Source organism: Canis lupus, chromosome 35, assembly GCF_048164855.1.
Source record: "Canis lupus baileyi chromosome 35, mCanLup2.hap1, whole genome shotgun sequence".
Classification (NCBI taxonomy): domain Eukaryota; kingdom Metazoa; phylum Chordata; class Mammalia; order Carnivora; family Canidae; genus Canis; species Canis lupus.
This window is the reverse complement of record NC_132872.1, coordinates 22,224,696-22,368,874: the sequence shown is the minus strand read 5'-3', so window position 1 is coordinate 22,368,874 and position 144,179 is coordinate 22,224,696. Positions and strand designations below refer to the sequence as shown.

General features: G+C 34.8%; 1 long non-coding RNA gene across 2 annotated transcripts; it reads right to left on the bottom strand.

Annotated features, from left to right (window-relative positions):
* Positions 1-27,051: 27,051 nt before the first annotated feature.
* On the bottom strand, positions 27,052-141,983 carry LOC140624676 (uncharacterized). Of its 2 annotated transcripts, none has more exons than XR_012024132.1 (4): positions 141,681-141,983; positions 133,838-133,925; positions 31,575-33,439; positions 27,052-30,349 (listed from the first exon to the last, which is right to left on the bottom strand). It is a non-coding gene; the product is annotated as an uncharacterized lncRNA (long non-coding RNA). The 2 variants fall into 2 exon arrangements; XR_012024133.1 differs by having other exon boundaries at positions 27,052-29,674.
* Positions 141,984-144,179: the final 2,196 nt, after the last annotated feature.

The window sequence follows — 144,179 nt, the reverse complement described above, 5'->3', positions numbered from 1 at the left end:
AAAAAAGTATTCTTACTTTGTCTTCACTGTATGGATTTAGAAGATGAAAAGATCTATAACTTACCCTTATCTGTAGATAACCACAAATACATGTAATATAGTCTATATTGTATTGAATCAAATATATTTTTAAATTTTTGTTTCTTTGTTTGACATACAATTTTAAGTTTAATCTGCAAAAGAGAAAGTCCACCCTATGAAATTTATTTAATAGATGATTTTCTTAGATTATTGCTCCTTTGTTTTGTTTAATTTAGTCTTTCAAATCACTTGAACTGATAGAGGGAAAGAACAAAACTATTCATAAACATGCAGATACTCTGAGGATTTAAACTAGAGCAACCTTTGATTTCGTTTAGTGATCAGAACCTACAAATATTTGTGTTTACTCCTTGAATGTAGTCATTACTTAAAAATATGGCTATAAATCGATGCTTATAACAATTGCTATAATCTAAACATTTGCAAAATAGAGAAGCCTTAGAAAATGAAGTCACATATGTCTTTTCTACTTCCAATAACAATATTACTATTTTAATAAAAAAATAGAACTACCTCCTTGCTATAAATCCTTTTTAATCCATTTTGTTCTGGATTTTATCAGTGGGATATAACTTACATTTGTAATGTTACTGTGAGTTTGAAAATGTGTGTTACCTGGGCAACTGGGTGGCTCAGTGGTTGAGCATCTGCCTTTGGCTCAGGGTGTGATCCCAGGCTCCTGGGATTAAGTCCTGCATCAGGCTCCCTGCAGGGAAGCCTGCTTCTCCCTCTGCCTATGTCTCTGCCCCTCTCTCTGTGTCCCTCATGAATGAATAAATCTTTTAAAAAATAGAATTTTTTTTTAGTTCTGTGAAAAATGCTGTTGGTATTTTGATAGGGATTGCATTGAATCTGTAGATTATTTGGGATATAATGGACAGTTTAACAGTGTTCTCCCAATTTATAAGCATGGAATATATTTCCATTTCTTTGTGTCATCTTCAATTTTTTCATCAATGTTTTATAGTTTACAAGTCTTTCTCTTTGGTTAAATGCATTCCTAGGTGTATTGTTCTTTTTGGTGCTATTATAAATGGATTTTTTTAAAATTATCTTTCTACTGCTTTGTTATTACTGTTTAGAAACATAACCAATTTCTGTGTATTAATTTTGTATCCTGCAAGTTTACTGAATTCATTTATTCTAATACTTTTTGGATGAAATCGTTCAGCTTTGCTATATATTGTATCATGTCATTTGCAAATAGTGGCAGCTCTACTTCCTCCTTACCAACTTGGATTCTTTTTATTTCTCTTTTCCGATTGCTGTGGCTTGGACTTTCTGTATTATGTTGAATAAGGTAGTGACAGAGACATCCTTGTCTTGTTCCTAATCTTAGAAGAAAAGCTCTGTTTTTCACTATTAAGTATATTAGCTGTGGGGCTATTGTATATGGACCTCATTATTTTGATGTATGTTACCTGTAACTCACTTTGTTGATGGTCTTTGTCATGAACAGATGTTGAATTTGTCAGTTTTTCTGCATCTATTGAGAAGATCATATATTTTTTTTAATTTTTCATTTTGTTGATGTGATTATCATATTAATTGATATGCAAATGTTGAATCATCCTTTAATTCCTGGAGTATATTCCAATTAATCATGAATAATTCTTTTAATGTATTGTTGAATTCAGTTTTCTAATATTTTGTTGAGGATTTTTATATCTCTGTTCATCAAAGGATATGAGGCTGTAGTTTTTTGTTGCTAGGGTTGGTTTGTTTTGTCTCTGGCTGGTTGTGGTATCAGGGTAAAGCTAACTTAATAGAATGTATTTGATAGTTTTCTTTCCTCTTTCATTTTTTGGAAGAATTTGAGAATAAGTACTAAGTCTTCCTTTAATGTTTAGTAGAATTCACCTGTGTCTCCATCTGGTCCTGGACTTTTGTTTGTTGGGAATTTTTTGATTACTCATTCACTTTCTTAGTATTATTTGTCTGTTCAGGTTTTCTATTTCTTCTTGATCCAGTTTTGAAAGCTTGTATGTTTCTTAAATATTCTAGGTATCCATTTTTCTAGGTTGTCCAATTTGCTGGCATATAATTTTTCATAATACTTTGTTAAAATCCCTTGAATTTCTATTTTGTCAGTTGTTACATCTCTTCATTTCTGATTTTGTGTCCTCTCTCTTTTTTCTCTTGATTAATTAGTCTGGCTAAAGGTTTATCAATTTTGATGTTTTCAAAAAACTGACTCTTGCTTTCATTAGTATTTTTCATTATTTTTAAGTCTCTATTTGATTTATTTCTGCTCTGATCTTTATTATTTCCTACCTTCTGCTAACCTTAGGCTTTGTTCTTTTTTTTTAGGTTGGGTATAAGATTAGATTGTCTGAGACTTTTCTTATTTCTTGAGGTAAGCCTGTGTCACTATAAATTTTCCTTAGAACTACTTTGCTGTGTCTCAAAGATTTTACACTGTTGTGTGTTTATGTTTCTTTGCCTTCATATATTTTTTTATGACCTCTTTAATTTCTTGGTTGCCCCATTGGCTGTTTAGCAGCATGTTGTTTAGCCTCCACATGCTTCTGTTTTTCTTTGCATTTTTTCCTTTAAATGATTTCTAGTTTTATACCATGGTAGTTGGAAAAGATGCTTGAGATGATTTCAATCTCAATATAATTGAGGCTTGTTTTATGCCATAACATATGATCTGTCTTGGAGAATGTTCCATGTACATTTTAAAAATACGTGTATTCTGCTGTTTTAGATAGAATATTTTGTATATATCTGTTAAGTCCATCTGACCAAATGGATTTATTGATTCTCTGGATGATCTATCCATTGAGGTACGTGAGGTGTTAAAACCCCTAACATTATTGTATTGCTGTCAATTTCTGCCTTTACGTCTGTTAATATTTGCTTTATAAATTTAGGTGCTTATGTGTTGGATGCATAGATATTTATAATTCTTATATTCTCTTGTTGAATTGATCCCTTTATCATTATGCAGTGCCCTTCTTTATTTCTGATTACAGTCTTCGTTTTAAGGTCTATTTTGATTGATTTAAGTATTGCTTTGTTACCCCAGTTTTTTTTTTTTAAGATTTTATTTATTTATTCATGAGACACTCAGAGGCAGAGACACAGGCAGAGGGAGAAGCAGGCTCCGTGCAGGGAGCCTGATGCGAGACTTGATCTTAGAACCCCGGGATCATGACCTGATACCTGACCAGGTACCCCCCAGCTTTCTTTTTTTTTAACTTCCATTTGAATGGAATACTTTTTATCATCCCTTTATTTTCATTTGTATGTGTTAGGTTTGTAGTGAGTCCCTTGTATGCAGCCTATAGGTGGGTTTTTGTTGTTGTTTGTTTTTTGCAATTCATTCCACCATCCTATATCTCGTGATTGGAACATTTAGACTGTTTATATTTAAAATGATTATTGAAAGATATGTACTTATTGCCATTGTATTGATTATTTTCTGGTTGTTTATATAGTTCTTTTCTGTTCTTTTGTTCTTCTTGTTCTCTCTTTGTGATTTAATGACTTTATTTAGTGTTATGTTTGGATACCTGTTTATTTTTTATTAATCTATTATAGGTTTTTGGTTTGTGATTACCATACAATTCATATTTAACAACATATATAACTCTATTTTAATTTAGTTGTAATCACCGGGGCAGAAGCTACTTTGGAAGGCTACCAGTTTCAGCTGATGCCAAGGCCACCTGCTTTGTGTTGTGGGGCAGTAGGTGCTTTGTGGGGGGAGCTGGTCCTGGTCAAGGCTGTTCAGGGGGTGTGTCATGGCAGGAGCTGCTTTAGAGAGGTGCCTGCTGAGGCATTTCTGAAGGGGAACACTGGGTGGGGTGAGTGATTTCACTAAGGTAGATGAAGATTGTCAAAAGTGGCATCCACCAGCATTGTGTTCAGTAGGCAGGAGGAAGGCAAGAAAAATGGTACTTACCAGTGCTTCTGTTCTGGAGAAATTTCCTTCAGATTCCCATCCCTCTGGCACACATCCTAAAATTAGTCATTAAATCTCTTTCACCTATGGCCCAGGCACTTTTCAAACTATTGCCTTTGTGCTGAGTTTTAGAGCAAGAGTTTTAGAGTTTGTGTGGGCCCCTTAATAAAGAGTAGTGTCTCTGTTTCCTATAGCGCTTTGCCTTTCCTAGAATTAAGGCTCACCGGTTTCAAGGGTATTTATTTAGGAAGCTCGTCTTCCTCCTGCTTGTCCCCAGGGTAAGGGGTTCCCAGTGTGGGGCTTGAAGCCCTTCTCCTCATGGAGAACATCTAAGCCTGTGATATCCCTTATGCTTGCAGGTCGCAATGCCAGGAGTGTAGGTCCTAAACAGATCACACCTCTGCCCTTCCTACTATTCTTGATGGGGCTTTTCATTTCTCTTTAGCTGTAGAAGAGCAACTCTGCTAGTCTTTAGGCTGTTCTCAAAGAGTTGCCCTTTTTGTAGTTGTAGACTTGCTGCATCTGTGGAAGGAGGTGAACTCAGGATCTTCTTATTCTGTCCTCTAGCTAGGGATTAGGACTCCCCTCCCCTTTAGCACAAGAGAGTTTTGTTGGCTAAAAAGCCTTAGTTAAATATTTGGCAATTGTTCAAAGAAGGGCAAGGGCACTGTCTGATTGAAGAAGGGAAGTATTGTGCACAATTAGATCATGATACATATTATGATTGTAGAAAATAGATATGCCCTGAAAATTGAGAAATCAGTTAATCAGTGGTACCACAAGTACCTTACAGTACACAAAATTAATTTAAAAAGCTGTGTTTTCCTTTGTATATCTAGCTTTCATAGTTCTTAAAAAAAATTACAGATCATTTCTATCAAAATCAGCCTATTGAGCTGACATTTGATTGCCTTTAACATAGTCTTATTATATATCCTTCTGGAAAATTTGTTTACGATAAATGATTTGATGCTGGTGACAATCTTTAGGTGCGCAACTGAGGAGAATGTGATAGAAATCTTTGCTTAAAAAATTGTTTGGTGCCCAGATAGCAGTCATCTTACTGACTTTTTACATTATGCAAAGACTTAAAGTCAGAAGCAGATCCGGGTGATAAATTGCCTGTTTTGGCCATTTCAAAGAGTCTTTCTGTGAAGGGTTCTTTTCATAAATGCCAGCTATGCTAAAATGCAAAGCATCAGCCTAATAAAATAGTGCATATGGTCATTCAATTAGATTATCCTCTCCCTCTTAAAGGAGAACTGCGACTAATGGGCCTAATTGCCTCTGAGAGCTTGGGACAGTTTTATTTTCCCCCACATGTTTTATATTTCATTTGAGCAACAAGAGCTTTCTGTGGTAATGCCCTTACACTTTAATTAAAGAACTGAAGTTTGATTTTAATGTTCAAGGAGCCCACTAAAATGGAAATTGTAAATATTTTTGAAGAAAAAATACCAGCAGAACAGTGTTAAACTCTACTGCTAAAATACTGTAAATAAAACATGTGCTAGGTTTAATTAACTTCCATTATCCACCAGAAAGGCTACATACCTGGTGACAATACTGAGAACAGATGTACAAATACTGGAGGAGCCTCTCTTGCCAAAAAAATTCCAAAGATTTTTCTAAGTATGCACACTCTACGGCTAGAAGATATGCCACTTTGAAAAATGGTGGCAAATTTTCTGAATTTCACATGTAAAGATGAATTTTGGAATGTCTCTTCAGTGTGGGACCAGATTATCCCTCCTGAAAATTTAGAGTGAGTCTAGTGTTTTATAATATATGTAAATAATGGCCCAAGGGTATGGTGTTTTCAGATGACTTTCGGATACAAAATATCTCAGGAAACATACCCCAAAGAGTCATTCTCTGTGTTTTCACTGAAAAAAAAAATGTTTAAGCACACATGCATATTCAGCATATGAAACATAGTGGTGGGTATTTTATTAGTAGTATTTAAATATTACTATTCTGGACAGTTATCATTTAGAGAATCTATACAATTTCTGGTTAGGTATAGGTTAGGAGAAACGGCGGCAGGTTATATCATACTCCTTGGAAGTGTGGCCACTGGCTCTTGTGCAGGAATTATAGGATATAGAGTGTCTTTTCTGTTTGAGTTCTTTTCCTGTAACCTTGTATCCTTATGGTGGCTGATTGGTGACGTGAAGACACCCAGAATATCTCTGTCACTAAACTTTTTACTTTTTAAAAAAGAGAGAGAGGCAGAGACCTAGGCAGAGGGAGAAGCATGCTCTCCACAAGGACCCCGATGTGGGACTCGATCCCAGACCCTGGGATGCCAAAGAGATGCTCAACTGTTGAGATACCCAGGCATCCCTGTCACTAAACTCTTCTAGTGCTTGCTCTACTTGGCAAGACCCTGTTGGGGGAACTGCCCTGATGTCACTCGATCTGATGACAATCTAAGCCTCCATTGTTAGTGACTAGACTGCCTGGCATGCTCATAAACTGTGCTAGGAATAGCCTATCACTGAAGAGAGAAAGTGAGAGGAAAAAAGGAAGGAAATGTCTTTCTTTAGCTTTTGTAATTATCATTTTTTCTAATTATTCTAATGAAGTCTGTTGATACTCAGGAATCTTATTTTTCCCCCTACAATGAGTGTTCTCAAGTTTCTAGTAGCAAGGGACTCTCACTGTTCTTGTTTTGTGTCCATTCTATCCCTCTATTATGCTTTTTACTGTCATTCTATAATAACAAAAAGGAAAAAAAAACAGACAAAAGGAAAGCATTGATGATAAAAAAAGAGCAATAGACAGGAAAGGAAGGGTTTTGTGGCAGAGATGAGCGTAGACCATGAGAAGGAAAGAAAACAACACGGAATTACTGAAGCATAGAAGGGAGACAGTCCCATCTGTGCTCTTATTCAATTTGCTTTGCTTTCACGCTGAAGAAACCATATACCAATATCTTGAGTAATATGAAGTCCTGAAAACAACAATAACTTGCATGTGACAGTAACATGTTGTGGAGACTTGGGAAGCCAGAAACCCACAAGAGGCTCTCCCAAGAAACAGGCAAGTTTCCTAAGGCCTGGTCTAATTTTCCTCTTGACAATGTTACCTTGTTTAAAAATTATTGCCACAGGGGGCACCTGGGTAGTTCAGTCAGTTGAGTATCTGACTTTTGGTTTCATCTCAGGTCATGACCTCAGTCAGGGTAGTGAGATGGAGCCCTGCTGCTTGGTGTGGAGGCTGCTGGAGATTCTTTCTCTCTCTCCCTCCCCTCCCCACCAACACTGACACTTGTTATTTCTCTAAAATAAGTTTTTAAAAAATGCAGCCATAAAGAAAAAAACCAAAACTGAAATCTCCAATCCTTACAAAGCCCCAGTTCTTCACCAAGATATTCCTTCTGTGGCCTGGCACAGGGTTGGTTTAATGGCATTCTCGAGATGATAGTCTAATCTGTCTCCTGGCAGTGGAACTCTTTTCTTACCTGCAACTGTGTTTAGATAAATGTTTGCAAAATTCTGCTTCTGACCTGTCACCTCCTACAGATCATTTTAAAGTGGTTTTCTATTACAAGATAAAATACAGACTCTGAGTCTGAAATTCAGTCCCCTCTGTACAATCTGCTCAGTGACTGCCTTCGTAAACATCTCTCCAGCTATTCAGCAATTCCAACAGAAGCACTCCTCTCTCTCACTCCCCTTGATCTGCCTACTGAATCACACAAATCATTTCTACACCTGAGCCTTTGCTGATAGTCTCCCTCTGACTTGAGCTCCTCTCTTCTCTTTGACCAAATCCCAGCTACTCTTCTGACAAAATTAAGCCCCACCTTCTCTGAGAGTACGACTTCAAACTACACTGCCTAGAATTAATTGGCTAAATTCCCATAGTCCTTCCTCAATGATGACTTTATGTCATACTTGTATATCAATATTGAACTAGCCGTGGTGTCTTTTTCCTCTTAAAACACAAACTTTGAGGTGAATTAACAGAACCTTTTTTTAAAAAAAATATATTATCAGAGTCTTAAACATTTATTGAATCTGGTGAAATGACATACATAGCATGTATTTATACATTATGAATTGAGTAAAAACAGATCTCAAAATTCTTCAGGTTTGAATTCTATGGAAAAATGTTTAAGGCCAAAAATTAAGTTTGATAATCAAATTCCAAATTAAGAGGTAATAGTTGCTAAAACCATACTAGTTTATAGACCTACATATTAGTTACTATACAAAAAAGAATACTTTGTAGAATTTCAAATATAAAACATGATATTGCAATTTCATACTTGTTTGATTAATAAAAGGAAAACGCATAATACCCTTTATTAAAATTCAACACTCTGTAGGTTTAACTACCAAATTTTAAAAGTCAGAAAAATAGGCTGACCTGTAGTTAACGAACATCACTCTGGAAACACAAATAGTACCTTATCTTACTAAAAACCATAAAATAACAAAACATAGCAAAACCCACAACCAAACCATATTTGTAAATTGAGGATTCAGCTTAACTTTAACTTCCAAGTTCTGAAATTTCCCAATTGAATTATTAAAGTAATCAGATTTTGTTCTTAATTCCAGAATCACTGAAACTGTGCATTGTAATGATTTCCACAAATTCAGTGGTAGGAAAAACCATCTCTTCCTGTTTTGTTATTATAGTTGCTACAAGAAAATAGTAATGAAAGGGCTTCTACTATCTCCAAGAAAAATGCAGGAAGAACATTTTCCCCTTCCTAATAAAAACTTCAAAATGATATCTTTTCTTTATTTCTCTTCCTTTTAATCACAAATACAATCTGGAACAGAAGCCAATAATAAAGTTAATCTCTTGGTGAGTTTCAGACATTTGACAATTATATAGGTTGGTTCATCAAGTAGGCATTGATTGTTAGCATTAGCCAGGAGTATATAAACACTTATAAATATTGCATGCAGATGAGAAGCTGCACTTAGATGGATGATTAATAGTCCTGTTGTTGGTAATCTATTGTAGTTCTTTTGCATGGAAAAAGCAATTAGAAACACATTTCCGACTATCCCAGACAGACCTTAGATGCTTCATAGCGGAAAATTAAAATTTTAGACATTGCAAAGAGTGTAATAAATGTATCTTCAGTCACCACATTAAAACAGTACCTGGGGGACCCGGACAAGCTTCTAAGACCACAATTTGACTTAACTTTCTTCCTTTTGATAATCAACTGAAATGAAGCCATGAAAAATTTTATTGTGATAGTGGATTTGTGTGCTTGTGAGTGTGGTAGTGTGAGTCTGTTTGTGTTGTGACTAAGAGCAGAGAAAAGGACAGAGAGTCAAAAAAGCACTGTAGACAAGTGTATATTAGAGCACGAGAAATGACAATTTTGACAACCGTGCCATAATTAACCTATATGCATGCAAGAGCAGGAGTGTAAAGCAACTGTCAGGAAATGAATTTGACTATCGAGCTTCCAGAATCTTATTATAACTTGTGAGTAAAATTGATTTTTTTTAAATATGAAAAAAAAAACCCTTCATTGTATCCTTAGAGTTTTTCATTATTTCCACTATAAACTAGATATTATAAATCAGGTAAGTAATTCTGGGCTAAAAGCTGCCATATCAGGTTTCTGTCTAGAAAAGAATTATGATTCGTATTATAATTAACATCACTTACACTGAGGAAATGCTCATGCTAGAAAAAACTTTAAAAAATCAGTTTAAGGTGAGCAGAGAGTAGTGAGCTAAATTCATGAGGTTAATAATCCATTTAGATCCTTCACAGGCATTTCCTTTCCTTCTTTTTAAATTGCCATGTGTAACAGGGGAGGTTTTTTTTACAGCAGAGAAATTGGGCCTCCAGAGAGTATTGTTCATTGTTACATGTAACATGCTCACTAGACCAGAGGAATGAAAAGAAATCAGAATAAGGATGTTGTTTTGGAATTAGGTTGATCTTTATGGTATTTATTTTTCAGAAACACAAGAAAAAATTCCATATGCATACTTTGAAATTTTAACCTCAAATTCTTAAATGCTATGATAGTAGAATTTTTTATTAGTGTAAATGGACCTACTGATTTTAATTAAGCCTAAACTTTATACACCAAGTCTTTCCTTTGTATTCTTTCCTCTGTAACCTCTAGCCTATTAAAAAGCTTTGAATTGGCTAAAAGTGAGTGTTGAGGGCCGTGGTAATGAATATTGAAATGAGTGGTTAATTGTTCCAACTTGTTGTTGATAAAACTTGGAACTGTGTGTTTTAGATATTGTGGTCACCATCTCTGTCCTTGAAAGCCTAACACCCATCCCTTCCAGGGTCTATGTCTGTGGTAACATAAGTGACTTTGAAGAAGGAGAAATGACAAGAAAGGGAGAGGGATGAGAGGGAATACTTATAGAGATAATAAGACAATGATTATTCTCTCTCTTTTTTAAAGATTTTATTTATTTGAGAGACAGTAAGCATGAGCGGGGGTGCAGGGTAGAGAGCAGAGGGAGCGACATAAGCAGACTCTGCTGAACAGGGAGCCAGACTGTGGGCTTGATCCCAGGATCATGACCTGAGCCAAAGGCAGATGCCCAACTGACTGAGCAACCCAGGTGCTCTATGATACTTTCAAAAGCATATCTGATGCATATTTCCCCATAGTTAAAATCTTCACTTAATTGTGGGTAATGCAGTATTCCCATTTAGGAATTAAAATCCCTCCATAGTATAAAGTCCTAAATTAGTTTTTCTTGTACTCATAAAGCATAATTTTCCCTTAGCCTGTGATGAAATTTGAAATATATCAACCAGTTAGAAAGGTTTATCAGATAAATCAAAGAATCCCTGCATCTTTACAGAACTCCCTTTTTTTATAACTGATTTTAACTTAGTAAATGCTAGTCTACAGTGCTTTTTTGGCTCAGCTATTTTTGTCAGATCTCCTTGGGACTTTTCTGGATGATATATGTTTTTCCTAGTTTTAGTATTCTTACCAGGGTCCAAGACTATGCGATAGACCTTTTGGGTTGGCTTGATAGTTGTGATTTTTAAGCCTAAGTACCTGGTCAATCTAACTGCTTTAGTGTGGCCAAAAAGCTCAACCCAATAGCAATGATCAGTCCTCATCACAAAACAGATTACTAAGACAAGACTTTGGGGGGAAAAAAAAAACAAAAACAACAACAACAACAACAACAAAAAACAAAACCCTCTTCTCCTCTTCAGAAAGAGATTGGAGGAAGCCAGAGACATGGTTTAGGTATTGCTCCTGTGATAATTTTGTGGCAGAGACTATCCCTCAATTGCCCATCCAGCTGGGAGAAAGCTTTATTAGACACATTTATCGTTCCCATTGCAACTGGTGTTCAGGAGCATTACCCTCCAAGTCAATTGTGTGGCTCTTTTGGGGCCATGTGAATAATGCACTACTGAAATAATCATTGGTTATTTTGACTACAGGAAGAATTTAATTACATTGATTTTTGTGGCAATCTAATTGTTTGCTAACAATTTGACTCATATTTTTAAAAAGTGAAATTGACCTGTAAATGGTTGATGTCATGTGCCTGTTTTTCAATATGGAAGTACCTATATATGATCCTTTATTTTCTGGAAAATTGTAGTAAAGCAAAATATGACCACAGTTTAATCATAGTTTTCAAATGTGCATGAATGCACACAGCCCACCTCTGTCTCTGCTCCTTCCTCTGTGTGCCCTCCTTATGTCATTTGTAAAACTGCTTTTCTCCTGGACTCTGAAGGAAAGCAAAGCTTTGGGCCACTTCATTTCTGAGAATGATTCTATCCTTAGCAGCCTCCAGTCCCTCTAGTGCTATTTTTCTGAATGGATTTGTTTTTGTTCAGTGATGTTTAGAGTACACAAACCAAACTGCATGTGAGATATTGCCCACCTGCAAGAGTTCCCAGGGGCACGAAATGAGGTAACCATGCCATACAAGAGGGATTGTTTCTGGGATACGAGGATGGAGCTATTCAAAGGCAATACTCTCTCTCAGTCAACCTGGAATGAGTCATTTGACATATTTAAAGAGACTAACTGAACAACTTAAAGGCTTGTTTGGTAACAGGAAAAAAAAAAAAAAGGTTTTGGAGCTATACTTTGGTTTACTTAGAATGACCCCGCACTTGGCATCCCTAAATAGTATCTTTTCCTATGTACCTTTTCCTTTCTTATTCCTGTCACTTGTTAGGAATGTCACAGTGCAAATCTCTGCTCCTAAAAACATATGACAATCCTTCCAGGTTCTCTGTACTTCCTCTTTCCTTGAAATCCAAGTGGAAATTATCTAGAAACTTTAATTAAACATTACCTGATAGTGATTTCACATTATTTATCACCATATTTTCTGTGTGAAGTACATCATAGAAAATTGTTTATAGGTGCCATTAAAGAACAGAAAAAAATCAGTGTCTATATTTCTCAGCTAAACATAATCATTACCACTAATTTTGGAGTCCTGTGTGAAATATATTTTTTCCCTCTGTTTTCTATTACATTGTCTTTTTGTTGATTTACACATCATTATTTCTAATGAATTTGAAGTTACTTTTATATTCCAAATGGAATCTTTACTCAGGTGTATGTTGCAAAATCTTCTCTAAGTTTGTGGCTTTAAAACAGGTTCATTTAAAATAAAGGAGACTATTCTTCATGAACTTGGGATAGGAAGGATTGTTTTTGGGCAAGACATAAAAATACAAATCATAAAGGAAAAGATGGAATACTTTTACTACCTTAAAAATGTGGATCTATTTAAAAGTAGAATAAGGAGAATGAAGAAAACAAAATCATACCACAATTATGCTTTGATAGAGATCTTTTTCTCATCAATCTGGAGATATAATTTCATTCTCTTCTGGCTTTTTCTGCTATTGAGAAGTAGACTATCTGGTTGTTACTCCATTGTAGGTCAACTGATCTTTGCTCTTTTATTTATTTATTTTTAAAGATTTTATTTATTTATTCACAAGAGACACAGAGAGAGAGAGAGGCAGAGACACAGGAAGAGGGAGAAGCAGGCTCCATGCAGGGAGCCTGACGTGGGACTTGATCCTGGGTCTCCAGGATCACGCCCTGGGCTGAAGGCAGCACTAAACCACTGAGCCACCTGGGCTGCCCAATCTTTGCTCTTTTAAAGACCTCTTCTTTCCTTTTTCATTCTGCTGTTTCACCATGTGAAACAGACATTCATCACATGTCTAACTGTGGATTTTCTTTTTATTAATCCTGCTTGAGATTCTTCAAGTGGATTTTCTTTTTATTAATCCTGCTTGAGATTCTTCAAGTGGATTTTCTTTTTATTAATCCTGCTTGAGATTCTTCAAGTTTCCTGAATCTGAGGAAGGGGAGCATACAGAAAATCTAGGATATTATTTCATTGAATATGGCTTTCCCCTAATCTTTCTATTGTCACCTCCTCAAAATATAGACAGAATTTGGGCTTACTCACTCTACTTTCCCTGTTATATTTTTTATCTTTGTCTTCTGAGTCGTTTTCTATAGAACTATGTTCCACTTCACTAACTCTTTCTGCAGCTATGTTTAATTACTTTAAGCTTGAAGTATTAAAATTTACATTTTAATATTAGTAGCATTTAAACCATTCATTTTAATATTAGTATAAGTAGTCTATTTTCCAGTTTTTGACCCAGCCAGGCACCCCAAGATTACATTTTTGTCTTCATATTTTTAAGGTAACCACTGGTAGGATTTCATGACACAAATATGTGTGATTATGAGCTTATTGCGAGGGAATACTTTTTTTCTATTTTATTTTCCCTTCTACTCTATCTCAATTTAGACTCATATCAGACAGGAATGCTTTTGAAGAGTCCATCTGTTGATTTTTTTGGTTTGTTTTCCCAATTCACCAACTGAGCATGTTCTCCTTTAAGGAAGTTTGCTTTATTGTGGAGAATTCTGAGCTGATATTCTTTGTGACACTGGATGTTTACCCATTGCCCTGCTATGTGATCCTTCTTTTAATCCCTGGTGTGTGACTTCCGAAGATTGACAGAAGGCTAAGCCAAATGTTAACTGTGTTGGTACTCTGTCCTTGCATAAGTTAAGTATCTTTCTCTTCTGTCTGCTTTTTCCCTATAATACTGCTCATACAGGCATGATTTAATCTACAGATACTAAATATTATAGAGCTTTGTATTCTGTCCAGGGAGTGGTTTCTCTTTTTTTGTTTATCCCATTTCAGTATTTTTTTTCTCACAATAGTTATAAACTTCTGTACGGCACAAACATTATCATAGCTTTCATTGAAATATTGATTATATCTTGCTCAATGTTATATATTTAGAAGGTGCTAAAATAACTTTGTAAAATGGATTAAGTTCAATATTTAATCAATGGGCTGTGAATCCTGTATTTGTGTTTCACTTCTCACTGGCACATACTGCAGATGTGTATGAATTCAGTACAATGTTCTTGTTGAGCACTTACTCAAAGTAAGTGCTTTGCCTTTTCCTTTGCCTTATTTTGTCTCCTAAATTCCACATATGAGTGAAAGCATATGGTATTTGTCTTTCTCTGACTTGTTTCACTTAGCATAATATTCTCTAGCTCCATCCACATCATTGCAAATGACAAGATTTTATTCTTTATGTCTGAGTAGTATTTCAGTATGTATGTGTATGCTTGTATCTGTGTGTGTACATATGTGTGTATGCCACCTCTTCTTTATCCATCTATTGATGGAAACTTTGGTTGCTTCCATATTTTGGCTATTAGAAATAATGCTTCAATAAACATAGGGGTGCACATATCCCTTTGAATTAGTATTTTTGCATTCGTTGGGCAAATCCCTAGTAGTGCAGTTGGCAATCAACAAAACTAAAAGGCAACCTATGGAATGGGGAAGATATTTGCAAATGTCATTTCTGATAAAGGGTTAGTATCAAAATATACAAGAACTTATAAAACTCAACAGCCAAAAACTAAACAATCCAATTAAAAATGGACAGTAAACATGGATAGACATTTTTCCTTAAAAAAGATTTTTATTTATTTATTCATGAGAGACACACAGAGAGAGGAAGAGACACAGGCAGAGGAAGAAGCAGGCTCCCCTCCGGGAGCCCAATGTGGAACTCAATCCCAGACCATGGGATCAGGCCCTGAGCCAAAGGAAAACACCCAACCACTGAGCCACCCAGGCATCCCGAATAGACATTTTTCCAGAGAAGACATCCAGGTGGCCAGCAGACACATGAGAAGATGCTCATTACCACCTACCATCAGGGAAATGCCAGTCAAAAGTACAATGAGGTATCACCTCACACCTGTCAGAATGGCTAAAGTCAACAACACAAGAAACAACAGGGGTTGGAAAAGATGTAGAGAAAGGGAAACCTTCATGCACTGTTAGTGGGAATGCAAACTGGGGCAGCCACTGTGGAAAACAGTATGGAGGTTCCTCAAAAAAGTTAAGAATAGAACTCCCCTCCAATCTTTAAATACATTTTAAAATTTATTTCTGATTTAAATTTAATGTGCTAATTTGCTTCTTTGGAATTAATATAAATAATTTAATATAAGCTAAAAGTTCTTCTGAAGGTTGGGGGAGGCTGACTGAATTCAAATATTTGGTTTCAGAAAGGAAGCATAAAGTTAGCAGATCTACCATATAAATAAATAATGTTAAGGATTTGAATGTGACTTGCTAAGTTGAATCAAAAGGGGAAGCTGCTGGGACATCTGGGTGGAAGAGTCACTTAAGGGGCTGGCTTGAATTTGGTTCAGGTCATGATCTTGGGATCTGGGATCTAGCCGTGCATCAAACCCTGTGTCAGACTCCATGCTCAGTGCAGGGAGTCCGCTTCAGGATTATCTCTCTCTTCGGCCCCTCCCCCTGCACTTTCTCTCTCTCTCAAACACATCATTTTGTTTTGTTTTGTTTTTAAAGGGAAAGCTGATAATGTAACTTTAACTTTATGAGTAGATAACAGCACAATATGTTTAAAAAAAAGTCCACTCAATTACTTAAATAAACCTGTCACTGAAATAATCATTAAAGGGGTATATTTATTTTTTTAGAGTGATATAATGGTTTTTAAGTAACTTCAACCACTGAATGTTTTAGGTATTTTTGTTAATGTTTCAAGTTTTTATTTACATTCTAGCTGCTTAACGTATAGTGTACTATTAATTTCAGGAGTGGAATTTAGTGATTCATCACTTACACTTACAACCCAGTGTTCATCACAAGAAGTGCCCTTCTTAATCCTCATCAACCATTTAGCCCATCCCCTTGCCCACTTCCCCTTGCAACCCTGTTTGTCTTCTATAGTCTCTTTTATGATTTGCCTCCCTCTTTTTATTTTTCTGTCACTTATTTACTTATGTTTTGTTTCTTAAATTCCACATATGAGTAAAATCATACGGTATTTCTTTCTTTGACTTATTTTGCTTAGCATAATACACTCTACTTCATCCACACTGTTGCAAATGGCAAGATTTCATTTTTATGTCTGAGTGATATTCTATTATATACACACATAACCCATCTTCTTCATTCATCAGTCAATGGTCATTTGGACTCTTCATAATTTGGCTTTTGGTGATAATACTCTTATAAACACCAGGGTGCATGTGCTCAACAGTATTTTTAATCCTTTGGATAAATATCTAGTAGTGCAATTGCTTGACCCATAGGGTAGCTCTATTTTTAACCTTTTGAGGAAACTCCATACTGTTTTCCACACTACAGTGGCTGCCCCAGTTTGCATTCCCACCAACAGTGTAGGAGGATTCACCTTTCTCCACATCCTCACCAACATTTTGTTTCCTGCATTGTTGATTCTAGCTTTCTGACAGGTGTGAGATGGCATCTTGTAATTTTGATTTGTATTTCTCTGATGAGTGATAAGCATTTTCTCATGTGTCTGTTAGCCATCTGGATGTCTTTTCTGGAAAACTGTCTATTCATGTCCTCTGCCCATTTCTTAACTGGATTATTTGTTTTTTGGCTGTTGAGTTTGATAAGTTCGTTTATATTTTGGATACTAACCCTTAATCAGATATGTCATTTCCAAATATCTTCTCCCATTCCATAGGTTGCCTTTTAGTTCTTTTTATCGATTCCTTTGTCATGCAAAAGCTTTTTATCTTGATGAAATCCCAATAGTTCATTTTTGCTTTTGTTTCCCTTGCTTCAGGAGATGTGTCTAATAAGAAGTTGCGATAGTGGATGTCAAAGAGGTTGTTGCCTGTGTTCTTTTCTAGAATTTTGATGGTTTCCTGTCTCACGTTTAGGTCTTTGATCCATTTTGAATTTATTTTTGTGCGTGAGAAAGTGGTCCAGTTTCATTTTTCTGCATGTTGCTGTCCAGTTTTCCCCATACCATGTGTTGAAGAAACTGTCCTTTTTCCAATGGATATTCTTTCCTGCTTCATCAAAGTGTAGTTGACCAGATAGTTGTGGGTTCCATTTCTGGATTTTGCTGTCCTATGTGTCTGTTTTAGTGCTAGTACCATACTATCTTGATGACTACAGTTTTGTAATATAGCTCCAAGTCCAGAACTGTGATACATCCAGCTTTCCTTTTCTCTTTCAAGATTGCTTTGGCGATTTTTTTTTTTGTGGTTCCATATAAATTTTTAAATTGTTTCTTTTACTTCTATGAAAAATGCTATCGGTATTTTGATAGGAATTGCATTAAATGTGTAGATTGCTTTGGATAGTATATACATTTTAACAATATTTGTTTCTTTTCCGTTTCCATTCCTTTGTGTTGTCTTGAATTTCTTTCATCAGTATTTTATAACTTTCAGAGTATAAGTCTTTCACCTCTTTGGTTAAGTTTATTCCCAGATATGTTATTTTTGGTACAGTTGTAAGTGGCTGTTTTCTTAATTTCATTTTTCATTGCTTTGTTATTAGTGTACATGAATGCAACAGATTTCTGTGCATTGATTTTGTATCCTGAACTTCACTGAATTTATTTATCAGTTCTAGTAGTGTTTTTTTTTTTTGTTTTTGTTTTTTTAAGTTCTAGTCATTTTTTGATGGTGTCTTTAGAGTTTTCTATATGTGGTATCATGTCATCTGGAAATGTTTTATTCCTTTCTTCCTACCAATTTGGATGCCTTTTTTTTTTTTTTTTTTAATATTGTCACGTTGTTGTGCCCTTACATTGCTGTGCCTGGGACATCCATTATCGTGCTGAATGAAAGTAGTGAGAATGGACATCCTTGTCTTGTTCGTAACCTTAGGGGAAAAGCTCTGTTTTTCTCGGCTGAATATCATGTTAGCTATGGGTTTTTCATATAAGGCTGTTGTTCTGAGATATGTTCCCTCTAGACCTACTTTGCAAAGGGTTTTTATCATTTGCTGTACTTTGACAAATGCTTTTTCTGCATCTATTAAAATGATCATATGGTTTTTATCCTTTCTTTTATTGATATGACATATCACATTGATTTTTTTGTGTGTGTGAATATCAAACAACCCTTACATCTTGAGAATAAATCCCACTTGATTGTAGTATGTTATTTTTAAAATATATTTTTAGATTTGGTTTCCTAATATTTTATTGAGGAATTTTTGCATCTATATGCATGAGAGATCTTGGTCGGTAGTTCTCTTTTTTAATAGTGTCTATGTCTAATTTTGGGATCAGGATAATGCTGGCTTCATAGAATGAATTTGGAAGTTTTCCCTCCTCTTGTATTTCTGGAATAACTTAAGAGAAATGGATATTAACTTTTCTTTAAATATCTGGTAGAATTTGCCTGTGAAGCTGTCTGGTCCTGGACTTTTTAGGGAGTTCTTTGATTACTGAAGCAATTTCCCAGCTGGGGATTGGTCTGTTAAAGTTTTCTATTTCTTCTTGCTTTACTTTTGGTATGTTATGTTTCTAGGAGTGTACCCATTTCTTCTATGTTGTCCAATTTGTTGGCATATAGGTTGTCATAATATTCTGTTACAATTGTTTGCATTTCTGTGATGTTGTTATTTCCCTTATTCCATTAGTAATTTTATTTAGGTCCTCTCATTTTAATGGGTCTTGCTAGAGGTTTATAAATTTTGTTGATTTTTTTTTCCAAAGAACCAGTTCCTGGTTTCATTGATTTGTTCTTACCTATTGTTTGTTTAGCTTCTATGTCATTTATTTCTGCTCTAATCTATAATATTTTCTTCCATCTGCTGGATTTGAATTTTTTTCTTTTTCTAGCTCCTTTACATGTAAAGTTAGGTTGTTTGAGATTTCTCTTGCTTATTGAGGTAGGCCTGTTCTGCTGTAAGCTTCCCTCTTAGAATGACTTTTACTGCATTCCAAAAAATTTGATGGATGTATTTTCATTTTCATTTGTTTCCATGAAATTTTTATTTCTTTCTTGGTTGACCTATTCATTGTTTAATAGCCTGTTATCTAACCCCATGTATTTGTGTTCTTTCCAGACTTTTTCTTGTAGTTGATTTCTAGTTTCATAGATTAGAAAAGATGTACAGTATGACTTTGATTTTTTTTTAATTTATTCAGACTTGTTGTGCCCTAATGTGATCTGTTTTGTAAAATATTCTATGTGTATTGTGCTGTTTTAGGGTGGAATGTTGTGAATATGTCTGTTAAATTCATCTGGCCAAGTGTATCATTCAAAGTCACTGTTTCCTTGTTTCCTTGTTGTACAGATTTACATCTATCAGTGTAAGTGGGGTGTTAAAGTCTCCTACTCTTACTGTATTACTATCAATCATATCTCTTATGTTTATTATTTACTGTCTTACATATTTGGGTACTCTCATGTTTGGCACATAAATATGCTCTAGACTGACACTTTTCAGACTTTTCATGTTTTTGAGAATCCTTTTTTTCGTTAAAGTATAGATAACATACATCATTTTTTAAAAATATTTATTTATGATAGATAGATAGATAGATAGATAGATAGATAGATAGATAGATAGATAGATAGAGGCAGAGGAGGAGGGAGAAGCAGGCTCCAAGCACCGGGAGCCCGACGCGGGACTCGATTCCGGGACTCCAGGATCGCGCCCTGGGCCAAAGGCAGGTGCCAAACCGCTGAGCCACCCAGGGATCCCCGACATACAGCATTACATTAGTCTTAGGTGCACAACATGTGACTTGACAACTCTATACATTATCCTATGCTCAACAAAATGTAGCTACTATCTAACATCATACAGTGCTGTTACAATACCACTGACTGTATTCACTATGCTACTCCTTTTATCCCTGTGACTTATTCATTCCATAACTGAAAGCCTGTACCTCCCATTCCCCTTCACCGATTTTGCTCATCTCCCTGTCCCCTGCTCTTTGGCAACATCAGTTTGTTCTTTATCTTTATGGGTCTGTTATGCTTTGTTTTTTTTTTTTTTTATTTTTAGATTCCACATAAAAATAAGATATGGTATTTGTCTTCCTCTTTTTTCACTCACCATAATCCTTCTAGGTCCATCCATGTTGTCACAAATGGCAAGATCTCTCCTTTTTATGGCCAAGTAATATTCTTTATCCATTCATCAATCAGTGGATACTTCCGTTCCTTCCATATCTCAGCTATTTATTAAATAATGATACAATAAACAGAAGGGTGTGTATGTCTTTTTGAATTAGTGCCTTTCCTTTCTTTGGGTAAATATCCAATAGTGTGATTACTGGATCACATAATATTTCTATTTTTATTGGGGGGTGGTGTCTGCTTATTGTTTTCCTTTGTGGCTATACTAATTTATATTCCCACTAGCAGTACATGAGAGTTCCTTTTTTCTTCAATCTTTGTGAATACTTGTATAATCTTGAGATTTTTAAGGCGTACTGAAAAGGTGTTTTTTTACAATGACCTTGAAGATGGATGGGTATGATGTTTTTTTCATGATTAGTCTAAGTTTATTTGTATTAGGAGGAAGACATCACAGATAATGTCACACTCTCACCTAAATATCAAAGGTATATGGTACTAAAACATTGTATCAATATCTTTGATCACTTATGTGTCTAAGATAAAGGTTGTCACATTTTCCCACCATTAAGTTATTCTTTTTCTTTTTTTTCCCCCTTCCATATTGTTTTCTTTAGAAGAGAGGCACTATATGAATCATACACTTAAGATTTGGGGAGTTCTGTTATACCACCATTAATGAAAGAGTTCTTGTTACTCTATTGACATTGGAAATATGGTGTAATTTAATGTCTTTCCCAATTCACCTGCTGGATAAAATATCTTTAAAGTTCATTTTAAATGGATTGCTGAGATAGTACAAAAGGAGATAATCTATTAACAATAAAATTAAAGAAAAAAACAAAAAAAATGGGTGGTAGGGATAGCCTTTTTGGGGGAGTTTCTTTTGATTCCTTGACATTATGACCTTCTTACTTTGAAGGCAAGAAGACATGGAAAAATCATACAACTTAGTCACCCAGTTGGTGGACACTGTAATGTGCAATCCAACACCCTTTATTGAAGAATTAGTTGTACAGGCTGCTGAGTGTGTTGTCGTAGGTAAACATATATATGATTCCTCTACCTAGGCTGTTCTATTCCATTCATAAATTAGTCTACCCTAAGCCAATACCATGAATCTTATCTAGTATCATTTTATAATCATCGTCACAAATAGTAAGGCAAATAAATCCTCTATTCTTCAGGAATGGTATGTTGTTTTTCTATATACACTTTAGAACAAACTGTTCAAATATTATCAGAATCTTATTAAGATTCTTATTGAAGTTCTAATGCATGAATATACCCATTTGGGAAGAATTGACATCTTAATGTTATGAAGTCTTCCTACCCAAGCCCATGAGATACATCTCTACTAATTTATTTCTTTATTGATGTGCAGCAATGTTTCATGATTTTGAGTATAGATGTTACATGACCCTTTTTGTGTTGCAATGGATTTTTCTTATTTTGATACTATTTTAAATGTTTTTAAATAATTTTAATCTTTGCTGGCACACATGTGAGTGCAATTGAATTTTGTATATTGATCTTTATTTAGCACTTGCTTAACTCATTTTATGTAATTTAAAAATATTGCTTCTCTCTGTAGATATTTCTATCATTTGAAAATAATGACCAATTTTTTTCCTCCTTTCTAATTATTTTGTCTTTAACGTATTTTTCCTATGATGTCACAATATTGAACAGAAAAAGGTGAGAACAGGCTTGCTTGTATTAAATAGTGTTTTTATACGAAATAAAAGGTGGTTAGATAAGAGAACATCCTGATATAATTTCCAAGGATGTTACCTCAAAGAAAATTGCTGCTCCTAATGTAGCCATTCTATAAGCAGTGTAGAGGAAATAACACAGATTTTGAAGGGACTATATCCTTGGTTATAATATTAGTTCTACCACTTATTGAGTGGTAGTTTGGGGAGTTTCAAAGGGAATTTAAAATTGACCTAATACATGTCTCCTAGAGTTGATGTGAGGAGTCAAAGGGCCTGTTACTATAGGATGGGGCATGTACATAAATAGCTACAACTGAGGGCCAGTGTTACCAGACCATACTGGATTAGAGATACAAATGGAGGCAAGTTAACAAGGTGCATTCAAATCTGCATTTCCTCTGCTCATCATCATAAGTATTTGTGGAAGTTCTCAGAGGAGATTCTCATGTACTTCCTTATTATATCCAGTTTCCCCAGGGCCTTTGAGCTACTTTTGAGAGTGCTTTCCTGCTTCAAGTACCTTTTCTTTGATTTGTGGTCACCACTGGTCTTTAGGATGGCAAGAGCTGCTGCTAATTGGGGCTGTTATAGCAGATGACTGAGTAGAATTCTTGTCATGGGCTGCACCCTCTCTTGGCTGTTTATCTCACTGTGGCAAAAAGGGCTCCTGCCTCTTTATACATGCTAGGATAAGGATCAAATAGCAGCATTACCTATACCTCATAAGAAAAAACTGTTTCATTTTTACTAACAATTTTTTTCTCCCTTGGACTTGAATATGAAACCATGGAGTAGGGATGAAAATGGATTTGGATAATTTACTATATTCCGCATTAAACAACTCAGAATCACCGCCCATTAAACCATTGACTTTCTTTGTAGGTTCGGTTCAGACCTGGTCACTGAGACTTCCTGTGATGGACAGGGTCGATTATCAAGCAGACACACACACACACACACACATAAATAGATTTCTATTAAGCTTATACCATCAATTTGAAACACATGCCCAGATAAATCTAGATCATGAGTAGTAGATGACACAGCCTAGGGAAAAGCAGAAATAACAAGGTAGTAAAATAGGATTGAGTATAGGATTCCTATCTGATTTATTTCTATTCCAGAAGAGGAGCACAGTATAATCCAAATAGCATTACTATGGAGTAACTCAAGTTGGGTTTCAATGAGATTTTCTGATTTGCACTGGAACTTAGAATAAGTGTTGTTGTTATTTTTACCAATTCTGGGTTTCTTTAGTGAAAAAGTTTTAGTATCTACTTCATAGTTGTTAATATCAATTAAATTGTATGATATTTTTAGAGATAATTGTTTAGAAAAAAAAACCTCCAAATGGGACATATTTCTATTTTGAGACTTAATTCTTAGATCAAATGTATATAATACAATGATATATGCTATTTCTGTGAAAGAGACCAATTACGTGATAAAACAGGTGAGAGCAAATTTTTGATACTGTGGTTTATAGATAAAACAGTACACGGATTATAGTTTTTAGTTTTCAGAAATGGGTAGTTCAACCCAATCTAAGATTCTTAGAACATATATAATAGCATTTATATGTCTGAATTTGCAGCTGTAAATCCTATTTATATAATTTTAATATTATGGGGTTAATAATCACCAAGAATGAAAATTTGGCATCATGGCATGAGCTGTGTATGATAAAATCAGTTATAACTGTTAATTCAAGAATATTTGAAAATCAGACTTGGAAACCAAGTAAGAGAATCTCAGAATTTCTTAAACAGTTTAATACTTAAAACAAGCTTAGTTCAAGTATATAGTATTGTATTATTAGCAATAGTCACCATGCTATAATTAGATCCTTAGAAATTATTCTTCTAACTGAAAATTTATGCCCTTTGACCTACATCGTCCCTGAGAATAACTTTTTGTACCCCTGAGAGTAAGCCATTTAAAAAACTTAATGAGGAATGATATATAAAAATTCATTTAAAAATTATATTTGTCTAACATTAAAATTTTTTTAAAAAATAGGCCTGTTTCAGCAGAATCATAAAGATAGTCAATGGTATGTTTTTGCAAATTAAATTAACTTGAAAACTTAATTTCTTAATTTCCTAAAATAGAAGAGCCATATTTTTTTGCAGCTATATTGAGATATAATTGAATAAAATGTTAAGACCTCTAAGGTATACATCACGAGGATTTGATTTACATGTACATTGTGAAAGAATTCCCCCACTGAATTAACACATCTATTACCTCACATATTTATTTGCCTTCTTTTTCTGTGTGTGTGTGTGTGTGTGTGTGTGTGTGTGTGTAGACTTTTAAGTTCTACTGTCTTACCAAACGTCATCAAAGGCCATTTTTAAACACATTTTTGACCTGGATTTATATTCATTAAAATTATAAAAATTTCTATTTGTCTTTTATATGTGGTAATGTATAGGCTATGTAATAGGACTAATTCTTTAAAGATTAGGGCAATAGATAATATCCTCTAGAACAGTGATTAATGAATCTGGCTTTTTATCACAATCTTTGGCAGAGTATGGGAAGTATTTATCAAATTATAAAGTGTTAACACTTAGAGTAGTCCTGTTTCCTTAGGTCTGTAAATTAATCAGAAATCTTTTATAAATTAACATTCCAAGTATTGTAACAAATTTGTACCTGGGATTTGAGAACCACTTCTCTAACATGACTTGAATTTTTGACTCAGTAAGCCAGCTACTAAGGAAGGGCATCCAGTGGAGAGATTATTCTGAATTTCATACTAGAGGATTTATAATACAATGATAGAAAAACATTCATTATTAGGTAACATTTATCATTGGCAAATGCTAGTTAATTTTCATTTTTTCCCATCAAAACATTTCCTGGTTTATCTGCTTAATAAAAGACTAAAGGTTACTTTCATATTTAACTGAGTAGGGAGACTTTTTATGTCACATGCTATCTTTATATCCCCTTTAAATATAATCACCATTCCACAAATAAATTCAAAAGGTTAAGTCATAATATCAACTATATTGAGCAGTGATCTGTCACCTATGGCCAGCTGACCACTTAATGCTCATGTAGCTTCATAATTTGTCTTGTAATGATTCCATTGTCTTGTAGAGGGAAAATGTGGCTCAGAGTTGATGTGATTTTCCCTGAGTCATGTTTATGGATACAAGAGAGTAAGGCCTGGATAGTGGGCTTTCTTAGATCAGGTTTGCATGGCGTGGGATTCTGAGAAGAGACTGACTCTAAGAATTGGAAAATGATGTTGATGTATGTGATGTTGGTCAAACTACTGCAAATGCCCTGAAGGCATGAATTCAAGGAAGGACTGAAGTTTTTTTTGGTAACTGAAATAAAGGTTATTGGAAGCCTTACTATTGCCCCACAAATGGGTACTGTTTTCAGGGGAGAATGAGAGAAGAATCTTTTCTGGACTAGAAGGGATGAAGAATGGGAATTAAGGAGTGTCGAGTTGAGAACATGTTCTTTCTTGATCCTAAATATGGAGCCAGAGGGAGAATGATTCAGAACCCCAACATGATTCAGAGGGCCTGGGAATGTAAGTTTCTCTTCTCTGCTGAAGACTAGGAAGAATGTATAGCAACACCATTAACATCACTAAGTAATATTTAGTATTGCTAATATTTAGTAATACTATTAGTAATATTCATATAATATTATAAAGTTTATAATGAAATCCAAATGAATAAAATAGGATCATGCAATTCAAACATAATTATAAAACATTGAGTTACCAAGTGAGTGTATTTCAAAATTAAACAGAAGAAACCAGCTTCAGAATTGACATGTGTAATGGCAAACATTGTTCTAAGGTACAACATTAAAATCAGGTGCTACGGGATGTGTTTTTATACAATTTGAAATTTTAGATAAATGAATAGTCATTTAGTGACCAGGAAATACTAAAAGAATACCAAAGTGCAGTTGCAGACAGTGTATTTCTGATCTTAAAAAAGTAAAATTTACATAAACATCATGGTATCTCAAGAATGGATACTCTCTGGTACAAAAACCTGTTCCTCTCCATCATGATAGATATTAGATCTATCTGACAACATTCAAGCCCTCTGAGCAATAGCATGGTATTATTCACACGAAAGTTGTTTAGAATTTGCTCTACTTGCTGGGAACACACATTTTACCTCTTCTTTTAAAAGTAAACCTAGTTATTTTTGTACAAATATATTTTGTTGCATACTTAGAATGATAAAGATCATGATGACTTATAATGAAATGATAAAAAAAAATGTAGCAGTAAATAATCCACATAACATTATTTTTGCCACCATCAGGGTAAAATTAATTTGAGCAGCTTTGCTCTATATCCATTATCATGCTCTTGTAGCTTCACTGAGATTGACCAAGACATCTTAAGTTATGTCCACATAAACATATGGGAGATCAACTCAATATTTTTTCCCCTCTATGACAGTTGAGAAAAGCATAGGTTTAGGCACTGTAGTCTCTATCCTATTTCATCATGTTGTGTCAATTCCTCAGATACATATTGAACCCTATTCTTCTCTTTCTTATCAATTCGACCTGCATTTCAAGGTCAAAAATCTACTTATCATTTGAAATGGCCCTTTGCAATACTATTCTATAGAATTCTAAGATAAGAAAACAATATTTCAACCCTCTAATTGCTAAAAATAGGCCACTTTAAGTTTGGACATTAGCGAGCTGTCTACATTCTGTGGCAAGCTTCCCTACCACAGCTATGGTGAAACCTTCTCATTTAAAGAAGATCAATAGCCATACACGTTTTTCTTTTATGCAGTCCAGTTTACAACTCACTTTTAATATCATTTAAAAGTACATAAGCAAATCCTACATGACATTTTTATTACCATTGTAATATCTCAAGTTTAATTTTGGCAATAAATATAGTCTAGTACAAACTTAGAAGCAAAAAAAAAAACCTTTATTTTGATTTATAGCATAGTTTGACTTTTGAGCGTGAATACCATCCTTGTAAAAGACACCTGTGTATGACAAATCTGAAGTAGTTTGATTTTCAAATGACCTCTGCAGGTTATATTTTATTTGTTTTTAATCCATTACATTTTAGGAATTTGGTCACAGTTTTAAACAGGATTTTCAAAAGGCTTCACACGGTGTTGTCATTAGTACATTGGTTTTATTTGACCCAGTCTACTAAGTTTTGTTTTTTGAAAAGCCCCAAGTTAATTGCAGAAGCCCAAATACCAAACATTGTTATTTTACTTTTGATGACATGCTTAGTCATTAATATAGATGTTTGGAATCTGTTATCTAAGGGAGGAAAAAAGACTAAAAGCCAGGACTCTGACATCTCAGAGACTCTGGGTTTCAATTTCTGACCTAAATTTTAAAAATTGGGTAATCTGAGGATAACCATTCTTTCTAAAGCTCAATTTTCTTAATGGTGAAAGAGGCAGTGAAAATGCCTTTACTTCATAAACTTATAATGTGTGAAAAATTGTAATAGGACAACAAAAGCACACAGTATTTATTTACACACACACACACACACACACACACACACACACACACACACACACACAGTATTTATACCCTAATAGTCACATGCTCATTTCCTATTGCCAGCCTCTTCTCTGGTTCAGGAATGGATTTGGTGGAGATGAATGGAAGGTGAGGCTATCCAGGGAAAACACACAGGATTAGTGCTCTATGAAGATGAGGGCTCTTCAGAACTCACACAAGAGAACACTGCCATTATCTTGGCAATGTACAATAAGGGTTCCCAAACTTTGTAGGTTACACCAAAGCAGCTCTGGCTGCCTTCTGAGTTTCCAAAATTAGTCACTACAGAACATGGTAAAATATATGCCCACCTAACAGTCATAAGGGTAATGAATATAAAATTATTGATGTTACTAGAGTGTTTCATCCATTTATAAATGTAGGACAATGATACTTGTCGCTCTCTCTCTCTTTTTCCTTTTTGCTCTTATCTCTTTCATATTACCAGTGAAAGCATACCAAACTGAATGCCTTTAAACAAAACAGTGAAATATAAATATTGTTATTTTGGAAAAGATTCAAAATACAATAGAAATGATAGGAATTCTGGAATTATATATGTATATTTTAAAGAGTGGACTTTTCGTGACCTAAAATAGTTGGATTTTGAGGTTTATTTTGACCATTAGGTGTTTTAGTAATCCAATCAGCAAAGCTTTTAATTTCTCACTGTTTTTGGAATCTGCTTTGGCCAAAGATTGGAGCTCCAGCAGGGTTAGCTTCTACTTCTTCTTGGCATCTGGTAATGAATGGTTTAATGATTGAACTTTCACAGTGTGCTCAGGGTGAATCATTAGTACTATGTAAAAACCTTATGATTTACTTAACAAATACACAGCATAGAGAATGTATTTTTAAATGGTAGCATGCCATGACTATTTCAAATCATGTCACCTTAAAAATTGCTGGGTTTTGCACATTATCAATTTAGAGTATTTTAAAAATAAATTGTTAAGCATGTTTGAGTTTTCAGTACAGTATTAAAACATTTTTATTATGCAGTAAAATTGGTTATGTGGAGTATTAACATTTCAAATTAAATACATAAGGATATATAAAAGTGAACAAGATGGCTGCACCATTGATTTCAGTGAAACTTGGTGGGGAAGGAATACTCACAATCATATTATTTAATATAGTTCCTTTAGATCCTTTCCAATATTAATTTAAAAAAGATTTTATTTATTTATTTGAGAGAGAGAGAGAGAGAGATAGAGATAGCAAGAGAGAGCACAAAGGGAGAGGAGAGGGAGAAGCAAGCTCCATGCTGAGCAGGATAGCCTTACTCTGAGGCTCGATCCCAGGACCCTGGGATCACGGCCCTAGCTGAAGGGAGCTGATTGAGCTTCCCAGATGTGCCTCATACAATATTAACTTTGTAAAGCCATCTTTCATTCTGCTATAACAGTGCTGCCATGCATTTTGCCCAACATGGTGCAGTGTCTGGTAGAAAAAAACTATTCTGCAAAACATCAGAAGCTCTTTTGCCTGAAATGGTATATCCTCCTTTGAAATCATCCAAAGATGTTTTCACAGAATATTTTACAGAAAATGATCCACACAGCAACTTCTTTATTGACACCCCCCCAAGAAGCTCTGCAAATAACTTATTTCAAAAGTTAGTAACTAATATATTTTCTCTAATTCACTTACACTTCTCATTAAAATGTCATCTCAAAATAAAATTGAAATCTGTACATATATTTATGAAATTCATTACATTGAAGCAGACATTAATTTTTTTTCTTTTCAGCAATAAAAAATTAATAGCACTAATTTCAAGTTTGAGTTTAAGTATACCACCATCTTTATTGCTATTTCCATTTATTTAGTATTAGAATTTCATATTTGGGAATTGTGAGTATTTGTATGAAGGAAAATCTGTATTGACTATAAAATATTCAAGTAATCAAAGAAAAAAATGGACTTTTTAAACATAGTTAATACTTTTGCTCATCATGGATTTTGCCTTGTGAATTAATTGTAATTGATTTTAATCTGTAGAGAATACCTACAATTGCATTAGAACAGGACCAAAACCTAAAAGGGAAAAAGGGGAACATTTGAGAACAAGCATACCATGAAAAAATAGAAATGATTCTTAAAGTAATGAAACTATGCTCATTCCTACATATAATATTAAAAACATAGAAAATTATACTCAAACACTATATGTATGTATATGAGGTCTTAAGAAAGAACAAAGCGTTTTAAATTAGCTGGAATGTTCTTTCAGATACCCGTTCTCTGTGGATAGAAAATCAACATTGATACCAACATAAAATGATTACTTTATAAGTCCTATGCAGAATATATGAAGGAACCAAAAATACTGCTAAGTAGCAATAGCTTTACAGTGGATTGGAGAGTTTGGTTGCTAGGAAGGATATGCTAAAATTTCACACCTCTGTGTCTGGGCATAAACTGTCCATTGTGCTTAACATTTCCTTTTCTTGTCTTTCCCGGTTTTCTATTTGAGGGACACTCTTCATTCTCCAAACATTAAAAACAAAAAAAAGCTAAACAGATACTCTACTACAATTAGCCTCTCACTTTCTTTCCTAAGAACTCCGATTATGTATTGTAACACATAGAATCTTTTGTTTTGTTTTTTCTTCTACTTTTCCATAACATACTGTAAACTGCTTGAGAGCTGGGATTGTATCTTGTTCCTTTTGTATTCTCAAGATTTGGTGCTGTCACATAGAAGGAGACCTATAATTGTTTTTGAAATAATTGAACAGTAAATGAATGCATTAGGTAATCAAAATGGGTGCATGAATATAAACTATTTTGAAGAAAAATAGAAGAATATAAAAGATGATGACAACAGTCACAAATATAAAAAATAGTCATAAAGTGTGTGAACATTAATTTTGAACAATGCGCTCAGGCCTTAAGTAACATGTATAACTAGAATAAACAGGTGAATAAAGGTAGGTAATTTTCCCCAGATAAGGCAATTCAAAAATGGAACAATCAGGGATTTGAATACAGTCGGATTTTCCCAAAGTCTATACTCTCTGCAGTATGATTCCCATATACAGTAAACCAAAATGACAAAAATGACTAAAGAAAAATGTAAACTACAGGAACTACTTAGCAGTACATCTGTACTTATTTATTCTACAGTTAGGAACCTTTGGGTCAAGTCTAGAGATGACCATTGAGAGAAGTACAGAGATAACCAATTAATACCATATTTTTCAGTTCATTTTTGCTGTGCCTTATTCTGCTCAATATTCATGGAGGGTATAGATGACAAGATGAAACCAAAACCCATGATTTCTTTTTCAAAAATTATTTCCTGAGACAATGAAACCCTGGTAAGGGTAATCTAGAAAGTTTATGTATATTTCTACCGAGGTAATATTTTTAAGATCTTAAGATTAGCTGGTGACTAAGATGCCTTGTGTTCGTTTCTATCAAAAGCTAGGTTGGCGAGTAGTTAAAATTCTGCCTTCCAATTTCTTTATTCAATTTTTCTGAGTGTTAGAAAAAGAGACCTAAAATTGAGTTTATGTCTAGCCTGTTTTTCTTAGTAATATTGTTCTAGTAATAGTTAATATAGTAATAGAGCAAATATTGTTCATTTATTTTTGTCTAGGATATTTTGCACATCCATTACTAATCTTGAGCTCATATAAACCAATTTTTTTTCATTTTAATACAAATCTGTGTCAATGCCACTGCTTAATTTCAAAAGCAAAAATAATTTAAAAAACAAAAAACCAAAAACTAGTTCAAAGTTGATTAGATAAAACTTCTTCTTTCCATAAGTTTTAGGTTTAATAAAACTGAAAACAAAGAAAACTAAGTACTAATTAATACATTTCTCATGTGTGATCATTCTATTCTTTAAATTTGGCAAAATCATTATATGCCTTAAATTATAGTAATGATATAGAAACTCCTTGATATTTATTAAATAAAGGCATACCTTGGAGCTATTGTGGGTTGAGTTCCAGACCACCACAATAATATTAATGACAATAAAATGAGTCAAATGACTTTTTTTTGGTTTCCTAGTGTATATAAAGGTTATGTTTATACTATAGTCTACTAAGTGCTCAATAGCACTATGTTTAAAAAATGTACATATGTTGCTACTTTATTGCTAAAAAAAAATACTATCATCTGAACTTTTAGCAAGTCATGTTTTTGCTGGGAGAGGGTTTTGCCTTGATGTTGATGGCTGCTGACTGACCAGGGTGGTGGTTGCTCAAGGTTGGGGTGGCTGTGGCAGTTTCTCAAAATAAGACAACAATGAAGTTTGTCACATGGATTGAGTCTTCTTTTAACATGTGATGCTGTGTGATAGCATTTTAGCACAGAACTTTTTTGAAATTTGAAGTCTTTCCTCTCAAACTCTGCAGATGCTTTATCAACTAAATTTATGTACTATTCTTCATTCTTTGTCATTTCCATAATCTGCAACTCAAGAAACCACTTTCTTTGCTCATCCACAAGCAGCAATTCTTCATATGTGAAAATATTATGAGATTGCATCAATTCAGTCACATCTTGAGGTTCCTCTTCTAGTTGTCTTGCTGTCACTACATCTGCTATGGCTTCTCTACTGAAGCATTGAGCCTCTCAAAGTTATCTATAAGGGCTGGAATTAACTTCTTCCAAACTCCTGTTTATGTTGACATTTTGACCCCTCCCTATAAATTACAAATGTTTTTAATGGCATCTAAAATCATGAATTCTTTCTAGATTTTCAATTGACTTTGACCTAATCCATCAAGGTGTTGCTATATGTGGCAACTATAGCCTTCTGAAATGTTTGTCTTAAGACTTGAAGTCAAAATGACTCCTTGATTCACAGACTGCAAAACTGGATGTTGCTTTAGGCATAAAAATAACATTTCATTGTTTATCTCCATCAAAGCTCTTGAGTGATGAAATACAATCTCAATGAGCAGTAATAACTTGAAAAGATTCCTTTTGTTCTGAGCAGTAGGTCTCAACAGTAGGCTTAAACAGGTGTGCTGTCATCCAGGCTTTGTTGTCCCATTTCTATTTGGGAATTACGAGTGGGAGTATTGGTATGAAGAATAGCTGTAGCATAAATCTTAAGGGCTCTAGGACTTTTGGTATGGTTTCAACTTCAATTTGCCAGCTGCATAGCCCCCTTAACAAGAGTCAGCCTGTCCTTGGAAGCTTTAAAGCCAGGTGTTGTCTTCTCTCTAACTATGAAAGCCCTAGATGACATCTTCCAAGAGAAGGCTATTTTGTCTACATTGAAAATCAGATGTTTACTGTGGCCACCTTCCCTTCACTAGATCTTTTGGATAAGTTGCTGCTTCACCTCACTGTTGCATTACAGAGACGGATTTCTTTCCTTAAACCTCACAAACAAATTCCTGCTAGCTTCCACTTTTCTTCTGCAGATTCTTCACCTCTCCACAGAAGAGAGTTAGGATTTTGCTCTGAATTAGGCTTTGGCTTAAAGGAATGGTGTGGTTAGTTTGATCTTCTATCCAGATCACTGTAACATTCTTCATATCAGCAATAGGCCGTTTTACTTTCTTATCATTCTTGTGTTCACTGGAGTAGCACTTTTAATTGGCCTCAAAAGCTTTTAGTTATATTTACATCGTGGCTGTTTGGTATGAGATGCCTAGATTTTGGTCTTTCTCAGCTTTAGATATGCCTTCTTCACTATGCTTTTTCATTTCTAGCTTTTGATTATAAAGTAAGGGATGTGTAATTCTTCCTTTTACTTTGACACTTAGAGGCCACTGCAGGGTTATGAAATGACCTGATTTCAAATTGTTACATCTCAGGAAATAGGAAGACCTGAGGAGAGGAAGAGAGACAAGGGGACAGTCAGTGGAGCACTCAGACACACATGACATTTATTAAGTTTGCCATCTTTTGGGCATCGTTCATAGTGTCCCAAAACAATCACAATAGTAACATAAAAGATAATAGACCACAGGTCATCCTAACAAATACAATAACCTCAAAATTTTTGAAATATTAATTACCAAGATGTGGCACAGAGACATGAAGTGAGTTAATGGTGCTGGAAAATGGCACAGATGGACTTGCTCAACACGGGGTTACTTAAACCTTCAGTCTTAAAAAAATCACAGTATCTGTGAAGTGCAATAAAAGGAGGTATACCTTGTAGTTGAATACAATGGAAGATAGCACCTACAGACACTTGGATTTATTACTTTCATACACGACTCACATGTATGCCTTTTGATGCTTGACACATTTGCTCTAACAAAAGTCATGATCTCGCCTTTGACCCTAAGAAACTGAGATATACATTTTTCAGATAAAGACCTTTTAGATATATTAAAAGGGTTTACCAGATAGCCAACACATTCTATTTCTCAGGTCCATTTCCTACTGGAAATTACTCTTCTGATGGATTCATATGACTGAAAGTCAAAGGGAAGAAAAAAGTTTCACTATCTGAACAGTCTCACCTAATGTATTATTCTTAAAAATCTAGCCACAGATCATGAACTTGAGCTAAACCTTAGTTTGACACATCCAATGACAAGCTGAACAGAAAAAGAAATGGATAAACTTATGATGGAGGCAGAATAGAAATTACTTCTATTTCCATAGTACATTTCTTTGAAGGAGTTCAAGGCAATTGATGAAAAAGATATGACAGTAAATATGAACCAATTTTCCTTCAGAGACCAAATCTGAGAACTGGGAATACAAAATATTCACTGGCATATTGTGTTGTTTACTGGGGCCATTTGTTAACATGTTCTCTGATCTGGACACAACACAATTATAAGGCAGGATTTGTTCATTTCTCTGTTAATTCAATCCTCAGTCATTTTCAAGTCTCTTCTTCCATGAAACCCTCTTGAAATGTTTCAACGCAAGCTGTTCTATTCTCTTTGAAGGCCAAACTCCCTCATACTTTAAAATAACTGACAACCACTTTGACATCAAAATAGTTGTTTATTGAAGGAAGACCTTAGTTAAGCACTTTTGTTATTGTTATTTTGTTTGGGGATGCAGCCCTTTCCTCAGTTTTTTCTAGCTAGAATGCCAGAGACTTTAAGTTTGATCCTGATGGTTAATTTTATGCATCAGCCTGAGTGGGTCATGTGCTGCTCACATATATAAAAATTATCCTGGATGTGTCTATGAGAGTGTTTCTGGATGTGATTAACATTTCGATTAAAAGACTGAACAAAGCAGATTGCCTTCCCCAAATGGGGGCTTCTTCCAAGCCAGTGAAAGCTTAAGCACAAGAAAAAAGTTGATCAAGAGAGATTTTGCTCTCTGTGTGTTGGTCTTGAGCTGGAATATTGCACTCCAGGTTTTCAGACCTTCATACTATAGATACTGGGATTTCTCAGCTTCCATAATTTTATTAGCCAATCTTTATAATAAATCTCTATGTAGCCTCATAGTTCTATTTCTTTGGAGAACCTTGACACAGTGATCAATGCAGCATGACCTGTTGAAAGCCTAAGTTCTGGAAGAGAGACTGAGGGAACTATAGTGGGAAAGAGGGGCAAGAGGAACAATTATTGCCTTTTTAGGCTGTTTCATAAAAAAAAAAAAAATCAGGTATTGATTTCATTCAGTATAAATTAAGTCCAAAGTTTCAATGCATTTCTGGTTGAACTCCAAGGAATTAAGAAAAAATAAGTCTGTTCCAGATGTCCCAACGCAACCAAATTGGGCAGTCTTAATCCAAAAGTATAACCTCAAAGTAAAAAGCAGATTTTTTATACCCTCTCTGATACTCTGATTTCTTACCCTTTTCTGCTTTATTCTTTATATGTTTCCCTTATTCTTTTTAAATATTAATTCTTAGCTTTTCATATTATAGGATCTCTGTATTTTAAAATAATGTAACAAAAGGTAAAAAAAAAACAAACCCGACAGAGCATTAAAATATTTTCATTCATGCTACATTTTCTTGTTCACAATTAACAGTCTTGCTTTATAAATCATTTACTTCTTATAACAATCTTTGTGACTTAGATCAACAGAATTAAAACTACATTTTGCATTTCTTTTACATGACGTATGGGAAATTTTGAGGGAATAAGAATGCTTTCGTTTTTACTCTACTACTGATCTGAGAAACCAGGGGACTGTGAAGAAATGCTTAATACTTTTCCTTTCTGTCCTCCCACAATTTCTCTTCTCATTTAAAAATAAAGACATGGAGGTGTCTGGAAGTCTCAGATGGTAAAGTGGCTGACTTTGCTCAGGTCATGATCTCAGGGTCCTGGCAGTGAGTTCTAGGCATCAGGCTCTCCATTCAGCAGGAAATCTGCTTGGTCCTCCCCCTTTGCCCCTCTCCCTGCTAATGCTTTCTCTTTCTCCAATTGGAGAAAAAAAAAAAAAAAAAAAACTTATCTCCTCTATAGCTTTCAGATGTGCATTTGCAGTATTTTTAAATAAGCTGTTTTTTTAAAATTTTTATTTATTTATGATAGTCACACACAGAGAGAGCGAGGCAGAGACCCAGGCAGAGGGAGAAGCAGGCTCTATGCACCGGGAGCCAGACGTGGGATTCGATCCCGGGTCTCCAGGATCGCGCCCTGGGCCAAAGGCAGGCGTCAAACCGCTGCGCCACCCAGGGATCCCTTAAATAAGCTGTTTTGATTAATATTAGTTGCAATTATGTACACAGATTTTTAGAGATAATGATCATTAATGGGTAAAACTGTAAAAGGACAGGGTGATAGCAGATTTTAAAGGAGACCGACCAACTGTCATCAGTTGAACCCACTGAAATCTTTATTTCTAAAAGGGGTGAAATTATCCTTTGTTCTTCCAGTAATATGCTGTGCAAAGTACTTCACACACATTTGCAGCATGCTTGCCAAAATACTTTTCCCTGATTTTAGCCTAGATGATGCTTAAATTTATAGGAAATGTAGGGGATAGAAGAACAAACTGACAAATTGAGAATGTGGATCATTCAAAAGGGTAATTGATTCTGTTTCTATAAAGAATTGGTAGCATAAAGACTGAAAAGGAATGAGGAACATCTATAATTAAAAAGATTTTCGTATGCTCTTCTTACAAGAGCTTTCCTTTAAACACATGTTTTTGAGTAGTTGTCATGTATGAAATTACAACTAACTACTTTGTTGGCCAGCAGATAGCAAGACAGGGCTAGGTAGAGAAGCAAAATGTAAGTTCCCAGTTGTATTACTATTACAATGAAATGCCATTTCTGGGGGCAGCAAATGCAAGTAAATTGGGGCATTTAGCACTCAAATTCTAGGACACAAATATTAAGAGTAAAATGGATTTTGTATTTGTAGTTATGGTACACAGACTTGACTACAAATCCCTTAATTAAATAGGACACAGCTGCTCCTGTATTAAGCCATTTTAGTAGCATGAAAGAAAAACTGAGTGTTAGATGTGTAGGCCATTATTTCACATTGAAAATTTTTTCATTGTACAATTTGAAAAGATTTACCATTTGAGAAATATGGCAAACCTGGAATATGGAGTGCTGGCGTGCTTTTTTTCCTATGAAAGTAAAAAGCCATGGGATAAAGCAGTTAAGAAGGGAAGCGTGGGCCCATTAACACATTGACCTCACACTAGTAGTTTGACAGAATTGGTACCCAGGATTTGCATTTGTACAATTTGCTAAAAGCAAAGTGCAAATCAAGCCTCAGAAACAGTAGGACCAGGAAATAAGCAAGTGTGTTGCTGCTTCTCTAAAGTCCTCTGTATCCTGTGCTCATATCAGATCTACCCAATGCTCATCTGGGGAGAGTCAGAGTTCACAAACTAGGTTTTTAGAGTGCTTCAAAACAACCTAGGGAATGCTAATAGGGAATGCTAAGACTGAGAGGGTCCCAGTGGGCTTAAAGCAAGCAGGACACAATTTTTTTTACAAGTCTTTCATCCTCAGAAACTACAGCTGACTCTTGACTTAAGGTCTTTTTTTGGCCCTGAGCAAAGAACATACCATTAAAGTGAGGCTTATTTATAAGTGAAGTAGCTTGTTTTTTTTCACCGTAGGAATTAGAGGGTTTTTTTAAAGGACTCTCATCACAATAAAGTCCTTTGCTTCTATACACTCACTCCCACACTTCCTTGCCCACACATCAGATAATACTGAACTTGTTGAAGTCCCTTGTACACATCATCATTTGTCTCTATGGAACACTGGTCCTTATTATCAGCTGCTATCTATCCTCTTTCTTATCTTTTAGTTATTTTTTGTTTTCCCCAAATAATCTACTGTGGGAAGTTAAGATCATCATACTCTAATCAATCTCTACTTTCAACTTTTCCTTTCTTTACAAACAGTAAGAGACTTTGTTTCCTCCTTTCTAATGTTATACTTACTCGTCTTCACACTCTTCCAGTTAAAGTTAGGTGTACCCCAAGGCAGATGAGCACTAATTTCATCTTCAGCTATCTTCAGAGAAATGCTATTCCATGAATTGTCCTCTCTTTCCCATCTCCTCAAACTTTTCTCTCTAATGGCAATTATTTCCAGCATATATATATATATAAATAAATATAAGGAAATCACTCCTGTCTACAAAACTTTTGACTGATGTCCATAGCCATTTAGCTTTTAGCCTATGCCCCTCTACCTTCAGAAAGAAGATTAAAAAAAAAAAAAAGTTCTATGTTATTCTATTTCATATTCACTCAAATGGTCTCCTCTAAAGCTGAATAAGTTTATAAAGTCTCAAGTTCCTGCATTTTGGGTACACACTACAAAATATATAAGGGGTAAATACAGTTTTGATTCACTTCTGAGGATCTTAGAAATCTCAGTGTATAGTACATCTCCATTTACCCAAATAACATTTTATTAGAGTATTTTGTGTGTGTGTGTGTCTCCCATTAAAACTTTAGGCTGCTAGGTAAAGAAACTATTTTTTAATTTTATTTTATGTTTTCTCAATTGTATAGTAGAGTATTAAAACTAGATAGAGATTTTCCTTTTCTCTTTTGTCACCTAGTCCCTGTACTGTCCTTGCCTGTGCTCATCCCAGGACCCTACAAGACCCGATCCTTGCTCCTCTCCAACTTTACCTTGTAAGTTCTAGTCTCGTGGCCAGCTTCATGTCCTCCAGCAGGCAAGATTTATTCTGAGCCTTTCTACTTACTCTTTGTCTTCTCAAAAGATCTTTCCTCACCTGGTTTCTTAACACTTAGTCTCAGCTCTGATATTATTGCCTTCTCTTAGGAAGAGGAGAAGAACCACTTCTCTACTCTTTATCACATTATCCTGTTTTTGTCTTCTTCATAGAAACTAACAGTCCCTGAAACTATGCTGTTTGTTTACTCGCTCCATAAAAGAGCCTTGTTTTGTTCCCAGTATTTGCCCATTATGTGAAATGGTGCCTGGCATGTGAAAAGAATGGGACACGTATTTGTTGAATGAATACATGTATTAAATAAGCTGGGGTTTGGACTCCTCATCTCTGAGGCTGGATAGGGATTTTTCTAAGACTCAATGGCACCATTTGCAGCAAAGGTAAATGAAAAAATGTGGGTACATGTGAGCATTTGAAAGTGACCAAATAACCAGACCAAATCCACAGCAAATACTGCTGAGATATTTAGTACATTGTCTAACACATCCTCATTACATCACTCTCATGAGCTTCTCAGAAGAACTCAACCCTGCTTGTGACCAGAAGTTTTAAGATAAAATAGAAATGGATCCATTAAATATGCATTAGATGAAAGAACAGAGGAGACTATCTGGGTAGACCCAGTTGCCTATCAGATCCCCAACATCCAGAGACTACCAATTAAACAGAACTGTATACTATGTAATTAAGTCCTATGTAAAGAACTAAATTTCTTTCACATTATATTCATCTCAGGTTACTCAGGCATCGAGGGGACAAATGTTATCAGTAAGTGGTACATTTCAGTGTCTAAATATTTTTAGTCTGTCCCCCTTCCTTTCTTAGCCTAGGGAGCTATCAAGGTGAAACCTGGATCTGATTCATCCTCCAAATGTGTCTCATCTCAAAATGCTTGCCTTCTTCACTGTTAAAGATACAAAAGGAAAAAGGGGGAAATTATTGCCACTCTGAAAGACTTTTTGAGGCTGTGGATGTGGCAGTTGGGTCTCCTAAGGATGGGATGATATGTGGAGGGAATGTTCTCAGAGAAACATCTGTGAAGAATAAAGTGTGGTGATCTACACAATAAAAAAACCTAAAAACATAGGTGGAATCTTCACCTCACACTTCAAGAGAAAGGGAGATCAAGAATACCCAAAAAGGTGACTGAGGGGTAAAGAGCAATGAAAGTTGAAAGATCTTTCTAGTCCTTCAAACTAAAATGTACACCTTCTTTTTCAGTGATGCCTAGCACACTTTTATTCCTCTATAATGAATGTTGTCTGTATATATTTCTAAAGTAGCTATAATGTACTAAAAAGCAATGAGATCGTATTAATATTTGGATCCTATAGAGTATTTAGCACAACGTTATAATGTAAGCAAAGTGTTAGGATGAAATGTGTCCACTGCCATCATACATCATGTTAATATTAAAATACCCAAGGGGCACCGGGGTGGCTCAGTGGTTGAGCACCTGCCTTTGGCTCAGGGCATGATCCCGGAGTCTGGGATTGAGTCCCACATTAGGCTCCCTGCATGGAGCCTGCTTCTCCTTCTTTCTATGTCTCTGCCTCTCATGAATAAATAATCTAAAAAGAATATTAAAAAACACCTAAAATAAAACATGAGTCTTTAGATGGGTTGAAAAGGTACAGAAATTACATGAGAGGGACAGTGTTTTACATGTTTTGGAGTGTTGCTATATCTCCATTATCTTCCTGAACTAGACACTCTAACCATCTCTTCAGTTTAACAAGCACAGGTTCTTAGCACCCCTTTTTGTCAGCAACTACAACCAACAGTCACAATTGACAGGACCAGGGACAAGCACCTGGCTTATGCTTCTCTAATCCAGAGCCCTCTTGGTTGAAGCAGGACCAAGAGAGAATCAAGCATTTTCATGTACCTGAGCCCATGACACGTAAACTTAGAATTCACTAGCACCCAGATTTGGCTGTGCAGACTACAGATACAAGAAGTCAATCTATATAGATACAGAAATCCAGAAATGAGTAAAGAGGGCAAAGAGTATATCTCCAGGGGTCCAGCAGCTTTTCGGTTTGTAACTTTCAGCTCTTCCTATGACTGGGTAAATGTCTGATGCTGAATTTCAAGAGATGCGCCTACACCATTATAACCTTATTTCTTCTTAAGCTTTCAAATCTGTATCTGATACTTATAATATATAAAGAGACTTAATTCACCCAGGTAATGAGCAGACTTGCAAATGAGATAATTATTACACCGTTTATCACCATCTGGTGGCTTGGCCAATATGTTTACGTGCTATATTTAATTTTATTTAACTTTTTTCTAAGAATCTGAAATATTTTTCTAAGATCCAACAATTCAGTTTGGTTACATGAAATGAAAAAAAAAAAAACAGTTGGCAAAATTAGAGGTTATTTTTTGTTTTGTTTTTTAACTTTTTATGGTAAAGCTTCTTTTTTTTAAAAGATTTTATTTATTCATTCATGAGACACAGAGAGAGAGGCAGAGACACAGGCAGAGGGAGAAGCAGGCTCTCTGTAAGGAGCCCAATGCAGGACTCAATCCAGGAGCCCAGGATCATGCCATGAACCAAAGGCAGGGCTCAACCACTGAGCCACCCAGGTGCCTTATGGTAAAATGTTTCATAAGGAATATTGATATGGAAACTAACAACTCTACTTGTAGCTATTCCACTTCTTTATCAGTTTCAGTTGAAACATTAGTATTTTGTTAAATGCTAAAAACTAGATGTTTACAACTCTAGTTCTAAACATTGTCTAGCCCAAATATGCAACTTGTAATCAATAATAGATATTGATTCACACTGCATCTTTAACAAGATTAAGAGCCATTCACAGAGCTAAAGGCTATATGTGAAGGCATAATAAAAGGCTACTTGGTAAACTGCTGGATGTCCTTTCTGGTTAACAAACAAAAAAGCCCAGCTAATATAACACAAAATAGCTGTTCAAAAAAATTAGAAGCAAACAAGCCATGCAAATAGTTCATCCGGCTATAGAAAACTATGAAATTTAGGTAGAATGGAGGTAATGTTTGAGACGGAGCACTTGGCTAGATACTTCCAGAAACACAATGGAACTGAATGATAGTATTCTTATAAAGAGAATACAAAATAAATTCTATTGCAAGTGTTTTGACCCACAGATGACAATCTCGCAGGATATATAAGTACAGAAGTAGAAATGTTCTGGAGCCAGTATGATAGGAGAGACAGCCAGATGCCTTTTTAATTCTATAACAAAGATGGTAAAGTACAACACAATTGTTTTGTTTTTTTGCTTTCAACTCCTCTCTCACCTTCCAGTTTTTATTTTATTAGTGCAGTTATTTCTAACCAGTGCTTAGGAAGATATCTGTATTTTCAGTTAATTCTTGCCATGATGTGGGGGTACCAAGCACAAGAGTTTCCTCCCTTCATTTAATTTCTACCTTGTGCCTCACACTGGAAGTTACTAAGACTCAGACTTTGGTCCTTTAAGGAGATCTCAGAGACAGATGTGAAAAAGAGAACCTGCTCTGAACAGTTGGTTGTCTTTGCAGATGTATTCACATGTGATATACACAAATTGGAACATGGTTAATTCTAGCTGGAAGTAGAGGTCAGAATGGTTTTATTCTTAAAATTAAGACAAGATGGATTGCCTGTATAGAAGGAGGACTACATTCTAGGAAAAAGGAATATTTGAATTTGCATAACATTTTGGAGGTAGCAAGTACTCTAAGAGTATTGGCAAATAATTCACTTGGTAAGCATGGGTGTGTGTCAAAAGATGACACTGGAAAGAAAGGAAAGAGTTATCCTGTTATACAAAGGTTTTCTATGATTAACATGTTTCAGCATCATTTTATAGGCAGAGGAAGCTATGAAAGATACATTTCTGGTGCAGAAACATAGGGTGTCATTTCACAAGATCCTGACTGAACCTGGGAGTCACTGAAATTATCTTTTGGGAAATACACTATTAAAAGATAATTATCACAAAGAGTAAAATGGTAAAATGACTCTTGTACAAATATGAAAACAAACATGTTGAAGATTTTAAATTATGAGGGAAACACATAAAGGTTATAAGTAGTTGAAAGACTGGGCAGCTCGGGTGGCTCAGTGGTTTAGTTCCTGCGCTTGGCATGATCCTGGAGACCTGGGATCGAGTCCCATGTCGGGCTCCCTGCATGGACTCTGCTTCTCCCTCTGCCTGTGTCTCAGCCTCTATCTGTGTGTGTCTCTCTCATGAATAAATAAAATCTTTGATTAGACAAATGGACAATGGCCAGACAGTGATAGTTGATTCCAATCTTCTGCAGCAACAGTCCAAGAAGCCAATCACAACCTCTATCAGCCCAGAAGGGTCAGGATTTGTCACTGCCTGCTAGCTGCCCTAATTTTTACTTCTACTTCCAACTCATGACCAACCAGAGAAAACCAAATCTACTCCCCAAACTAATCATGTAAGGTGTCTCATTTCCTTCTAGTTAGCCTACCTCCTGCATGCCAACAACCCACTATTAGGCACTCCTGAAGTCTTTCCTTCTTTTCCACTATAAATCTTTCCCACTCACCTGCCTGCCTTTGAGTCTGCCAATTGCAAGTGACGGTGACTGCCTCCCTTGATTTAACAAGATCTGAATCAATAGTCTCTGTTCTAATTTGGGTGGCCTTTGTTTATTCCCACAGTTTTCCTAGAAGTTCCACCAAGATAGCAACTGTATTTCACATTGAGATGGAGTCCAGCCTTTGAGCAGTACCCACAATAGACCTTTGTGCCTTGTTGAGTCTGTGTCACCATGGGAATTTAATGGTCAACCAGTTCTGAAAACATAAACTAAAAGTATCTCTTGGTGAATGGAAAACTGATAGTGGGGGAGATTCCTCCCTCTATCAAAACAAAATAATCAAGATGGAAGGAGAATTTCATTTTTTTGGTGACCCAGAGCATAGTTTGTCCAAATGGATGCTTGTGAAAACCTCAGACTCACCAGTCTGTGAAGCAAGCTCAAAGGACGAGTTGCTAGGACCTATACCTATGTTCTACCCTGTGATTCTTTTTTTTATGACAACATACTTTTAGACAACACAGCACAAAGTAGAAACACAAAGGAGAGCAAAGGTAGATGAAAAGGAATGATCTGATTCCATCAACAATAGGGACCAATCACAAACAAATTGTTACCACTAACAAAACTGAGGTACTGAACTGAGACTACATAGTGAGGAACCCAGTGCAGAATGGGATTCAGATCTGATGGTTCTGATTTACCATATTGACATGCACTAAATGCTTCACTTTAATGATTCTTTCCTCTATTTTTTTCAGTGTGCCTCTGGATCAGAAACAGTCAATACCTTTGGAAAGGTACAATAATATACCTGGTCAGTCACACCTGAGGGTTAAGTAAAGTACATTCCCATTCTTCAATAAAAACTAAAAAGAGGGACGCCTGGGTGGCTCAGTGGTTGAGCGTCTGCCTTTGGCTCAGGGCGTGATCCTGGAGACCTGGGATCAAGTCCCACATCGGGCTCCCTGCATGGAGCCTGCTTCTCCCTCTGTCTCTACCTCTCTCTCTCTTGGTCTCTCATGAATAAATAAATAAAATCTTAAAAAAAAAAAGATAAAAAAAAAGATAAACTTTTCTTGTCATTTGGTCTTGATATTCTAATTTGTTCAGAGAACAAGTGAGCCTCTTAAAGGATTCCACTTGCTTTGTTTTAGCAGAAAGAGAATATTCCAAGACAAAGTTACAGTTTTGCTAAAACACAATTGATTATTAGGGCATAACTTATCTAAGGGGTGAAGAACAAATTCTTTTGATATGCTAAAGACTCTATAAGCTTATCTCAGATTCCTTGAAAATGAAATCAAGAGTACTTTTAGATTTAACATTTCTGAGATTGTGACTCTTTATGAGTTGACTGAGTTCTCACTAAGAAATAATCTCCTTTGAGAGCCCAATGAAAACAGGCTTCTGAAACACAAGAAAACTCTTCAACAGCCTCTTTTCTAGGTGTTACTATTTGCACATGAGTGATCTGGACAAACATTAAGGTTTTATCTTGATGGGAACCATCAAAAACCTATTGCTGATGCAGTAAGACAAGGAAATAAAAGGTAAGTGGGTTGGAAAACAGGCTGTGATGGAAGACTTAACACCTTACTTGTTCACAGAAGACATGATCATCTATGTAGAAAATCCAAGGGAACTGATCAAAAAGCTCCCAAAACACATTAATGATTATAACAAGGTTGCAGAATACAAAGTTAATATATAAAAGTCAGTTGATTTCCTATATACCAGTAATGAACAAGTGATATTTGAAATGAAAAACAATTCTGGTGTGGGGGGGTGCTTATTTATTGTATTAAATATTAGGTATAAATCTAAGGAAATATGTACAAGATATGTATAAGGAAAACTGCAAAACCTTAATGAATGAAATCAAAGAAAAGCTAAATAGATCTTCCAGGGGCATGGATAGGAAGACTCAAGAGGAAGGTATCAGTTCCTTCTGCCTTGGTCTATATGGATTTGATACAATCCTGGTAAAAATATCAAAAAACTATTTATGGATATCAACAAGCTCATCCAAAAGTTTATATGGAAAGGCAAAAGACTCAGAATAACCAATATAATTTTGAAGGAGAAGAACAAAGTTGGAAGAATGACACTACCCAAAGTCAAAACTTAACTCTAAAGCTATGGTAATAAGGTCAGTGTGGTATTGATGAAAGAATACACAAATTAATCAATGGAACAGGATAGAAAGCCCAGAAATGGATCCCCAGAAATATAGTCAATTGATCTATGACAAAGAAGCAAAAGCAATACATGTGGGAAAAAAAAGTCTCTTCAATAAATGGGGCTGGAATAATTGGATATCCAATGAAAGAAAAAAAAAATCTCAGTACAGACCTTACATTATTCACAAAAATTAATTCAAAATAGATCATAGGCCTAAATTACAATGCCAAATTCTAAAACCCCTGAAGATAACATAGTAGAAATCATGGATGACCATGGGTATGATGATGTCTTTTTAGGTACAACAGACAGCAAAGACACAATCCATCAAAGAAATAATTGATAAGCTGAAATTGAAAACTTCTATGTGAAAGACATTGTCAAGAGAATGAAAAGACTAGTCACAGATTGGGGGAAAAATATTTTAAAAGATCTATCTGATAAAATTCAACAATAACCCAATGAGGGGTGGCTCAGTCTGTTAAGTGTTTGCCTTTGGGTCAGGTCATGATCCCGGGGTCCTGGGAACAAGTCCCACATTGGCCTCCCTGCTTAGGGAGAAGTCTGCTCCTCTCTTTCTCACCTTCCCCCTCTGCCCATGCTCTTTCTCTAGTTTTCTCTCAAATAAGTAAATAAAATCTTAAAAAAAAAAGCCCAATTTAAAAACAGGCAAAATATGAAATATATTTTTATAAGCTTATTTGATATATATCATTTATCTTCAGAAATGCAAATTAAAACAGCCAGATACCACTATACACCTATTAGTATAGCCAAAACTAGAAGACTGACAACATCAAGTGCTTGTAAGGATGTGGAACAGCAGAAACTTTCAGCTATTGCTGGTGGAAATGACAAATAATACAGCCATTTTCTAGAGAATTTGGCCGTTTCTCACAAAAACTAAACTCTTACCATACAAGCAATCACACTCGTTGGTATTTACCCAAAGGAGTAGAATACAGAGAAACCTACACAGGGTTTATAGAAGCCTTATTCATAATTGCCAAAACTTAGAAGCAATGATGATGTCCTTCAGTAAGCGAATGGATAAACTGTGGTACAACTGTACAATAAAATGTTCTTCAGCACTAGGAAGAAATGAGTTAAGGTGTGAAAAGACATGGAAAAATCTTTAAGTGAACTAAGTTAAGGTAAAAGGCTATATACGGTGTGATTCAAATTTTATAATATTCTGGAAAAGCAACACTCTGGAAATGGTAAAAAGACCAGCAGTTGCCCATGGTGGTGGGGGGGGGGAGGGGTGAGGAATGAATAGGCATAGCACAGAGAAATTTTAGGGCAGTGAACATATTCTGTGTGATATTATAATGATAAATATAAGTCATTATACATTTGTCCAACAAATGCACAACACCAAGAATAAACTAAGGCAAACTATGGACTCTGGGTGATTATAATGTGTCAGTGTAAGTTCATCCTTGGTAAAATATGTAACCATTCTGGTGATTGATGTTTATAATGGCAGAAACTATGCATGAGAAGGAGCAGAAATTATATGGGAAATCTCTGTACCTTCCTCTCAATTTTGTAAACATGAAACTGCTCTAAAAATAAAAACTGTTACTTACAACCAGGTCAAGGATAAGGATTTAGTAAAGGCATATCCATCTTGTCTTAGGGAAATACTGCCACTTAATAATTTGTACTGAATACTTCTATGAAGTAGACTAAGAACACAACATTTTTCAGCCAGTTGATTAACCTCTTCTAAGTTTCTTTCTCACACCAGTATTCACCACTCTAGCACCCTGAACCCTGCCACTTTTTTACACCTCCCAGAAGAGGATTTTGTGTAACCTCAATTAGGAAACTTTCCCTACCTTGTTCAGATTTATTAGGGACTACCATTGAGAACCCTAATCTAATATTATTGTTAATGGATTTATATTTCAAAAGTAAAACTTGAGTTTATCAAGAAGAATATGCTATCACTGATTTAAGACCTTCTTTAGAGCATACTGCTGTACATAAGGAAAATTGGTCCCAGTGCAATTACTAGAGCTTGTCAAGTAGCAAAAATATCAGAGTAAACTTATACTCAGTACATATGTTTTTACAGTAATAAATGATTTGGGGATGCTTTGGAAAGAAAGGAAGGTTTTCATGATTGTTAGAATTCTCAAAAATGGCCAATAAGCTATAGAACTTTTAGATGCACTTTAAGTTCCTATAGAGGTAACTATTATGAGGGTTGAGGCCCCTATAGAGAGAAATAGTATAAAAGCTATGGGAGGTCAGCCTGGGTGGTTCAGCAGTTTAGCACCTGCCTTCAGCCCAGGGTGTGATCCTGAAGACCCAGGATCGAGTCTTGCGTTGGGCTGCCTGCATGGAGCCTGCTTCTCTCTCTCTCTCTGCCTCTGTCTCTCATGAATACATAAATAAAATAAAATAAAAAAAGCAACTAGCATAATGATCTGTCAGCCATTTCCCATAAATAAACAGGCTTAACCAAAGCTATGATGCTAAATAAACCTCAGGATAAATCTGTGGAAGGATTCAGAAGCCATTAAAAATATAAAATTTGCCCCTTAATTTTGACATGGAAGAATGGAAAAAGAAAGATGGTACTCAAGATGGTTACTTGGCGGGAATAGTTGATTAGATTTCTTCATAATACTCATCATGGTATAGACACATTACATTAACACTGGTGGAGAAATAATATTTTTTAAAAAGCTGAGGTCACTTTCAAGTCACGGATCAACTGTCAACCCTAGAAAAACTACAAAAATAGGTCATGGCCAGGTATCTTGAGTCCTCCCCTTGAACATACCCAGGTGAATTTTATCCAGCTTTCTCTTCTATGGAACTTGAATATGTTTTGGTTATCTATTTTGGGGATGGATTGAAGTACTTTTCATATAGTCACTGAAAAGATGCTTGGTTTTGTATTTTCTTTTTTTTTGGTTTTGTATTTTCAACCTGGGGAATATTAATTTTTATATCAAATGGCCAAGGCACAAAACTTAAGGGAATTGTTCTTGGATAGCCAAAAAAATACCATGGTTTTACCACCCACAATCTTTGGAAAGTTGGAAGAACTAATGGCATCCTTACTCTAAAACTAGCAAAATTTTAGAAACTCCTATGTTTCCTGACCAAAGGTATTCCCATTTATGCCTATACAAGCACTATTAAAGGTTTACATCAATTTTCTGATTATAAATTGGTACCTGGAATGCACATGAATTTAAGAATTTCATCTCTAAAAAAAAAAAAAAATTCATCTCTATTACTGAACTCTGTCCTGCTCCATACTGACATAACGAAATATATTGCAAAGGTTTATCACCAAAAGGTTAAGGTTGCCTTCCCACAACATCTACCTAAGTAGCTTTTTTATTATCTTCAACCAGAAAATCTCATAGACTAGGAAAGGTATCACAGATGATTTGGTCACTCATCAAAAGTGACCTTATCAGGGCTAATGATGTCAGTCGGTTGCATTCTAGTCAGTCTTAAATACTTCACAGCTGCTCTCAGTAGATAATCACCATGATGACACAACAAAAAGGTCAAGCAGAACTTGCAATACTGTGACTAGGAAGATAACTGATCAATCCCTGCGTGGTAAAGATCTGCATATATAGCCTTCCTTGAATGATTAACTTCTCTTAGATGAGAGAATAACCAAAAGGCAGTACAAGAAACTGAAAATGAAAACAAAGGCTGACCATACATGACAATAGAAATGTCACTCACGACCAGTCTGGAAATCCAAACCACAGAGTCTCAGACCAGTCAAGATTTGGTCAGTGACTGTTAACTTCCCTAAATTTTGCCCCCACCTCCGACTCAGGGTCAGCCTAAGGTCAAATATGCCATCCAAACCAATAACAAAAGAAGACCCAATTTAAGTTAGCCCACCTCCAGGTTTCCCCTGCCAACAACCTCCATTAAGCACATATCAGAAGGCTTCCCTTTTTTCACTATAAAGCTTCCTGAATCCCGTTTGCCTTTTATTCTTCCAAAAGTCATGGAGGCTGCCTACTTTGATATAGCAAGCTTTAAATAGATAACCTCTATTTTTTTTTCTCATTTAGGGGTCTTTATTGCTACATATTTCAAAAAAGAATCTCAGAAATATACATGTTTATTCACTGAGACTATTAAAATAAATGTGGACATGAAGTCCAACTTTTTTTTTTTTTTTTTAGAGTAGCAGAGGGAGATTGGGGGATGAAGGGAAGTCAATAATCTTATATAGGATAGGATGTAATTTGCATGTATATAAATAAGAATCCTTATATCTGTTACCTTACATCCATAGAGTTGTAAATAGTTTTCATGAAGAAATGCCACTAAAATGGTGACAAAGGTTGTTCCTGACTTTGCTTTCCAAAACAAAAAATATAACTATTCAAGAGCAGTAAACCACTGAGAGAATGCTAAAATATGAGGTGAGACTGAAGCAGCTCCCCACCCCCACCCACAGCCCTGCACCACAGAGACCAAGACAAACTGTATTAGAAGGGGAAAAAAAGCAGTTACTTTTGACCATACCAGCCCAGCACTATGTGGAGAGGTTTCTGTGGCAAAGAGCTCCAGGTCTTCTAGTGGGAGAAAAGAACCCAACACCTCCCTCTCCCCAACATTGTGGATTGCTTTGTAGTTGACCCTACTTGGATCTCATATCACAGGGATTGCAGGACAATCTGCAGGGCTCAACCACAAGGAATGCAAGTGTATCTGAGAAAGAGGAGGGGCTTGCAATAATCAGGACATGAATCTTGGCAGACCAAGTTTATACTTGCAGTACCCAAGTAGTAATCCCACCTGGAGGTTTTGCTTATCTGCAGAACCAAGTTAGGGTGCACTCTAACCAGGGAACTCAGTGGGGTAAGGATCTTCCATATTGTCTGAACAGGGAACCTACCCAGAGCATAGGGGAAGCTGCCTAGCCCATTCAACAGTGGCCATACAATGGCATTTGAACAGAGGGCACAGTCTATGGCTTCTACCATCTGCCAAAAACAGTGGCCTCACCTGGCCAGGGAATTCGGTGCACACTCAGACCTGATTCAGTTCCCCAAATAATGAGATATACAGACCCACAGTTCTGTCCTGATTCCCTGACAAGGCAGGGAAGCTAGTTCATAGGCCCATCTCCTATTGAATAGGGTACCCAGTCCCAATCATCTAGTAAACCTGACTAGAGAATCCAGATGACCACAGAGTCCATCATACAGCCTCATATGGGTAGGGAACTAAGCCAACAATTCTGTCCAACTGTTCACAGCCAGTGGTACAACACTATCCCTAGACTTCAGAGCTCAAACATTTCCCTTGTCAAAAAAATAGACATTAGCTGGCCCAACCTGCCAGAGGAAATTATCAAAAGACGCACCCAGAAATTCAAACTGAGCTCATTTGTGAAAAACTGTTTTGCCAAAGCAAACCTGTGAAAACTGGAAGAGGAGCTCAATTGCTCAAATGCATAGATATCAATATAAGAAAGATCATGAAAAATCAAGTAACTTGGTAGTACTAATGACACTAATAAACTCCAATAACTGATCCTAAAGAAATGGAGATCTCCATAAGACAAAAAATTCAGAATAATCCTCTGAAGGAAGTTTATGAACTATAAGAAAACAATTAAAATTAGGACATCAATGCATAACAAAATGAGAAATTCAACAAGGAAATAGCAACCATCAAAAAAATCTTAGAGTTAAAAAATATAACAGAACTAAAGAATTCAATAGAGAGTTTCAAAAGTCAAATTAACCATGGAGAAGAAAGAAGCAATAACTTGGAAAACAGGATATTAGAAATTGCTTAGTCAAAGGAGCTAAATAAATAGGGAAGAAAGTCTATGGGAATTATGGGACACAATAAGAAGACAATATTCACATTATAGAAATTTCAGAAGGAAAGAGAAAATGACAGAAAATATGTTTAAAGCAATATAGCTCAAGGAAGGCAGAATGGATCCTGAGATCACTTCTTACAAATCAAAACTACAACTACGTATAGAACAACTCTCTCTGAGGATGACTTATATATAGCAGAACAGCAATTCCACAACTAAAGAAATAAAGAATAAATTACATTGAGATGAACAGGACAGGCAGAGATGGGGTCTAGTTGAGACCCATACCTCCAGTGCAGCAACCCAAAAGTGGGAAAGATAGTAGAAACATAGAAATCGTCTGTGAGGAGGGAAATTAAAGCCCCATAATGAAAACCCCAGCCCTGGGTACCTGCATTGGGAAGACAAGCCCACATAATGTCCAGTTTGGAAAACTAGCAGGGATTAAATCTAGGAAAGGCAGAGGGCTATAGAAAACTAAGAATCTCCTCATAAAGGACTCAAATACAAATTCACTCACTTTGAGACCCAGTTTGAAAAGCCTAACATTTATTGACTAATTTTAGGGCATTGTGCTAAGCAGCAGGGATCTATAGGAATTTCCTTTTGGAATGGAAGCACTAATGGGTCCCCCCCCCTTTTTTTTTTAACACTGCTTCTACACAGCTGACCCAGTGCTGGTAGGTATCATCTTTTACATTCTCCATCATTTTAGCACCCTCGTCTTGGCTCAGGATACCCCTGAAGGCCCATCCTGCCCAACACACCCACCCTATCAGATGCCCTTCCAACACTGCTCTCATCCCAACAACTGAATAGGTAGTCTCAGAAACCCCAAAATGACCCTCCTATGAAGAAGTGCCAGCTGTGCCTACCAGCAGCAGTCTGGTCAGGCCTCACAATCAGCTGCACTAGTGCCAGCTTCCCACCCCCAGCAGCATACCCACAGTGCTTGTAGCCTAGCCCAAAGAGGAGACTGCACACAGCCCACAAAGGGGTTATCCCTGGAGCACCCCTGGTGCTGGTAATAAGTGGGTATTTATTGTACTTCTGGGCCTCTCAGAACATCTTCTACATAGCCCTGCAGATTGTCCTGCAATCCCTGTGGTATGAGATCAAAGTAGGGTCAACTACAAAGCAATCTAAAATGCTGGGGGAGGGGAGGGAGGTGCTGGGTTCTTTTCTCCCACTAGACATAGCTAATCTATTTAATACATAAAAACAAACACAGAGAGTGAGGAGGAGACAGAGGAATATCTTCCAAAAGAAAAGACAAAACCTCTGAAACTAATACACTATAGGCTAATTAATTGAATTTAAGAAACAACGCCGCAATAAAAAGAGAAAAAAGACAAAACCTCAGAAGAAAGCTAAATGAAATGCTTATAAACAATCTACTTCACAAACAGTTCAAAATAATGGTTATAAAGATTTCACTGAATTGGGACCAGAATGATGTATGAATACTGAGAATTTCAAACAAGGAGACAGAAAATTAAAAAAACAAACAAAAAAACCACAGTAACAACTAGAGTTAAAGAATACAATAACTAAAATGAAAAATACACTAAAGGGAACCAACAGCAAATGAAATGACACAGAAGAATGAATTAATGATTTAGAAGACAGAGCAGTAGAAATGAAGCTGAATAGCAAAATGAAAAAAGAACTTTAAGAATAGAAATCATTTAAGGGACTTCCGGATACATCAAGTGTACTAAAATTCTTGTTTTAGTGGTCCCAAAAGGAAAAGAGGGAGAGAAGGGCATAAAACTTATTTGAAGCTGAAAACATCTCTAACCTGGGGAAAGAAAGAAACATCCATGTCCAGGAAACACAGATTCACAGACAAGATGAACCCAAAGATGTCCACACCATGACACATTTTAATTAAAATGTTAAAAATTAAAGAGAATTTTAAAATAAAAAAAAAGATAAAAACAACTATCTATGTACAAGGCAATCCCTGTATTAGCCAAATTTTTAGTAGAAACTTTGCAGGCCAAAAGAGAATGCCATGATATATTAAAAGGGCTGAGAGAAAAAGTATACAACCAAGAATATGCTACCTGGTCATAAAGATGTCACTGAATTGGGACCAGAATATATGATAACTCTACCTGGTAAAGTTATCATTCAGAATTGAAAGAGAGATAAATAGTTTATCAGATAAAAGTTAAAGTAGTTCATCATAGCTAAGCCAGGTTTACAAGAAATGTTAAAGGAAATTCTTTAAGCAGAAAAGGCCATCACTAAAAGAAAATTGTGAGAAAAAATCTTACTGGTAAAAGCAAACATATAGTAAAAGTGGTGGATCAACCACTTACTCATAAAATCAACTGTATCTGACAATAATTAGATAAGGGATAAGCAAGTTGAAAAGACAAAATATAACATCAAAACAAAATGTGAAGAGGAAAGAGTAAAAAATGTATTGCTTTTAGAATGTGTTAGAACTTAAGTAAAATCAACTTAAAAAAGACTGAATATATATATATGTGTGTATATATATATACATATGTGTGTATATATATATATACATACATATGTATGTATATATGTATGTGTGTATGTGTGTATATATATACTATTCTATATATATATATATATATATATATATATATATATATATATAGTTTGTTATATATGAATCTTATGGTAACACAAACCAAAATCCTATAATAGATACACAAAAAATAAAACACAAAGGTATGCAAATAACACTAAAGAGTCATCAAATCACAAGGGAAGAGAGAAAAAGGGGACCAGAGAACTAGAAAAACAAACAGAAAGCAATTAACAGAAGAATAAATATATACCTCTGAGTAATTAGTTTAAAATATTTAGTCATTTAAAAATAAACGAACTAAATTCTTCAATCAAAAAATGTGGAGTGGCTAAGTGGATTAAAAATCACAACCAAACTCGATGCAATCTAAAGAATTATTTCAGGGCTGGGAAGAAAGGAAGGCCTGGGAAAAGATATTGTATGCAAAAGAAAAGGTAAAGAAAACTGGGGTAGCATTCCTCAGACAAACTTTTAGACTAACAAGAGACAAAAAAGAATATAGCATAATTCAACTAGAGGATATAGTGATTATAAATACCTATGCACCCAACACAGAGCACGTGAATATACAAGGCAAATATAAATGAAATAAAGGGAGAAGTGGACGATAATACAATAACAATAGGGGAGTTTCCCACCTGAATGATATCAGTGGTTTGGTTATCTAGATAGAAAAAATAAGAAAACAATAGCCTTGAATAACACATTAGAAAAAATGGGCTTAATAGATATATACAGAAAATTCCATCCCCCCAAAAATAGAATACATTCTTCTCCAGTGCATATCAAAAATTTTTCCAGGGACAAAACAAGTCTTAACAATTTAAGAAGATTGAAATATCAAGCATCATTTCTGACCACAGCAGTATGAAACTAGAAATCAATTTGAGAAAAACTGGAAAAAACACAAAAATGTGGAGACCAAACACCAAACTATTAAACAGTTGATGGATCAACAATAAATCATAACAAAAATTTATCTTGATACAAGTTAAAATGAAAATACAATGTTCCAAAATGTATGGAATGCTCCAAAAGCAGTTCTGAGAGAGAAATACATAGCGATACAGACCAATCCCAAAGAAATAAGAAACCCAGACTTAGCATTATACTCAATGGTGAAGAGCTGAAAGCTCTTCCTTCAAGATCAGGAGCAAGATGAAGATATGCACTCTCACCACTTTTGTTCAACATAATAATGGAAGTCCTGGCCAGAGCAATCAGAAAAAATAGAAACATCCGAGGTGGTAAGGAGTTAAAACTGTCATTATTTGCAGATAACATGATACTATATATGGAGAACTGTAAAGAATCCATTGAAAATCTATTAGAACTAATAAATACATTCAGTAAAGTTGCAGAATACAAAGCTGATAAAAAGAAATCTGTTGTATTTCTATATACTAATAAATTATCAGAAAGATAAATTAAGACAACTTCATTTACAATGCATCAAAAGAAAAAATAAACATCTAGGAATAAGTTTAACCAAATCTTAAGATTTGTATGGAACCAGAAAAATTCCTGAATAGCCAGAGTACTGATGAAAAAGAGTACCAAAGCTGGGGGGCATCACTTCAATACAGCATGACATCAAGCTGTACTCCAAAGCCGCGATCATCAAGACAGTATGCTACTGGCAGAAAACTAGACACATAGATCAATGGAAGAGAATAGAGAACCCAGAAACAGACCCTCAGCTCTATAGTCAACTCATCTTCATCAGAGCAGGAAAGAATATTCACTGGAAAAAGGACCATCCCTTCAATAAATGGTGTTGGGAAAATTGGACCATTTTCTTACATCATACACAAAAATAGACACAACATGGATAAAAGACATACATGTGAGACAAGAATTCACCAAAATCATTGAGGAGAACACAGGCAGCAACCTCTGTGACCTCAGCCACAGCGACTTCTTGTCAGACACATCTCCAAAGGCAATGGAAACACAGACAAAAATAAACTTATAGGGACTTCATCAAGATAAAAAGCTTTTGCATAACAAAGGAAACAGTTGAAAAAATCAAAAGACAGCCACAGAATGGGACAAGATATTTGCAAATATCAGATAAAGGGCCAGTATGCAAAATCTATAAAGAATTTATCCAACTCAACACCCGAATAATAGTCCAATCAAGAAATAAGCAGAAGATAGGAATAGACATTTCTCCAAAGAAGACATACACATGGCCAACAGAGACACAAAAAAAATGTCCCACATCACTTGGCATCAGGGAAATACAAATAAAAACCACAATGAGATACCACCTTACACTGGTCAGAATGGCTAAATTGACCACTCAGGAAATGACAGATGTTGGTGAGAATGTGGAGAAAGGGGAACCCTCTTATACTGTTGGTGGGAATGCAAGCTGGTGTAACCACCCTGAGAAACAGTGGAGGATCCTCATAAAGTTGAAAATAGGTCAACCCTATGACCCAGCAATTGCATTACTAGTTATTTATCACAAAAATACAAATGTAGTGATCCAAAGGAGCACCTGCTCCCCAATATTTATAGCAATCATGTCCAAAATAGCCAAACTATGGAAAGAGCCCAAATGTCCATCAGCAGATAGATGAGTAAAGAAGACATAGTGTGTGTGTGTGTGTGTGTGTGTGTGTGTGTATGTATATGTATGTATATGAATATTATTCAGCCATCAAAAAAAAATCTTGCCATTTGCAGCAAAAGTGGAAGGAACTAGAGGGTATTATGCTAAACAAAATAAGTCAATCAGAGAAGAGACAATTATCATATGATCTCACTCATATGTGGAATTGAAGAAATAAAACAGGATCACAGGGGAAGTGAGCCAAAAATAAAACAAGATAAAATAAAAAATGGAGACAAACTATAAGAGACTCTTAATCATAGGAGAAAACTGAGGGTTGCTGGAGGGGAGGGGGTTGGAAAGGTTGGGATAACTAAGGGATAGACATTAAAGAGGACATATGCTGTAATGAACACTGAGTATTATATAAAACTGAGAATCACTGACCTCTAACTCTGAGGCTAATGGAAGGAAGGAAGGAAAGAAGGAAATGCACCCTACCAAATGGGAGTAGATATTGGCAAATGATATCTCATAAGAAGTTAGTATCAAAAATATGTAAAGAACTCATATAACTCAATACACCATAAACAATCCAATTTAAAAATTGAGGAACTGAATAGGTATTTTTCCAAAGAAGACATTAATATGGCCAAAAGACACATCAAGAGATGCTTAATATCACTAATCATCAAGAAAATGCAAATCAAAACCACAATGAGCTATCATCTCACACCTGTCAAAATGGCTAGATCAGAAATAAGTGTTGGTGAGGATTATGAAGAAAAGGACCTCTCATGCATTACTAGTGGGAATGCAAAATGGTGCAGTCATTATGGAAAACATTATGGAAGTTCCTGAAGAAATTTAAAATTGAACTACCATTTAATCCAGGAATTCCATGTCTGGGTATTTTTCTGAAGAAAATTAAAACATTAATTTGAAAACATATACACACTCCTATATTTATTCCAGCATTGTTTATAATAGCCAAGAGATGGAAACAACCCAAGTGTCTCTCAGTAGATAAATGGATAAAAAGATAGATGATAGATAGATAAATAGATATACTTTTCAGTGCCATTTACAATAGCACTAAAAAGTACATTATAGGAATGAAAACTACAGCATAGGGAATATAGTTAATAATATTGTAGCTTTGTGACAGATGTAACTACACTTATCATGGTGATTATTTCAGAATGTAAATACTGGATCACTATGTTGCACACCTGACACTAATATAATATTGTATATTAAATAAAGTCCAATGATAAATAAGCAAGCAAGCCTGGCTGAAAATTTCCAGGACAGAAAGAGAAATAGACATCAAGATCCATGAAACTCAAAGGATCCCAAATATGCTGAACCAAAATAAGGCAACACCAGGACACATTATAATTGTCCAAATTTTAAAACAAAAAAACGAATTTTAAGAGCAGCAAATAAAAGGAAATTACATGCAACTGAAAACTTCTAAGATCAGCAGATTTCTCAACAGAAACTTTTCAAGTCAGGAGAGAATGGGATGACTTAATCAAAAATAGAAACTGTCAACCAAAAATTGTATACCTAGATAAGTTACTTTTCAGAAATGAAGAAAAAATAGTCTCCCAAACAAAATCTGAGAGAGTTCATTACCACTACCCATAAGAACTGCTAGAGGAAATTCTTTGAGTTGATGTAAGAGAATGCTAATTAACATTATGATAACATAAAATGTAGCATAAATCTCACTGTTAATAGTAAATGTACAATCATAGACTCTGCAATGTGGTAATAGTGGTACATAATTCACTTAAAACCCTAGTTTAAAAGTTAAAAAAAAAAGAACATGATAAAAATAGCTATAACTACAGTAATGTTATTAGTCACATACTTTTTAAAAAATATGTAAATTTTAACAGCAATAAACTAAAATATGAAGGGAAGTAAAAGTATAAAGTTTATGATTTCTACTGAAGTTAATTTATTATTAGTTTAAACTTGAGTATTATAAGTTTAAGATAGTCTATGTTAGGTTCATTATAATCATAAGGGAAAATTTTGTAGTAATTAAACAAAAGAACATGACAAAAATTGATATATTGATATCAAAAGACATTAAAATAGACACAGAAAAGGTAGCAGGATGAGAAATAAGGAGCAATGAAAAAAATAAAGAGCAATGGATCTGCAAAACTGAAAAGCAATGAAAAAAATAAAGAGCAATGGATCTGCAAAACTGAAAAGCAATGGATCTGCAAACTGAAAAAATGGACTGCAACCATAAGTCTTTAGGTATTAATAATTACTTTTAACATAAATAGCTTACATTCTCCCATTAAAAGACATGGAATGGCTGAATTGATATTAACAAAAATATGCAGCTTAAAAGAGATTCAGTTTAACCTTGAAGATACAGATAAGCTGAGAGTAAAGGAATGGTAAAAGATATTTCAGGCAAATATTAATTAAATAAAAAGCAAGAATAGCTATATTTACATCAGACAATATATGCTATAAAATTATGAAAGAGACAAAAAAGTTATTTAATGATAAATATGTCAACACATTAGGAAGATATAACAGTTGTAAATATTTATGTACCTAACATTGGAGCATCTAACTATATAAAACAAAAACTAACTGATCTAAAGGGAGAAATAAACAGTAGTACAATAACAGTTGGAGACTTTAATACCCCATGCTCAACAATGGATGGATCATCTAGGCAATCCTTTAAGAAACATCAGATTTGAACACTATAGACCAAATGGACCTAAGAGACATATTAAGAGCATTCTATACAATATCAGCAGAAAACTATTTTTTTCACATGCACATGAAACATTTTATAGGACAGACTCTATTTTAGGCCACAAAACAAATCTTAGTAGATTCAGTAAGACTGAAATTATACCAAATATCTTCTCTGATCACAATGGCAGGAAACTAAAAATCAGTAAGAGGATAACTGGAAAATTCACATGGAAATTAACTCTTCTAAACAATCAATGAATTAAAGAGCCAAAATAAGAGTTGTTTCTTTGAGGGCAGCTCCGGTGGCTCAGTGGTGTAGTGCTGCCTTCAGCCCAGGGTGTGATCCTGGAGACCCAGGATCGAGTCCCAGTCAGGCTCCCTGCATAGAGCCTGATTCTCCCTCTGTCTGTATCTCTGCCTCTCTCTGTGTGTCTCTCATGAATAAATAAATAAAATCTTTTAAAAAAACAAAAAGTTGTTTCTTTGAAAATATAATAAAATTGGCAAACCTTAGATAGACTAACCAAGAAAAAAAAAGACTTAAATCAACACAATTATAATCCAGAAAGAAGACATTACAACTGCTAACCCAGAAATTCAAAGGATCATATGAGCTTATTATGAACAATTATATACCAACGCACTGGGCAACTTAAAAGAAATGGAAAAATTCTTAGAAACTTACAACTTATTAAGACCGAGTCAGAAAGAAATAGAAAATCTTAATAGACCAATTACTGGTAAGAAGATTGAATCAGTGATCAAAAATCTCCCTGTGAAGAAAAGTCCAAACCCAGATGGCTTCGCCAGTGAATTTTGGCAAAAAATTTAAAGAATTAACACAAATGTTTCTTAAACTCTTCCAAAAATTTGAAGAGGAAGGAAAACTCCCAAACTCATTTTAACAAAGCCAGTGCATACTGACCCCAGAAAGGGACACTCCTAGAAAACTACAATATCTCTGATAAACATGGATGAAATAATCACAATAAAATATTAACAAAGTATCTTTATCAGCACATTAACAAGATCACTCACCATTGTCTAGTGAGATTTATTCCTAAAATTCAAGAATGGCTTAATATATGCAATTCAATGTGATATATCACATTGATACAAAGGAAAGAATAATATGATCATCTCAATAGTTGTAGAAAGTGCATTTGACAAAATTCAACATCCATTTAATTTTTAAAATTTCTTAACAAATTAGGCGGAGAAGGAACTATTTTAACATAATGAAGTCCATATATCACAAGCCAATAGCTGATATCATCCTCAATAGTGAAATTTTGAAATATTTTCTTCTAAGGTACAAGACAAGGGTGTCCATTCTCATCATTCCTATTCAACATAGTACTGAATATCCTATCTAAAGCAATCAGGCAAGAAAAAAAATAGGTATCAGAATCGCAAAGAAAGGATTTAAATTGTCTCTATTTGCAGATGACATTTTTATATATAGAATATCCTAAAGATTCGACCAAAAAACTTAGATGTAAGTAATGAACTCAGTAATGTTTCAGGATACAAAATTAACATGCAGAAAACAGTAGTATTTTACTAAAAATGAATTTTCCAAAGAATAAAGAAATCAATCCCATTTACAATAGCACTGAAAACAATATATAGTTAGGAGTAAATTTAAAGAGGTAAAAGGTCTCTACTCTGAAAACTATAAGGCACTGATGAAGGAAATTGAATAAGATACAATCAAATAGATGGAGTGGCTCAGTCAGTTAACCACATGACTCTTGATTTTGGCTCAGATCTTGGTCTTAGGGTCTTGAGATAGAGCCCCATGTCAGCTCCACACTGGGGATGGAGCCTGCTTAAAAGTCTTTCTTCTTCTGCCTCTGCCTCTCCTCCCCCTCTCACTCTCTCTAAAATAAATACAGAAATCTTTTAAAAAATAAATAAGTACTAGAGATATAATGTACATGATGACTAAAGTTAACACTGCTGTATGACATCCTAGAAAAATGTTGAGAGTATTCTGAGTTCTCATCACAAGAATTTTTTCCCTTTTTTTTCTTTTTCATTTTACTGTATCTATATGACAATGCATGTTAGTTGAATGTATGATAATCATTTCACAACGTATATAAATCAAACCATCCTGCTGTATGCCTTAAACTTAAACAAAGATGTATGCCAATTATTTCTAAATAAATATGGGGAAAAAACAGCTTCTCTAAGATTATTGTGGTCTGACAATCCTGGGACATATTCTTTAATATCTAAAGAATGCAGTTTTCCACTATAGCATCATTTTTCCAATGTACCCTTTAGTTAAACTTGAGTTTTGAGTAGGAAAAACTAGTTTAGTTACAGAAGTTAGTAAGGAATTCCTTAGCACAACTAGCTCTCTGTTCTTGTTGAACCCTAACTTTTATTTCTTCATACCTCAAGCTCTCAAGCTAACTGCATACCCAGCAGGCACAAGATGTCCTTTCCCCTTTCCTTGAATGTTCCCTTTTATCACCAATGACATTGCTAACTCAATCCAAATTGAAATCCTTCCTATATTTTATGAGGCAGGATATATTTTACTAGTTTTCTCTTTTTTTATGTATAGAAAATGGAACTGAGACACAAAAAACTAGTATGAGTAATCTTCTATATGGGGTACAGTATATGACTAGACTCCATATCAGAGAGCTACAAGTTATACTTTCTTTATCTTGAAATATGCAATTGTATTTATGGCCACGATCCTCTCTCAAGACCAGTATCTTACTAAACATATTTTTATGGCAAAATTTAGAAGGATTTTGAAGTATAAACTAAATCTAACGCTCTTCTCTGATAAAAGAACTAACACAGGGTATGAAGAAATGTGTCAGATATTAACCAGTACTTGTTTCCTATTTGGCAGTTTGTATTATAATTTTGAGTATTCGATGTATGCTCCTCCAGCAGAAGTCATCCTGTTCTGCTTTAGTTTACTAATTTTTGATGTTCATTAGAGTATATGTTCCTGCCTATTTGTATACTCATCACATGTTTTATTAAAACAGATCATATATCTTTTTAATCTCCAATTCTCCATTAATGATGCAGAATTAGGGAGAGATATTTAGTTTTCAGAATCTGACTAGTACCATTGATTAATATAAAATTTATTTTCTTTCTCTTTGATATATCATCTTTTGGGTACCAGCTCTCACCCACGGCATTGAAGAAAGTCTCCCTCTAATCACATTAAGTGATTGGCACCTAGGTTCCTACTGGCCCAGCAGGTTGCTGAGCAGCTTTCATTTTTGCCCACTGCCTTCCTTGTGGATTCCTGCTTTTGTAAGATAAGAGCTTTTCTCACTTTTTTTTTTTTTGAGAGACTGTAAACATTATGGCTTACTCTCCCACTCCAAATGTCATGTTGTAGTGGTGAAGTTATTAGAATCATGTTTTTCCCCTAATATGCACACATGAGAGGTCATTAGCAGTTTCATGTAGAACTTTACTTCAGGCTGATTCTCATTAAGGATCATTTTTAAGGACTCATTGCTTGACATAATTTACTGTTGAATAAGCAGAGCCGGGGTTTGTTTCTCAACAAAGAGTCACATGTTTTAACCATCATCACAATTATATATGATGTATATTTATTCATATACTTATTAAGTATCATTATACTTACTAGATGGGATTTTCTCATTTGGGAACTGGGAAGGATATAAAAGTGTATAAAATATTTTATAATGAACTTATAGTAAAATAATGGTGATGTGCTCAGGAATTGCTATAAAAGGCAGCATGATTTGTAGTAGAAGAGTACTGTTACCACTAAGTACCATGAGGTTCCAGGAAGAAAGAGTTCATACCTCTATATTTCACATGATTTGGGTTGGGCTTTGAAGGAGTGAGATTTTGAATCAAAGACAAGATCATAAGTGGACACCTATCACTAGTCAGAGATGATGAAGCCCAAAAGATGTTAAAAGAAATGGAAGTCATTTATTTAGTTGTAGGGTAGATTATATCTATGAGGATAGGTCAGTGTATTTCTAAAACCAGAGAAAGCGAGCCAGGGAGGAACTTCAGGAACTCTATTCAGAATTTATAGTTTTTAAGCAGTAGGGTGTCACTGAAACATTTCAGCAAGGAAGGGGTATAATGTGATATTTTAGAAGGGCTGATCTGTTGGCATTTGACAAGATGGACTGTGAGGGGTTGGCATAAAAAGAGAGCAAGGGAGTCCAAGAAGGAGTTGACTGCTTGTATGTAAAATAAGGTCAAAAGTGAAGGATTGATTTGGATGAACATATGTTTTGATTTTAGATGTCAGGAAGAAGGATGGCAGAAATAGAAAAGTCAAGAAAAAGTATATGTGGAAAGGGAAAAAAAATAATTCAAGACCTGCTGAAATTGAGTATCCTAGGACATCTATACCAAGGTGTATATTTAGAAATATAGTTAGAATCTATGTGGTAGGAAGGGTTAATGATAAATATTTGGGACTCTTCAATATATAACTTAACATTGGATTAATGATAAATATTTGGGACTCTTCAATATATAACTTAACGTTGGATTTATGAGACTATATTAAATTACTTAGTAACATACATCTATGCACATTTAAACACACATTTTCTTCTAAACTCCAAATCCAAATCTGCACATTAAAATAATACCTCATTCATTTGAACTACTCAAATAAGAATTTGTGATAATTTGAAAGCAGCTATGCCATCTGTGAAAAACAGAACTTGCCAAGTAAATCCACAGGGTAATCAAATTTGTAGATTGGGGAAAGAAATAGTAAACTACTCAGGAGAACAAATTGTTTTCAAATATTTAAATGTGTTAGAGGAAAGCAGTCATTAAAAAAGGAAGAATCACATATCCTCTTTAATAGATTGTAAACTTTCAGAGGTCAAGAACAACATTTTATGTGTAGATCTGCCATACTGAAATACCTTGAGTATTATAAAATATTTGTTGACTGAAGAAATAACTGACTACAGTATTTCAAATACTTCCAACATATTCAGTAGTGGTCAATAGCAAAAACTGCAGAGGCTGTAGGACATGGGATGGAGTGTTGGCTACAGCAATTACATATATGTGACTTTGAAAAAATAAACTTTTAAGCAAAATTATCATAATAGCCATTTCATAGTTTTATAATGAGGAATAAATAAAAGCATATGAAGAAAGTAATGGAAATACAGTTTATTCATGGTAAATCTAAGATGAAAACAACTCTGTTTGATAATGTATTTAATAGAAAGTCACTGTTCCCTCTACTCTAGACTCATTCTACTCCTAAAGAGGATGTAGATAGCTATGTGTTGACTGGTTTAAAATATACTGATTGATTTACACTGCTATTCAGTGGAACCTTCATTATTCTGAAAAACAAAGTTGGCATCCACATGTGGCTAAATTTTGGCAGGCGTTCTCTTTTTAATGAGACTCTGGAGAACAAAGTCAGCTTTAGAGGCATCTCTGCTTTGAGATCTGTCCTTCCATAAAGGACACCTGGGGTAAAAGCACAGAACAGCTCCATTCCAGGTATGGGACAGTGGGGTGGGGGTTGGGGGGTGCATTTCACATCTTCCTTTAGCTATTTTTTTCAGGAGCTGGCTCCTAAAGGTTGGTATATACTCCACTAGAATTGCAATAGTTTAGTTGAATATTATTGTGGACTGAGGGAAGAATTTTTGAGAGAGGCTACTCTGTCACTGTCGATTCTAGGCTTTTGAACTGACTCTAGTCTGAGTAAAAACAGTCCTTCTATTTGTCCAATCAAGACATAAGAGAGACTATATAGTATTTGTGGTCAGACTTCATAATAATATAGAATTAAGAGGGGGAAAATAGAGAAGTTAACATAACTTCAGTGAACCGGGAATTTGAGATATTTTATCTCTTCCAGTCTCTATTATATATTTATATATTCATTGATTCCCTTTGCAATATAGTACTTTGTTAGTTTAGCTTCTGTAATGATGTGTAGACAAAAACAGAGAAACTATCTATAGTAAGAATTCATAATTTATCTATAATATTGTGTGTTCCTTAAATATTTATTGAATATATTCTCTCTGTAAGTCAATATGTTAAGAATTCTGAAGCAAGCCAAAAGGAATTTGATACGCATTGCCCTTATGAAATTTTCAGCATAAAATGAAAGAAAGTCGCATAAATATTACAATAAGAGGAGGGTAAATAATATTTTAAAATTTGAGAATGATGATAACATTAACATAAAAATAAGTTCCATAACTCCTTGAAATAGAAGGTGAAGAATTCAGTTATAGACACAAGTGTGAGATAAAGGTAACATAAATAGGTAGAGATATTTAATAATCAGTTGGGAATGAAATTGTGAGAAAGATCAGTGTTAGAGCAGAGCAAGCTATAGAGTGTATAACTCCAAAATAAACAAACAAATCCATGATAGTAAAATGTAAAGGGAGACTTTTTCTTGGATAGGAGAGTAATATACTTTTCAAATAAGTTCTTACATGATTCTTTGGCAATTCATTCCTTGAGAAACTACTGAACATCTACTTTATGTCAGGTAATGTGGGATATTGTAGTGAACAAAATTGTCTACAATCTTGGCCACAAGGAACTAGCAGTCTAATAAATGACACAAAACCAAGCAAATGAAAAAAATACACATATTATATGGAAATACTATATTTGAAGAAAAAGCAATGTCAGAAAGCAGGGAGCACTTGGGCTTAGGGAGCTGAATTTCTAGTTTGTATAGAAAGTTGCTGAGAAAATTACAAAGCTTGAGAAGTGTGGAATATGTGGATATCTAGAGAAAGAACATTTCTAGAAGAGAAAATAGGGTATGTAAAGTTCTTGAGTTGGAGACATGTTTGGAATATTCCTGTTTTAAAAAATACCAAGGAGGCCAATGTAACTGAAATACAGTCATCAAGGTGGAGAGAAGTGAATGCTGACAGCAATTAATTTGGGAATGGGTGGGTTATATTATATTAAATATAAATATACTGTAAGAATGTTGGCCCTTTCTCTGAGTGATTCATGAGTGAGAGGTTATTTTGAGAAGGATGAGTAGCATGATCCAATAATAGTCTTGCTGTGTGCACAACGGAATACAAGGAGACAAAAGACAAAGCAAGGAGATGAGATAAAAATTTGTGGCCTTAACTCAGGCAAATGATGAGGATGGCCTGACCCAGCATGGTAATATTCAAATGGTTAAAAATAATGATTTCAAGGTATATTTTGAAGGTTAAACACATTGAATTTGCTGATGTATTGAGTAAGTGGTTTGAGTGAGAGTCAGGTTTTATTTTGCTTTAGGTAACTGGAATAAGTGCCATTTAGTAAGAGAGGAGAGAAAACATTTTGGGAAAAATCAGAAGTTTTGTTTTGAGGATTTAAGTTTGAGATGCCCATTTTATATCCAAGTAAATATATCCAAAAGGCAGCATAAGAATTATGGATGAAAAGTCAGGTCTAGAGATACAAATGTGACTGTCAGAGTATAGAGGATATTTATATATTTATATAATATTATATCCTATTATATTATGTATTATATCAAGCCTTGAGACTTGATGATTATAAAAGAGTGGGAATAAATAGCATAAAATAAAAGCATCTGTGTTCTAGACAAGATATCCCACTCAGGTCTCTCTAATGTTTATAGAATTTGAACTGAAAATATGAAACTTAGAAAGTACACCCAGTTAGTAAGGAGGAAAACCAGCAGAAAGCAGTGACTTAAAATGCAGGTGAAGTTCATTTTTGTTTCATTTTTGTTTTTTTAATGGAGAAATGATTGATCTGTTATGTCAAGCTATATTCATACTCCAATTAAGATGAAGATTAAGAATGGATCATGGGAGTTGGTAATGGGAAAGTTACTGACTATTTGACCATTAAGTGGGGATAAACAACTAATGGGTTCAGCCAAGAAAGAATAGGAGTGTGCTACAAGGCATAGGATTTCCCAAAATTATACTCTGCTTATTCCATATTGCCTGCTGCACCGAAAGAATGTCAGTATTTTTCCCACGAGGAGGACTTTATCATCTATTGAGCCCAACTAGAATTCCACAAATAACTGAAACTCTAATTCAATCACACTGAAATGGTCTATTTCCCCACAGATAAGGCAACTTTCTTAGGTCAAAAGATAAAATAGCAGAAGATCATGTTTATCCACTGAAACACAGATCTACCCTGTAGACAAGAAAACTGAGCCAGGTCCCAGCATGGTTCTGTGGAATGATGGGTGCCTAATGCAAAGTGGCCTTCCCTTCTTTGGCTGAATTTAGTCTTGTAAATTTCCCTTTCCTCAGTAAAAACCATTCGTTAACTCATGCCATGTGATGTGGAATCTATTTCACTCTCTGCACAATGAAAGGATATGGTAGATTTTTTGAAAAATGCTGTAATATTCTCTTCCGTGAATTCTTATTTCTTTGAAATGTAAATTTTCAGGTCTTCCCATAAAGACACAGAACCATATTGCAACCCTTTGATTCTGGGCTTGCTGACCAGCAGAAGGTGAGAAAAGTGACACTGTGCAACTTTTGATGATATTTAAAGAGGCTTGGCACACTTTGGCTTGGTATACAAGTACCTTGCACAGATGAGGCCATTCTGGATATGCCAGCAGATTTATCAGCTCACTGGAGAAGCATGAATGAGCCCAAGCAAGATCAGCAAAAATTCCTAGATGACTGTTGGCTTATGATAAAAACAAATGTTCTTTTATGTCACTATGTCATGGTCTGTTTTGTTATGCAGCAGTAGATAACTCTTATAGACAGCATACAGAAAATGCCTTTGAGAGTTCTATAAAAGGATAAGGAGAAATGGAACAATAGTTAAGAAAGATATAGGACCAAGATGAGAATTTTTTAAAAATCTGGAATAAATTAAAATTTATTTTGTATACCATTATAAAGTGAAAGAGAAAAATAATTTGGAATATAGAAACATTAGAATACAAATCCCTTAATGATAAGAATTTTTGAGGTTTCTTCTGTTCACAATTTCTATCTCTAGTGTTGAAATAGTGTCTGGCATACAGTAAATGCTGAATAATATTTTGTTGAATAATCAATAAATACAGGATAAAGGAATATATAGGACATCTCTGTATGAATGATCCAATATTTTAAATTTGGTGTATCAAATACCAAACTCCTAAGGTTATCCACAAAATCTTGTCCTTCTCAGAAGTATATTCACATTAGTTTCATTTCCATCTATTTATTTATTTAACAAATATATAAATATAAACAAACAAACAAACAAATATATATTTGTGAAATGAGTTGTATATGCCAGATGCAATGTTAAGTGCTGGGAATGCAGCGGAGATTCTAAGAAACAAGGCCCGTTTCTTCATGAAGCTTTCTTTTTCATAGTAGAAGAGAAATAAAAACAGAAGAAGAAAACCAGAAATACTAGCTAGAATTTGAGAAAAAAAATAAAATTAAATATTTAATAAGGGAGTTGTAAAAGGCATTATTATTCTTCAGTTGCATCAACTAGAAATTTAAGAAAATCTTCTATCCCTCATTTCTCTCCTCTCCTACACTGAGTGATAAATCAATTTAGATTCTACACTATTTCTTAAATGCCCATTTTAACTGCTTTGTATCAGGGACCAGCCCTTAATATCTGTTTCTTGAACTACTTCAAAGCTTTCCAATAATCTTTCTTTACTTTCATTTCTCTTATTTTTATCAAGTCTGTCCTGTGCTAAAATCCACAAAAAATAAAGTTTCTCTATATGGTCCTTTAACAACCAGTCCTAAACTAATTTTCCAAACTCTTTTGAAGTGCACTCCTTTTCTTCCAGCTTAACTTTATTCATAAATCCATATTCCAATACAGTCCCTCATTTTCAAACTTAAATTGATTTAGAATACTCATTATTCAGTAAATAATACATGATTTGCATGATCTATGCCTTTGTTAAGGGTGGTTCTTCCTCCTCCAAACTGCTTAATCTTTTTTCTTAACTACTGAAATTGTCTGCATTCTTTAATAGACTAGTCTAATTCCATCATTTCCATGCCAATCATATTAACCTAATTATTTATAATTGCTAAATGTTTTCTCTGAGCTTATCTTTATTCTTGATTATAAACTGTGTCATGCTTAACTTTGCATTGTATTTTTGCAAATGCATTTCAACCACTCTATTTTGTGTTATTCCTTGACAAAGATACATTTAAATCACATTTGAAAATACCTATTCAGGTCCACTGTACTTACTAGATATTCAATATCTAGTTCCAAATTTATTGATGTTCAAATGCTGCATCAATTATAATTTCTTAGCTAGCACTCAATTGTCCTGACCCAGAAGTCTATTTTTTATTTATTTTTATTTTTTTTGACCCAGAAGTTTATAAGTATGCATTAATAATAACATATAATTTAAAAATATTAGCTAGTTCCAAATTTTATTAATTAGGACAAGGAAACTAAGCAATACAGTCTACAGAAGACAACTTTGAGTACAGAACAGGTTAGTTAATGCATTAGTTATTGTGGGGGTAGAGTGAGGCGTGGGCGTGGCAAACAGAATCGCAGTACTCTTTCAAAGCATCAGAAATTATGGCTGCATTTCCAAATCTTTCCCTATTTTTTAAAAATATTTTATTTATTTATTTATGACAGACACAAAGAGAGGGGCAGAGACATGGGCAGAGGGAGAAGCAGGCTCCATGCAGGGAGCCAGATGTGGGACTCCGATCCCCAGACCCAGGATCACACCCTGACCCAAAGGCAGACGCTGAACCACTGAGCCACCCAGGCGTTCCTTCCCATTGTTGAAAAATCATAATTGATCTCATTTATATACGTAAATGCCTCTCTTCTACAAATAGTATTTTCCATGTTTTTGAAGTTTTCAGCAATAATTATCTCTTATACACAAGGAGATTTCTTTGTAACTATTTTTTCTTTGTAACTATTAAGAGGGGTGGAAAATGAGAAATCGAAGCCATTTCTTTAGAAGATGAGTGGAAACAAAAACAGTAACACTAAAGGCAGATACTTTAAACTAGGAAATGCTCAACCTTTGACATCACTTAATATGCAAAGATTACCATCTTGTCTGATTAATATTACTCTTACATCAAAGGCTATTTCTGCATCTGCAGAAGAACAGCTGAATGTGGCCAGAAAAAAACACTGTACTATTTTGACTTTTTATTCCATTTTTAAGCTCAAGACAATTCATCCTTAGTGTTGCTGTGCAATCTTACCACATTTCTCCCAAGTCTTTTGACTCATCCTCTCCACTTCTAAAATGTGACTGTTTCCAGGCTAGGTCCTGGTATCTATTCTCTTTTCTACTTACACATGACCTTTTATTATGTCATTCCATCTCATGCCTTTAAATATCCTTTGTTTTTGCTGATATGCATATTTTCATATCCAGTTCAAACCTTTTTCCTGACCTACTGACTTCTAGACAACTACCTGTTCAAACCTTTGATCTGTATGTATATTAAGTACCTCACAACCAACATGTCTAAACACATTCCCCCAAACATATTTCTTCTGTAATCATCTCTACACTGTGAAACAAACTCATTCCAGTTTATCAGATCAAAAATACTTCCTTTTTTTTTCTTTTGCCTCCTACATCAGCAAATCTGTTAGCTCTACTTTCAAAATATATACATAATCAAACTGTCTCATGTCACTGGCGTCGTTACTGTCATGGCCCTAGCCAACATCTGCCCTTTCCTAAGATTATTTCAATTATCCCAAGGGCTTGAAACAGTTATAAATGTATTGTATTTCAGCTCCAAATCAACCCTTCAGTACCTAAACTGTGATAGTACATGGGACTTTTTAGGCATTTCTCCTTTATAATGAACATAGAAAGAAGCTCTGTTAGTAGAGGATGTTGGAGGGACATTGCAGTAGAAAAGGGGCTCCCTCTATTTTTTTGTATTGTGTTTTCACAAAATACTACTGTCACATGCTCTGCCAGTGGTGTGGGGGTATAAAGATATTTGCTGGTGCTGTTCCCAGCAATGTGCCCTAGATACTCTTTTCTGGGTTGACCACCTTCCTGCTGCCTTCCAATATGCAGACTTCAAGTTCCAGGCTTTACACCCACAACTGCACAACTCCCTTCGCATGCCTGCCCATCAGTCTTAGCTTGTTTGTACCCCAGAGGGTGGCTTCTTGCCCAGTGACTGTAAACCAGTCCTGTCTTTACAACCCTGTGAAATTCTTGACTATACAACCACTTCTATGAGGTCTGACTTCCTTTTGAGTGGAGGGCACCCTCCATCTAAGTTTGTTCTTCCTTAGGTCTGCTCCATTAGCCCTTACCCTTTGAAGTTCTCTTTACCTCATTATATTTACTCTTCTATCACTGATTCAGAGGTAATAATTCTTTATATTAAACTACACTGTTTAAATTCCTGTGTCCTTTCAATCTCCTCACTGGACCCAGACTGATGCTCTCCCTGCTTCTGCTAGGTTCATCATATAGTCTCTTCACCATACAGCAGTCAAAGAGATTCTCTGAAAGTTGAAACTTCAAATTAGGTCAATTCCCGAGATCCAACCCCCCTATAAGTTCCTGTTTCACACAGAGTATAAGTCAAAGAGGCGTTCTGACATCTATCCTTGTTCTCTCTGATACGCTGCATTCTTATGTGTTCTGAACTTTACTTCTGGTAACTCACGGTTTTTCAAGCCTATAAAGCAGGACACTAACTGAATTTCCTCTTCCAAATGTGAGGACAGGAGATGGAATTATGTCAGTGGCATATATAAAAGTGATTTTTTAAATCTATTGTCATCTTCTTAGGAAAAAAAAAAAAAAAACTTTGGTAGTGCCCTGAAGAAAATTATAATTTTCTACTGTAAAATATATAACATTCAAGAATGAATTTTCTTTTTTTCATTCTTAAGAAATATTGCTGGGATGTCTAAATGATTGCTTCCAAAGGTTATTATTCTCACTGGTAACTCCAGTTCAGACAGAATAAGATCCAAGAAAGATGTTAGAGGCAGAGACAATTAAATAAAGGGGGGAACGGTAGTGCCGGGTGATAGAACTGAAAAACAGTCTAGTTCCAAAATGTTTCTTAAGGCAATACGAAAATTTCTTCTGCGACAGATCAGTTTTGATAATCCCAGACACCTTGATTTACTGATAATATAGAGACCCTGAATTTGAGGGAAGAGTCACTATCCTTGCAGGCAACTCTCGCTAATCTATGTTACATGGAGTTTCCTCACTGTAAGTAACAACACAGACATTTTACAAGTATACCAATTACACAAAACTAATAGTGAATTATGTTAGAGTTAGAAATGTTAGAAGTTGCCAAGTCCTATAGTAGCAAAAAAAATTAGATCATTTGAACATTCAATGTTAAAATAAAGTGCTTCAGTAAAATGCACTAGTTGGGAAAACTTAAGGTGAACACAGTTGGATATGAAAAAAATGCAATCATATAATTTTAATTGGAGTTCTAAAAGTCAGAATTTGCAAAATGAGCCTTTTCTGCTTTTGAAGTCATTTTGTTTACATAGGTAAATATATCATTTCTGTGACATTTATCAGCAAGTGATAACTGTACGCATTTTGATTATTCAATCTAACTAAAGCTTTTGGATATAGAGTGAAGTGCAAAATTAATTTATGAGTATTCAGAAAATTCAGAATTGAGGCACATATGAACTTAACCAAAATTATAGAGAAGAAATTGTCTAATTTTAACTGAAGTAGTGTATAGTCTTGGTGAGACTGAAGGGTGTGCAATTGCAATTCAGTATAGGTTGATTGCCACTAAAAATAATTGCAAGTATATAATGAGAATAAGCTTGCTTGTTGAAATAAGCAGATGATATATAGAGTCTAACAAGACAATAGAACATGTAATTGGATGATGTGCTGTGTTTTTATTGTTGTAGATTTGGTGAATGTGCATAAAAATTACTATCATATACATCAAAATTGGATTTCAGCTACAGATTCTTAAGTGGATTAATACAGGATTAAAAATAAGAAAAGCATTAGTTCAAAACAGTTCTAAAAAAGGAAAAAAATATTGTGATTATTGGAAAGTCATTCCACAATGTGAAGAATTTAACAATGCAATCCAAATTGTTCTTGTGTAGTTCAGCAATAAAGTATGGGTTGAGAAGCTATTTAAGCACTGGAAATGACAAAGGAACTCCATTTTAGAGCGATTAACCAGGAAGGGAATTGGAAACTTCACTATATATAATCTTTTGCCGTGTGTGTGTGTGTGTGTGTGTGTGTGTGTGTGTGAAAGTATGTTGAATGGAATAAGTACATAAATGAGAGTATTTTTTCATGCTTAAAAATATTGTACCCATTACAAAATACTAAATTATTAAGAGATTTAGCTACAATATACAATCATACAGGTATTCAGATACTTGACTTTATTTTACTTTTTTGCACTTTTTAAAGAATATCATTAACAACATTCTCTTCAGCTACTCCTTAGGAAATCTTAAAGATTTGAATTAATTATTCTAATGAAGACATCAATAAGGGATTTCAATAAATCTTTACTATATTCGAAGCATTTCTGTCAAGTTCTTGCAGTTCTAAAAAGTGCAGCAACTAAAAGAATGTGAGCTTAAATTAAAATCCAAATAGTTGTCATTAATTATTTTCAAATGCTTAATCAAAGATCTGTTAACTGAGAGGTTGTAGAGATTCCTTCTCTAGATATCATTAGGAAAACTAGAAATGATTATATATTCTGTATAGTAGAAGATCAAACATTTGTTCTTACATTTCTAAAATTTATTTCTGGTTAAGGCATACAGAAATAATTTTATACAAATATCAAATAATAAAATATCTTTCATTAAAGTTTTATTATATTTTTTCAAGATACCATCTAGAACTTTTCAATGTATGTTGAAATATATTTCCACAGAGTACTCCAGAGACCACAGGACTACACCTTTAGTTTTTTGTTTTGTTTTATTATTTTATTTTATTTATTTATTTATGAGACACACAGAGACAGAGACAGAGACGGAGGCAGAGACAGAGGCAGAGGCAGAGGCAGAGGGAGAGGGAGAAGCAGGCTCCATGCAGGGAGCCTGATGTGGGACTCGATCCTAGGTCTCCAGGATCAGGTCCTGCGCTGAAGGCGGTGCTAAACTGCTAAGCTACCCGGGCTGCCCCACCTTAAGTTTTAAGAGCATCAGGATATGACATCACTGGCACTGAGATTAGCAGTCTTATGGTGAGCACTGAGAAAAGTAGGCTGATTGGCAGTGGTGAATGACAGGCTGCACTAAAAGTGACAAGCAAGAAAGGAAAAAAGTAATGGATATCACAGATGAACACAGAATTGTTTTGTAAGCTCATAGGAAATAGAATTTTTATGATTTTCTGCATTAGAATTTGTGGTGGGGTGGAGGAAGAATGTTAAATAAAGATTCTAAGTCTTATTCCCAGAAATTCTAAGACTTCAAACGTGTCCTGTAATAAAATACTATCAAGATACATATAATAGGAGATTAAATAATTGACCCTATTTGCTCCTACTGGGTTCACATCATTTTTATGGAGTCTTCATGGGCTTGGGCTTAGCTATTTGGCCTGTTTTGGTCAATGGCATATGGTGCAACTAGGCCTTAAGAAGCTTCTTAAGAAACTAAGAAATTTCTGGTTGCCCTCTTGCATGTCTGCCATCAACATGAGAATATTAACTCTTGAAAAAAAAATTGTATAGGAAGTTGTTTTACTGAAAGTGGCAAATATTACTGGATCTCTTTTAACAGTTATTTTGAGAACCTGACATTCATCCCCAATGTGGAGAGAAAAATCTTATCTTTAATCTGCCCAGTACTTTCTGGAATAAATTGATTCTTACATCCATCCCTTGGGTAACTGGTGCCCCATCAGTTGAGGCCCCAGAATAAACACATGTGCAGCAGTGCCAGTCTAGCTAGTGCTAGGAGCAATAAAACTGGAGCGATAAAAACTGCTTAGCTGCCGCAACCTGAAGCTCAATCATCCAACCAAGCCTAATCTAGATCAACTGAACTCTTTCAACAGACCCATAGGCTCACGAGAATAAATGACTATTATTTTAAGTTGCTAAGTTTTGTGGTGGTTGATCATACATTTTTGTTGTGACAATAGTTAATATTTTTGCGATAGCAGATGTTTTCATAAGGTTTCTAATATAACAATGTATAGTAACAACAAAAAACATTCAACAAAAAACAAATCTCAATGGCTTATATGAAAAAAAAAACGGTTTTTTAGGCATATTTGGATAACTGGGTAGCTTTGCTTCAGTTTGCAAGTTGGTGTCAGGTAACCTCCACTCATATCTCAATTTGGGAACCAGGTATGAACTTTTCCTAGCAGAGGGCAAGAGGCCAAGAGGGATGCCAAACATGAAAGCAATCCAGTACACACTCATGTTTGCTCACTTTTCTTATGTCAAGCAATCATGTGGTCATTCTCAATGTTGGGGAGAGTGGGAGGGAGTACAGAAATTGCTGTGAGATAGAGGGAGATAGGGAGGGAAGTAAATATTTGCCGAATAATCATCTATCACATCATATGCCACTTGTATTAATTTCTGTGTTGAGGTTTCAGGGTAAAGGCTGATAAAGGATATTAGAATCTATGGTCTTCAACTTCTTTTTCTCACTTCTGCAGTGGGTGGGCTTAAAAGTGTATGGAGCTGATGTTCTTCAAGGAGGCCTTGTTTTCAGAAAGGTGCACCTTGCCAAGAATCAAATTCTGAGCATGTTTGAACCTACTCAGGAATATTTTGCCTTTCAGAATTCCATAGAAATCTTTCCAGACTCAGAGCAACATTCCTTTCTGTATCATTATAGATCTGATATTAATTACCATGATTCTTTTTTCTTTTATTTCTCACCTCTGCATTACCTATTCTTAAATACTAAAATACTGCAACTCAATCAAGATCCCTAACTTTGATTTTAGCATGAATACATTATTTTGGAGGTCTGTACATGTACATGCCCATCTGACTTTGTTGAATCACAAGTTTCCTGAAGGCAGATAAAGCATATTGCTTATGTTTCACCCACAATATTTGGCTCACTTACTGGTCTTCTATAATTGACCATTGATTGGGATCCACTTTTGTGAGAGAAGTACCTACTCCTGTCACAAAGACACTCCCCTCTTAAAGTTCAAAGAAAGTACATTTAGCACACTGTTTTTGAGAACAATTAGAGTAAAATCAATTCTAAACACCGCACATAGTCTTTGGATATGATGTACAATTATTCTCGATATCATTAGATTATTTGATTGTATGATAATTATTTTATAATTGCTAAACTAATTAATTTAAATGTTTGTATTATAGAACTTATAGGATTCCTTCTTTCACATTACATCCACATTCATCCTTTTATGATGGCATTTATCTATAATCCCTCTGTCTTGGGTCCTCATGAGTATTTAGTCCTTGTCATTGCCTTATACATGACCTCATGTAATTTCTCCCTTGTTTTTTTTTCTTCACTTACTCTCAAATTGCAACAATTGAAATTTCATTTTTTATTCTAATTCATGGTTGTATTTTATTTCCAATGCCATATTCTACTACTGAATGTAGTCCCAGACTGCCCTTTGCAAATGCTTGATCTTCTTTTAAGGACAATCATGGCTTTCCCCTTCATGCTAAATATTCTGAAGACTCAGAGGGCTCTTTTATATTATGCTTCTTGAGTATCCCTTGAAAATAATAACACATTCTTAGAGGAAGATGGCAGGGGAGTAGGAAGACACTAGGGTCATCTTGTCCCATGGATACAACTAGATAACTAACAAATCATCCTAAACACCCCAGAAATTAACCTGAAGATGGACAGAACAAACTTCACAACTAAAGGTATAGAAGGGACCACTTCAATGAAGTTAGGAAGTACAGAGACAGGGTTTAGGGGAGAAGCAGTTTGCAGGTGCTGTGGAGGGTAGGGAGCCATGGTTGCAGAGAGGGGCAAAAGAAAGAGGTGCACACAGGGGAACACACAAAGAGAAGCTTCCCCAAAGTCATTGGTTTGGAAAATGAAAGGGGCTGAATTTCACAATCAGTGGGGCTTAACGCCTGTAGTTTTAATTGGGGTTGGTTAGGATAGAGCCCTGAGGGCACTGTGCTACTGGAGAGAGATAGGTAAACAACCTAGGGGTACATGGTAGGGAAATAGTGAACTGAAAAATTCTTGGGGGGCACAATTATGGGGGATTATTCACTCTTCTTAGAGCATGTCCCCTATTCTTTTCTCAGCTCACCCCTGACACTACCTGCCTAACTGCCTACACCAAGCCCGAGAGCTCTGCACTCTGGCAGGACTACCCTTCTCAAATTTGCCCCTGTCTCAGAGCAATGGGGCCGTCCCACAGAAGTCCAGCACAAACCTCTACCCACACCACATCACCCAAACAGAGAGTTCTGCAGAACCTCAGTTCTGATGGAATTCTTTCACAAGCAGATCAGAGCACACCTTTAACTAAACTTGCCACTTCAGGCCAGGGAGCAAACACTGTCCACAGCAGGCAAGAAGAGCTTCTGCAGACAACTGGCCTGAAGGATGGAGCAGCCAAAATATAATAGTTGAGCATACACATTGGGGATACTCCCTGACGCACCAGGCCCTGGGCACTATATGACCTTTCTTCATAAGGCCATTTTTTTCAGGAGCAGGAGACATCACTGGCTTTCCTAACAAAGAAAAGAAGGCAGGGACTTAGACAATGCTAAGACAGAGGAATTTATTCAAATGAAAACTAGATAAGGCCACTGCCAAAGAGCTAAGCATAATAGATGTAAGTAACACGCTTGATGGGAAATTTAAAGCATCATAAAATAAATAATTAATTAATTAAAGCAACAATCATAAGGATACTCAATGGGCTTGAGAAAAGAAGACATTAGTAACACCCTTACCACAGAGATAAAAGTTAAAAAAAGAATCAAAGATAAAAAATGCAATAAAGGAGAGTGGAAACAGGTTTGATGCTATGGACAGCATGCTGGAAGGAACAAAGGGACAAAGTACTGACCTAGGAAACAAAATAATGGAAAATAATGAAGCTGAGCTAAATACAGAATTATGCAACATGAGAAAGAAATTAGTTTGACTCCTTCAAACATTAAAAAAATATTTTATTTTAGAAGTCCCAGAAAAAGAGAGCAAAGTGTCAGAAAATTTATTTCATGATATAATAGCAGAAAATTTCCCTAATCTGGGAAAGGAAAGACATCTTGACCCAGGAGGCACAGAGAACTCCCATCAAAATCAATAAAAGCAGTCCAAACCAGGACATATGGTAATTAAATTAGCAAAATATTGTAATAAAAAGTCTTAAAAGCAGCAAGACAAAAGAAGTCATTAACTTACAAGGAAAAACCCATAAGGCTAGCTGAATATTTATCAACAGAACCTAGACAAGCCGGAAGAGAGTAGCATGATATATTCAAAGTGCTGAATGGGAAAAAAAAAAAAATCTGTAGCCAAGAATATTCTATGCAGCAAAACTATCATTCAGATAGAATATAGAATTTCGCATGTGAACAAAAACTAAAGAGTTCGTGACCGCTAAACCAGCTGTGCAAGAAATATTAAAGGGAACTCTTTGAGTAGAAAGGAGAGACCAAAAGTCTCTTCTCCAAAAGAACAGATCAGAGAAAATATCTAGAAACAATGACAAAACAATAAAATGGCAATAAATACATATCTATGAATAATTATTTTTGGATGTAAAAGAATGAAACACTCTAATCAAAAGACATAGGTGTCAGACTGGATAAAAGAACCAGATCTATCTCTATGTTGCCAACAAGAGACTCATATTGGATCTAAAGACATCTACATGTTGAAAGTGAGGAAGTGGAGAAACACATCATGTAAATGGATGTCAAAGGAAAGCCTGAGTAGCAATACTTATATCAGAAAAACTGGACTTTAAAATAAACACTGTAATGAGACAAAGAAGGACACTATATAATCATAAAGGGATAATCCAACGAGAAAATCTAACAATTGTAAATATGTATACACCTAACATGGGAGAACCCAAATATATAAAACAATAGCAAACATGAAGGAACTAATTGATAATAGCACAATAATAGGAGAGGACTTTAACGCCCTACTCACATCAATGGACAGGATATCTAAACAGAAAATAAACAAGGGAACAATGGTTTTGAATGATACCCTGGAACAAATGCACTTAACAGATATATTCAGAACATCCGATTCTAAAAAAGCAGAACACACATCGTTTCCAAGTACAGATGGAACATTCTCCAGAATAGATAATATATTAGTCACAAAACAGGCCTCAACAAATATAAAAAGATTGAAATCATACCATGCACCATTTCTGACCACAAGGTTATGAAACTAGGAGTCAACCACAAGAAAAAATTTGGAAAGTCCACAAATATATGAAGGTTAAATAACATACTACTAAACAATGAATGAATTAACCAGGAAATCAAAGAAGAAATTTTAAAAATACTTGGAAATAAATGAAAATGAAAACATTATAGTCTAAAATCCTTGGGATATAGTAAAAGCAGTTCTAAGAGGAAAGTATATAGCAATACAAGTATACTTCAAGAAGCAAAAAAAAAACAAAACAAAAAACTCACAAACAGCCTAATCTTACACCTAAATGAGCTAGAAAAAGAATAACAAATGAAGCCTAAAGTCAGTAGAAGGAAGGAAATAATAAAGATTAGAGCAGAAATAATTGATATAGGAACTTAAAAAAATAGAATGGATCAAAGAAACTAGGAGCTGTTTCTTTAAAAACATTAGTAAAATTGATAAACCTCTAGCCAGACGTATGAACAGAGAAAAGACCCAAATAAATAAAATCATAAGTTAGAGAGCCAACCAGCATCATAGAAATACAAATAATTGTAAGAGAACATTATGAAAAACTATATGCTAACAAATTAGGCAATATGGAAGAAATGGATAAACTCCTATAAACATAAACCACCAAAACTAAAATGGGAAGAAATGGAAAACTTGAACAGATCCATAACCAGCAAGAAACTGAATCAGTAATCAAAAATCTCCCAACAAACAAAAGTCTAGAAACAGATGACTTCCCAGTGGAATTCTACCAAACATTAAAGAAGAATTAATACCTGTTATCAAATTATTCCAAAAATATAAAGAAAGGAAAACTTTCACATTCATTCTATGAGGGTAGCATTACCCTGATACCAAACCAGAGAGAGACTCCACTAAACTAGAGAGCTAGAGATTAATATCCCTGATGAACATGGATGCAAAAATTCTCAATAAAATACTAGCAAACTGAATCTAGCAATACATTAAAAAAAATTACCAGAGTCAAGTGGGATTTATTCCTGGGTTGCAAGAGTGGATCAATATTTGCAAATCAATCAACATGATATACTACATTAATAAAAGAAAGGATAAGAACCATATGATCCTCTCAATAGATGCAGAAAAAGCATCTGACAAAGTATAACATCCATTCTTGATAAAAAATCCTCAAAAAAGTAGGTATAGAGGAATATACCTCAACATCATAAGGGCCATATATGAAAGACTCACAGCTAATATCAACCTCAATGGGGAAAAACTGAAAAGTTTTACTTTGTGGTCAGGAACAAGATCGAGATGTCCATTCTCAACAATGTTACTTACCATAGTACTGGAAATTCTAGCCACAGCAGTTAGACAACAAATAGAAATAAAAGGCATCCAAATTGGTGAGAATGAAGCCAAAGTTTTACTACTTTCAAATGACACAATACTGTATGTAGAAAACCTGGAAGACTCCACTAAAAAAATTCTAGAACTAATAAGTTAATTCAAATTGCTGGATACAAAATGAATGAACATAAACCTGCTGCATTTCTATACACCAAAAACAAAGTGGCAGCAAGAGAAATTAAGGAGTCAATCCCATTTACAATTGCACCAAAAACCATAAGACATCTAGGAATAAACCTAGTCAAGGAGATGAAAGACCTGTGCTTTGAAAACTATAAAACATTGATGAAAGACATTGAAGATGACACAAAGCAATGGAAACACATTCCATGCTCATGGATTGGAAAAAAAATATATATATATGTTGTTAAAATGTCTCTACTACCCAAAGCAATCTATAAATATCACCAGTATTTTTTTCCAAAGAACTAGAACAAACAATCCTAAAATGTATATGGAACTACAAAAGACCTCAAAAGCCAAATCAACTGTGGGGGGAAAAAAAAAAAAGCAAAGCTGGAAGTCATCACAATTCTGGACTTCAGGTTATATTACAAATCTGTTGTCATCAAGACAGCATGGTTGGTAATGGCACAAAAATAGATACATAGATCAGTAGGATAGAATAGAAAATCCATAAATAAACCCCAAACTATATGGCCAATTAATCTTTGATGAAGCAGGAAAGAATATCCATTAGGAAAAGGACAGTCTCTTCAACAAATGGTTTTGGGAAAACTGGACAACATGAAAAAAAATGAAACTGGACAACTTTCTTATGCCATACACAAAGATAAATTCAAAATGGATGAAAGACCTAAATGTGATATGAGAAATCATAAAAACTCTAGAGAAGAACACAGGCAGCAACCTCTTTGACCTTGGCCATAGCAATTTCTTTCTAGATGTTTCCTGAGGCAAGGGAAACAAAAGCAAAAATGAACTACTGGAACTTCATCAAGATAAAAGGGTTCTGCACACCAAAAGAAAAAAACAAAACTAGAGGCAAGTTAGATTCCCTGAGTTGGGAAGATGGGAGAAGATGTTTGCAATTGACATACCAGATAAAGGGATAATATCCAAAATATATTAAAAACTATACAACTCAGCACCCCAAAAATGAATTATCCAATTAAAAAATGGGTAAAAGACATGAATAGACATTTTCTCAAAGAAGATATCCAGATGGGCAAGAGACACATGAAAAGATGCTCAACATCACTGATCATTAGGGAAATACAAATCAAAACAACAATGAGATATCACCTCACACCTATCAGAATGGCTAAAATAAAAAACTCAAGAAATGACTAGTGTTGATGAGGTTGCAGAGCCCTATTGCACTGCTGGTAGGAATGCAAACTGGTACAGCCACTCTGGAAAATAGTATGGATGTTCCTCAGAAAGTTAAAACGAGAACTATCCTATGATCCAGCAATTGATCTACTAGGTATTTATCCAAAGGATTAAAAAATACCAATTCAAAGGGGCACATAAACCCTGATGGGGTTTTGTGTTTTTTTTTTAAGATTTTATTTATTTATTCATAAGAGATACAGAGAGAGGCAGAGACATAGGCAGAGGGAGAAGCAAGCTCCCCAAAGGAAGCCTGATGTGGGGACTTGATCCCAGGAGTGGGATCATGACCTGAGCCAAAGGTAGACGCTTAACCACTGAGCCACCCAGGTTTCCCATACCCTGATGTTTATAACAGCATTACGTACAATTGCCAAATAATGGAAAAAGTCCAAATATCCATTAATTTATGAATTGATAAAGATGTGGTGTATACATACAGTGGAATATTACTCAGCTATAAAAAAGAATGAAATCTTGTCATTTACAATGATGTGGATAGAACTAGAGAGTATTATGCTAAGCAAAATAAGTCAGTCAGATAAAGACAAATACCATATGACTTCACTCATATGTGGAATTTAAGAAACAAAAACAACAAGCAAAGGAGAAAAAAAAAGAGATAGAGGGAGGCAACCAAGAAATAGACTCTTTACAGACAACAATCTGATGGTTACCAGAGGGGAAGTGGGCAGGGGGATGGGTGAGATAGGTGGTGGGTATTTATAAGTGCATTTGCTGTAATGACCATCCAGTGTCATACAGAGGGGTTAAATCACTATATTGTAATCCTGAAATTACTATTAGCCTGTATATTAACTAACTAGAATTTAAATAAAAACTTAAAAAAAAATAACAAGACATTCCAATTCTTTACTTCTTGGCATCAATCTATGGTTATAATTGAATCTTTCATTCTGACTTTCTGGCCTAGTTCAGAAGGTCTTAACTCTTCTCAATCATGATTTCACTGAATATTAAATATATCATATTTGTCCTTTTACGTAACTTCTTATGTCAGTTCACTTTTGGATTATTGTAATCATTTGCATTTTGGTACCACAAAGATCTGACATCAATTGCAATGACACATTTTTCAACCTTAACCGTTTCCTCTATTTTCTCTTGCTCCTTCATTTTTCCCCTCAGTTTTAGTTTCATATTTGTCCTTAGGAGAATTGCTCTTTCTAAGACTTAAAAAAGTTAAAAAAGGATTTACCCTCTAAAATTCTCTATTCTTACATGAAATGTAGATATTATTTTCTTCATTTCTCCATCAGGCTGTCAATTAACTAAATTACTGCTTAATTTCCCCTCAGAGGCGGATTACCACCTCTACTATTCTTCTGAACATAGACTCTTGCTGGTATAAGATAATCTCCTAAATATAAAACACAATGGATTTTAAGTCTCTTCCCTCTTATCTCTCTGGAAAATTTGGCATTGCTACTGATGTCCTGGCTCTCTCATCTCCCTAAACATTTTCTCTCTCAGGTTTTTCCTTTGTTCACCCTTTGCATAATATGAACCTTTCTCATAGATTAGTCCCTTGCCCTCTCCTCAACTATTCTCTTTCCTCCTTCAGAAAACTCCTGCACTCCTAACAATGCATATCTGCTTGACTAATAATTTCCAATTTGATCTTTTCCTTTGTCCCTCGTGGCACATCCCAAATATCCTATCACCTATTTCTTCATCCATTGCCACTCCAGACTCTGCATGTTTACAACTAATTTATACCATTTAATTTTCTCATTTTGATTAAGAGACCTGCTATTTCTCTACTTACTAAAGCTTCAAGTCTTGGTTACAATAACTAATATATATTTATCCCCTGCAGTGTTAGATATAGGTCTTCTTATGCAAAATCTATCATATCTTACTTTTTGAGGACCTGTAAACTTTTCTTTATTCCAACGCCTCTCAAAAATTTTTATAGGAATATATTCAGTTAACATATATGTTCTGCTCTAAACACTTGTAAAAATGTACTCTCTTCTATATTTGCTCATCCTTCAGATTTCTAAAGTGTTGGGGTGTTTCAGAGTTTAGTTCAGAAATTCCTTCTCTACTATATCTACATCTGCCCCCGGAGAAGCTTCCTAGATAATGAACATTCAAATATTTATAATTCTAGCATCAGCCACTTGCCTAAAATCTAGCCACTTACCTCACATTTCTATTCAAGATTTTACTTCAATAACTGATAACCAACTCAAACTTAATATGTTTAAAATCAAACTCCTGGTGAATTTATCCCTCAACTGGGCCCAAATCCTGTTTCATCAGGGGTCTTCATCTCAATAAATTCGTTTCACTCTTTCCGTTGTGCAGACCATTAAAAAAATAAGACTTCTACATCCCCAAATTAATCCTGTTAACTGTATTTCAGAATATGTCTAGAGATCTCCATTTCCAATGGTCTCTGTGACCATTCATTCAATGATTTCTTTGTCTCTTATTTGGATTATTGCAAGAGCTTCTTAACCAGGTCCTCTTTCACTCTCCTCACCTACAACCATTTTTCCACTCATCAGTCATAATAGCCCTACTAAAACTTCCTCCTCTGCTAAAATCACAATGAAGGTCCTTAAAATGTCCTACAGGGCCTGCCTTTTACTGACTTATAGCTCTTCCTCTCAGACCATATCTCCTATCATCATTTCTCTTGTTCTTTTGTCAAGATCACTGTTTAGATCAGTACTAATACCATAGGATGGGGGCTGATTTGGACCTCTTCCCTCCCAGACAGGGACATGTAGCCTCATCTAGAGGTATGGTATATTTACAGGGGGTTGCTACTGGCATCTGATAGGGAGAGGCCAACGATGCTGCTAAACATCCTATAATGCACAAGACAATTCCCCACAACAGTCATCTGGCCACAAATGTCAATAGTACAGAGTTGAGAAACCTTTTTTTATTGTTACACTGATGCCCTTCAGATTCCCAAATTAAAAATACATTAAGAATATGTTAAGAGTGCCACACCCTCCTCGCTTTTTACTAAATGCTGGTTCTCTTTGGAACATTCTTTTCCACATGTCTCTCTGAAAACATTCTTTTTCTGATAGAGGTATGCTTTTGTTTTATGCAGATCTGTCCAATACCACCTCAGAAAACCGTTCTGTAACTATCCTATCTACTCTCCAAGTAGCTGCTATCATGAAACCTATTTTCTTTCCTTTATTATAATATATTATTTGTATGTTTGGATTTTGTCTATTTATGCCTATCAGAATGAGCTCCATTACAGCAGGGTTATTGTCAGTTCTCATCCCTTATACCTAGAACCCCAAACAACATCTGAAACATGTAGTAATGATATGATGAATGAACAGACAAATGAATGAATTGCTTATCCAGAGCCAACTCATCCTATCCTATTAATTTCCTTCTATTTACAGTAATATAGTTCCCCAAGTTCTAAGGATTTTCTTCCTTTAATAGTACTTACTATTTTCACCTGTTTTTTGGAGTTAGAAAGTAATAGCATTTCTGTTTTCACAGAAAATTTTAAGAGTTTATGTTTGGAACTTTAACTACTTAGCAGGAAATGGCCACCACAAACCACTTATCCTATGCAGTTTAGTAGTCCATTGCTTCATAAGATCTATTAGTAAAATTTCTCTGAATTATAAAATTTAGTTTCTGCATTAGGTGCTATTTTCCTGATTGACTAGATATAATTTTTATGGCAGCATAATACTTTTAAAAATAGGACATAACAATCCTTTCTAAAAAAAAATCACAAGCTATGACAATCTTGAATATAAATATTAAATTCAAATAATCAAAAATATCCTCTTGATATTAAGGAAAAATGGTTCATACACATATCTTAGAAAGTTAGTTAAAGTATATGGGCCATGAAAAAAATTTACTCTCCTTCATATGTATTTTTTTTTATTTGTAAGACTTCAGAATCTAGAGTTCCATATTAATTAATTAATGGATGTTATAGTTAATACAATGGATAGAAATTAAATAGGCAGATTGAGCATGAACTTGAAATGAAGAATGACTCTCTAACCCTGGAAATTATGAGTCCTAATAGGGAAAAAATACTTGTTTTCATCCTTAAGTATCCTTGATTTGGACAAAATTTATTCTGAGATGAGATGAATAATAACGGCAGAGACCTTTTTTCCTTCATATCCTGCTTACATATATGTGTTTACATATATGTATACTTTTATACAAATATTCCTTACTAGTTTGTTGCTTGGGGATCCCTGGGTGGCGCAGCGGTTTAGCGCCTGCCTTTGGCCCAGGGCGCGATCCTGGAGACCCGGGATCGAATCCCACGTCAGGCTCCCGGTGCATGGAGCCTGCTTCTCCCTCTGCCTATGTCTCTGCCTCTCTCTCTCTCTGTGTGTGACTATCATAAATAAATAAAAAAATTAAAAAAAACAAAAAACAAATATTCTTTACTAGTTTGTTGCTTGTATTTTCATTTTATTTTCTACAGTATATTTTGAAAAGCTGAACATTCTAACTTTGATAAAGTCCAATTTATTCATTTATTCTTTTGTAATTTGTATTTCAATGTTTTATTAAGATGTCTTTGCCTAACTCTTGGCCGTAAGGCACCGAGTTCAATATCTTGGAAATTTGTTTTAAAAAACCCAATTGATCACATTTATGTGTGCCTAATACTGTATTCTCTATAATATTCTTTTGATTCCTTAATCTAACTTCACACTACACCACACAACCATACACTTGGTAACTTTATCTTTAGAGTGAACTTCTAAATCAGTTAATTAAGGCCTATAACTATATTTTTTATACAAATTTAAGAATTAGTCACATTGTACAAAACTTCTCTGAAATTTTTTTGAAATTGGTTTATATCTATCATCTATTTATTTATTTATTGGAGTTCAATTTGCCAACATATAGCATATCACCCAGTGCTCATCTCTATATCTATATATCAGTTTAGAGTGAATTGATGTTTTCATAATACTGCATTATACCTCACAAACCATAATAAATCTTTTTATTTAGAATTTCATAAATTTCTCAGTCATCTTTTTCAGTTTTAAATGATCAAGTCTTACACATATTTTAATTATATCACTAAGTATTTTTTAATTTTTATGCAACTGTAAATTAGATTATTTCTATTCTACTTTATTATTTTTTTCTATTCTACATTTAAAAATGTTTTATTTATTGAAAGAGAGAGAACAAACACAGAGGGAGGTGGAGGGAGAAGCAGACTCCCTACTGAGCAGGGGCTCAATGTGGAGCTTGATGCAGGGCTCAATCCCAGTACCCTGGCATCCTAACCTGGCCCAGAGGCAGACACTTAACCAACTCTGTCACTCAGGTGCCCCATTTTATTCTACTTTTTAATAATTTGTTGTAAGTATATGGAAATAAAATTTCTTTACTAATGTTATTTCCTGCAAACTTGCTAAATTAGTTATAATCAGTTTTTGAATATTGTAAAATGTTCTAACTATAAAATTATATCTTTTCAATCACATACTAGTTTTTATTTTTGGCACTAATGCATGGATAGACCCTCCAGTCCAATGCTGAGTAACAGATATTCTAGTCCTGTTTTCAATGTTAGAGGGAAATTACAGTAATTATAGTAATATAGTTAATACAGGGATTATATTACTTTGTAATGTCAAACTTTGCATTACCTGCTAAAATCACGTGGTCAGCATGGGTTGTCAGACTTTTATGTTGTTTAGTTTGACTTGCAAATATTTTGGTAAAGGTTTCTGTTTCTTATAATATCTCTCTGTCATATAAAGTAATGTTGGCTTCGTAAATGATTTGCAACAGATCCCTCCTCTTCTATTTCTCAGATTCTCTGTGGGATTTCCATGATTTCCTCATAAAAAGTTTGATGAAGGGCAGCCCAGGTGGCTCAGTAGTTTAGTGCTGCCTTCAGCCCAGGGCATGATCCTGGAGACCCAGGGTCGAGTCGCACGTCAGGCTCCCTGCATGGAGCCTGCTTTTCCCTCTGCCTGTGTCTCTACCTGTGTGTGTGTGTGTGTGTGTGTGTGTATGTGTGTGTGTATGTGTGTGTGTGTGTGTGTGTGTGTGTGTGAGAGAGATGAATAAATAAAATCTTTTAAAAAAAAGTTTGATGGAATTCTTCACTGAATCATCTAAGCCTGGGGTTCTGTTTTAGAGAAGAGTTTAATAAATTCATTGTATATTAGAGGTATTTTCATTTTAGTCTTTTCTTGGTTGAATTTTAGTAATTGAATTATTTAGTAATTTATCCATTGTATCTAAACTAGGCATAAAACTGTTCAGAACGGTAATTAGAGATTTATCAGGGTTTTTTTTTTTGTATATTTTTTTATTGGAGTTTGATTTGCCAACATATAGCATAACACCCAGTGCTCATCCCGCAAGTTCCCCCCTCATTGTCCCTCACCCAGTCACCCCATTCCCCCCGCCCAACTCCCTTTCCATGACCCCTTGTTCATTTCCCAGAGTTAGGAGTCTCTCATGGTTTGTCACCCTCACTGATATTTCCCACTCATTTTCTCTCCTTTCCCCTTTATTCCCTTTCACTATTTTTTATATTCCCCAAATGAATGAGACCATATAATGTTTGTCCTTCTCTGATTGACTTACTTTACTCAGCATAATACCCTCCAGTTCCATCCATGTCAAAGTAAATGGTGGGTATTCGTCCTTTCGGATGGCTAAGGAATATTCCATTGTATACATAAACCATGTCTTCTTTATCCATTCATCTACTGAAGGACACTGAGGCTCCTTCCACAGTTTGGCTAGTGTGGACATTGCTGCTAGAAACATTGGGATACAGGTGTTTCACTGCATCTGTATCTTTGGGGTAAATCCCCAGCAGGGCAATTGCTGGGTCATAGGGTCTATTTTTAACTCTTTGAGGAACCTCCACACAGTTTTCCAGAGTGGCTGCACCAGTTCCCATTCCCACCAACAGTGCAGGAGCGTTCCCCTTTCTCCACATCTTCTCCAAAATTTGTTGTTTCCTGTCTTGTTAATTTTCACCATTCTCGCTGGTGTGAGGTGGTATCTCATTGTAGTTTTGGTTTGTGATGCAGAGCATTTTCTCATGAGCATGTTGGCCATGTCTATGTCTTCCTCTGTAAGATTTCTGTTCGTGTCTTTTGCCCATTTCAGGATTGGATTGTTTGTTTCTTTGCCGTTGAGTTTAATAAGTTCTTTATAGATCTTTGATACTAGCCCTTAATCTGATATGTAATTTGAAAATCTTCTCCCATTCCGTAGGTTGTTTTATAGTTTTGTTGACTGTTTCTTTTGCTGTGCAGAAGCTTTTTATCTTAAGTCCCAATAGTTCATTTTTGCTTTTGTTTCCTTTGCCTTCATAGATGTATCTTGCAAGAAGTTGCTGTGGCCAAGTTCAAAAAGGGTGTTGCCTGTGTTCTCCTCTAGGATTTTGATGGATTCTTGTCTCACATTTAGATCTTTCATCCATTTTGAGTTTATCTTTGTGTATGGTGTAAGAGAATCGTCTAGTTTCATTCTTCTGCATATCACTGTCCAATTTTCCCAGCACCATTTATTGAAGAGACTGTCCTTTTTCCAGTGGATAGTCTTTCCTGCTTTGTCAAATATTAGTTGGCCATAGAATTGAGGACTCATTTCTGGGTTCTCTATTCTGTTCCATTGGTCTATGTGTCTGTTTTTGTGCCAGTACCACACTGTCTTGATGATCACAGCTTTGTAGAACAACCTGAAATCTGACATTGTGATGCCCCTGGCTCTGGTTTTCTTTTTCAACATTCCCCTGGCTATTTGGGGTCTTTTCTGATCCCACACAAATCTTGACATTATTGATTCCAACTCTCTGAAGAAAGTTCATGGTATTTTGATAGGGATTGCATTGAACGTGTATATTGCCCTGGATAGCATAGACATTTTCACAATAGTAATTCTTCCAATCCATGAGCATGGAATATTTTTTCATCTCTTACTGTCTTCCCCCATTTCTTTCAGAAGTGTTCTGTATTTTTTAGGGTATAGATCCTTTAGTGTATAGAAATGCCACTGACTTCTGGGCATTGATTTTGTATCCTGCCACACTGCCAAATTGCTGTATGAGTTCTAGCAATCTTGGGGTGGAGTCTTGGGTTTTCTATGTCCCGTATCATGTCATCTGCAAAGAGGGAGAGTTTGACTTCTTCTTTGCCAATTTGAATGTCTTTTATCTCTTTTTGTGGCCTGATTGCTGAGGCTAGGACTTCTAGTACTATGTTGAATACTCATCTCATACCAGATGAGAGTGGACATCCCTGTCTTGTTCCTGATCTTCGGAGAAAGGCTCCCAGTGTTTCCTTATTGAGAATGACATTTGCTGTGGGCTTTTCAAAGATGGCTTTTAAGATACTGATGAAGGTTCCCTCTATCCCTACTCTCGGAAGAGTTTTGATCAGGAATGGATGCTGTATTTTGTCAAATGCTTTCTCTGCATCTATTGAGAGGATCATATGGTTCTTGGTTTTTCCCTTGTTGATAGGATCTATCATGTTGATTGCTTTATGAGTGTTGAACCAGCCTTGTATCCGGGGATACGTCCCACTTAGTCATGGTGAATAATCTTCTTAATGTATGTTGGATCCTATTGGCTAGTATGTTGTTGAGAATTTTTGCATCCATGTTCATCAGGGATATTGGTCTATAATTCTCCTTTTTGGTGCGGTCTTTGTCTGGTTTTGGAATTAAGGTGATACTGGCCTCATAGAACGAGTTTGGAAGTATTCCATCCTTTTCTATCTTTCAGAACGGCTTTAGTAGAATAGGTATTGTTCCTTCTTTAAACGTTTGATAGAATTCCCCTAGGAAGCCATCTGGCCCTGGACTTTTGTGTCTTGGGAGGTTTTTGATGACTGCTTCAATTTCTTCCCTGGTTAGTGGCCTGTTGAGGTTTTCTATTTCTTCCTGTTCCAGTTTTGGTAGTTTGTGGTTTTCCAGAAATGCGTCCATTTCTTCTAGATCACCTAATTAATTGGAGTATAGCTGCTCGTAATATGTTTTTTAAATCATTTGTATTTCCTTGGTATTGGTGGTGATCTCTCCTTTTTCATTTGTGATTTTATTGAGTGTTTTTCTCTTTTATTTATTTATTTATTTATTTATTTTTCTTTTATTTTTAATAAGGCTGGCTAATTGTTTATCTTATTAATTCTTTCAAAGATGCAACTCCTGGTTTTGTTGATCTGTTCTACAGTTCTTCTGGTCTCTCTTTCATTGAGTTCTGCTTGAATCTTATTAACGCTCTTCTTTTGCTTGGTGTAGGTTTTATTTGCTGTTCTTTCTCCAGTTCCTTTAAGTGCAAGGTTAGCTTGTGTATTTGAGTTTTTTCCAATTTTTTGAGGGACGCTTGTATTGCGATTTATTTCCCTCTCAGGACTGCTTTTGCTATATCCCAAAGATTTTCAAACCATTGTATCTTCATCTTCATTAGTTCCATGAATCTTTTTAATTCTTTTCTAATTTCGTGGTTGACCCATTCATCTTTTAACAGAATGCTCTAACCTCCACGTGTTTGAGTTTCTTCCAAATTTCTTCTTATGATTGAGTTCAAGTTTCATAGCATTATGGTCTGAAAATATGCAGGGGACAATCCCAATCTTTTGGTATCGGTCAGACCCGATTTGTGATCCAGTATGTGGTCTATTCTAGAGAAAGTTCCAAGTGCATTTGAGAAGAATGTGTATTCAGCTGAGTTTGGATGTAAAGTTCTGTAGATATCTGTGAAATCCATCTGGTCCAGTGTATCATTTAAAGCTCTTATTTCTTTGGAGATTTTGTGCTTATTACATCTGTCATTTGCAGAAAGTACCGAGTTACAGTCTCCCAGTATTAGTGTATTATTATGTAAGTATGTCTTTACTTTGCTTATTCACTGATTGATATACTTGGCAGCTCCCACATTAGGGGCATAAATATTCAAAATTGTTAGGTCCTCTTACTGGATAGACCCTTTAAGTATGATATAGTGTCCCTCTTCATCTCTTACTATAGTCTTTAGAATAAACTGATTTATCTGATATGAGGACTGCTACCCCTGCTTTCTTTTGAGGACCATTTGAATGGTAAATGGTTCTCCAACCTTTCATTTTCAGGCTGTAGGTGTCTTTAGGTCTAAAATGATTCTCTTGTAGACAGCAAATATATAGGTCTTGCTTTTTTATCCAGTCTGAAACCCTGTGTCTTTTTATGGGATCATTTAGCCCATTCATGTTCAGAGTTACTATTGAAAGATATGAATTTAGTGTCATCCATTCAGTCCTTGTTTTTGTGGATTATTTCTTTGGGCTTCCTCTTTATTTTACAGAGCCCCCCATAATATTTCTTGCAGAGCTGGTTTGGTGGTCACATATTCATTCACTTTCTGCCTATCTTGGAAGCTCTTTATCTCTCCTTCTATTCTGAATGAGAGCCTTGCTGGATAAAGTGAGATTTATCAGTTTTATCGATCTTTCAAAACATCAGCTTTTTATTCCCTTGAATTTCTCTAATGTTTGTATTCCATTCTACTGATTTCTGCCTTTATCTGTATTCTTTCTTTTGGGATTTTCTTTTTATCTTTTAACATTTCTTGAGATAAATAAGTCACTTCATTAATTTGATATGTTACCTTTTAATAATTTACACATTTAAGCTTACTAATTTCCCTCTAAGCACTGTATTAGCAGAATTTAATACACTTTATATGTTTTTATATCCATCCTATTCAAAATATTTTCTAAATTCTTCTATAAAATCTTCCTTGACCCTTGGGTTATTTGTGTGTGTGTGTGCATGTGTATTTAATTTTCAAATAGTTAATTTTCAAATCTTTCAATTACTAATTTCTAGCAATTAACATTCTATATATAGAACATGATTTATATAACCTAATCATTTATTTTTTTTTTAAGATTTAATTTATTTAGTCATGAGGGACACACAGAGAGAGGCAGAGACACAGGCAGAGGAAGAAGCAGGCTCCATGCAGGGAGCCCGATGTGGGACTCGATCCCAGGATCACAACCTGAGCCGAAGTCAGATGCTCAACTGCTGAGCCACCCAGGTGTCCCTCATTTTAAATTTCTTAAGGAATATATTATGGCCTAGCATATGGCCTATCTTTTTAGTGTTTCATATACACTTAAGTAGAATGAATTTTCTGCTTTTGTTGGGTCAAATTAATTATAAACATATGAATATAAATTCGGTCCCTTTGTTTGATGGTTCTTAAAGTCTTCTACAGTCTTTTACCGAATTTTGCATCCTATTCTACAAATAACTGAGAAACAAGTGCTAAAATATCTAACTCAAATAGTGGTTTAACCAGTTCCTTTGTCTATAATCCTCTTCAGTCTGTCAATGTACTTAAGTATTTTGAAGATGTGTTTTGGGGGCTTAAAAACCAGAATTGTTATAACTTTTTAGTGATTTAATCATTTAGCCATTATGATATAATCCTATCAGCCTGCAACATTTCTTATCTTTAAATCTATCTTATGTGAAATTAATAAAACTATTCTATTTTTCTCATAATTATTATTTTTGGTATATTATTTATGATTTATTTTTTTAACTTACTTTGACAAAATTTAGGCTTAAAAAAGATTGCAGATGCCTGCAATACACACACACACACACACACACACACACACACACACACTGAAGAAGAGGGACAAACAGAGCAAGAGTAAGAAGAACAAAGCTGCACAGTGAAGTAAAGGGCACTACGTATCCTGCTCTTGCCAGCTCACCACCCAGTTACTGTTTTTCCTTTGGTTTTCCCTTTTGGCCACAAAGCTAGGTTTCTCATTCCCACGTGATAGCTTTTCATGTGAGAGGAGGCTCATTTTGGATGGAACAAGGCCTGCAGTGTTTACAGGATAGTTGTAAGAAGCCAAGTTTATTTTAGAATTGGTTGATTGCTTTGTGTTGCATGGTTATATATCCTGGGATCATAAAGTCTCTGTAGTTATCTGTGTGAAGAACAATGGATCATTAAACCTGTATTTCTCTGCAAAAAAAAAAAAAGAAAGAAAAAGAAAAAGAAAAAAAAAGAAACATGTATGTATATTTCATTATTAGAATTATTCATATTATTTATTTGTTCTTGATTGACTTTTGTAGTTTTTCTCTTTCAATTAATTGATCTATTTCATCTAAAATTTCCAATTTTTGACATAGATGTTTTATTTATTTATTTATTTATGGTATTCTTTTATTGTATTTTTAGTATCTGTGAATGAGTGGTAAAGTCCCCTTATCATTCTAGAGATTGGTAATTGCTTTTATCTTTCTTTTGTGTTTGGTCAGTCAGGCTGGAGATTTATCAATTATATATTCATTTTTTAAAGAAGGTCTTTTGGTTTTTCTGTTGCTATTATTTTTAAGTTTTATTAATTTCTGCTCTGATTTTTATAATTTTCTTCCTCCTGCCTCCTTTGGATTTAATTCAGTCTCCCTTCTCTAGTTGTTTAAGGTAAAGCCCAGATTATTGATTTTGGATTTTTTTCTAATATATGTATTTAATTCTATGAAATTTTCTATAATCAGTGCTTCAGCTTCACACTACATATTTGGTATTTTGCATTTTCATTTAAGATAGCTAAAATGTTTTAAATTTTTCTTTAAAGTGTTTTCTTTTTTGACCCAGGGGGTGTACTACCTAGAAGAAATTATAAATCTCTAGAAACAATCTTCTAAGACTGAATCATGAAGAAAATTGGATAGACAAATTACTAGTAAGGAGATTGAATGAGTAATCAAAATCCTCCCAACAAACCAAAGTCTAGCACCAGATGGCTTCACTGTGTATTCTACCAAATATTCGAAGTATACTAATCTTTTCCAAACTCTTAAAAAAAAGAGAGAGAGAGAGAGAGAAAGAGAGAGAGAGAGAGAGAAAGAGAGAGAGAGAGAGAGAATCCTTCAAACTCATTTTACAAGTCAAGAATTACCCTGATACCAAAACCAGGAGAGGACACTAGAGAAAGGAAAATTACAGAGCAATATCCCCGATGAACACAAATGAAAAAAGCTTCAACCAAAGATCAAACCAAATTCAACAAACATTAAAAGGATTATATACCATGATCAAGTGGGATTTATTCCATGGTTGCAAGGATGGTTCAATATTCATAAATGAATCAATGCGATATACCATTTTAACAAAATAAAGGATAAAAATTATATAATCATCTATATCATAAAGAGGTAAAAATGTCACTACTTACAGATGACATAATACTACACACAGAAAATCATAAAGGTTCCACAAAAAACTGTTATGAGTGATAAATGAATTCAATAAAGTTGTAGGATATGAAATATCAATATATGGAAATCCTTTGCATTTCTACACACTAATGCACAGTAATAGAAACAGAAATTAAGAAAAAAATCTCATTTACAACTGCACTGAAAGGAACAAAATTCCTAGGAATAGATTTAACCAAGAAGTAAAAGATTTATACTCTGAAAACTAGAAGAAATTAATGAAAGAAATAGAAAGTGACACAACTAAATGGCAAATTAAACCATGCTCGTGGATTGGAAGAATATTGTTAATATGCTTATACTGTACTGTCCACAGCAATCTACAGACTCTATGTAATCTCTATCAAAATACCAATTATGTTTTCCACAGAGGTAGAAGAAGAAAACCCTAAAATTTGTATGGGCCACAAAGGACTCTGAATAAGCAAAGCTATTTTGAGAAAGAAGAACACAGATGGAGGTTATCACAGTCCTAGATTTTAAGATATACTACACAGCTATAGTAATCAACACAGTAGAGTACTAGTGCAAAAATAGACACATAGATCAATAGAACAGAATGGAGAGGCCAGCAATATACCCACGCATAAATGCTCAATTAATCTATGACAAAGGAGGCAAGAATATATACTACATGGAAAAGACAGTCTCTTCAATAAATGGTGCTGGGAAGACCAGATAGCACCATCCAAAAAGTGAAACAGAACCATGTTTTTATATCATACACACACAAAAAAAACTAAAAATGGATTAAATAACCAAATGTAAAACCTGAACCATAAAAAATCTTAAAAGAAAACATAGTAAACTCTTGGACATCAACCATAGTAATATTTTCCTGGATCTGTCTCCTCAGGCAAAGGAAACAAAAGAAAAAATAAGCAATTAGGACTATTATCAAACTAATAGCTTTTGCACAGCAAGGCAACCATCAACAAGATGAAAAGACAATCTCCTGAATGGGAGAAAATATTTGCAAATGATAGCTTCCATAATAGGTTAATGTCCAGAATACATAAAAAACTTACACATCTCAACAAAAATAATCCAACTAAAAAATAAAGGAACTAAATAGATATTTTTCCCAAGATGACATATATGGCCAACAGATACATGGAAAAATACTCAACATCACTAATTATCTCACATCAGTCAAAACTGCTGGTATCAAAATGAGAAGAAATAACAGGTATTGGCAAGGATGTGTGAAAAGGGAACCCTTGTGCACTTTCGGTGGCAATATAAATTGGCACAGCCATTATGGAAAAGAATATGGAGGTTTTTTCCCAAAATTAAAAACAGAAGTACCATGTGAGCCAATAATTCCACTGCTGGATATTTGTGCAAAGAAAATAAAAACACTAATTCAAAAAAGTATATGCTCCCCATGTTTATTGCATTATTTACAGTAGCCAAGGTATGGAAGCAACTTAAGCATTATCAATAGGTGAGTAAGCAAAGATATATATATATATACACAATGGAATATTATTCAACATAAGAATGAATGAAATGCCATTTGTGATAACATGGATGGGCCTAACGGTATTACGCCTTGTGAAGTAAGCCATACAAAGACAAATATCACATGATTTCCACATGTATGTGGAATCTAAAAAACAACAGGGTAGCTGGGGTGGCTCAGCGGTTTAACGCCACCTTCAGCCCAGGGTGTGGTCCTAGAGACCCGTGGGATCAAGTCCCACATCGGGCTCCCTGCATGGAGCCTGCTTCTCCCTCTGCCTGTGTCTCTGCCTCTCTCTCGAAAATAAATAAATAAATAAATAAAACATTTAAAAAAGAAATAAAAAAAGAAGCAGAGAAACAGATTAACAAATACAGAAAATTGGTGGTTGCCAAAAAAGGGGGAATCTATGGGTGAAACGAGTGAAGGGGATTAAGAAGTACAAACGTCCTGTCATAAAACAACCCTCAGGCATAAAAAGTGCAGCATAGAGATAATAGCCAATAATACTGTAATATACTTCTCATGGGGAACATTTGGTAATGCATATAATTATTGAATCACTATGTTGTGCACCTGAAACTAATATTAATGTTACCTATACTTTAATTTTTTAATTAAAAGAAATTAAAGAAGATGCAAATAAATGGAAGTATATTCTGTGCTCATGAATTAGAAGAATTAATGTAAAATGTCTATATTACCTGCAGCAATCTACAGAGTCAATAAAATCTCTATCAATCTAATGGCATTTTCACAGAATTAGAACAAACAAGCTTAAAATTTACAAAGGACCCTAAGTAACCCATCATTCTCAAGAACGAAACTGAAGGCATCATGTTTTCTGAGTTTGTGCTATATCACAAAGCCATAGTAGTCAATTCAGTAGGGTAGTGGCAGGAAAACAGATATATAGATCAATAGAACAGAGCAGAGAGCCACAAAATAAACCATACATACACTGTTAGTTAATTTACAACAAAGGAGCCAATGATATATAATGGGGAAATGATAGTCTCTTCAACAAATAGCACTAGAAAAACTGAACAGCCAGTTACAAAATAATGAAACTGGACCACAATCTTACACCATATACAAAAATTTACTCAAAATGGATTAAAGGAAAAAATGGATTAAAGACTTAAATGTAAGACCTAATACCATAAAACTCCTAGAAGATAACTTAGATGGTAAGCTCTTTGACGTGGGTTTTGGTAATGATTTTTTGGATCTGATTTCCCAAAAGAAAAGGCAACAAAAGCAAAAATCAAGAACTGGTGTATATCAAACTAAAAAGCTTCTAAGAAAATCATCAATAAAATGAAAAAGCAACTTACTGAGTAGAAGAAGATATTTGCAAATCATGTATCTGAGAAGAGGATAATACCTAAAATATAGGGGATCCCTGGGTGGCTCAGCGGTTTGGGACCTGCCTTTGGTGCAGTCCCAGGATCAAGTCCCTCATCAGGCTCCCTGCATGGACCCTGCTTTTCACTCTGCCTCTGTGTGTCTCTCATGGATAAATAAATATAAAAAAAAAAATACCCAAAAGATATAAACTGCTACAACTCAATAGCAAAACAAAACAAAAACATTCAAAGCAATCCAATAAAAAATTGGGCAGAAGACTTGAATAGACATTTTTCCAAAGACGATGGCCAAAAGGTTCATGAAAACATGCTCCATATTATTAATCATCAGGGAAATGCATATTAAAAACCACAATGAGATATCAGCTCATACCTGTTAGAATGTCTATTATCAAAAAAGACAAGGAATAATAAGTGTTGACAAGGATTGAAAAAAGGAACCCCTTGTGCACTATGTGTGTAGGATTGTAAATTAGTGCAGTCTCCATGGAAAACAGTACGGAGATTCATCATAAAATTAAAAAAAAGAACTACCGTATGATCCAGCTATTGCACTTCTGGGTATTTATCTGAAGAAAATGAAAACACTAATGAAGAAAGATATATGTAACCCCTATGTTTATTCCACCATTTTTTGTAAGAGCTGATGATGTAGAAGCAACCTAAATGTTCATCACTGGATGAATAAATAAACTCGCACACATACATACCATGGAATACAATTCAGTCATAAAACAGAATGAAATCTTGTCATCTGCAACAACACGCATGGACCTTGAAAGCATTCTGCTAAGTAAAATAAATCAGAGATAAATACCGTATGATCTCACACGTGGAATCTAAAAACCAACAAACACCAAGCTCATAGACACAGAGAACAGACTGGTAGTTGCCAGAAATCAGGGCTGGGGTACAGGGGGTCGAAGAGTGGACATAACAGATTACAAGGTATAAACTTTCAGTTATAAAATAAGTCAGGGAGGTGTAATGTACAGCGTGGGGACTATAGTTAACACGGGTTTGCATGTTTGTGAGTTGCTAAGAGAGTAAACTTAAAAGTCTACATCACAACAAGAATTTTTAACTGTGTTTGGTAACAGAAAATAACTAGCTTATTGTGATTTCTCAATATAAACAAATATTGAATCATTATGTTGATTACCTGAAACTTATATAATGATTTTTGTCAATTATACCCTAATAAAAAATATTAACATATGCTGCGGAGGAAGCTAAGGGATTGAACTATTTTGGGGGCAGACTGCACTGTGAGAACTCAGAGGTTCTAATTCTATCCGTGGACTTCCGTGTATGTATGTGTGTGTGGCTGTGGTATCTAATTTTTCTATCCCTGCTAGAAATCTATCCTTTCTCCACTGAATTGATTTTGCACCTTTCATATTTTCTGTCCTTGGAGGAGTCTGTAAGTGGATACTTTTATGCGTCTATCTGCTAATATCACACAATCTTGATCACTGTATCTTTATATCAAACCTTAATATTGGATAGAGTCATTCCTCCTAGTTTATTCTTCTTTTTCACAATTCTTTCAGCCATTATAATTCCTATGCTTTCCCATATAAATTTTTGAAAAACTTTGTCTATATTCATAAAAAACGTCTGCAAGGGTTCTGATAGGAATCACTTTAAACTTATATATCATTTTGTGTAATTGAAATCTCTACTATTCTAAGTTTTCCAGTCCATAAGCATAATATGTCTCCATTTATTTTGTTCTGATTACTTTTTTTTTTTTAAGATTTTATTTATCTATTCGAGAGAGAGAGAGAGAGAGCGGCAGAGGGAGAAGCAGGCTCCATGCAGGGAGCCCTATGTGGGACTCGATCCCAGGTCTCCAGGATCACACCCCGGGAGGAAGGCAGGTGCTAAACCGCTGAGCCATCCAGGAACCCCCTAATTTGGATTACTTTCATCAGCATTTTGTATTCTCAGGATACAAGTCCTGTTACGTCACTTTTTTAGAGCTGTTATTTATGTTTTCCTAGATTGATATCTAAAGGTCTTATTTTGAGAGAGATACATTGCTCCACATGACCATAGACATAAGAGAGCAATTCAGTTTAGGACTTTGGTGGAAAGAGAAAAGGTCAGGTTTCATCAAGTGGCATCAGCAGGAATGAAGGAAGTCATTCCTTTTTTTTTTTTTTTTTTTTTTTTTTTTTAAGGAAGTCATTCCTAATATATTGGTGGAGAAGTGTTAAAAGGCCTTGCACTATGAATGAATTTTCACTATATATAAGGCTGTACTTAAGTCTATTTTCATCTGATCAACATAATTGGAAGAAGGTAGATCAATGAATGTAAAGGCAATGCTAGATTTGCTTAAGTGACTTTCTCTTACTATTTTTGAACTACAACATTTTATTGAAATATTTCATTGTGGGATCCCTGGGTGGCTCAGCAGTTTAGCGCCTGCCTTCAGCCCAGGGCCTGCTCCTGGAGACCAGGGATCAAGTCCCACGTCAGGCTCCCTGCACGGACCCTGCTTCTCCCTCTGCCTGTGTCTCTGCCTCTCTCTCTCTGTGTGTCTCTCAAGAATAAAAAAAAATAAAAATAATTTTTTAAAAAGAAAGATTTCATTGTATACTGCCTTATAATTAAAAACTATCAGACAATTCATTTCCTTTTTTTTAAATTAATTTATTTTTTTTTTTTACTAGCAGCCTGACAAAGTAATTTCTTTTCCTCTGACACAACTCAGAGATGAGTACCACTAAAGCCCGGCTGGATACATAAAAAGTTATTTTATTCTACTTTCATAAATCTAAAGTTGTCACACTGTTTTCTAGCTTGGAAATACAATTCTTCACAGAGTTTCTTCTCTTTCCTTCTAATTTACCTCTTTAATAGGTAGCTATCTCCAAAATTTTATTTTACTAATGTTAAACTTTTATTATTTTTAATTGTTTTACTTAAATATTATAAAAGACAGGGTTATCCTTACTTTAACTTTATTAACATTCTGATTGTTATTGTTGTAGACCATATTCAATTGTGTAGATTATTGGCCAGAGATGTAGGCCAATAGTGAAACATGTGACTTGTTACACAGTAAGAGGATATTTGTAAAATGAGGAGCTTACTTAATTTTGTCTAGTATTCTCATAGACATACCACCTTTAAGTTTCCTGAAAAAAGTGTACTCAGAAGTCAGGGTCTGTCAAATGTATGTTGTGTTTGTGAAGAAGAGTTATAGTGAAAAAAATTAAGTGTGTGAAATACAGAGCTGGACTATTTCAGTTGTGATTCTAATTACTTCTCTTAACAGCTCTATGAAATTGATTGATTGTGTCTCAAAATACTCAAAAATGAGAATAATGATAATAAAAGGACTTTTGTCCATAAGCACATTTTAAAACAATGTCAATGTGCATAACATTGTGTAAACATATGTAAAGTGTATATGTAATACACTCTTATAAATATTCAATACTGCTACATATCACCATAAGAGAGCTTCTCCACACTACACGTCGTCGTATGCTGTGCTACACCACATGGAAAACCATTTGACGTAAGCAGTTAATGACATAGAAACTATAAAATTATAAGCAGGCCAAACGGTCTACTCATGACCCTGCCCTGTTAGCCCTCACCTGAATTCTGGGCTAAAGTTCTGATGGTATGTAAAAAGATTTGGATATAGTAAGAGGGTTAAGGCACATAAACTGCAACTACAAAGAGCACAGCCACTCTAAGGGTTAGATTAGCCCCAGTATTACCAGCTGGGATTCTTGAAACAGAGACATTTCTTAAGAGGCAATATCTCCTTTGAATCTAATGTTCTGGTTTTGTGGAAAACCCACTCATCCAAAAATGCCTTCCCATATAAGAGCCAAAATGTTCAATCCTATTCCTCATCATTCTGACAAATCCAATCAGTAGAGCCTCATTAATGTCTTATTTTTCACCTGCCTGCTAATCTTCTTCTTTGGGAAGGAAAGAAGGAGCTCAAGGCAGAAGTAAATTGAAGGGACGCAAAATTTGGCCTCCCACCAGGGCCTAGAGAATTCCCTGATCTCCACTTGGATTTTGCTAGGTTTTCAAAATGGCTATTTCCTCAACTTTAATTCCAACGGAATATCTGCATACCCTGATGTCATAGCACGATGGTGAAAGAGACACTTATGGCCTGAAGATTATGTCAGCAAAATTATTAGTATTATTCCAGAAGAATAATGTTACCATTCAAACTTAGTAAGTCATTCCTTCATTTATTTAGTTACATACCAAATATTACTGCCCACTCTTTTATGCTAGCAAATTCTAGGCAACAGAAATATAGTTTAACAAAGACTTTTTTTTTCTTCTGCTAGAATTGCTCTCCTAACAAGAAAAGGCTCTAGGGTTACTGAACCTCGATGGAAAAATGGGAGGCTGAGTTAGCTCACAGAAAAGGATGTGTTGACTAGGAAACCTAAGAAAAAATGGGAACCAATATAGCATTCATGGTGAAGACTGATTTTGGAAACAAAGATGCGTTTTAACCTAAGCTGCAGGGCAAATGTTCACAACTACATGGTGAAAAACAGGTCTTAGAAAAGGCTGCTACAATTTTTGCAAATATGTGAGGGTGAATAAGAAGCAGTTCCTAAAATAACGCTATTTTTAAGGAAAAATGAAAAAATGTTCTGTGGGAAGTTTGTTATGTTTCTGCTTTTACTAGTGGAACTTTTGATATCAGAATTGACATTAATAAAAAATTAGTCCCATACCAAACCCCAAGTCTGACTCATTCTTATGGCTATTATCCAAAATTACCCTTTAGCCACTACAAAAGCTACAAAAGATATTAGGCAAACCATGACTGGTAAGGAGGATGCATCCGCTCATTCTCTGGCCATGACAATATGGGCACTGATTTCCTTCAAATGCTCCTCTGGAATTTGAATAGCACCCTAGCATAGCACACATATGAGAAATTCAGCATAGTGAACCATCTGAGAGTTGCTCATTAAGTTCAGAGTATTTTATGCTAATTGTACAAACAAGTTATCACTGACATAAACATCTTGTCACTCATCCCTTATTTAGCTACAGAAAAGTTTAAAGATGACCTGACCAACGTAGCATCATAGTCCACAAAGCAGTGTAAATAAGCCATGAATGTTCTCAAAAATAGATCTTGAATGGGAAGGCAAAAAAGAAATATGCAAAGGAGCCGAGTCATTCATTTATAGAGTAGTTACTAAACAAGCAAAAAACTGTATTTTTGACACATCAAAGGAGAAATTTAAAGCCATTACTTTGTATACAACTCAGAAAGGAGCCTGGTCTACAGGTTTCCACAAACTCAATTCCAATTTATAGCCAGAGGTTCTAAAACTTAGATACAGGGGTCTTTCCATAGAGCAGCCTAGAGGTGGTCGTTATTTTGAGAAATAAATGATCAACACACTTTTTTTCCACTCCCACCACATACACTCCCAAACTTCTTTGCCTTCAATCTTCCATTCTTGTGGCTTCCAAATTTCTGACCTATCAGCCAAACTTTTTCAAATGCCCAGAAGTCCAGGAGCATTTATAGTGCAGGATACTTATCCTCTCATTTCAGGTTCTGGCCTCACAAAGTGGTCAAAGCCCTGTTTATTAGTAAGGTTTACCTCCACACTCTTTCAGGACCATCCCCAGGCAAAGCTGTAGTGTAGTGGCAGTTCATTCCCAGCCCTCAAGCCACCCCAACCACAAACCAGGCCCAGATTTTTATTCCAACTCCATCACTTGGCTGTATATAATACTCCACAGGGTTATCAGCATGTGTTGAGGGAGAAGCTCCAATAGTAGCAGGTGGCTTGGGCCTCCATAGCAACCTCTTTGATATTTATGTCCTCTAGGCTAGTTCAGGGCCAATCCTGAATAAACTTTACTGATATTCTCACCCAAATTTATGACTTGGTAGACCCTTTCTTGCTATGTAATCATTTGATGCCCCCTGTTAGGTGCTCAGTATCTACTTAGGGGTCAGGACCATAGCAGAAGTTGTTTTTCAGGTGGTAAATCTTCATCTGAGAAATATGGCATAGCATTATTCCAGAGCCTTTAGGATTCTATGCTGTAACTCCTCTAATAGGGTTTCAAAAATTTAGAGAAAGTCCTTATGTACCACAGATACCTACAACACAATGGAATCTGTTGGGTCACATGCCCCAAGAAGTGAGGCCCACCTGTATCATAGCTCAAGTCTCTTAGAGAGCCCCCTCTTATAATCTGGGCCACTTTCAAAGCTGTGGTTCTTCCAACACACCAACAAATGATTTTTCACAGTATTCTCAAATCTGGTATGTACTATTTCCAAAATCTGAAGAGGCCTACAAGTGATGTGCCTCTTGTGTTTAAGAAGTACAAGGTATAACAACATGTCCTTTACTTTGGAGATGTCTCAGCATATGAACACTTTTTCTTGTTTTCTTTTTCAGTTTATGTATTTGAAAGAGAGAGAGAGAGAAAGAAGAGAACGAGCTAAAGAGCAGAAGCAGGGGGAGCTATAGAGGGAGAGGGAGAAGCAGCCTTCCTGCCAAGCAGGGAGCCTGACACAGGACTTGATTCCAGGACTTCAGGATCATGACCTGAGCCGAAGGCAAACACTTAACTGAGTCACCCAGGTGCCTCGCATATGAACACTATTAAAAATTTAAATAATATGGAATGTTCCTGAATGTTGAGAGTTTATAACTACCATCTGGTGTGCAAGTGTCTTTACTGGGGTATTTCAAGAACTATAATCAATCAACATGAAGGCATCAATATAGTGGGAACACAGAGATGGCCTGTAGAATATCCAGACAACCAAATTCTCTCCAGACTATATTATCAAAGAAGGTGTAGGACAAAAAAGAAGAAAGAAAGAAAAGAAAAGAAAAAAAGAAAAAAAAAGAAAAGAAAAGAAAAGAAAAGAGAAAAGAAACAAAAGAAAGAAAGTGTAGGACCAACAAGCACATGAAGAGGTATTCAACATGACTTAACTATTAGGGAAATTAATACCAAAACCACAATAAAATATCACCACTGAGACAGCTCCTATAGAAAAAAGAAAAAAAAAAAGTAAATAAGTGGTGGTGAGGATGTAGAGAAATTGGAACACTTAGGCACTGTTGGTAGGAATATATAAAATTGTGTAGTCTCTATGGAAAACAGTGTGGCAGTTTCTCAAAAATTAAATGTGGAATTACCACATGAGTCAGCAATTTCACTTTGAGTATATATCCAAAAGAATTGAGACCTGGGTCCTGAGAGCTATTTGCAAATCCATGTTCACAACAGCATTATTTGTAATAGCCAAGAGGTAGAAGCATATAGATGACTCCATTTGTATAAAGCACCCGGAAGAGGCAAATCCATAGAAACAGAAAGTAGACTGGTGATTGCCAGGGACTAGAGAGACTGGTGGTAATTGCGGAGTCACCCCTAATAAGTATGTCTTTTGGGGTTCTAAAATTGATTATGGTGACAATTGCACAACTTCATGAATACATTCAAAACCATGGGATTGTACAATTTAAGTGGTGGAACATATGGTATATGTATTATATTTGAATAAGGGTTTACCAAAAAACAAAAAAAACAAACAAACAAACAAACAAAAAAAAACAAAGGAGTATAGGAAGTTACTGTGGTCCTATAGCAAGAATATGAGTATATATGCCTGCTGTGGCTGTTGCTATTTTTCTTTTTAATATACATTAATGCATTATAGATAGTGTACTTGCCCATGAGAGACTGTATACCCCTAGTATATTTTCCATTCGAGAGGTTTTTCCAATTTCAACAGAGGGCCTTGATTTAGCCGACTAACAAAGTGAATAGGAATTTTTATTTCTGTGTCTCTGAAATAAACCCTACCTGACTCCCATTTTATTATACCAAAGCCCAATTCAGACGAAGTAGCCAAACTAAAAATTTTATTCGTGCCTTAGAGCTGATGACCAATGTGAGCAGTTAATATTCCACTAATGATAAAACTTTCAGACACTGTAGAAATCAGGCAAAGAAATATATTTTGGGGGAATAGTGTTGTTTGACAAAACATAATCCATAATACTAGTGAATATTTACCTATCTGTCCACTCATGAACTATACCAGAAAATTGAGTATGAGTATGCATATCAGAGTGTGTTTAGCTTTAGTTAACACTTCATCCCTTTTCCAGAGAGAGGGAAAAAATGAGGCGGACCACATCTTTCCCTCTTTCAGCTACCACACAAGGTAATAGATATTCTAAAAGATCTGGCATAGAATGTGTATATAACTTAAAAACTCCCCAAAAGAAGCAACTCAAAAGAATTCGGTTTTAAAAGCTGTCTAGGTCCTAAAGCAAACATTGAAATGCAACATGTCATCTTCAGAAATTATTTCCATTTGTTTAAAAAAAAAATCATTGCTATCAATTTTGCATTTCCCTTAGTTTTATCAATTCTTTTAAAATGTTCAGCGAAATGGAATATGATATGAACTTTGCCATCATTTAGGAATCAAGATAGTGACTGTCTACAAAATCAAGACCAAAGAAATGCTTCTTAAAAGCTTTTGAGACAATAAAATCTCTTTATATTGACATCTCAATTCTAAGGATACCTGTGAGAAAAATTTTTCTAATTCTTATCTCTCTCCAGCCTATTTTATTTTGCCAAAGTGAAACACAGTGTTAAGCAATTAGTTAGGTAATTTAGGAAAAAAAAATCAGCTATGTATGACTGTGGCTTTGACTCTGAAGGTCACAGAATGAAAGGCATTGTAAGGGTAATTATTTCAATTTCACTCTGATGGAGACAATGAGGGCAATAACATGTTAAGCTTTTTCTGTTTTTAAGAGGCCAAAATGAATGTAGAATTTAAGGTGTTTGTGTGTGTGTATACGTCACTCCTAAAAATTGACCTTAAATCTTGAATATCTCTAAATTTTAGATTATTAAATGCTACTTAGTTATTCTAACATTGTCCATATTCTTCTAATTCAATTTCTTCTTAACATCGCAGTTAGAAGCAGACAGCTGGCTGACAGTTCCAGAGATCCTCCTACTCTAATTAAATAGCAGATTATTCTCTTCAATGGTCCATGTTGCTATGTTTAATATCAGCAAAGGACATTCACAATGACCTTTTATACTTGGTGACAAATAGGATTCCAGGAAGCCTTTGAATTACCCAATGTAATAGGTGAAATGCCCTCCACATCACAGTAAAATAATTAAAGGGGAAAAAAAAAAAGAAAACCATCATTTCCAGGTGTTAGTTGTGAAAAAGTAAAGGAATTCTGAAATTATTTCCATGTGGGTATAAAATTTTAAATACTCATATATCCAGACAGGAATAATTAATATTATTTTCTCTATTTTACTCTTCTATATTTGATTTTTATTTTAATAATGTCTAAGTATTACATAAAGGCCAAATGTTTTGATTTTGCCCTTTATTTTTCTATTGGGTAAGACCAATATTCTTTTTGCAGTTAATTAATCATTAAATGAAAACTTAAGACAATGATGTTTTAATAATGGGAATTTCCAAAAAAAATAAAAATAAAAATAATGGGAATTTCCCCTTTAAAAAAAAAAAGATTCATGGCCCTTTTATGTTCACCACTATTTATGTTTCAAATCTAGTAGTTATCTCTCAGACTTTCTCTCATTTGACTTAGTAAAAATGTTTGGCATTGGTGAGCATTTTCTGCATAAAATAATTCCGTTTTTTGTCTTTTTGAAAATCACAGGATTTCCTCCTACATTTCTGAACATTTTTTGGTCTCTTTTTTGTTGTTTTCTCCAAACCTCTAATAGTTGGGCTGTCCCAGATCTCAGCCCTTGCAACTTTTCTCTCTATAAATTCATCCAGTCTCATATTTTAAAACACCATTTATATGTTGATTATTCCTGCCTTCATATTGCTATTTATTTATTTATTTATTTATTTATTTATTTATTATTTCTATTTTTTTTCGTATTGCTACTTAATTCCAGAACCAGGTATCCAAATGCTCACTCAACATCCAAATGGATGGTAGATGCAAAATTGAGCTCTTTTATCTTTCCCAACTCAGTTAATAGTAACTCTGTTTTAGATGCTTAGGCCAAAACATTGGTACCAAGTTCAAGTCCTCTCTAAATTTCAAAGCTCACTCTCTTTAGTCAGAAAGTCTATCCACTACACCCTTAATATACAGGTTTCCCATTGCTATCCACAAGTAGAGCATTGCTATGAAATTTTTCATAAGCTGAAATGATGGTATAATGCAAGAAACAATTACCATTAATTTATATCGAATTTTTTTTTTAGTATTTCCAGACCTCCAAAATGACCTTAGGTTTTTCTGATACCTTATGACACATCTTGCTAAGCAATACACAAAATAAATTGAAATAAAGCACAGGTGCTCACAGGCAGTTCAAAGCTATGGCAAATTGGTGCTAAGATGCTGAGTGTGGTTCCCGGGGATGGAGTTTGGTAGCACCATTCTTGCTGCTAGGAGTTTGCTGCAAAACAAATGTTAAATGCTGTTTTTGCTTTGTCTTTTGTTCTAAAAACAAAAATTCTCTGAATTCCTTTTGGTTAGCAAAAACAGACACTAATTTAGGTCTTTTGTAAAAGTGAAGTGCCTTAACACTAACTTTCAAAAGGCAGGCGATACCTCTATTTAGAATTCCATCACTTCTAATTTGACCACTATCACCAATTTGGTCAAAACCACCACCAAGCCTCACCTTCAGTTTATCTTCACTATGGCAAGCAGAATAGTGTTCTTCAAATGTAAACCTGATATTCATCTTCTGCTCAAAATTTCCCAATGACTTCTCTTATCCCTGAAGAAAAGCCACAACCCTTATTATAACCTAAAAGGCCCTATATGATGTGGCTGCTCTTTAACTTTCTGGCTTTCTCTCCTGTTAGGTCGCTCTTACCTTTGTTCACTCTGATCCTAGCTGTTTGGCCTTTCTTGTCATTTTTTTCCCCTTTCCTGTATTTGGTAAGACATTTGTCTGTGTTCTTCTACCATAATCTCATTTAAAATTCACATTTGTGAGCATTTTCCTTTTATATTCCCATTGCTACTTGCTTTACTAGATCTTGAAGAATTCTTTAGGTGAAATGACAGAGCTTAATATGGTACTGCCACCAAAGCAGCTGCCACCATTGCTTCCAGTAAGCACCAGTAGCTCTAAGTATAAAAACAGATCAGATGTTGGAAAAGCATATAAGAATTCTGCTGATTCCCTTCAGAAATCTCAATTTTTTTTTTTTTGACAGGACTTATCTTTATTTTCAAGGAAAATGTTTGGGAGACATACAGTTGAACCAGAAATATGTACAAATTAGAGGAAATTTACAATGGGAATATCTAGGTGGCATCGAATTTGAGCCTCTATTTCTTTGATTTTTATTATAATGTCATTCTTTATGTAACAGAAACAAATTCAGATTGCATATAGAATATTCGCCATTTTTTCAGCCTATTTTAATGTACTTTTTCTTAGATAAGCTTCTTTATATTAAATCTAAGGATTGGTAATTAACAGATTACCACACTTCTCATGAAAAGTATGCTAAGAAATAGACATTAAGTTGTCAAGCTAAGAAATTCAGCTTGCTGTCTTTATGCATCTCTGATAACCAAATAACATGCTTTCATTTTCCCCACAAATGATGTCAATCCAGAATTTTAAATTCTTGCCACTAAATTCTTAACTGATCATTTAAAAAGTCATTAGAAAAATACCTCTAATAAAATGAATTCACAAACTCTTCAAACTCGAAGTTCATCCAAGAATTTTACAATTTACTATAACTGTTTCAAAAATCTCCAGGGTATGCAGAGGGTAAACTAGACATCTGGAACAGAAGAATAATTATGGAAAATATTTAAAAAGTAATTAAATCTCAAAATCTATGTGTTGATGAATGGCTGCTTTTTCCTGTCCCACTTTAGCATTTGCATCTGCATAAAATCAAAGCTTTATAGGATATATATTTTTTTTTATGGGAAAAGAAATAGCTATGGCAAATGGAAGCATACCTCCACTGCTGAGAACACTAGCAATGATAGCGGCCTACCTGGGGTTAACAGTGTTTCCTTTACAATCTTTCTTCATTCCTGAACAATGTGTATAATGATTATCACAAAAAAAATTATACCTAATCTATGATTTTTAGAATAAAACAAATCTTGGAAGACTGCATTACATCCCATATAAAAATTTTGTGTTAGTATTCTATTTATAATTTCTAGAAATGTACACTGTGGTATGTCCATATACTTCTCAGTATGCCAAGGCAGTTAGCTTGAGTTTACATCTCCATTACACAACTAAGGAAGCTTAAACTCAAGAGCATTAACGTTTCTGTGCTCTCCAAAATGCGTAGGCATTAAGTATGATGTTATTATTCACAGTCATTGCAGTGGCCTTTTTAAGTTTTAAAAGCCTGCCTTCAGGAATCCAAAGCCCTCTTCCACTCAACTTCATCCTATAACCATGCCTCATCTTTCACCTCAATGGATGCAACCATCCATTGCTTATGTTAGCCTCATCCTCCAAGAAGCAGACTGCAAGTTGGGAGTAAATACCAAGATTTATTAGGTAATAAACAGGTCAGAAAACAAAGGGAAGGAACCAGGAGCCATTTGTTGGCAACACAGTTCTGACTTTTGAAAGAGAAACAAGAGGGAAAAAAAACTTCTTAGACTGTAACTTAGATCTATGAATATTCAGCAGGGCTGGTGGGGTCTTGTAGAGACAAAGTCTGTCATCAGAATGGGCTCTTGTGTCCCAGGAGTGAGTCCACTTTAGTAACCCTGACAAGTTCAGCTACTGTCTGACAGCAGCCTGAGGGAAGTATATCCTCAACATGAACACAATGATGGATTTTAGGGCACAGTAGTTGGAGTGGTCAATCAATTGGGCTTCCCATAGTCAGAAATGTACAAACTGCATTTCCCTGTGGTACAGAAAGTACTACATGTCGATACCACAGAATCTCATAGGAACTAAACCACAGATTTTTTTTTCCCACTCAACTGAACACTATGCTAATATAGGTGGCCAGGCACTGGATAGATTGTAGATGGATTACATAAATAGATAACAGGTAGGTGGGTAGACAGGGATAAAAAGTGTGTCTCCTATCAGAATCTCCGGCTAGAATCTCTCGGCAGGGAAAACCATTCGTTACTAACAGAGAAGACAACTGGAACTAATTTGCATAGTTAATCTCCTTTTGCATAACCCTGGACACCACTTAGTCCTTAAAATACAAGGCAGGTGGTTGAATTTTCCTGAACAGTGCTGTCATGTAAGAGAAATCACTAGACCCTAAACTAATAATAACTTCAAAATTGCCATCCTCATCTAGTCTTCTCTAGGCTCTTCCTATTAGCCAAAGTCTCCAGCTACAGGGCACTCCAAAATATTCTAGGTCTACTTCCAAATCCTGGCCTCTCTCAGGCTGTAATGTTTTAAGTTATAATGCGGTTCTAGTTCAATATTCAAGAATTAATCAGTTTCCTAGATTATAAAATAATATCTTTGATTTTATCTAGAAGATTTCTAAAATGTTTTAAATTTTGTCACAAAAAATATCCATCATCGGTTAAGTGACTTGTGTAGTTTTTCAGATGTGGATTGTGACTATTATTTGCCTGTAATATTGCCAATAGCAAATGGCTTACAAATTATGTATATTTTCACTACAAGGTCTACTTTCTGGAATTATTTCTGAGGCTGGAGCATGTCAAGTGTTATATCTTGTTTTCCTTCATTAATCATGGGAGAAGTAAGCATAGGGTAAGGCTGAAGGTCATAGCTAAGAAAACTCACCTGGTAGAAAATACCAGGTACACAGACATAATCAGAATGAATATAAAATTTGCTTCTAAGAGTGAGCCTCTATTGTCCCAAACTAAAAGGGTTGCAATCATCTATCTTTTGCTTAAGAGTCACATTCTGAATTTCAGAGCTATCTGCTATCTAGTCTACCATTAGGTTGATTTATAACTATTTATTACCTTTTGATTAAATAAATCATTCGCATTCTAAATTCATAATTGTCAACTATCCTATTCATCTGCTCTTGGCATTCATTTGCTCTGTGTGGTCTCCATATCTTACCTCCCTGTGGAGGAGACTGGAAAGAATGAAGTGTTGTTCATTTCTACTTCGTATTATTAATAACAAAGAATTCCTCACTAAATTTCTATTTTTTATATTGTACTTTTTTTTTTAAAAAAACCTGTAATCCTTTCATTTTCATTAATTTCACTTATTCACATTTTCTAGTATTAGAGACAGGCAAGTTTGTTGTTGTTTCCTTATGCCTCATGGCAACCTGTTAGATACCTGAAAAGAGTGTTTACATCCCCCTTTTAATTTTGTTTAACATAAAAGGCAATTTTCAGTTCTTACCACCATTCCTCTTACAATTTCTAGACTAGTCATTATTCCCACCAAAATTCTACATATGAATTCTGGTTTGCCATTTGAAAGTATTTCATCTAGAATGCTAGGACTCCAGGAATAGAGGAATTGATTTTGAGAAGGAAAATATGTGGTCTTAGTGCTTATCACTACCGAGTTATGGACACTTGAGTAATTTTGCGAGTGTTAGATTGTGTTGAGCATGGATAATCCTGGGATGGAAAAAAGTAGTTTAACTAAAACTGCCAAAAAGAACATCATCAGGAGATCAGGAGGGGAGTAGAAATCACAACTTTGGAGGGAGGCCAATGACTCAAGCCAGTTTAAAGCATTGGGATAACATACTGTGGTGTGTGTGTGTGTGAGAGAGAGAGAGAGAGAGAGAGAGAGAGAGAGAGATTGATTTGTAAAATCATAAGTCAGTAAGCAAGCGCCTGAACAAATCAGAGAATTGAAGATGCATTAGAAAGGGAATTCTTAATGGCTTTTTCTTTTTCTGTGGCGCCTCCTGCCCAGCTTCAATGCATACCTACAGGAAGGAAGATTTGTGTGTATATGTGTGAATGTACCCCATTTGGGAGGCTTTATGTCATAAGCCTTCACATATATTATCTTGTCATCTTTATGTTTAAATGGTAGGTATTTGTTATTTCCATTTCCATGTGAGATCATAGACGCACCAATGTTTATACACCTCTATATGCTGCTCCAAATTCTACAAGCATTCCCGATTTTGTGTGTGATATCCAAAGTGTTATATTGAAAAGAGACCTATAAAAATTAAAAATAAAGAAAATCATGGATGAAGAATCAAGTTTGATCAATAGATATAAAGTGTTATTTTGGGGAATGTTAAGCTATTTCTTCAAAATTCATAGAGAATAAAATATATAAACAGGGCTTTAATAGTAGTAGAGTAAAACGGCCAAATAAAAATTAAGCATCCACCATTTACGTAGTATAATGCTATGTATTTGTACACAAACCATGCTCTAAATGATATATTACAACCATCTTTTAATGGAGGAGGAAATGACCCCTTAAAGAATTAATTCAAGTTCTCAAGATTACACAAGCTATAAATGATGCAGTCAAGATTGAAATTAAAATCTATGTGGCCCAAATCCTTGTGGCTAGGCTACTATGCAGTAACCAAATTTCCAAAAATACTCCCTGTGAAAAATTTTAAAAACATTCCCAGAAAATGCATTTGTCAATGTATTGATAATGAGGCATCAAATTAGAAATTTCACATATTCGAACTTTCTGAGGCCTCTTTTAAGTTCTATTTTCTTATTCTAGGAATCTCCTCTTGAGTGGGCAACTGTGTTCCAAAAATGGTCAGAAATTAAAAGTTATAAATTAGAATTTGGAAGTTATAAATTATGACTAAAAAATAAATTAGTTTAAGTTCTATTTAATGCATTCTACATGAAAAAAAAAACTAATTATGTTAGCCTTAAATATAATATAGTCAGGTAGATGCTGAGGGAAACTATACCACTCAAGAATAATTTTCATATACAAATTAATGTCAAGTATTTATCTAGCCAATATAACAGCTTAGATCTGTAGGAGTTGGAAGATAAAACATTAATTTTAAAAATCAGAGAATGAGGAAAACTTCAACCACAAAATGATATCAAATGAAATATATTTAAATAAGAAATAACACAATAAGAACACAAACTAAAAGGAATCATTTCATTTTTAAGGTTTGATATTCTACAATGTTGATCACCTGGAATATGAAATCCAGAAAAAAATTCCTCTTAGCAATAAAATGATGCATTTAAAGTTTTTGTGATTAACTCTTAGATTAAATCTTCAAAGACATCTCTGCCTGCAATTCTAAAAAGGCAGTTACCTCTTTTCCCAGGCCAGAGCACACTGAAGTGAACAAACTAGTGGGTGCAGAAAGGAGTTAGTTGGAAAGCAATTTCAAGAAGTGAAAACCTACCATCTGAAATTAAAGTGAGAAGATAAATATCTGCTGAAACACAATAAGAGAAGCACAGCCATTTATTATGTGTAAACAGTTCTAAATTCCTCAATTGCCCCTGAGGATATATAGGTGCAATAGTCGGAAGGAAATGCGCTCATATTAATGTCTCTGTGTCAAAAGGAAAAAAGTAATTTTTTCCGTAGGTCACTTGGAGTACTACATAGAATTAGTCACTCTTAATACTTGACTATTCAATTTTTCCAACAAGGTATTTGTTATTTTTTTTAAGAGGAAAAAATTACTTCTTCCTACTTTAGTTCTTTCCCCATCATTTCAATTTGCTTTTATTTATTTATTATTTTTTATTATTTATTTATTTATTTATTTATTTTTTAATGTTACTTTCCTTTGCAGTCACTTAGTCGCTCCGCCTTCCCTCCTCCAGTTCATCAATAAGCTAGAACAGAGCATAAGGAACTCCAGGAAACAAACAGACAACCCTATCCTTTCTGTGATCAGCTCTTCTGTCAGGCAAGCTGATGCGGTAAATCTCTCAAAAGACAAATTTGTCAGTTGTTACTGAAACAGCATGTGAATTCTATTCTCAGTGACTCTGTGAGAACACAAAGAGCTTAGGGAAAAGTTAAATTTTAAAGTTACCAATATGGGAAATGCATTAGAAAGAATCAGGTCAGAGAGGCAAAAACTCAATTATAATCCCCTAAATTGAGACAGCGAAAATCTCAACTGACCCAAATTTCTTGGCTCCCACAACCAGCTACATTTATATCTGAAATGAGTTGAAACCCGAGCTGTGCTGGCAGCCTAACACCTGCTCCCTCTTTTCCCCTTGGGTGGCTGAAGTAATTACCCACCTCTACCTGCACCAGCTTAGGATCTGTGAAATGTTGGTCATGTAGAGTCAATCATTCCCATGTTCTAAGGTGCCAAATGATCATCTGCTAGTCAGAATTGCAACACTGCTGGCAGGTGAACCTATCAGTTCGTCTCATTTTTGAGTCTGGTCATGCCCAAATATCCACTAGCCAATTAGCATTTGTTTTCTACAGTATACACCCTATGGGAAAAAAAAATATATATATATAACTTATCTGAAATGTACTTTCTAAATACAAGATTTTTAAATAATTTTTACACATGATCACATTTTAGAAGTATTCCCAATCAGGCCTTTGAATATGGTCATGCTGTCCTCAGAACAAACACAAACCCAGTGGAGAATATTGCTTTTCTTTATAAGCACACGATTGTGCCAACTCTGTGGAATATTTATCAGATTAACCATGGCAGACTTTAATTTATAGTTCCGACCTCAGCCATAAATCTGTCCTACCTGGGTAAAATCATGAACAAAGGAAGCAGCCAAGTTATAACATCACTGTTTATCACTGGGAGCAAAACATCTAACCAAAAAAATTTGGAACTTTTTTAGTTACACACTAAATAACTAAGAAAAGTCCCTACTTTTTCCTGTTCTATTCCATATTTTTGACTGGTGGAATAGAATTATCATTTCTCATCAGAGGATATTCTGTGGCATATACTGACAGTGTAAGCAATTTTTCTTCTTCTTCTGGAGAAAAGATACAAATGGACTCAACAGACTAGAACATGGCTCTGCATAAATAAGAAGGATGAAATGATAGAAAATCTCAAGTTGAAGAGTAGAAAATACATGGAGTTCATACTATGTCATCTGAAACATTTTTTGTAAAGGACATGGTAATATATCTGCCAAGGCAAAGAGAATTGGGTTGGATTTAGATATTTGAGAGAAGAGTAATTTATACAAGTATTTTGGCAAAAGGAAAAAAATGAAGGGGTACAGGTTGGTCATGAGTTGTTAGTTTAAACATAACTGTTTTGAGGCTCAAGTGCTTAGCTAAAAAAACATAAAAGGGCCTGTATTATATTAGTTATCTTACTTTTTTTAAAGATTAGTTATTTTGAGAGAGACAAAGAAAGAGAGAACACACAAACGGGGGGAGGGGCACAGAGAGAGGGAGAAGAATCTCAAGCAGACTCCCTGCTGAGTATGGAGCCCAATGCAGGGCTCCAGCTCAGGACTCTGAGACCATGACCTGAGCGAGATCAAGAGTCAGATACTTAACTGACTGAGCCACCCGGGGACCACATAAGTTAACCTTTTATTACTAAATTTATTCAAGCCACTAGTACACTATTGTGTTCCTCCTTAGAACAATGGATATAGAATGCTTAAGAGATATAAGGTAAGGAATGCACCCATTGGAGAATATCTAAACGTGTCCATCATTATTCTTTTTTTTTTTTTTTAAGATTTTATTTATTTATTCATGAGAGACACAGGGAGAGAGGCAGAGACATAGGCAGAGGGAGAAGCAGGCTCCATGCAGGGAGCCCAATGCAGAACTTGATCCCAGGACCCCGGGGATCATGACCTAAGCCAAAGGCATATGCTCAAACACTGAGCCACCCAGGTGCCCCTCCATCATTATCCTAAGAACATTACATTAATTCAGTTAATTTAACAACTCTCTAAAACTGATATAACTTTATATAACAAACAAAGGCACAGCACCAAAATTGGCCTCATGTTTATACATCTCCTTTAGTAAAAGGCACTATTGTGCCATGTAGGAAAATGTGAAAATGGGTAAAGTTACAAGGCTACATATGAAGATAATCAAATAGTAGATAATAATATCTTTAATACATGATTATTAACTGAACACTGCACCTATTCCTCCTATATCCACTGGTATGAATATTTTCCCTTAGAAGGAATGTATGTATTTAAAGTAATTATTAGAAAAATATTTTAAGGAGATTCCTGGGTGGTTCAGCAGTTTACCACCTGCCTTTGGCCCAGGGCATGATCCTGGAGTCCTGGGATCGAGTTCTGAATCAGGCTCCCTGCATGGAGCCTGCTTCTCCCTCTGCCTATGTCTCTGCCTCTCTCTGTCTCTCATGAATAAATAAATAAAATCTTAAAAAAAGAGAAAAGAAAAGAAAGAAAACTAGTTTAAAATACATTCCTTTAGGGGATCCCTGGGTGGCGCAGCGGTTTGGCGCCTGCCTTTGGCCCAGGGCGTGATCCTGGAGACCCGGGATCGGATCCCACGTCGGGCTCCCGGTGCATGGAGCCTGCTTCTCCGTCTGCCTGTGTCTCTGCGCCTCTCTCTCTCTCTGTGACTATCATAAATAAATAAAAATTAAAAAGAAAAAAAAAAAAGAAACAAACAAACAAAAAAAATACATTCCTTTAAAAAAAAAAAAAAAAAAAAAAAACCAGCTTCTGGGGCAGCCGCGGTGGCTCAGGGGTTTAGCGCCGCCTTCGGCCTGGGGCTTGATATTGAAGACCCGGGATCGAGTCCCACGTCTGGCTCCCTGCATGGAGCCTGCTTCTCCCTCTGCCTGTGTGTCTGCCTCTCTCTCTCTCTGTGTCTCCCATGAATAAATAAATAAAATCTTTTAAAAATATAAATAAATAAATAAATAAATAAATAAATAAATAAATAAATAAATAAAAATAAAAAATAAAAAATAAAATAAAACAGCTGCTAAGGTGTCATGCGAACTTAATCCCCTTGGAGACAAATTTCTTAATTTACAAAAGAGGAAGGATGAGGCTCATTTGCTGACGCTTTGTAAGGAAAAGCTAATTAATTATCATACCTTATGCATTTGAAGTGATTACTAATGAAGTACTTTCAAATATAAGCAGCTAAATAAAAGTTTAAAATGTCTGATAAATTTCAAAACTTTTAGTAAAAACTACGTTGGTATTTTTAAATTATATAAATTATTTTGATATTTTTATGCTGCTATTCTGTTTATTAATTGCAATACTGTGTGTATATAGATGAAGATTGGAATAGCTGCAAACATAAAACTGTAATCATAATATGTTTTACCATCAATTCTATGTAACAAAATATTATTTAATGTTACATAATATAATATCATATGTATAATATTGTTATCAACAAACTAAATGTTTGTGTTCCCGCAGAATTCATATGTTGAAACCCAATCCAAGAATGTGAGAGTATGAGGAAGTGGAGCCTTTGGAGGGCCTTAGGATTTAGATGAGGTCATAGGGATGAAGCCCTAATGATGGACTTAGTTTTACCAGACACTGAAAGCTTGCTTCCCTTCTCTGCTCTCTGCATGTGGAAGTACAATTTGAAGTTGACAGTCTGCAACTCGAGAGAGGGCCCTTGTCATTCAACCGTGTTGGCACCCTGATCTTGGACTTCTATCCTCCAGAACTGTGAAAATAAGTTTGGGTTGTTTATAAGCTATCCTGTCTATGATATTTCTTCACAGTCCAAACTAAGACATTAATTAGTGTATTTATATTTATTCATATGTGAACTGAATACGCTTGGTATTAACTTTGTGAAATCAAGCTGATACTTTAAACAGAATTAACTTGCAGAGTAGCTTTTATATTCTAAAACCTGTAATACAAAGATTGATAATCATACTTTTAAAAGGTGCTATTCTCTAGTGCTTACAGAGATATAAAAATATCATTTGGTTTGAGCTGAGAACAAGGAGAAGTGAACAATAGAGCATTTGGGATATTCTGTATAAACAAAACCAAAATAATTTAGATTAGTTGAAACATTCTGAATCAGGTAGATACAAGAAATAATGGGAATATTATAAGTAAGTAAATAAGTAAATAAATAAATAAATAAATAAAATAATGGGAGTAGATTTGGGTGGAGGGAGTCAGTGGATAAACACATGGAAAAACAAAAAGAGGGAAAGTCCATATTTTCATTCATCCATCCATATTTTTTTTAAAAAACAACCAAATATATTTCAAATACCAACCAGGCATTAAGCTCAGTGTTTTAATAAAGTTGACCCTAGGCAGCTTATGAGAAAAAAAAAAAAAAAAAGGCTTGATAATATCAACATAAAGTTAAGTCAGGCTAAATAATGCCTATAGAACAAAACAGGTAGCTGATAATTCTCTCCACATTCAAATTTAGCTTCTACCCTAGACCTTCAGAATCAGACAACCTCAGATATCATTTTAGCTCAGTTCCCTGTACCAGTTAAGTGAATTTTGATAAGTCATAAGGTATTTATTCTCTATGAGTCTCAAGATTTTCATACTTTAAATAGGTTTGATATTTTTCTTGCTAGAACTGTTAGTTAATTAAGGTTAAAGAGTATTTTTAACCCTATGAAGAGGAGGAAGAGCATAACATCAATCCCTCTAAAACTTAATAAAATTAATTTAATATTTAATATGTCCATTTAGAAAAGGAAGCAACATGCTATCACTTTTTTTTTTTTATAGTTTTAACCTAAGTTGTTTTTATTTTGGGTAGTACTAGTGGTATAAGAAAGTTATAAGGAATATTAGTTATTTTCCCCACAGTATTTATATTTTTTCTCAGTCTGGTTATTATTATTATTATTGTTGTTGTTATTATTATTTTTAAAATTTTTTATTTATTCACTCATGAGAGACAGAGAGGGAGAGAGAGAGGCAGAGACACAGGCAGAGGGAGAAGCAGACTCCATGTAGGGAGCCCGACGTGGGACTCGATCCCGGGTCTCCAGGACCACGACCTGGGCTTAGGGCAGTGCTAAACCGCTGAGCCACCCAGGCTGCCCTGATTATTATTTTTTTTTAAAGAAAGGAATATTGATAGTAAAAATAATATCTGCTTACACAAAATATCCAAATAATTTCCAGTGTGAAAAGATGTCAATCTGGAAGGAGGTTCCTTATGAGGTGACTGTTTCTTAACTCATTTTTACCCTATTCAATTTGTATATTGATTTACATTAGTAACTAGATGACATATTTAATAAATGTGTAGTCAGCAAAAAAGGTGATAAAAACAAACTATTTTATTCAAAGGATTCAGATTTTAGAAGACATACTATTAGTTTAGGAGGATAGTCTAATTACCAAAAGATGGAAAATAAACTAATATTAGATATTATAAATTTATTTCTGTATCTGTGTTGCATATACTTAACCAACGTTTATAGAATAAATAATAAATTACATTTATTTGTGCCTTAAATTTGTGATGTATTATTTATGTGCTTTCCTTGTATTATTCTCATATTTTATCATTGTAACAACTATATGATGCAATATCGTTATCCATCTGTTGTAAATGAGGAAATTCATATAGTGAGTTAAAAGAAAACAAATTTGCCCAAGGACATTTAGCTAAGATATTTCAGAGCACAATGTGAACCAAAATAGTCTGGAGCCTAAGTCACACATTCGAAAATATTAGGGGAAAATATGTGCAGGAAAGGTAGTGTAAGAAGTTCTGAAAATTTCCACATAAAAGTAATGAAAACATTGGCAATATTTGTCAAAAATCAACATTTTCAGAACACTAGAAATTAAAGTATTTCAGCATTCTGGGGGTACATTTTAAAAAACCCCAGCAGAATCTCAGTGAGAACAGCAGGCATTTTGACTTTGTAACTTACTCATCCCCCTCTTCCAGCATGTACCTGTTATGGATTGAATTGTATCCCCTCAAATGATATTTGAAGTCCTAACCTCCAGTTCTCTTAATATGACCTTATTTGGAAATAGAATCATTGCAGATGTAGTTAGTTAAGATGAGGTCATATTATAGTAGGGCAAGCTTTTAATCTAATATGACTGGCATCCTCATAAGAGAAGACACAGAGACACAGATGCTGAGGAGAATGCCATGGAATGACAAAGGCAAAGACTGAAATGCTACAGCGGAAGGCTGAGGAACAGCAAAGATTGCAAAGCATAGAAGCTAGGAAGAAGAAAGGAATTTCCCCTACAAGTTTTAGCCAATGTCTTGATTTCGAATTTGTAGCCACCACAATTGTGTCATAAGAAACGTCAGTTGTTTTACCCACTCATTTTGAGATCCTTCATATGGCAGACCTAGGAAATCAATATAGCACCTGACAAAATGGCCTTAAAATACATGAACAACTGTCATATGACTTCCAGTTTCTTCTGCATGTAGGGAGCTTAGAAGTCACCACTCTGTCCTAACAAGCAAAAAGCTTAACGTACTAAAAAAATCAACAACTCTTCTTGGATTCTTCAGAGAAAGGAGAACACAGGGTAAACCACTGCCCAAACACTGGAGAGCCTGGTGAGCAAATACTAAAAACAACAAAACAATAACAATAACAAAACCACTTACCAGAACAGAGACTCAGGAGCAGAAACCACAATGGGAACCAGTGCTGGGGTAGGAAATCTGAACTGTACCTGATGAATTGCTAGAAGCTCAATGTGGATGACGGTCAGAGTTAAAAATACCGGAATGATTGACTAACAGGAGGACCTCTGTATTACTGTGAGCTTTGCCTCAGGAAGTCAGGCAGTTTCCCACAGCGAATACTGGAGAAAGATCCCCTCAGGCTTCTGGCAAGGAGACAACAGAGAAACCATTTTGAAATAAACGAGAACACTCTTCCTCCTAACAAAGTCTGACCTAAGACGAAACTTGTTAACTAGAATTTAGCCACCTGGGTATTGTTAGAGTCCAGCTGACATGAGAAAGGAAATTATCCTACTAAAGGTGATTCTCCCTCCCTGTGGAAGAAAAGGCCTGAGTGTAACCCACTCTAGCCACCTGTCTCACTTAAGCAATAAGGGAAAAACACCCAGAAATTCTTGTGAAGTTCACAGTGCAGACTCCTAGACTGAGCCCTAAACTCTAAAAGACTGAGACCTAGTTATAATAAAGAATGCTTCCCGTCGCTCCACACCTCACCATCCCATTCTAAAGGCTTATTTACAGTTGTTTCTTTTGCCCAGTACATCATGTCTGGTTCTCAAGAAAAATTGCAAGGCATACCAAAAGGCAAAAAACACAGTTTGGGGAGAAAGAGCAAGCATCAGAACCAGACATGGAGGGATGTTGGAATTATCAGATCAGGAATTTAAAACAATTTTGGTTAATATGCTAAAATAGATAGCAGGCAGGGACAGATGGGTAATGGAAGTAGAGAGATAGAAATACTGAGGGAAAAAAAAAGGAAAAATAAAAGACGAGATAAAAAGCACTGTAACAGAAATAAAGAATGCCCTTGATGGGCTTGTTAGTAGACTGAATACAGCTGAGGAAAGAATCTCAGCACTAGAAGATATATCAATAGAATCCTTGAAAACTGAAAAGCAAAGAGAACAAAGACTGAAAAACATAGAATAGAATATCTAAGAACTGTGGGACAACTACAAAAAGGTGTTACATACACATAATGAGAATAGCAGAAGGGGAAGAAAGTGAGAAAGGGACAGAAGAAATATTTGAAATGATAATGACTGAGATTTTTCCCCAAATTAATGTCAGGCACCACATCACAGATTCAAGAAGTTCACAGAACTTGCCAAAGGATAAAATGCAAAAAAAAAAAAAAAAAAAAAAAAAAGAAAAAGAAAAAAAAAAAAGCCCTACACTTAGGTATATCATTTTCAAACTATACAAAATCAAAGATTAAAAAAAAATACTGAAAGAAGCCAGAAGAAAAAAAAATAACTTTACCTATACAGGAATAAAGATTAAAAAAATACATTCCACTTCTCAGAAATCATGCAAGTAAGAGGAAAGGTGAAATGTTTAAAGCGTTGAGGGGGAAAAATCCTACTAACCCAGAATTCTGCATCCTGTGGAATTATCCTTCAAAAGTAAAGGAGACAGTGGTGGGTGGGTGAAATGAATGAAATGGTTTGAAAGATACAAACATCCAGTTGAAAAATAAATAAGCCTTGGGGATATAATGTACAACATGGTGACTATAGTTAATAATACAGTATTATATATGCAAAGGTGATGAAGAGAGTAAATCTTAAACTTTTCCATCAAAAAGAAAATAAATTATAACTGAGTGTGGTGATAAATGTTAAGTAGATTTATTGTGGTGATTATTTTGCAATATATAGAAACCTCAAATCATCATGTTATACACTTGAAACTCATGCAACGTCATATGTCAATTGCATCTCGATTTAAAAAAGTGAGGAGAGATAAAGATTTTCTGAGGGAAGTACAAACTGAGAGAATTTGTTGCCAGTACATCTGCCTTGCAATAAGTGTTTAAAGTTCTTTAGAGAAAAATAATATAATAGAGGTCAGAAACTTGGATCTACATAAGGGAGTAAGAACATGGAAGAAGGAAAACATGTAGACAAGACTAAAATATATATTCTTTGTTTTGAGATTTTATTTATTTATTCATGAGAGACACAGAGAGAGGCAGAGACATAGGCAGAGGGAGAAGAAGGCTTCCTGTGGGGAGCTCAATATGGGATTTGATCCCAGGACTCTGGGATCCCAACCTGAGCCAAAGGCAGATGTTCCACCACTGAGCCACCCAGGTGCCCCTAAAATATATATTCTTATTCTGAAATGATCTAACAGTTAGCAGTTTGTTTAAAATAACAAGAATGTATTCAATTATGTATACTTATGCATATATCGTGTATACATTTTATATATGCTTATCTATGCTTACACATAAGTAGAATGAATGAGAGCAATGATACAAGGGATGGGAGGAAGGAATTGGGATTATTTATTATAATAAGGTACTGACACTATCCATGAAGTGATATAGTGTTATTTGAAAGTGGATTCAGATTTGTTGTAAATGATATTACAAACTCCAGGGTTATGACTTAAAAAAAAAAAAAAGTGTAACTGATATACTAAGAAAGGAGAGAAAATTCAATCATATAAATTGCTTAATTAAAACTACAGAAGACAAAAAAGTAGAAAAGTAGGAACAAAGGATAACTGCAACAAATAGATAATAGTAATGAATGTGGCAGATATTAATCTAAATATAAATATAGTAATAATCACTTTTTGAGTAATGATGGTCTAAATGCTCTATCAAAAGACGGGTACTATCAGAATGGATCAAAGAACATGACCCAATTATATATTGTCTACAAGAAACTCATTTAAATATAAAGGCACAAATAGATTAAAAATAAATAGAGAAAAATATACCATGCCAATACTAAACAAAGAAAGCAGGAATAACTATATAAATTTCAAACAAAGTAGACTTCAAGATAAAAAAATTATCAGGGATAAATAAAGGAATTCCATATGGATAAAATGATCAAACCTCCAAAAAGACACAATTCTTAATGTATACATGACTAACAACAGAGTGTCAAATCCTGTGAAGCAAAGACTGATAGAACTGCAAAGAGAAATAAGTGAAAATCCACTATCATATTTGGAAATGTCAGCATCCCTCTCTCAGAAATGGACAGTTTCAACAGGAAAAAAATCACTAAGGACATATATGAACTCAACAACGGCATTAATCAACTAGATATAATGGACATGCATACATTACATCATTTAACAACAATAAAATAGACATTTATTTCAAGCTCATATGAAACATTCACTAAGACAGACTATATTCTGAGCCATAAAACACACCTCAACAAATTTAAAAGAATAGAAATCATACAGTGTCTGCTCTCAGACTGCAGTAGAATTAAACTAGAAATCAATAACAGAAAGATAATTGGAAAATCCCAGAATACTTGGAAATAAAGCAATGCACTTCTAAATAACACATGGGTCAAAAGAGAAATCTCAAGAGAAATTAAAATCTATTTTGAACTAAATGAAAATGAAAAACAATTTACCAAAATCTGTGGGATGCAGCAAAAGTAGTAGAGAAAAATTTATAACATTGAATGCATACATTATAAAAAAAAGACCTAATATTAATCATGTAAGCTTCCATCTTAAAACACTAAAAAAAAGAGGAAATTAAATCCAAAATAAGCAGAAGAAATAAAAAGAACTAGAGCAGAAAACAATGAAGTCAAAAACAAAACATCAATAGAGAAAAATCAAGGAAACTGAAAGGCAGTTCTTTAAAAAAAAAAATCCATAAAATTGAGGAAAATTTAGCTATACTAAGAAAAAAAGAGGATACAAATTACTTATATCAGAAATAAAAGAGGTGACATCACTACAGATTCTCTAGAAACTAAAAAGGAATAGTATAAATAATTCTATGCTCCCAAATTTAATTATCTAGATGGAATAAAACAATTCCCTGAAAGACACAATCTATCAAAATTCACACAAGAAAATAAATAATGTGAATAGGCCTATATCTATGAAAGAAAGTGAACCAGTAATTAACAGCTTTTTCCAAACAGAAAGCAACAGACACAGATGTGTTCTTTGGTAAATTTTACCAAACATTTAAGGAAAAAATTCTATCAATTGTGTACAGTCTCTTTCAGAGTATAGAAACAAAGAGAATACTTAATTCATTCAATGAGGTCAGCATTCTCTAATGTAAAAACCAGATATTATAAGAGAGGGATTATAAGAAAAGAGGTCTGGAGACCAATATCTTTCATGAACATAGTTGCAAAAAGCCTCAGCAAAATATTAGCAAAATGGATCAAAAAATATATAAAAATAATTATGCATCATGATCAAGTGAGACCTATCCCAGGCATGGAGGCTATTCAATGTTCAAAAATCAGTGTAATCCATCTCATCAACAACCTATAAAAGAAAAAATTACATAATCATATTAATAGATGCAAAATAAGCATTTAAAAAAAAAACAACATGCATTCATAATAAAAACTCTTAGGAAACAAGGAATAGAGAACTATTTCAATTTTACAAAGATATTTACAAAAAATCTACAGATAACATTGTTCTTTTTGATGAGAAACTTGAAGCTTCCACATTAAGATCAGGTATAAGGCAAGGATATTTCATCTCCCACTCATTTTTAACATCAAATTAAAAGTCTAATAAGGAAAGAAAAGGAAAGGAAAGCTAAGCAGTTTGGGAAGGATGATTAAAACTGTCTTTATTCTCAGATGACATAACCTTTTATGCAGAAAATTCAAAGGAACTGACAAGAAAACCCTTCTGAAATTAATAAGCAGTTATAGTATGTTGCAGGATACAAGATTGATATAAAAAAGTCAAATGTTTTTCAATATTAACAATGAACAAGTGGGATTTGAAACTAAAAATTCTGTGCCATCTACATTAGCATATCCTCCCAATGAAACACTGATATAAAAATATAACATATAAGATCTATTTGAGGAAAACTACAGGATGAAAAAAATCAAAGAACTAAATAAGTGAAGAAATGTTCCATGTTCATGGGGAAGACTCAACATTGTCAGGATATAAGTTCTTCACACCTTGGGATCCCTGGGTGGCGCAGTGGTTTGGCGCCTGCCTTTGGCCGAGGGCGCGATCCTGGAGACTTGGGATCGAATCCCACATCGGGCTCCTGGTGCATGGAGCCTGCTTCTCCCTCTGCCTATGTCTCTGCCTCGCTCTCTCTCTCTGTGTGACTATCATAAATAAAAAAAAAAAAAAAAAAAAAAAAAGTTTAAAAAAAAAAAGTTCTTCGCACCTTGATCTACACATCTTAATGCAATCCCAATTGAAATACCAGCCAATTGTTTTATGGACATCAATAAAATGATTTCAAAATTTATATGGGGAGTTTATATAGAGTTCATATGGAGATGCAAAAGATATACCAGAATAGTCAACACAATATTATTGGAGAACAAAATCAGAGGACTGATATTACCCAACTTTAAGACTTTCTATAAAGCTAAAATAATTAAGACGGTATGGTAGGGGTGAAAGAGTAGACAAATAGACCAATGGAACAGAACAAGCAGCCTAGGAATAGACTCCCATAAACACAGTTCACTAATCTTTGACAAAGTGGCAAAGGTAATACAATAAATCAAAAAGTCTCTTCAAAAAATGGTGCTGGAACAACTAGACATTTATATGCAAAAAAAAAAAAAGAATCTAGACCTTACACCTCTCATAATAATTAACGGAAAATAAATTATAGACATAAATATAAAATGCAAAACTATGAAACTCCTGGAAGATAACATGGCAGAGGACCTAGATGACCTTAAGGATGGCCATATCTTTTTACATACAGCAACAAACACACAATCCATGAAAGAAAAAACTAATTAACGTTTATTGAGTCTTCATTTAAAAGCTTCTCCACAAAAACATTATCAAAAGAATTAGAAGACAAGCCCCAGACTGGGAAAAAATATTTGCAAATATGCATCTGATTAAAGACTATTATCCAAAATATACAAAGAACTCTTAAAGATCAACAATAAGAAAACAAATAAAAATGGGCCAAAGACCTTAAAAAATATATCAGAAAGGAAGATACACAAATGGCAAATAAACATATGGAAAGATGCCCAACATCATACGTCATCAGGGAAATACAAATTAAAACAACAATAAGAAACCACCATATGCCTACTAGAATAGCCAAAATCCAGAACACTGAAAATACCAAATTCTGCAGAGGATGTGTAGCAGTAGGAACTCTTTCATTGGTAGTGGGAGTGCAAAATGATACAGACACATTGGAAGACAATTTATCCAGTTTTTAAAAAATAAAATATACTATTACCATATGATCTAGAAATTGCACTCTTTGGTATTTATGCAAAGGAGTTGAAAATGTGTGTCCACACAAAAACATATGTGGGAATGTTTATCACAGTTTTAGTCATACTTGCCAAAACTTGGAAGCAACCAAGATGTCCTTCAGTAAGTGAATGGATAAATAAACTGTAGTGTATACAGACAATGAAATATTATTCATAACCAAAAAGAGGTGTACTATCAAGCCGTGAAAAGACATGGACAAAACTGAAATGAAACATGGAGGAAACTTAAGCATAAATATTACTAAGTGAAAGAAGTTGATTTGAGAAGGCTGCATACTGTATGATTCCAAATCCATGTCATTCTGCAAAAAGTAAAACTATGGAGTCAATAAAATAGTAAGTGCCAGAGGTAGGGAGGGGGCATAGATGAACAGGCAGTGCACAGAGGATTTTTAGGGCAGTGAAAATACTCTGTATATTGTAATAATGACTGTGTGTTATTATACATTTGTTCAAAGTCATAGAATATACAACATCAAGAATGAATTGACATGTAAATTATGGACTTTGGGTTAATATGATGTGTCTATATAGGTTCAACCTTGGTAAAAAATGTACCATTCTGGCAAGTGATATTGATAATGGGGGAGGTTATATATGTGCGTGGGCAGGAGAGGTATGGGAAATCTAGGTACCTCTTTCTGAATTTTGTTATAAATCTAAAATGTCTCTCCAAAAACAGAATACTAAAAATGTATTGAACATGAAGAGGAAATTAGAAGATTCAATTCCACTTGGAAACTTTAATATCTTACTTTCAATAAATGGCAAAACAATAATAAAAAGAATCAGTAAGAAGAGAGTAGACCGGAAAAACACTGTAAGACAAGTGAACATAATAAACTTCTACAGAGCTCTCTAATTTATAGCAGCAAATACACATTCTTCTCTGGTATACATGGAATATTTGCCAAGATAGACCATACGTTAGGCTATTTTAAAAGTTGCAACTAATCTGAAAGGAATTTATATCATAAAATAGATCCACTCATAACAATGGAATAAAATTATAAATCAACACAGAAAGACAATTTGAAAATTGGCAAATATGTGAAAATTCACATCTTAGTCTTAAACATTAGGTTGAAGAAAAAAGTTGCAAGGAAATTTAAAAAAAATAGTGAGATAAATAAAAATGAAAACAAACTTACTAAATATTAAATGAAGTGTAAAAGCACATAGAGGCTAATTTATAGCTATAAATGCCTATTTTTTTACATTTTTTCTTTTTTTCAAGATTTTATTTATTTATTCATGAGAGACACAGAGAGAGAGAGAGAGAAACAGACTGAGGCAGAGGGAGAAGCAGGCTCCATGCTGGGAGCCCCATGTGGGACCCAATCCGGTCCGAGATCACGCCCTGGGCTGGTGGCTCTAAACCGCTGAGCCACCCGGGCTGCCCTCTTTTTTCATTTTAATCGCAGTAAAATGTACACAGCGAAACTTCCCATCTTAGTCATTTTAAAGTTTACTCTTCAGTAGTGTTACGTATATTTACACTGTTGTGCTTAATTTATATTTAAAGACTATATCAGAAATGAATCATTAATACATCCTAAAAATCATAACTAAATAAGTCCTAAGCAAATTTACAAAATAGGTAAAGGTATATTTAAGTCCCAAATCCTCTCACTGTCCTAATTCCAAACTTTGGAAACCCTGTTTATAGTAGCAGATACTGGTCCCTGGGTGTTATAATAGAAAAAACAATACACAATGTACTCAGTCATTGAAATCCAATGTGACTGGCACTGCACTTAAAACTGTCGGGGGTAATAATAATCTATGTATCAGTACTTGGATCAGGATGGTTAACTGATTTGATTACAGTTACACAGTGAATAAAAGTAAAAATTTGATCTAATTCATTCTAAGCCTAAATTCCAGGTATTTTTATTATCTGTGTTAGCTTTTATTAGGAAGCATACCTCACTAAAAGAATATGATTTTTGAGACACATGAACATATATTAATTTTTTCTGTGAAGATATTAGCTATCAAAGACACATATAACTAAGACTCTAAACAAAATGCTTTAAGAATTGTTTTATTTTGTATAACTAAAATTATTAGTCTTAAAGCACATAATGTACAGCTAGGTTCTGTAAAAAATATCCTTTTAAGAAAGAACAAAAAGAGCTCAAATCAATAAGCTAACCTTTAACTTAAGAAACTAGAAGAAGAAGAATGACCTGAACCCAAACAAGTAGAAGAAAGGGTCATAAAGATTAGAGCAAAAACTTATAAAATAGAACATAGGGTGAAAAGTCAATGAAACGAAATTTGGTTCTTTGAAAAGAACAACAAAATTGACAGATATTTACCCATACTAACCAATAAAACATTAGAGAAAGTCAAATTATTAAAATTGGAAATAATTAAAGGTACGTCACTCCTGACTTTACAGAATAAAAAAGCATTTGTGGGAACACCATGAAAAAATTAGATAACTTAGATAGTTTAGACAGAATAGACAAATTCCTTGAATGACACAAATTATTGAACATCAAGAATAAATAGAAAGTATGAATAAGCCCATGACAAGTAAAGATGTCAAATTAATAACTATAAAACTTCCCATAAAGAAAGACTCAGGAAAATATGGGTTCACTGATGAATTCTACTACACATTTAAGAAATCAACCCAATCCTTTACAAATACTTCTAAAAAAATTGAGAGTGTACTTTCCAACTCATTTTATGAGTCATTATAACCAGATAACTAAATCAAATCCTCACAGGAAAGAAAAGTACAGACAAAATCTCTTATGAATACAGATGCAGAAATCCTCAACAAATACTTGCAAAACAAATCCAGTCATTTATAAAAAGGATCAAATACCATGGTTAAGAAAGATTTATCTCAGGAATGTAAAGTTCGTTTAACATTGGAAAATCAATTAATATAATGCTCCATATAAATAGTTGAAAGACAGAAACAGAAATCACATAATCATTTCAATTGACACAGAAAAAAACATTTGAAATTGCCTAACAACATTTCATGATAAAATCACTCAAAACACTATTAATAGAACTTCCTTAACCTGATAAAAGTAATCTATGAAAAACTCACAGCTAATATTATAACTGATTGTGAGACTGATAGATTACCTTCTCAGATGAACAAGAAAAGAATGTCTTGTTCTTCACTCTACTCAACATTGTCTAAAGATGAAGAGAAATCGGGTAAAAAAAAAAAAAATCAATAAAAGATAACCAGTTTGGAAAGGAAGAAGTAAAATTATTTCCGTTCAGAGATGACATCATCTTGTCCCTGAAATACCATAATAAATCCACAAAAAGACTATCTGATATAATAAATTCATTAACCTGGAGAAACCAGGTTGATAAAAAATCAATTATATTTCTAAACAGTAGCAATAAATAATCTATAAAAGAAATTAAGAAAATAGTTCCATTTACAATAGCATCAAAAATAGTAAATTATTTAGGAATAAATTTAATGAAAGAAGTACATGACTTGTACACTGAAAAATTTAAAATGTCTTTGAAAGAAAAAAATATCAAAATAAAAGGAAAGTTACCCTGTGTCCATGAATTAGGAGACTAATTATTAAGTTGTTTGTATTGCTAAAATTGTTTCACACATTCAATGCTAAACATACCAAATCTCAAAAACTTAGCTATTTTTTTCCTCATGGCAGAAATCGACAAGCTGCTTCTATTATTCATATGGAAATACAAAGGACACAAAATAGCAAATATTGAAAAAGAATAAAGTTGGAGGACTTATAGTCCCTAATTTCAAATATATACCAAAAGTTATAATGATCAAGACAGTGTGGTACTGGAATAAAGATGTACCAGTAGATGAACTGAGTAGAATTGAAAATTCAGAAAGAAATGCCTACATTTGTGGCCAATTTAATCTTCACTACGGTGTGAAGGACATTGCAACAAGGAAAGTATAGTCTTTACAAAGGTCAGTGCTATGAAAATTGAATATCCAATACTAAGTTTGGACGCATACATCACACCACATATAACAACTAACATAGATCAAAAACTTAAAGTGTTAAAGTCCTAAAACTTTAGAGAATAACATAGGCAGGTTTTCATGTGCTTGGGTTGACAATGGTTTCTTGTATATGGCACTAAAGGTACATGTAACAGAAGAAAAAAAAAGTTAAGTTGATTTCATAAGTTTAAGAAACTTGTGGTTCAAAGGACAAAATCCAGAAACTCACAGAAAAGGGAAAATTATTTGTGAATATGTCTCATGAGGGACTTGTATCCAGAAAATATTAAAAAAAGGACTCCTGCAACTCAACATTAAATAAGATACACAACCCAAATAAAAAAAAAGGCAAAGTATTTGTTTTTGCTTTCATTTTTAAGATTTTATTTATTATTAAAATTTTATTTATTATTAAATTTATTATTATTATTTTAAGATTTTATTTATTTATTTATTTAACTTACTTATTTATTTATTTATTTTAGAGAGAGAGGGCGAGCATGGGAAGGGCAGAAGAGGGGGGTGAGGGAGAGAGAATCTTAAGTAGACTCCGCGCTGATCATGGAGCCAGATGCAGGGCTTGATCTCACGACCTTGAGATGAAAGCAAGAGTTGGTCATTTAACCAACTGAGCCACCCAGGCAAAAAATGGGTGAAATATTTGAATAGTCATTTCATCCAAGGAGATATACAAATTGCCAATAAGCACATGAAAAGATATTTAACATCATTTGTCATTAGGAATATGAAAATCATAATGAGATATCACTTTACACTTACAATGATAACTATAAAAAAGGAGATGGAAAACAACAAGTGTTGGTGAGGATGTACAGAGATTGAAATTGTCACGCATTGCTTTTAGGCATGTAAAATTTTGTAAGCATTTTGGAAAATAGTTTGGTGGGTCCCGAAATAGTTAAACTCTGCATTACTATATAACCCAGCAATTCTACTTCCAGTCATATAGCCAAGAGAATTAAAAATATATTTACAAAAAAACTTTTACATAAATGTTCACAGCAGCAATATTCATAATAGCCAAAATAGTGGGAAAACAACCCAATGCCCATCAGTTGATGAATGCATAAACAAAATGTGATATGTGCATAATAATGGGATATTATTCATTCACAAAAAGGAATAGTTACAAATACATGCTACAACATTGATATACCTTGATAACATTATGCTAAGTGAAAGAGGATAGACACACAAGGCCACATGGTGTTTGATTCCATTTATATGAAATGTCCAAAAAAGAAAAATCTTAGAGACAGAAAGTTGATTAATCTTTACCAGAGGCTGGGGGAAGGGCATAAAGAAGAGCTCCCTAATAATGGGAACCAGGCTTCTTTTTGGAGTTATCAAAATGTTTTCAAATTAGTGGTGATGGCTGTAAAGCTATGAATGGACTAAAAAAGCACTAAGTTGTTCATTTCAAAAGGTTGGATTTTATAGTATGTTATTTTATCTCAACTCAAAAACTACACACAGCCTCACAAGAAATAGTGCAACTTATTAATAATTACTAAGTGAAAACAAGTATTTAAAATACGTGGATTTTTCCACATGTACTTACACAGATTAATTTTCTTGGCTATTTAGGTTTACTGGGTCAATATTCAGTTCTCCACCTCTTTTCATATGTGTTGATCTGTTTGTATTTTCTATATGATAATATAATGGGGGATACACATCATTATTTGTCAAAACAATAAAATGTAAAACATACAACGCCAAAAGTGAACTCTAATGTAAACTACGGACTTTGCGTGATAATGTTTTGTCAGTGTTCCTTCATCAATTGTACCAAACGTACCATTCTGGTGAGGAATGTTGATTTGAAGGGAAGCTATGCACATGTGAGACAGAGTATATATGTGAAAACTCTCTGTATGTTTTGCTCAATTTTGTTGTGAACTTAAAACTACTTAAAAACATAGAGTCTATCTGAAAAACAATATCACCATATTTGACCATGTAATTGACCTCTATATGGACACTGCTAGATGTTCCCAAAGGCCTATTGCCTATGTCTGACTACCTAATCATATTTTTGTGATTTCTAGCTCATTTCTTTTATCATGCATCTAAAAACAATTAAAATAAGTGTGCACTATTTTGTATTCACTTTTACTTAAATCCTTAAGATGCAATGAGACATAAAAAGAATAAATTTTGACTATTTTCTAAGCTGATATTATTTTACAAATAAAAGGTCAAAAGGCAGATTTGTCCAGGGAAAAAAGGGAATATTTAACATTCAATCTTGAAAATCATGTATTCGCACAAAAATTGCTGTTTATGAAAATAATCTAATATTTAATACTAGTAAAGGATAGTTAAAAAGGTGAACTTTCTGTTCTCTCTCACTGCTATTTTATTTAGCTATCAGGTGCCAGTTTTAATTTACGAGTCATTTTTGTACCAAGAATATAATGTGCAAAACTGTAGCTAAGCTACTAAAGAAAACAACAACAACTAAGTTTTGCATGTTTTAATGTATCAATGTTTTTAAATTTCAATAATGCTTCTTGGGAAAATGACCAAACTCCCTAGCTTATTGCTGCTGAGCTTCGTAAATGTCATAAATAAGATTATCTACAATTAGGTCAAATTCCTGCTGTCATCTAACCTTTTAATCTAAGAATAGATAGATGTTTCTGACAGAGAAATGTAAAATAAGCTTTAATTTTAAAAATTCAATATGGTTAATATTTTAATTAGTTATTTATATAACTCTGAAGATTATGATCACATTTGGTATCTTCAAACATTGTTCTTACTGGAAATCACAACACTTAAAATGTTAGACTCCGCCTAAATGAGGTAATGCTGTAGGAAGGAGTTAGGGGCAGATGGGGCTAGGCAGGGAAAGATAAGGAAAGGCTCAGAGTCAGGCTCCCAGGAATCTGTGGGCTCCCATAAACTCCAAGGACACAGAGAGGCCCTGGGGTCAGGCTCCCACCCTTCCCAAGAAAACAGACATAAGATAGTAAAAAACAGAAAAACAAAAAAACAAAAAACAAAACAAAACACCTGGTTCTCTAGCTCCAAAATGGCCTACTGAGTAATCACAGAAACTCACCAGGCCACGAAGAAATAAGTCATTAAGGTGTTATGAATAGTCCCCACTCAAACCAGGACTGCGTAAGGATCTCCAGGCCTGGGCTCCCTGGATAGGTTCTCAATAAAAGACAGACCATAAAAGCCCTCAGGGGCAACCCTTTTGGGACCCCTCTCACTTCTGAGAGCTTTCTCTGTATCTGCTTAATAAACTTCTAATGCTTTACTCGCTCTCTGTTGTGGTGGATATTCATCCTTCAACTCCAGGAGACAAGAACCTAGCTCTCCCTATCAGTAAGGGGGGGGGCATTTCACAGATTTAGCTGCTTACTCAGTCTCCCTTCCATACCTGACAAGATCTCTAAATTGGATCCTCAGGACCCTGAACATCTGAATTAGATATTCCAAAAATCCTTGGTATTCAAAACAAAATTTTCCTCCTGTGAGAAAAATGTTACCATTAGCCTTTCTCTTCCCTCCCTATATGGGTTAGGAGTGGCTTCAGATTTAAGTAGATAAATACCTTTTATGTATTAAACAATTAACTAATAAATAAGTTAAATTAAGGAGCATTTCTCCCCCACAAATATGGAGTCTAGGCACATGCAATTACTTGTGCTAGTTCAGCTGTCCCAAAGATGCCATCAATTGGGGACGCCTGGGTGGCTTAGTGGTTGAGTGTCTGCCTTTGGCTCATGGTGGGATCCTGAGGTCCTGGGATCCAGTCCTGCAGTGGGCTCCTTATGGGGACCCTGCTTCTCCTTCTGCCTGTGTCTCTGCCTCTTTCTCTCATGAATAAATAAATAAAATCTTAAAAAAAAAAAAATGCCATCAATTCATTTCTTTTTTTTTTTTTTTTTTTTTTTAATTTATGATAGTCACAGAGAGAGAGAGGGAGAGAGAGGCAGAGACACAGGCAGAGGGAGAAGCAGGCTCCATGCACCGGGAGCCCGACGTGGGATTCGATCCCGGGTCTCCAGGATCGCGCCCTGGGCCAAAGGCAGGCGCCAAACTGCTGTGCCACCCAGGGATCCCAATTCAAGTTATTTCTAATTATCAGTTTCAAAGTTCCTGGCCATATTCAAGGCAGGAATAAGGGAGAGGTTGAAGATCTGTCCTTAGGTTGAGTTGAAGGGTTTTGCTTTAATCTGTTTTGTTTCAGGAATGAAAGCCTCAGTTTTAACGCAGGAGATTTCTTGCATCTCATTGGCCAGAGAGGGCCATTTGTTTGCGCATATACTAATCACAACTAATAAAATTGGGTTTCTATGACAGGTTTGGTTAAAAAATAAGCTAGTCTTTTGAGATTTACCCTTACAAAAGCAGAGGGTTTTGATCCTCTATCTAAATACGTTATAATTACATCAGCAGGGAAAAGGTGAGGGGGCAAGGGAAGGGAGTGTGAAGAGAAGTGTAAGGCTGCAATAGGCAACTGCAATGCCAGCTTTGCCAAACACTGTGACTCAATGCTCTAAAATGCTGCTCATTTGTAGAGCATTTAGAAACTCCTATTAATATATAAAGTAACTCATATTAATCAAAATAATCAAACTCATATTAATATATAAAGTAATCTAACATGTGTCAAGCATTATATTTTAGTAAACCTTCGTTTTAGCACAATTAACAAGTTTTGGAAAATCTTTTTGGAGATGAGCTAAGTAACCAGATTTTTAATATTTATTTATTTTTTTTTTATTGTGAGCTTTTTTTTTTAATTTTTATTTATTTATGATAGTCACACGCACAGAGAGAGAGAGAGAGAGAGGCAGAGACACAGGCAGAGGGAGAAGCAGGCTCCATGCACCGGGAGCCCGATGTGGGATTCGATCCCGGGTCTCCAGGATCGCGCCCTGGGCCAAAGGCAGGCGCTAAACCGCTGCACCACCCAGGGATCCCTGTACGTTAAAAGAAATAGTGACTTCAGGGCAGCCCTGGTGTCTCTGCCTCTCTCTCTCTCTCTGTCTCTCATGAATAAATAAAATCTTAAAAAAAAAAAAAAAAGGAATAGTGACTTCAGACAGTCAAATGGCTTTGGGGTTATGACATCTCATAAGAAAGAATAAAAAAGTAGAGGAGAAATCCATCAATTTACTAGAATAGAATTAAATAATTAATTAAATGGGTTCTTTTGAAATATAATGAGATAGAATTTCACTTTGGGTTTCCTTGAAATCAGCCTGAGAGGGGTTGGCAGTAGGTAGTTTACTTTGGAGTTTATCTCAGAAAGCCCAAGTAAGAGTCAGAAAGAATAATATAGGGAAAATAAAAAGCCATTGTACGCATCCATTAAGGAGGCCAGTCCTGTAAGCAAAGGAGAGGGGAGGTTTGTTTCTATTGAGACTTCCTGAGGAGCAAATACACTGTTTGCCTGAAGGGTGGAGGATGGGATATTTAGCTACTGTCTCTGTCCCCTATTCTTGATGGTTCCCTCCAGGGCATTAGCTCAATCACTGGGTATCAGTCTTAAAGAAGACCCTGGCACCTTTGAGCAAAGATTTTGTTAGAAGGAGAGGAGCCTGTCTTGAACTGTCTATAGTAATTTCAGACAAAAAGAACAGTGGGCTAAGAAAAAGTGACGTGGGGCACCAGAGAGGTATGCTGCAAATGGTATAAGATTTTTATATTTTACAGAATTTGAGGATAATTTATATAATAGAGAGGAAAGGTATTTTTTAAGCAAAAGGGGAGAATTTTAAAAACTGACTATAACCTCATTTTCAGGGACAGGCACAATAAAAATTATTTTATTCAAATGTCTCAAAAATGAGATGGTAGGTATTCTTATTCCCATTTTAGAGAGAATGTAACCTATCCAATTTCCTACAGGTAATGACAGACTAATCTGGCATATGACCCCTATTTTCTTGTGATGTTTAATTGGTTCTCCTTAAAATATACCATGTCTTTTTTCAACCAAAAAGGGTCCTTACCTAGAGTAAATCCGTTATTAGGTTCCTCGTTTTATTCAGGCAAAACACAAATTTTTAATTGTGACATATAGGGCCCTCCTAATTCTTGTCTCTGCATACATCTTCCCCGTAGGCCTGTGATTGGCCCCCAAAGCTTGACCTGCACAAGCCTGCCTTATCCCTTTTTACATGATGTTCCCTCTAATTGGAACATCATGCCTCAGTAACTTTTCCTCATTTCAATCTCAGCATACATGTCACCTCTCTCTGGATATCTCTGACTACCCTTCCTGCCTAGATTAGATTAGGCACCCTAGTGAGTCTCCTGTCTTTATTCCCATAGTCCTCTGAAAGCAGGAACAGTGCCTTCCATTTTCACTCTGCATACGCAGACACCACTTTCTCATGCTTCTGCTACCTCTATGAGAAGGATTTCTGAATTCCTTCCTTTATTATGCCTTTTTAAAACTTGATGTTTCCCACACATTTGTTCTGAACTCACTTCTGTTTTTATGTAAAAATATTCTCCCCAGGGGAAAATCTCATTCATTTCCCTGATTCCCAAATATCAACCTTATTTGAGCAATTCCCAAACTCATTTAAGCTCCTAGTGTCCAATGAATAATAAAAAAACAAACTTCTTTCAGTGAATAGCCTTGTTATTTCTACCTGTGGTCTAACATCTAACAGGCCCTTGGAAATCAAGCACATGCAAACAGAATTGGAAAGTTGTACAGATGTCTCTCACTATCTTATAATTCTGGTCATTTTGTACATATTTTGATGCAATCTCCATTAATCCCTATGCCCGTACCACACAATTTACTATGGTTGTTTTTAACTAATATTTTCCAGATTATTTGAACCCAAAATACCTTTTGGGATAATAGAATGTCCTAATGAATATTTTAGAAAGTTTAAAAATTAGTTGATCTTTTTTTATAAAAAAGTGAGGAAAGGTAAAAAAAAAAAGTTTCTTTTAGGTCAGTTTAATTCTATAGACAATTTTGTATCATTGTGGTAATGGATTCAGGCATTTATCACTAATGAGTGTTAGAACTAGTGGGATAAAGTTGAGGAGGAACACAATATTTATATAGTCTTAAAGCATTTCTGTAAATGACCTATTAATTCAAAAGAGAAAACAGCCTCACCTCTTTGTGAGGAAACGCGGCAGACAGGATTTTAACTAGGTTAACTTTAACTAAGTTAAACTAAGGATCTTAACTAAGATCACTTAAGTAAGTGATCGATTTAGCATCACGAATAAAGGTATAAGCCAACAACCGACCTCCCGATAGGATACACTGAGAGGAACAAGTACCATTCCCTGTAATGTTCCTGTCAAAGATGCATAATCTGAATATAGTCATGAGGAAACTACAGCTGAATCTAAATTGAGGTAAATTCCACTAAATAACTGGCCTGTACTCCTCAAGTATATCAAAATCATGAACAACAAAGTTGTAAAACCATTCTTGAATGAGAGCTTAGAGACATGCCAAATACATTCAATGGAATATATAAAATACAATCTTGAAACCTAAAACCTAAATAAATAAAATTAAAGTTATAAGTGATCCCTAAAAACAAAAACAAAAACAAAACAACAACAACAAAAAAAAACTTCTCAAGTTTATAAACGTTTCCAAGATACATTTTGTCGTGTATATGTTTGTATTTTTTCCTCCAAACCTAAGCTTTGGTGATAGCTGTTACTGCTATAGTTAACTTCGGTGAATGTAGACTTGGATAGGGCATAATGGATGCTTCCGATGAAATGGTAATTTTCTATATTTTGATATGGATGATAGTTTTAGAAATACATAGTTGTAAATTTATATTGATTATTACATTTAAAATTTGTAAACTATATAATTCAATAATATCAATAATTGGATCATATGTGGGCTTATTTCTATTGATTTATTTTTTTCCTTTTGTTTTCAGTCATTTAGTCATGTGTGGAATGTCGATTAATTATATGAAATGCTGAGATTGTACATGAAAAATTGTAAAGGGAATATCAGTTTATTCTAGTAGACATAAAATACAAGCAAATGGTGATATAAATAAAGATTAAGATATCTGAAGATTTCGGATTTTTGTAAGAGGAAAGCTTTATCTGGATTTTTTAGCCCTTTCTGCAGATTTGCTGAATTTATGTTACTTACTATTATTACTTACTTTTTTTTTAAACATTTTTTTTTAATTTTTATTTATTTATGATAGTTACACACAGAGAGAGAGAGAGAGAGGCGCAGAGACACAGGCAGAGGGAGAAGCAGGCTCCATGCACCAGGAGCCCGACGCGGGATTCAATCCCGGGTCTCCAGGATCACACCCTGGGCCAAAGGCAGGCGCCAAACCGCTGCGCCACCCAGGGATCCCTTATTACTTACTATTAGTCTATTATTATTACTGAGTTAAGGACAATGGGGCTTGGCAGGGCTATGTAGGGGGTTATGGAAGAGGGCCCACAAAAATCCCCAAAATGCTGAGGTGTAAGGAAACTAGAGATAAGGGAACAAGCCAGAGCACCCTGCCCTAGGTGTGGGCAGGAAGGGTGTCATTTTTATGACAGTCATCTGTGACCAACAAAGAATAACCAGAGCGCAAAGAAGAAGCAAGCCATCAAGCCATTAAAGATGTTATCACCAGTCCTTACTCTATGGTGATACCAGTAGATAATGTGAAAAGGATTTAGGATGCCTGGTTGACTTCCAGTGAAAGACCAACCCTACAAACCCTCAGCGGCAACACTGTTGAGACCTCTCTCACTTCCGAGAGCTTTCTCTGTACCCTCACTTAATAAACTTCTATCCCTTTACTCCTCTCCTTTGTGAGATTCATTCTTCAAATCTGTGAGACAAGAACCAAGCTCTCCCATATCATTACTATTATTGCTTTTGCCATTATTATTATTATTATTATTAATTATTATTATTATTATTTACTTGCTTTCTTTTCTTCCTGTCCCTGACATACACAGTTTAGGTATCAGCAAATGTCTTGAGAAAAAAGTGCAAGCAGAATTTTGGCTAATTTCTTTGGCTTTCCTTTGGGTCTGTGAAAGGAACACAAACAAACAAAACTGTCTGTCTACTTTCAGAATCCTGCATTTCTGACACCAGATGTGTGAGGATTTCCCAAATCAAGTAGTTCTTCTAGTTTCTGTAGATTCCATTTGGGTGTCCTCAATTCAATTCTGACATTATCTACCTGAGGTTAATGCAGACTGACCCCACAGGCTTCGGGCTCAGTACTAAAACAAAACAAAACAAAACAAAACAAAACAAAAACAAAATCCCAAATGCCAATCCCAAATCCCAGGTTGTTATATGTGCTTCCAACAAATTGGCTATAAATCTGAGATTTCTGTGATCCCCTCCTTGAGTTTGATAGTTTGCTAGAACAGCTAACAGATCTCAGGAAAAATCTTACCTGTTTGATTACTGGTTTATTATAGAAGGATACAATTCAGGAACAGCCAGATGGAAGAGATGCGTATAAGTGGGAAGTGACACAGAACTCCTGCCCTCCCAGCACTTCCATGTGTTCACCAACCTGGAAGTCCTCCAAATTTCATTGTTTAGGATTTTCTGGAGGCTTCATTACATAGGCAGGATTAATTAAATCATTGGCCATTGGTGATTAATTCAACCCTCAGTTCCTCTCTATACTCCTTCTAGAGCAGAGGTCAGGGATGGGGCTGAAAGTTCCAACCCTCTAAACATACTGGTTGGTTTCCCAGGCAACCTCATTCTGTGGTTATCTAAGAACTTTCCAAAAATCATCTCATTAACATAAACTCACTCGTGGTTGGAGGGGGCTTGTTATGAATAACAAAGGACACTCCTTTTGCCTTTGTTGCTCTGGAGCTATTTTAGGGAGCCAGGACAAAATTCCAAATACCATAACAAAATATTTTCCCATTGCTCTTATCACTTAGGAAATTACAAGGGTTTAAGCGGCTGCTGCCAGGAACAGAGATGAAGATCAAATATATATATATCTTAGTACAATTCACAACAACACAGTTTGGAAACCTATCTTCTTGTATCCTGCTTTAGTAGCACCAAAATCTAGTCTTTTTCTACTCAGTCAAGAGAATCTTCCACAAACACTGCTTAAACAGCTTTTTATTTCTTCTCTGTGGCACTTGATTTGAAATGGCAAATGCTCTGAGGGATCAAAATATAGGAGATATAGGGCTCTCTATATATTTCACCTTCTGCATTTTAGCCCTTTAAGATCTCTAGGGCCTGACTGGTCTCCAAATGTCTTCAAACAGCTTTCCCCCAAATTTACGTCATTAAATGAGATTACAAAGGACTTCATACTTGGATTTAAATTTAAATACACTTTTAATAATTCATTTATGGCAAGGTTTGATTCTTTTCTGATAAAATGGCAAGCTTGGTGTTTAACCACACTGACAATTTACAGACCACTTGTCATATAATATTTAGATTTGAAACTAATCACACATTAAATGCAAATTTGGAATATACTTTTTATATCAACCATAGATAAAACTTCTTCATGACCTGATGCTTTGATTCCTATAACTTTTATAAATGAAATATTAACTATCTTTTTGAAAATACTGTTTGCTTTATTTATTTATTTATTTTTTTAGATTTTATTTATTCATCAGAGACACAGAGATGAAGAGGGAGAATCAGGCTCCTCAAGAGGAGCCCCACGTGGGACTCAACCCCAGGACTCCAGGACCACACCTTGACTCAACCACTGAGCTACTCAGGCGTCTCGATTGTGTTTGTTTTAAAAACTTGAAGATAAGAGGTGATCTATATTCAATGTGGTTAATGATATGGTTGGTTTTCTATCAACCATTTTCTGTTTGTTTTCTATTTGTCTTACCAGTTGTCTACTCCTCTAATCTAATTGAATAATATTGACAATTCTATTTCACTTCATTGGTTGGATTATTAAGTAAAATTTTTGGTGTTTTATTTTACTAGTTGCAATAAAATTCATAGTATATATTTTTAACTTCAACCAGTTGACTTTCAACTTTCTATCACTTCAAAGTTAACACAAGGAACTTAAAACAGTATACTTGCTTTTTTCCCAGCATTGGAGTTATTGTTGTCATATATTTTACTTCTTCCTGTATTTTAGCTTCTGCAATATATTGCCATTATTCTTATTTAATCAGGATTTTTAAGAGATTGAAATATTTATTTGAAAAGTCTTTCGTATTTAACCATGGGATGATCAGTATTGGCGGTCTTAGTTCCTTAGTTCCTTAGTTCCTAGAAAATAGCAAATTTTCCTTAGTTCCTTAGTTCCTTAGTTCCTAGAAAATAGCAAATTTTCTTCTGGTTACTATTCCAATTCTTTAGCATTTCTTATAATGTCATTAATTCTTTAGGCCTTATTTATAGACTGAAAACATCTTTATTTTGCCGTACTCTCTAAGCATATTTTTGAGGGTAAAGAGTTTTAGGTAGATAATTTTGTTTTGCTTTTATCACCTCAGTATTTACAGATGTTGTTCCATTATTTTCTTTGCTTTCATTTTTCTCTGATAAGCCATCACTCATATTTTGTTAATTTTCCTTTAGGGACTAAAACTATACATACACTAGTCAAAGGGTGCTCTTTTCTCCTTTTATTTTAATTCTTGTTACCTCTTGGTGTTACATTTGGATCATTATCATAGCTTTGCCTTCAAATTTATTTATCTTTTCTTTTGCAATACACAGTCTGTTCTTTTTCCCTCTCTGTGTAATTTTCATCTTTGACAATATATTTTTATCTGTGGAATTTCTATTTTTTAAATATTTCCATATCTTCAAAAATAATCTTTCCTCCAGCTTCATGAACATGTGAATTCAGTCTATATTTTAATGCCCTTAACCTTTATCTAATATTTCTATCATCTGTGTCATTTCTGATTTTTCCCCTAGCCAT